Source organism: Thermobia domestica, chromosome 2 (assembly GCF_964235325.1).
Source record: "Thermobia domestica chromosome 2, izTheDome1.hap1.1, whole genome shotgun sequence".
In the NCBI taxonomy this organism is placed as follows: Eukaryota; Metazoa; Arthropoda; class Insecta; order Zygentoma; family Lepismatidae; genus Thermobia; species Thermobia domestica.
Window position 1 is genome coordinate 283,132,406 of NC_137455.1, and position 144,179 is coordinate 283,276,584.

The window sequence follows — 144,179 nt, forward strand, 5'->3', positions numbered from 1 at the left end:
TAAATTACTCCTGACAAATTGAGGAAGCCTATCGTTTCCAATAGTGAAATGATGAATGTTGTCAAATTCAATATGATTCCATTTCACTTTTCTACGCCTTTAAATGTCAATAAATAGGTCAAATTGAGGGGATGAGCGCAACAGTGGTCTAACACACATTTTTAAAAATGGAGAAAAATAAAGTTAAACATAAACACATGTGGTTTTCTGTATAATGTATATATGTACAATGTATGACACATTCAGCCACTTGTTCTTTCTTTTGGTATATTGTACAGAAAACCACATGAGTTTAAGTTTAATTTGATTTTTCTCCATTTCTAAAAATGTGGTTTAGACCACTGTTGCGCTCACTCCCTCAATTGTGATATTTATTTGCATTTTTTGATGTTCAATAAGACTATAGATGTATTTTCAAGTTATCAAATACCTAGACGTATAGAATTTGTTACACAAATATCAAAATTGTGTTTCCAGTGTAGATTGAAATTTTACTGTAGATTAATTTCAAACCAAACGTCGAAACAATTTTATATTAGGCAATAATTTGTTCGGTTTGGCACGACTTCAAAAAAAATATAGATAATAGTGAAAATTATTTTCTGCTTTCAAGCGCTTTATTATTATTATTATTATTATTATTATTATTATTATTATTATTATTATTATTATTATTATTATTATTATTATTATTATTATTGCTTTTTAGCACTTTTAATACTTTTTACTTTAGTGCCTTTTTTAATTCGACTCATATATATTTTTTAAATTTTTTATTTTATTTGACTTTTATGTTTTATCGCTCTGCAGACCGTGGTAAGTTTTAAGCAAGAGACGAATTGTGACAGGTTTCTATCTTTCTTACTTTTATAAAAGTGAATATAGGCGATGTGACTTTGTGGAGTTCCCATTGACCTCCGTATCTTCCTACGACTGGAACATTATCATTTGAAAATGTTTTCCATAAGATGCTTTTGGATCCTGGCACAGGGATACAAGGACAATATGTTCCATCACACTGTATACTAGAGACAATGTGGAATGATTTAAAATTTTGTAATAAATGTGAATTTGAGAAGAGTCGAGTTATAATATCAGAATATTTGGAATATGTATGATGTTGATATTGATGATAAAATTTTCTTCCATCTACGTATAAGAAGAAAAACTGGTTTAAACATTCGTGGACGTAAGTTTCCGATGGATCCACTTTCCACCAATGCAATGCTTGAATTTTTTCCGATTTCTTCATACCGAAGTTGCATGGAAACTTTATTTCGAAGACTTTAAGGATTTCCACGATTGGAAGAAGATTTTTGATCCTTTTCAATGTTAGAAGAAAATAGAAGTTTTCGGTTTCCGAAGAAAGAATAAAGAAAGTATGCATAAAGAAGAAAACATTATATTTTTTAGAGAAACAGATTATATGTGGTGAATAATTCTATCATGTCAATTCAAAACGTTCTGACTGAAGTGCCAATATATGGGGTAATTACTATATTATTTAAGGATTTTTTTAATTCGTCGGACATTTTGAGCTTAAATATCTCAAAGTTCCTTTCTTCAGACTAAACCAGTATCCTTTTTTATTTTTGTCAAGAACTCTTCTATCTTTGGGTAATTAGAAAGAATCAATTTTCTTTCGTATATTCTGTAGTTAAGCATTTGATAAGTCATTATCATTATTCTTTCTTTAGAGAATATTTTATTTCAATTTAACCTGCTTACTCAATTTTAGTATTGTATATAGCTACATTATTTCGTTTCTTTTTATTTCATTTTATTTAAATTTAACATTTAATTATTTGTGTTTCACATTATTCATTGTATATTAGGTTTACTAATTGTTTATTCTTAATTTCTTTTATTCCTTCATACATTTGAAATAACTTTACTCAATAATTTATCATATTACTTACATTTTTCAACTGATATTTAAATTGTTATTTTTAAAAACAAGTAAGAAAACAACAAATATTATATACTTCTATTTCATTCATCATTTGGATTATACTTCCTTTCCTTCCCTTTTCTCCCCATTCCTTGAGCACAACATCTTTCTTCACATCATCTATTACATATCCTAACGCATTTCTTTTCGTTTTCGTCGCACAGAAGCAGCTTTTGTACGAAAAGCATTTCAATGAAGTCGACTCATCATTCTTCAATATACTAGAACTTGTTACCAGCTGACTTAAACATAACAACGTAATTCAACCTTCCACTGCTTACTTCATAAATAAACATTTACTATTATACATTTTCTCCCTCAATTTCAGAAATACTTCTGCGAGATAATTCACGTTTTATTTTATTTTATTTTATTTTATTATTTGAAATTGGACTTTTTCTATTACTAGTACAAACTATGGCAGATAAATTATGATAGATCATTTTAACTAAATCCACCTTCTTAAATTCAAAAATGCCATAAAAATGTTCCCAACACCTAACGTTTTGAGTAACAAGCGAGTTGGATTCTGACGAAAGCTAAAATTAATTAATTTTGTTCCTAAACAATTTTAATTAGCGATTGCTAAACATTTTTTTTTTAAGTTTTACGACCCAACTTTTGCCTGTAAGCTAAAGGAGACGGTGATGATGAGAGTCAATGATATGGTGGAATGAAGAAAGTGGGAGGAAATAGGGCAACACAGACTAAATCCACAACATGGTGTTTGTCCACCGCCAGGCCCACTTGGTACAAGAAATTTTAATTAGCCACTAATATGCTTATTTAACTATGAAATCTGGCTAAATAATACATTCGTTTATCAGATAACACAGATTATAATAAACTAATGTCGTTTTTACAAAATTACTCTGACTCTAATTCGACTCAAGAAATCCTCCTATTTTTTGGTTACTAAAACTTCCTTTAATAATCAAAAAATTGAAACATTTTAAATTGCAATTCTTTTAATCGATATTTCAATTTTTATTTAGTATTTTAAGCCAATTTTTTTAAAAATTGTATTTTTATGATTATGAAAAATCTCGGCCTATGAAAAAAAAAGAGTATAAAAGAAATGTATTGTGTGTACATTTCATACAGACTGGCAGTACAAAACATACTTACTATACGTACATTCGAACAGACAGGCAGTATAAAATATACGTACTGTACGTACGTTTGATACGGACTGGCAGTATAAAACAAAGGTATAGTACGTACATTTCATACAGACTGGCAATGCAAAACATACGTGGCCAGAAGGTAAAGAACATACGTACATACTATTACAAACGATTGACAAATAATCTCATTTCTTTTATACGTACAGTACGTCTATTTCCCACTACTGTGGCTTGTAAGTACGCAGCAGTACGAAGTTTACGGACAGGGCCCAAGTCAATCAGTAGAAGGAAAAACTAACGCCAAAACGTTTAGGCAATATATTGTACTGCCATTTTTCTCAGTGTGGAATTAGTAGCAGTACTAAACCATGCTAATATACAAATTATGATAAACAGCACAAGCATTTGTAATCTTATAGTTCCTTCTTTCTATTGTAATCCATATAACTTTAACTAAAACCAAGAAGTAGTGAGAATTTCATTATGTGAGAATTTCACCTACATTGATACCTGTAAAGTCTGTAAAGTTGTTCTATTTACTGAATACAATGATAGAATTTTTCTTTTCGCTCATCATTCACAGGTACTAATTCTCGTGGAAAATTCTAGATAAGAATAAACGAAGAGAAGATTCAGCCGAGCTGTCTATGGCTCTGACGAAATTTTTCGTTAGGTCTAATTTTATATAGAGAGGAAGTAGCAACCAGTACTTTATGTGTGTTTGCTAAAGTAATATACTTAAACATTGTAATGTCCTGGTATATACGCTTTTCTCAGTGACCAGTATTTCACAGTGTTGTGTGACTCCATTGCAATACTGTTCCAAACGCAAAGCAAACAACACTATTTTCTAAATTATCCCTATAATTCTGACCATCAAATCTCCACGAATTTGTCCGCAGTACTTTTAAACATCTTTCATATCTGAAAGCAGATATATACTATCTTATATTTCTTTCATATGTACACAATATCCCACTGGTGTTGTTGGTTTAGTGTATGTTCAGATCTATGTTGGAAGCCTAATGTCTAGATGAAACTCTAAACAGGTACAGAAGAATATTTTTATTACTTAATAACCCGAATATCTTTAATGTATGTTCTTAACAAAATAAAATTCCAGTGTTAGAATTCCGTAATTCTACTCCAATAGTCTATTCGCAAGCACCTTAGTTTGATTCTTAGTAATATTAAGATTTCTTATAAAGTTGTTCAGTCTACAAATATCAAACTAGAAAAATTAATTCTTTTAACATTCTGGGCTATAGTTTGACAAAAAGGATGTGAATAACTTATTCTGAGTAGTTTATTTACTATTCTGGTGGAGAGAATTCTTCTAGCTGTGATAGGGGACTTAGGACTGATGTTTAGTCTATTAGCTGTGTACTTCATAGCGGACGAAACATTACCGTATTCAATATTAGATTTTCTTCAATTCGAATTTCCTCCAATTTCTGTTAGACAGAAATAGCAGTCTTCTTTAGGGTCGAAACAATAAAATGATAATTTTCTATTATAGCTTACTCCTTCTTGTGTTTCATGTACTTTGAATAACTATGTATCGGCTGATTACAATCACACGTCATAAGGTAGAGAAGAAAAGTAAATTGCTATACAGTATTGTTTTCGTCTCGAAATAGCTTCTTGAGGTAGATGTTGATTGATGCGTTTGCTAACACCATGTAAATATTAAAATATAAGCAAAAGAAGCGGGAAACAAATACATTCGATAAGTTTGTCTACTACGTTTCCATTTGGGATATAATGCAAGCTCGAAATTCAAAAAAGAATGCTCTTTTTCTCAATACTGAACGATTCATTCAACGTTAAAGAAACTTTCCAGATTTGTTGGTGATAGAATACTTTTAGAAATCAATCTAAAATTCGTGATTTGTAGCAAGCGTGATTCATTCTCTTTTTTTTTTAGACCAAGAAAATAAAAGAAACAACATTTCTGTTGATGAGACCTTCTCAATTGAAACTAAACTACCCGTATTATTTGGAAGTTAGCTGACAGCATTATATAGGAAATTAAAACCAATAAAACAAAGCAAATTACATTAACGCAAAGACGAACAATCTTATGAAAATCCTTACATTTTATTTTAAAACATCTTATTACAAAGTGAATTTTACTAATTTACTATAAAATGATGAGTGGCGAAACATTTTCACGTTTACATTCGTCAATAACACATAAAATTGACATACTTCCAGCTATTTTGAGTTATGTGGCAAAAAACTAGTTGCATAGTGTTTTTAGATCATGATCTTTCTCTTCATCGTTACCATAAGCACTTTTATATTTATTTATTTATTAACAAAGTTGCAGATACTAATAAAGCCATTTTACACTAGAAATATTATTAACCAGCAGAATACCCGTTCTTTGCACCCCTTCTTTTGGGACATGAAGGGGTGAATTTGGATTTAAACGACATCGGAAGTGTTACTATTCATCTAAGACTCCGAAAATTATGTATTCGACCTAATATCGGTCATTTTCGATCGTTTTTAAATATCTCCCCCTCTCCCCTAAGTTACACCGTTAAAGTGATATGATAAAACCATCCCAGGTTTGAACCTCATCTATGTTGAAAATTTGATCGAGATCGCTTGGGTGGTTCAAGAGATATGAAGTCACAAACATAATCACTTTCATTTTTATATTTATAGATAGATAGAGACTGGAAATTAATTTGCAAGGAAGTTGCTTACATGTTTTACCCATAGTGATCACAATAATACTGAACTGAAGAAAAAGTCTAAGCAATTTACCATTCCGTTAACCCAATTATTTCGAACTGAATGTTCGGTGACGTCTCCCTTTAATGCTCAGTTTTTCACCAAACCCCTCACATTGAAGAAGAAGCCAACATTCATAGAAGACAGTGGTGGGGTGCAATCAAGGCATTTTTGCAGATACGCTACACGTAATTCATGACTGTGAACCCTGTCTTCTTCCATTTCATCTACTTCTTCTTCTCCCCTTTTTGCTCAATCTGTTTTCTTTCTCCTGCCTCAGATCGTAAAAGCCAGCTCCTACGAAGCACATTCGAAAGTTGAAAATTACTGGTTTAAGTTATCAAAATGCATCAATCTGGAAACCGACAGGAGAATATGGCCCTTTACTACTAAAGTATTAGTCTGGGAGTTTTGCCATTACTCATTTCTTTGGACAACCAACAACACTGAACTAAATTAAGAGGGTGTTCTATTATTAGTAATAATATACTTTTGTTTACTTCAAAGGAACATTTTTCAATTAAATGTTTATCCATTATTTGTAGATATGAAATTACTCTGCGTCATAATTGGAGTGAAACCTTTCTACTGGTATGAAGACTGGAGGTATGCATATGATAACCATCAGAAATTCTAGCGTTGGCAAATGATGAGTTACTTTTGCAATTATATATATAATTAGCTCTGTCAATTCAGCATTTGTTTATTTTATCGAGTTGTCTAATCGTAAATGGTGGGAGAAATGTTTCATGACATATTCTTTTGTTTATGTGAGACGTTCTATTTGAGCTATCTTTACAGCTTATCTTCTTAATAAAGTTACAAGGTAATGTATGAGAATTTCCCTTAATTGATACCATTGTACTCAAAAGAAATTGTGATGTTTATGGCCGATTAATTAAGTAAATGACCTATCTTATAGACTGCTAAATGTGTTGTTAGTAGTATAAATAGTTATTAGTCGCTCTGAAGCAATTTTGATTTTGATGTTGACTTCATGTCTACTGCTCCAAAAACAAATTCCTAAAGAACGACACTGCATTAGTTCAATAAACATTCAATTCCGGCGCACGGGGCCAAGAGTTCGATCCCAGATCGTGTTAGTGCTGTTATGGCGGACCAATACCATCTGTGTGAGTGTTCCAGGATACATAGTTTGCCAGTCTTCGTTGTTTGATTGTAAGTGAAATGCAACTTTCATCATTCTCGATTCGAATAATAATCAAGAAAAGCTATTACTATGTTCATTAATTTTAATATAAAACTATTTAATAAATTAACCAGAAGTAATTGTGTATTAGTTGCTGCGTTCATGTAAACAAAAATCATACTGAAATAAATTTGCAGCTTCGGTAATAATTTGAACTCACTTGCCTTTGTTTATTTGCTTAGAATATTTCACAACTTTGCGAAAATTATCCTCTAATTATCCTCTAAAATGAAATATAATAGCGGTCTTTTAAAGTTTAGTTCTATTATGTGCAAGAATATTGTATAAAGCATGATTCCAGTTATTGGTTTGATTATAGTAGCAACTTCGTAAACGACAACCGATGAAAAGAAATTGATTATAACAGAGGGGTAGATTTACAGTATAACGGTCAGGCCATGCTCCTTCAATTTTTCCCTTCCTATAATATTAACTTTGTTCCAGACGCGCACTCAATTTTTTCCTGGGGGGTAAAATTGTAAGTAGACTCTTCTCCAACACCTCTATGATGAGTATAAATCTAATTATTTATAACTTTATGTTGCTTGCGTGAAACAAAGGAGACGAATGGAAGCGAATGATAATGAAATTAAATTTTTATACTTTCCCGCTGGAAATCGAACCCAGGACCACATGTGTCAAAGGCACGCGCTCTACCCGTTAGACAAGCAGGAAGAGCTATTGAATGTCAAGATACAGTAAAAAGTGATACTATATTTTTTACATTGCATTTATATATATGGTTTACTGAACATGAGGTGGTCATCCAACTTCTCCCTGGCCTGCACCATCGCCTGATTTCAACGTTATTGAGAAAATTTGGTACATCTTGGAACGGATCGTGAAGGGGTGACATCAACATTCTCCACGTTGGGCGCTTTGTGGGACCAGTTGCTCAAGGAATTGGGCTTGAACGTCATCCTGTTTCACATTGACAGCATGTCACAGAAAATCAACGCTGTAATCCGCGCCCGGGTAAAGTAATGGCATATTTATATATAATTCTTTTATATATATAATTCTTTTGACTATGATTAAAAACGAAATGAAAGGAAAATACAACAAATGGTGATCATAAGATTACTACGACGGTCTTGTTTGTTATTAAGGAATTATGTTCTACGTACGAAATACTTGGTTGTTTATACATTTTGCAATATATTATATACGAGCGGATGAGTAGAGAGAAGAGAACATGGGTATTATTGAACCTAGAATGTTTAGTATTTAGTATATGAGTTCCAATATGTGTTGATGAGTTTTACATTCTGATTTCGCATGTTTCTAGCATATGTTTGTTAACCATTTCACATTACATTATACAGTATTATAATAAATCGATGTTTTCCAGTAATGTTCTGTCAAGATTATTTTAGTAAACACCCCCGGACAAAAAAATATGAAGTGCGTACTTTACTGCTCAATAAGCCATTACTTTACCAGGGCGCGGATTACAACGTTGATTATCTGTGACCTGCTGTCAATGTGTAACAGGATGATGTTCAAGCCCAATTTGTCTCGTACCTTGAACAACTAGTCCCACAAAGCAACCAACGTGGAGAATGTTGATGTCTCCTCTTCACGGTCCGTTCCAAGGTGTACAAAATTTTCTCAATAATGTTGAGATCAGGCGATGGTGCAAGCCAGGGAGATGTTGGATGACCACCTAGTGTTCAGTAAACCATTCTCATACAATCCTGGCTCGTCGAACGATTAAGTTGTAGTCTTGATACTGGGACTCTGAGATATGACTGTCTCGTAAAAACTGAACAAATAGCAACACCTCATTATCCAGAATGGACAGGTAGTCCAAATCCTTCATGCTGTTGGGTACCTCTGTCAAAGGACGCACACCAGCATTCGAAATCCACCCCCACATAACACTACCATCCGCTTCTGTAAAGTTGTTCGCACACACTCAGCTTTGTAGCTTTCTGCGGCCCACTTCCTCTACCTGAAGCGGCCATAATTGGAACAGAGACAGAACCAGGATTCGTCTGACCAGAGGATGCGTCGCCATTGGTCCCTAGTCCAGTGGTGGTAATCCCTCGCCCACGACAGGCGATTTTCTTTCTGTGTGGCATTCAGCCTGGAGCGTACCCTGGGGCGCGACTGAATATGACTATACTATGCAATTCTCGTCACAGGATTAGCTCAGAGCCATTATACTTGTGCATCAGTTTCTGTCGCGCAGAGTTCGCCAATCTCCCCAGACATCTACGGTCGCGTTCGGATATGATGGGTTTCCTGCTACTGTTGCTCCACTTTGCGCAAAGTATGCCCAATTCATACCCGAAGATAATGGTTCCCTTTTACTACTTGGTCACATCCCTTCTTCATCCCATGATTCAACCTGTAATGAAATGATACCGAATCAACATGCAGGCCTTCCCAACCGCATACTGTCACAAATAACATATTCTCACATTCGCTGTATCTACAAGCATATTGCTATGCCAAGCCACTTTCTACAAAGCTCCTAAAATGGCCACACTTCGTAATATTTTGTCAGGGGTGCTTATATTGTAATACACCTTGTTCAATGCGAATCCTATCATATCACAAAGAATATGTTCTCCTAATATATATTATCTTGGTGGGACCACACCCACATGTATGGCTTTCAACGTGTAAGTTCGCGGTCATGGTTAGGTGATTTCACATATTTCAGTGTACTTATTTATTTATCTAGTTCTAGTTCAATGGAATGACTATCGCCTGTTTAATCCTAGAATGACATAATTCAAAAATAGACCTTATTGACTTATGGGCAGAGAATGTAAGCTAATCTTGATGTCTATCTCAGGTATTTAATAAAAATTTCACAGATGTGCTTCGAAAACTGGGAGCTAGAAAGCACTTTGTGTCGTCCTTGCGTCCATTTGTTTTCTTTGCGTCTTGAAACTTTAAACGCTTCTTTTGAAAAGTCAGGAATTGTGTATCATGTCGTTCTGGAAATAAACAGGCGACATAATTTAATTTGATACTGATAGGTTACTTTGAGTCTAACGACCCATTTCTGCAATTGAGGCATGTGAGAAGAGGACGGTTGCTCAAACTGTGATCCAAACTACATGAGTATGTGTTGGAGGCAAATGTTCCACACTAGGAATGGAACCCAGACTATATGCATAGAAAGTACATACCTTAACTACTTAGGCATGAAGTGACACAATATGGCTGCCAGATCCTAATTCTGTCCGTAACTTTTATTAGTTTCTGGTACATTTTACTTTATTCGTTTTTATTTTCCCGCAAAATGGTTTCTTCTGGTTTTCTTTAAGCATATAAAAGAAATGATACGGCCGGACATTCTAAAATGTTACTGCATATGTTTAATTATAGGAATTGCTTTCTCACACACTGTTAGTGACACAACCCGTCAATGTAACTTAGTATTGAAAGAGAAAATGCAACAGGTTGCATTTTTATCTAGTATCTAACCTATCTAATTTTATGTGAGCACCTTAGCCATCATCTGTCAACACCATCTCAATCATATCACAATTTCGATCGCATTTGGTATACTTATGTCAACAACAGAAGCTACTGGGAACTCCAAGAGATTTTTCATTTTGATATGCCCTGCAAGGATTTTTAACGTATAAAAAAGGAATGTGGATTTCTTAAGAGATGCAAAGTCTTGATTAAAATGCAACTAAATGAGATCAAAGATTTGCGTACTGTACTTCGTTGGTTAAATTTGAGTTTAGAGCTCCTTTCAACAACGAGAGTATATAAAACGAGGATCTACCGCTTAACGTCGAATTCGAACCACATAAGCTGGAAACTGTAATATACTTTTGGTCTTTTGTATGTTGCAATTATTTTTAATGAAGCTACCTCAGTTTCCAAGTAAAATTATTCTACAGTACTACATGAAACTACAGTCGTATGTGTTTGTTACTAAGTTCTGAATATTACATATTTCTTTTTCAACTAAAAGTCGTATCAATCTTTTTCTCTTTGTAAGAAATCTGGCAACGCTAGGGCACACAATTTAATTTGACTTTGCAAGAAGTACCTAGTGATTGTTTCTGTAGGATGAGTAGGATGAACAATAGTTCTGCTATTATAATGTGACTTACCTTAGTTTTAGCAACGACTTGTAGGAACGTAAAATATTTTTAATATATAATCTAGAGTGATAATTACCTAGGTAGATTGAAATAAAATCGAAAATTAGCTCAATTAAGTCATATTTCAACTAAAGCGAGCTTTGTAATAATTACCTAGGTAGATTGAAATAAAATCGAAAATTAGCTCAATTAAGTCATATTTCAACTAAAGCGAAATGAAGAATATTCATTATAGTTTTACTCCTGTTAGTTTTCTTTCATAGAATGATCAATAGAATATTGTGAAGGACCAACTTTAATTGAATCTTATTTTTTATATATATTAATACAAAACTTGGATGTTATTTTGTGACAATACTAACATTGGTTTTAGAAAAAATCAATATCATGCGCCAATCAACGCCCGATAATATAAATAACAATTATCCTGTCATGCTGGTACCAGTAATGACTATGTTTTTCTTTTCCCACGGAATATTTATCTTGAAAAGTAGATAAACACATCAATCTTTAGGAATGTAACATTTTTTCTTTGTGTTCGAACATGAAAAAATATGCACTTAACCCACACGTTTCGTGTTAGTCTGATCCCTAGATATTTCTTTCAGATAAGATGCCACTCCCCTATTATTTTCCATTCCAGCGCAAGGTCGCATCCGTTAAGGCAATAAATAGTTGCTCTGCAAACATCAGCGTGAGTATACTTAACAAGTATTACCTGATTGTAAGTTGTAAACAATCTATCATGCAACACAAGTGTAGGGAACACGTGGGATGAACAAAGATATAAATACTGTACATTAACCCTCTATGGACCCATATAATTTGAAGTAACAGTTACTTTTATTTTATTTTTATGTTCATTTCTTAAGCTGTACTAACTAACCATTTCTATGGCCTGTGCAACCCGGAGGTTCAATGCTGCGTTCACAAAAGCGTTCCACTGACTTCTATCCTTAGCCAACTGGATCCAGTTTCTACTTTGTATTCCTATTTCTGCGTGATGCATCTAAATGTTGTCCTCTCATCTGCGTTTAGGTCTTCCTAATGGTCGTTTTCCAATTTGACTTACAGTTAAAACTTTGAAAGTGTTCATACTTTCTTCCATTCTGACTACATGACTTGCCCACGAGAACCTCCTAGGTTTGATGACCCTAACAATGTTCGGTAAACGGTATAAATTATGTAGTTTCTCGTTATGAAGTTTTCGCCATTCTTCATTCCCATTCCTTTTGAATTGAAATATTCGTCTCAGGGTCTTGTTCTTAAATACTTTCAGTCTACGTTCTTTCCTCAGAGTAAGCGACTATATTTCGCAATCATACAGAACAACAGACATGATTATCATTTTATATATTTTAAGTTTCAACCCGCTGTACAGGGGAGAAATAAAACAGTATCTGGCTTGTAAATGAATCTACTGAGGAACAATAATTGCTGCACTTCATTTTCAGCATCCCCTTCTGTTTAGATGCTTTACTTTTCTCTCCCTTTTCAACACACATTAAATTTGAAAGTTACATATACCAAACAGAGCAAACTACAAGCAAATATAGTCTTACAAACAGAAGGGCCTGCGTGATAAACAAGATCACTGAACTAGATATTAGTTTTATCATTAAATCAGCAGATGTCTATACTGCGCAGGAGAAACAGTATATACTAAGTTAGAAATTGGCCAAAATAAGATAAGTCAAAATTAGAGATCTATGTGTCATGCTTCACCTCCGGTTAACTTGGTATAAGTCAATTCTAAATGTGAGTTGAATAATCTTGATACTATTAGCATCTCTCCCGCGCAGTCTAAATATTAAAACCGATATCTTAACTTATAGATAAACATTTAGTTTTAGATATATTGCAATACTGTTTTTCTAAAGTTAAGATCATCTGCAAACCGGGATAATGTACAATGGGAAATACTGTACATTTGATTGTTAATTGATTCTGAATCTATTCGAAATTGCTGTAGTTTTAGATTCACGACATAATTTATCAGTAATTATTCTCAAGAGCATGCGAACATTAAATATATGACAACAGGTTGAATATAATTGATATTTTCTTCTACATTATCGTCAGTGAAACATGATTTGGTCTGCAGTGGATCGTTGCATATATAATGAAAAAACATAGACTTCCAAACTACGCTATGCATAATTTTTGGATGTCTTATAGAACGACAGTATATCCTCGGTCAGTGTATCCTTTTTTTTACCGAATATGAGTGAAATCCTTTCTTTTCTTGTCTCTAGTTTTTGCTAACTTGTATAACTTCTTAGCTCCACCTGGTGTTTCGGAAGGAAAACAAAAATTAAATGAAATTTATAGTTTAGTGTTTCACTGATATGCCCTTAAGGTTAAGAAGATGGATAATTAATGAGAGTAAATGAAGGTAAAATTAGATTTTTTAAAAAATGAAATGAAATCTTTAAGTTTTACGTCCCACGGTTTTGCCGGTTAGGCTAAAGGAGACGGTGATGATGAGAGCTGAGAGAAATGGTGGAATGAAGAAAGTGGGAGGAAACGGAAGAACCCCGAGAAAACCCACGAGCACGGTGTTTGTCCACCACAAAGTCCACACGGCGCGAGCTGGGATCGAACCAGGGACCCTAAGCACCGGAGGTGAACGCTCTACCACTGAGTCACTACACCCCCCTAGATTTTTAAGCTCTTCCAGCGGAAATTGAACCCGAGACCACGTACACTTATACCCAAATGCACATGCATTGGTCAGTATATTAGTTAGGAGGGCTAACTGATGTTTGTAGTATCACACATTCCATTTCAGGCTTGTGCTTTAGCTCTACCCACTGTCCTCTTTGTTATCTTATGAGCCACTTTTGTTATCTTGTTACCTTATCAGTCATATTTATCCTCTTCTGTCGCCAAATCATCCCACTTTTCTTCACTTCCCTCTTCGCGTTAATTGCTTCTTTCACTTTCTCCTTCCACTACCACGTCCGATTTCCTTCAGCTGGACTCTTTTTTTTAAGTTCTAACCGAAATCTTCTCTGTGGTCATTAGTACGCTCCACCATATCCTCTTTTATGCATATCCTCTTTTTGTAGACTTACTCTTTCCATAACACATTCTTTGAATGAATCTCATAATTTCTCCTCTTTCAATCTCCATATCTAATTTCGACTCTCCATTTCCCGGTCTCCTATTGCATCTACTTGCGAACTCCCAGTCAACAATCACTATTTCATGCCATTCATTACCTTGTAATCCTTAATTTTCTTGAAGTATTGTCTTCGGCAGAAAATGTAATCTATTTGACTTTCTTTTCGCTGCTCTTATGTGTCAAAAATTGCTCCTTCCTCTTCTTGAAATATGTATTGAAATTCGCAAATTGAAAATCTATCATTCTTCCTCCTCCTTCATTTCTTTCTCAGATCGCAACCACCGTGTATTCTCCCAATCCCTTCCTTACTTCTTCAGACATGTCAATTGAAGTTACTGCCCTCAATGACTCTTCCTTCCATCATGTTTCAGCGAAGTCCGTGGTCCAAATACTCTGTATCTTTTCTTCCACGTCCCAGCCTACTTGTGAGCATATGCGCACACTACATTGATCATTTCGTTCATGCATATCTTGATGCTCATTTCTCTGTTGTTCCTTCTATTCACAATTATCATACTATCTTTCAGATCACTAGAAAGAACATCAATTTGCTCCACGATACGGCAGCTAGTAGTCACTTTCCAGCTCTCTTTTCTTATTACCTTAGCATTCTGTTTCTTACAAGCAGAGGATTCCCAACGTTCTTCTTTCCATCAGATCTGCAATATCTCTTTCTCTCCTATTCACCGACATTAGGTGTTCTCACCCTTACCTTCACGTGAATTATCTTCTTTAACCTGGCCCGTCATCAGCTCGGTAGCCTTTGCCCATATCTAAGAAAAGTTGAGCCTAGTCCTATGAAATATATCATAGCATTTTCGGAGGTCTTATTTATAGGATCCATCAGGATAATTTTGGTGTAGCCTTTACGACCTGATGCCTTTCCTGACGTCATCCTTCCTAATTTTTCCGGGCCTGGAACTGGCACCAAGTTGAACTTGATTATTCCTACTCCTGCAGTAGAATTATACTATGTTACGTTATTTTCAATTAAAGATCCATTATATTAACAAAATTGTCATGACCATTATCAAAAATATCATCCAAAAAATCACCCTGAAGAACAAATGTACCCCTTCCTCGTTTTTTCGCTAGAAATTCATAATGCGAAGTTATAGAGTTCTCAATGGATCACTAGGCTCAATTTAAAGAGAATGATACCAAATTAAACATAACTTTATAAAAATATAAAGAGAATGATATTTACAAACGTTACCCCTAATAACTATCTTTATCAAATTGTTATAAACATGAATTGTATCACATTGTGTGATTCTTATTGAAGTACTAATTTATAAATATGTACAAAATCATAAGACTCGTTTCCAAGAAGCTTGTCTGAACAAAAGTCACATTTTTAGTAAAATATGTTCTGAGGGCTTTCTTACAACAATATATTACTCAAGAAAACCAAAATAGTTCTTGCCGAGACGAAATTACGCACATGCCTGCCACACAATCGGGAGTTAGTCCTACCATCTACCTTCACAAATACCAACGCATTGCACACATACATTAGTCATAGTTCGTCATGTCGAAGAGAAATGAAGAAATCGAAGCAGCATATTCGCGAGTGTTTATTATATGTCTTTAAAGTAGCTTGACAGCTGCCTCATCAAGTCATCACATATGCTAGGCATTTGGGATGAACGAACGCACCGCCAGGCATTCGTTCCAGGAATTCCATAAAGGAGATGTGAACTCTTCGGATGAACTTCGCAGTGGACGACCACATGTGTTGGATAACGAGGCTCTGAAAGCAGCCATCGAAAAGGACAGTGATCTAATGCGTAATAAACTTGCAGAAAGGTTCCATGTTTCCCGTGAAACAGACTTCACCTGCGTTGGATAGGGAGTCATACAAGTTAAGCAAGTAGATACCAACAAACACTGTTGGTAGCCAATAAGGAACAACGAGTGACAGCCTGTTTTTCCTTGTTCACTCGGCACCTGTACATACCCATTTTTGACCCTTTGCTCACTGGTGAAGAAAACGTTGTTTGTGTGTGATCACCAACTACTGCCAAATGTGAGTTTGTCCTGTTAATAATAGTATGCCTTATGTTGCTTGTTAAATATTGCACTATCCTAAAGATAAACTGTAACAACTGTCTATAGTTTATATTCTGTGTCCATGTTGCTTAGCTGCTAAGGTAAGTTATATTGTTCTTGACATGAAGTAAGTACGTGCGCATTTTACAAAAGTAATTACAACTTTATTTAGATTTAATACAATCCTTGTTTTAGGCTAATAATAAACAGCAAAGTACATTTGTATTCATCATTGTCATTATCCTTTCTCAAAGGTAGGCAGGGAAGAAGTACATGTAGCGGTGACTGTGAACTATTAGGAATCAACGTTATTCACAAACTGAGGCCTCTCCTTTCCTTAATAAAATTGGCGCTTTATGGGGTTCAAAAATTTACAGTTAATGGTTGATATTTCGTAAACGCTGCTCCACACGACAAACTTCCCTCTACAAGAAGTTTGTTTTCTACACAGTTAATGGTTGATATTCTGTAAATGCTGCTGACGCGACAAACTTTATCCTACAAAAGGTTTGTTTCCCATACAGTTAATGATTGATATTCCGTAAAGTTGCTGCACACGACAAACTTCCCTCTACAAGAAGTTTGTTTTCTATACAGTTAATGGTTGATATTCTGCAAACGCTGCTGCACATGACAAACTTTCCCCTACAAGAAGTTTGTTTCCTATACAGTAAATGGATGATATCCTGTAAACGCTGCTGCACACGAGAAAATTTCCCCACGAGAAATTTCTGTAAATGCTGCTGACGCGACAAACTTTATCCTACAAAAGGTTTGCTTTCCATACAGTTAATGGTTGATATTCCGTAAAGTTGCTGCACACGACAAACTTCCCTCTACAAGAAGTTTGTTTTCTATACAGTTAATGGTTGATATTCTGCAAACGCTGCTGCACACGACAAACTTTCCCCTACAAGAACTTTGTTTCCTATACAGCTAATGGATGATATCCTGTAAACGCTGCTGCACACGAGAAAATTTCCCCTACAAGAAGGTTGTTCTCCATTTAGTTAATGGTTGATATTCAGTAAACGCTGCTGCACACGACAAACTTTTGCGTACAAGAGGTTTGTTTTCCATACAGTTAATGGTTGATATTCTGTAAATGCTGCTGACGCGACAAACTTTATCCTACAAAAGGTTTGTTTTCCATACAGTGAATGGTTGATATTCCGTAAAGTTGCTGCACACGACAAACTTTATCCTACAAAAGGTTTGTTTTCCATACAGTTAATGGTTGATATTCCGTGAATGCTGTTGCACACGAGTTTTCCTTACAAGAGGTTTGTTTTCCATGATCTCTTCAATGATGTACTGATGACATACCTTGCTATTGAGAATTTTGGGGTCGACTACCCTGGATTTCATGATAGGGGACCTGTGGTGCAAGTAGATCCCTCCACTCAATGCGTTCTCTGACATTTTCCTATCTTACTTCTTGTTTCATCATTTTATCTCTTGCCGCTTCTGCTTTACAATGATTAACGTTTTATTTTAGGCACCCGGCTTATATGCTGTTTCTGCTTAGCTTTCCGAACATTCTAAATTCCGATTTTATTTTCGCAAAGTAAAATAAATGTATTTAACGAAAAGAAAGTTTAGGAATTAAGTTGAAATTATTACTATGTTATTAATAATTTAATCAAAAATCAGTTCCTAAAATTATATATCTATATATTTTTAGGTAGATAAGACTATGAATTGTTATCGCTATAAAGCAAGGAAAATTTCTGCTTTGGTGCGTAAATTTAGAGCATCGCAAAAGGCAAAAATAAGAAAAATATACCTAAAAAAGCATGAACACGTCACTTCAAACGGTGAATGGAAATCTTTCTTTAAATCTTTTATGAATAGAGCATCTTTGCATGGATTCGGATACATCATGGATGAAAATATCAACATTTACGAAAGGTAATCAATAATTTTCTTAGTAGTTTATTTGCTTTATTTATAAGTAGTAAGTGCATAAAGGATATATGTCTTATCGTTAGAAAAGGACAAACAATTTATACAATCTGTAAGTTTACAGCGTAATAACCTACATATGCAATACATAAATATCAATTTCCTATAGCAAAATATAAATTGTCTATTATTAAGGCAACGAGTGAATTTTTTGAGTCACAAAAGCTATTTTTATTATGATATTTACTCGAAAAGTACGCATGCCATTCACCACAACCATGTTATTTTGTTCAGATGAATGTGATCCCTCGATTAATATATACCCTGTCTTTGTATCCTCGTCGCCATAAGTGCCTTTACATCGCAGTGACGGGTATGTGACCGCGCAGTACTCCAAGGAAGGGATGGTTGTATAAGAATTTGTGATTAATTTTGAAGAGTTTTTATTTTGACTAGGAAATTAACATAGGTGAAGGGAGTAAAGACACAGATTTAAAGCATCAGTTCACTGTTATTGAAGCATCAGTGCACGAAAAGATTCGTATTCTCAGTTTTTCTATTTATTGTTTTATATGTTAAATTAAACACCACAATATGTATCACTGATATCGCAGATCGTATTATTTTTTAAAATCGTGTTTGTAACCTATTGTCAAAACATTCATCTCCAGACATGATGTAGAGAGAAGAGAAAGAGATACGACATCTGTAATATATGTATATGTGATTCACTAAGTAACTGTAGAAATTAGTTAAAGGACACATAAGAGAGCGAAAAGGAGCTCTAGAAGTCTGAACTTTTTAGAAACGTCCTAGATAGGTGAAAATATAGTTAAAAATTGCAAAAGGTATCATGTAAATTACCTCTCTTTTCTTATATTCTAGTATACTTTTTCTTTCACATCCAAACATCTCTATTCAGAATTACGAGATAAAGGCGAAGAGAGAAACATTTCCATTTCAAGAATTATATCAGGAAAAAAATCTTTTGACTTAGACTAGATTCGAACTCGCAACCCTTGAATCCATGGGTCAGCGCTCTACCGATTGAGCTAACAACTACTGTTAGAAAAGCCAGATTTCTACAACTACCGGTTGCTGAATGGTGTGTATTAACCAAGTTTGCCGAGATAATTGCTTCATATAGCTATAATAATAATAATAATAATAATAATAATAATAATAATAATAATAATAATAATAATAATAATAATAATAATAATAATAATAAAGCAGAAGAAGAACAGAATCTAAAAAGTCACATATGTTAAAAGTTTGACGTGCAGAGTAAGTCCTAATATGAGATTTTATTAATTATATATGATAAATGTAAGCGTGGTTTATTCGTGCGTACTACTCAAACTGCGCAACTCACTACCTAGTCCCATAAGGGTTGTACGCGTATGGTAAAGTAGCCTTGCGTCCTCCAACCGTGAAGAATGTTTCTGTTTGAACCTATGCGTGTCCTAAGAGGAAGGAGGAAATTGAAAGAAAGAAAAGTGGTTTAGAAATTATGCAAACGTAGAATATGTCACGAGGTGAGGTGATATAGAGTTCAGCGTGTCTTTCAGCTACTACTCTATACAAGACGTACATCTACGACTTAACGTGGAACCCGAACCACACGACTCCTGACGGGAATTGAAACCCGTATCACCTCTAGTTCTATCATGGGAGACACAGGAACATGTAAAAATAATCGAAAATGAACGATATTAATGTTAAATCCATAGCTTTTGAGTGCATGAATTATGTATGATACCCTCTATATCGTTCACATCAAATTTTAGCATTATCTGCATGGAGGTTTAATGGGAGGGGTGAAAATTAAAAATTCCTAATTGAAATATATGAGTGTCTATTCAATAGCTTTCGGGGTCGCTGAAATGCATAATTACACTCCCGATACTATTAAAGCCCAAAGCTTTACTCTTTCGTTAGCAGGAAGTTTATTCATTTACTTAACTCAGGACACCTTAAAGTTAAGGATATGAAACTCGATTCATATATTTCTAATTCAAAATTATTAGAAACGTATTGTAGCTTAGACTTCTAAGGAGGGGAAGAGACAATTTACGCAATGATTTCCTTCACATTCGAATAAAATACTGCCCCAATATATTGCAAAAACTCATTTCGAGTGGTGTCACTGCTAATAGTTTTCCGTATTTGTTTATATCCCTACTCATTTATAACAGTATCTCACTTTTCCTGTGACGGGAGCAACACCTAAGCGAGCATTCAGTAAAGTAAATGCCATCAAAATCTATATTCATAGCACAGTGGTGCAAATAAAGTTGAGCTCTTTGGCAATCTTTAGCATGGGAAGCGAATAAAGCCACCATATTGGAAAAGCAGCTAATGAATTCCTCTCCGAAAAAGATCACCCGCACATTTATTTTACAGGTGGTGGTTTATAGCTATACTTAAGTTTGTTGAAATTGCTCCAGTGAGGCGAGACACTGAAGTCGTTCGTAATAAGGGGGAAGGGACATGTAAAAGTAGTCAAATATGAACAATATTAGTATCGAAATCATAGTTTTCGTGGTCGCAGATGAATAGTGACGCTGTCGATGTTGCTTAGGTAGAAGTTAAGCCTTGGTTGGCATGGAGGTCAGAGTGGGAGGGTGACAGGCAAAAAATAAATAAAATAAAATCGAAACATCCTATATTTGTGTCGAATATATATTTTTCGGTATCTCTGACATAAATAGTAATATTCCAGATGTGGTATATGACCAAGGTCGGCCCCATTCGCATGCGGTTTCAGAGGAGAGAATCGGTGAAGATTTCCGAACAGTTCCTTTGACTTAAGTTTCAGTACACTGAGAGGGAAGAGTGGTAACACACAAATACTGGTGTCACATCCGGACCTATCAGAGGTATGATTTCTGGGGAAATGTCGTTGCTCCAGGGAGGCATTACTCCCTGATCAGTCCCTAACATTCTTACTGCTTTACAGGGGCGTAGGCAGGAATTTATTTCAATGATCGAAAGCATTTTAGGGGTAAATTGTGCACCCTCCAGGAGCCCATGTAGCATCGTACGTTCAACAGTACTTTTTCTGAGTCAAAACTTTGTCTCTCTCTCTCTCTCTCTCTCTCCCTCTCTCTCTCTCTCTCTCTCTCTCTCTCTATATATATATATATATATATATATATATATATATATATATATATATATATATAACAGTAACAGGGTCGGTTGTAGACATTTCGTAACTGTAAGCAAATAATATTTAGGCGCCCCGCCTATATGATAATAAAAGAATTGAATGCTGTAATGAACAAAAATTCTTCAGATAATTGTTACAATTACAAATTTCTTCAATATATAATAATTCAGTCTTCCAGTGAGTATTAAAGGAAAATGGCAAAATTAAACCTAATTAACTGTGGATGAATCATGACCAAAGTTCCAGTTTTAATAATTTATATCTTTTTATTATTATTATTATTATTATTAAATAAGCACAGGAAACAACTAAAATGTATATCTAAGATGTATTTTGACAAATACAGTTGAAACATAAAAGTCGAAATAGAATAAAACTCATGAGTTTCAAGTCTAAGATTATCACAAGTTTGATTTTGACAAAGAGATATCCTCTTACACTTCATTAAAAGCATATTTAAATAGTGTTTTCTAGTGATACAAATATGGTAATTAGCTTAATTTCTCGTTTTCTTTGTTACTGTAAAGTTCATGTTATAAATACACTTTTCTGGCTTTCAATTTGGCAAAATCTCTTATTATTGCATCCATATCAATTTCATTCAGAATGTCATCTTCAATGGCCGCCAAAGCTAGTCCATTTAATCGTTCTTGAGATATACTTGATTTCAAATAATTCTTTATTAATTTTAGTTAAACTAGTTCAATACACAACAAATGACAAAAGTGTGTCTTAATTTATATGTAATTTGTCCCCGATCAGTGGCAGAACTTTAAAATCAGGTTTCCTCGCAAAAATTCTTTTCAGGGCCCCTTATACCTATAGAACAATTCAATTCTTTCATGTTTCTTTCCAACATAGACGTTCGAAATCAGGCAGTAACACAATGTAAACACAAGTAATGATGCACCCATTGAGGTCCGAAGATTTTTTCGGAATAGCCTACAAAATGCAAATAATTTTGTGTATTTGCCCCCTGAAATTATGCTAACTGGGGGAACCAGACTCTCAGATTGCCTGTTCAGTGTTTCGTCCACACATATTTTAGGGGGCCACTCCCCCCGGGAGGAGATCAAAATAATACGTCTATAATATAATAATAAATAAAAGAGTACCAGCATTGGCCCTACTAAGTGTGCCCCCCGGAAGATGTTTTCTGAATAGAAAACTGCACCTATTAGGGATGCGCACGATACAAGATTTGTGGCTGTCTCGTCTCGAAAATGTGCTGTAAAAGTGATGGCTCGACTCGAAAAATGTATATTTCTCTATTGGAAGAGCCGTGTCTCGACTCGAATTTTGTCTGGAAAATTCTGTCTCGACCTGGCCCCTTGCGCATCCGTAGCACCTATGTCGGTACATCCCTGAACACAAGTAACTAATAATCAAAACTCTACTTTGCATTAGAATTATTACTAATTTAAAATATCGCTCCATCTAAATTTATTAGCAGAGAATGGATTAATAATTATTGTTATCTGTCATAATAAAACGAGCATCTGTATACGCTGCTGTGATTGAAAGTGAGAGTACTGAAAAAAATACTTGTCATCCAAATGACCTTTTGTCGCTTTCGATTATATCCTTTCAAGTTCTATACTTATATGCCACGTGAAAACTAATTGTATTCAAACAAATTTTTAAATAGATGAAATTTAATTCAGACCCGTAACCGAAATGACCGTATCGTTCCATTTTAATTCAACAATTAAATTACTGCAATCAGGTTAAAATAAATTTGTCAGCTTCAAAAGAATGTCGACCTGCAAATGCTTCGTTAACAGTGACTGATATTGACAACTCCCCACCTCAATATTTGTCTAATTTTTTCCAGCACTCGAAAGAAACTTTTTTAGAGCCTTCGGTTGCCTCTTATCTTCTTTCACGTTTTGTAGCTTTCTTTTCCGATAAAATGCTCACTTGGTTTTATAACGTTGGTCATTATTATTACATGAAAAACAAAGTACTATTAAAAAGTGAAAGCACACATCATTATAAATTAAAAATATAAACAAAAACGAAATGACTTAGGATAGAAATGAAAATGTTGACGAATGACAAATGACTAATAGATATTAACAAAGTGAGCATTAAGCACTGGACAGCAATTGTGAATCATTAGGAACTTAAGTTAAAATTTCCCTCAGAAATGATTTTTAAAGAACCCATTTGTAGGCTACCGCCCGTCTTTTCTTAGTATTCGCTCCACTCCCTGGACGAATGGACAAGAAAGCCTACTTGCTTGCATGGGGGCCCGAAGAATGTTTTTAGGGTGGTCATCTCCCTCGTTACTATATTACGTTTGGTATTTTTATTTGTATTAAGAAAATCTTAAGAAATTATACATATACATTATACTTGTCGTAAGCCAGGTGGGGCCTGACCCTTTCGTCCCCTTTTGGGTGCCCATGCTTGCTTCAATTTGATAGTGTGCATTTCATTTACGGTGATCTTTCTCAACCCTTAACTGTTGAGAAAGGAATGAAGAGTCTGTTATATTTGTATTTTGTGCATATGGTGGGATTGTGGAAAGAATACCAGTCTTTAGCTCTACGGTCATAGTGCTTAATACAACATCTATTGCAAAGCTAAATTTACATTGATTTTATCTCATATTCGTAAAATATCCCTTTTCCCTCTTTAAAAGATCTATCCTGTGCCATGGAAATTTTCCTCAAACTAGCATCTCTTGTGAGTGTGGCATTGGCATCAATTTCTAGAGGATATCAGGCTTAGCACCTATTTTGAATTCTCCCTGTATGTTGAGCTCCCTCGTGGCTAAGCGTACGCGCCTTTGGCGTGGGAGACCCGGGTTCGATTCCCGGCGGGAGCTCATGTGGTTCGGATTCCACGTTAATCAGTAGGTCCACGTCTCATATAGCCTCGCTGCTGAAAAGGGACGCTAAACTAAAATCACCTCACCTCACCTTTCCCTGTATGTTGTTATTGTTCTTCAAACAAGAAATTGTAATTATTAAATAATAAAGAAGAGGCTTCCCTATGTTGTCACCTTATCCCAATACAAATTCATGCTTACCATTCTCTTCCTAGTTTTCGTAACTTCATCAAAACAAGCTCAGCCACGCCGTTTCAGCAATTAACAAACTTCCCTATTGACCAAGATAATTGTGATGAGCTAGTCATCCACGTGCGGCGCACCAGGAAGAAGCAAAAGCAAAGAAGTAGAACAAAACCAGGGGACACAGGACCCTCGAGGTGAGAAGTGTGACAGAAGCCGCCAGAAACACACTTTGGACCCCTATTCAGAAGAGTCGTCGTAGCAGCAATTGAAAGACGGTCGGCACGCCTGGGCCCTCACCAACCATTGCATGACAGAGGTGTCATTCTGAAGAGGCCAGGACATCTGGGAGCTGTTGCCCTGAGGTCGAGAGGTTCTTCACTCTCGAACGTGAGGTCCGGGATCGATACCAGACGGAAACACTCAACAAATTGGAGGATAAGGCTTCACCCGATATTTGAAGAGGCTCATCATATCGAAATGGCTGAGGTACAGTAAAACCCTTTCCTTTCCTAACCTTTGTGTCTCTGTGATTTCTTCTATTAGAAAACATGCATTTCATTTCATTCATCCCCAGTTAATTACTTCAGCGCTGTACTGCTCAGATCCCCACGTACTTTCTCTCTTGCCATGCGAAGTGCTATCCCCACATTCTTTCAGTAAAGAACTGATAATTGAGCAAATAACTGTGGTTGTAACTCCACAGTACAGTACAGCAAGAAATTGATGTGCGAGTCAATTTCATTTGTAAAGGGGTGTTTTACAGCCAACCAAGCGAAGATTCGACTTTATTGTCCTTTTGATGTATTTTATCTGTATCTCAGTCTGTACAATATTTATTCGAAGCTATATGAGGAAAATTTTTCATCATAACATTTTTAAAATGAATATTTACATTTAAAACAAAATTCATTTTTCTAATTTGGCGCCCTGTTCACCTGGCGCCTCCTGCGAACGCGTAGTTCGCAGGATTCAAGATCCGGCCCTGCAGTAACAATGGAATTCTGTATTACCGCCCGACCATCGTTGTTGTGAAAACATTCATCATAATATGACGTAGGAAAATGAGTTACATTAAGGTCTAAGATCTAATATCAAAGTTGAAACATCGCAAGTAAAACAAAAACATATAATAGCAAAAAGTTTTGAAAATAATTTCAGTTTAAACTAGCTGCGATATACATTTAATTCAAAATTGAACTTCTGGAGCGCAACATATGAGCGTAACTAAAAGAAAAAATCAATAAGAACAGTCGGGATTTGAACCTAAAGAAAACAAGTAGGAGTCCCTTATACTAACCATTCATCTACTATATTTTGTTTACTAAAAATATTTTCCATGCAGCAAAATGCCATTTCACACTGAAACATTAACAACACAAGAACAAAGTTTTCAAGAAAATTTGCCAAAGCTTATGTATTAAAAGTATCCCGGTATTCGCCCAGTGATACTGCAAAATCACTAGTCAGGATGCCTCGTATCGAAATTTGAACCTGGAGACTCCCAATTACAAAGGTCAACGCTAACCAGTAACCAGTAGCGTAGCGTTTATTTTTGCAACGGGTAGACAGCACAGGCACACCCATGGAGGAAGGGGGGAGTCAACCAGGTTCCGACATCCCCAAAACTTCTGGACTCAATATACTTTTATTCACTTTCTTAATAAAACTATACTTGTTTAGTAGAGAAATGATTGATGTAACATGAAAATTTGATCTTAGTCTACATATCATCTGTACTATTTCTCTTATAAAAACAATGTAGTTCCATATTTTTTTTCTGAAAATATAGATGAAAGTACTTTACAATTACTTGTCTTGTCGAGTGCAGAATAGTATCCTTTCAATACTACATAAACGTAGTGGCTTGGATTCCCCGAAACCCTGGACCTCTCCAGTTAGGAATTGTCTGCTGGGGCAGACCTTTTGGTCAGTCTCGAAACTGTAGAACACTTTCTTGACAAATGTGGAGTTAGGCTATGGATGGCATTTTATTTTTTTGAAAAAAAAAAAAAAGTTGAAGTTGAAGTTGAAGCAATGGCCCCATGCTCCCATAGCTCCGCCCATGCTCTCCGCCTTCCCAACAAAAAAATTGGGTGCGTGCCTGGTAGATATTATTATTTCTTCTTGAGTTCGGAACCAACATTAAGTTGTAAGGCCATGTCTCATACAACTTCGGTATTGAAAAAGAATATAATACTCCTGACCAAATTTTGCTACTAACTGATTTTTGCGAGGTTGCACTACTGTATATAACATATAGAGACTTAATTTTCATCAACAAAACCCTTAACGATTAAATCAAACAAGGTGCAATAAATCTATATCTAATCATTTAGTTTGCACATAATACATAATTAACACACATATCCCAATTCACATAAAGTTAGCTAACGATTTTAAAAGTAACAACAGAACAGCAGATTATAAAATATCTTGCGCTCGCTTTTGCCTTTCGCAGTGTTGACACACTCTGATATTGCGATTAAACAGAAGCCGAAGCTAGATCATGGAAGATTTATATGAATTACAGATATTCTTAAAACTTTCAGCAATTGTTCTGGTAGTTATTGATTTAGTTTTTTCTCTTCTATTTCTTGAAATTTTCTTTGAAATATGATTGAATATCTAAAAAGAAGAGGAAAACGTTTGTTGGATTTACAATAGTACAATGGCGCTGAGTGTGGTATCACTGCAGCTGAAACATGTCTCATTGCCAGGTTCTTTCAGCGAGCGAGAACCCCACACAGCCACATGCGCGCGCCACTTTCAAGTAGGAGCTCCACTGATTTGTTCAGCCGCGTTGAGACAGATTTCTTGATGTCTCTCTGTGGCCTGTTTGACGGAGACAGAACTTTAATTCCCCAATTTTGAAAAATACAATTATTAACAAATTAGGTTCTACCACTATTGCTATTAACCAAGCTATCACAGACCATATTATTTCTATATTTTTCTACAACATGAAATGTATATTAATCTTATAATTAAGAAATTCTAAAACTATGTTCTTTTAATTTGAATGGGTAGACAGTGTCTCAGTGTCTCATAGCACTCTACGCCACTGCCAGTAATCTACGTTCGCTCAGTAAATGTCATGAAATTACTTTTCTGTAATTATTTTTGGAAAATGTTTATTATTTTCATGAAGCAAAGAGTGCATCTTCTACTTGGGTTGAGAACTATATACTATACTCCTAAGAGTCAACTAATAGTTGATGTTTATTATTTCCGTCGATTTTCTACGTCTGCTAAGTTATTTCAATTTTTTTGAAAGTTTTCCCTTCCGGTTATGACAATGATTAGAAATGAAGAGTCCTCTTCTTATACAATTCTTGATCATTGTAACATTTTTTAGTCTAAATTCTGAATTATTGAAAATATTTAAATTAGTTAGAATGAAGAGGATAATACTAAGAAACATGATTAGAAAAAAAAAAGAAACATTGTTGTTTAACGAATTGATAGAATCAAGCTTTCTCAAAACATAAAAAATACTGTATGGTATGGGATGATCATGGAAAAAGTAAAAATAGCCATCGAGGACACACTAACCAACCACTGTACGCAGGTAAGTCAAGGTTCGTTAACTTGAAAATGAAATGAAATGAAATCTTTGAGTTTTACGTCCCGCGGTTATGCCGGTTAGGCTAAAGGAGACGGTGATGATGAATAATGAATGAAATGGTGGAATGAAGAAAGTGAGAGGAAACGGGAGAACTCCGAGAAAACCCATGCACACGGTGTTTATCCACCACAAAGTTCACTTGGCTGGGACTGGGATCGAACCCGTGACCCCAAGCACCAGAGGTGAACGTTCTATCACTGATTTGTTAACTTGGTAGACGTATATGAAGAAATCACTAAAAGAAAATAGCTGATAGCTTTACGCCTAACCATCTCAGCGACCTCGAAACTATGAACTCTACATGAACATCGGTTGTCGTTTTCGATCATTTTATATGTTACTCCATTCCAAGGTCGCAAAGTGTCTTGCCCCTTATCCCAATGCAGCCTTTCGCCAGCCAGGAGCAGGGAAGGAAGAACGCACACAACTCGCTGTATAGCTTTAGGGCAAATACCTAAAGGCACAAGCAATAAATCACTTGACCAAGATCAATGTTGCCAAACATAAGACAGGATAAGCCCACGCTCAGCCTGTTCGACACAAAATCACTGACCCTTCGAACAAGATAACATTATTGCGCTCTCAGAGTCAGGTTTTAATTGCATTTGTGTTGAAGTACGTTTTCTTTGATTTTTAAACATTTGATGAATTTCTTACACACTGTTGTGTATGATATTTTCTATGTGGAATATTATTGAATATTTTCTACTGTACACATTGTGTAAATAGAACTCATCTGTATTTCTTACATTGACTTTGAAAACTTTAGCAATGCCCTCATGCGCTGTGTACGGCTTTAAAATGAACACACGAAATAGAAAAGTTGGTGAAGCGAATGTCAAGTTCCGTTCATTTCCAAAGCAGGGAGATATACAGCAATTGTAAAGCAATAGGGGTGTAATTTTGTCATCTGTGGTTGGACCCAAAAAGCCGTAGGTCCACGCTGCTTATGCCCTTAGCAGAGCTGAGCTGATTTTGAGTTTAACATCCCGTTCAGCAGCGAGGCTATATGATATGTAGACCTACTGGTTAACGTGGAATCCGAATCACATGAGCTCCCACCGGGAATCGAACCTGGGTCTTCCACGCCAAACGCGCGTACGCTAAGCTTGTGTCCTTAGTTTTATGAATTTTACCAAATGAATGAATATCTACATATTTTAACCCAGTATATGAGTTCTTTGCTATATTGCTTTTGTAGTAATATTTTTGTCATTAATTTGCTTATTATGTATCTTTCTATATAAAATAACAAGTTCTGGCTGGCTGATTGATCAACGCTAGGCCAAACCGCTTAAGCTAGAAACTTGAAGTTTAGAAAGGGCATATGATTTGTAATGTAAGGTCCCACTGAAAGAAGAATATTTGGAAATTTGAAGGGAAAAGGGAGAAAGAGGAGTGGCAATTATCTTAAAATGCCCATACCTTGGAATCTTTGAGTGTTAACGACATGAAATTTGGTATATGGACTTCTCATTTAAAATAATTAGATATGTATGTAAGCGTGTTTATGATATTTGCCCTAGAAAGGAAGAAAATAGGGTAAAGTTACAATTGTTATAATTGGATGGTCATAACTCGAAAATCGTTAAGGTTATTGACATGAAAATTGATTGAGTTGATTTTGAGTTTAACGTCCCATTCAGTAGCGAAGCTATATGAAACGTTAACCTACTGATTAACGTGGAATTCCAAATACATGAGCTCCCGCCGGGAATGAAAATTGGTGTTTAGGTTTTGCAAGTAAAACAATTAAAGACATGTTTCTGCGTTTTTTCATTTTTCCTTAGAAAAAAAAAGGTTTAAATTGTAATTGGTAAAATAGAATGGCCATATTCCAAAATCCCTTAAGAGTAGAAACATCTTGATTAAAGATGTATTTCAGCGTTTATATATATATATATATATATATATATATATATATATATATATATATATATATATATATATATATATATATATATATTACGGTTAGAAGAAAAACAGCAGGAAGACAAAGTTGGGAGTTGAAATTGTTACAATAAGATAGCCATATCTCGAAACCACTTAAGATCAGAGGTCTTAGGGATATGAGAAGTGAGAGGTCGGAGAAAGAGCAAAATCAAGCGTCTGGGGGCGGACTCCCCGCCTAGCCGAAAGCAAGTTATGCAATAAAAAAATTTGCATCGGTTAGACTTTACACGGCGGTTTCTGGGTGTTGGTTTTTGAAGCTCCAAGTTAATCACATAACTTCAATTTACATGTCTATTTTCTAAAATTCAGCAGTTGTTTATAAGTGGGTATTTTGGACTCAAATTTTACATTTAAATTCATATGTTTTTTCGTTATTTATATCTGATATCAACTTTGTTTTCTTTATCAGAAAGATAGAAGAAATTTTCGATTATTTTTACATGTACCTGTGTCTCCCATGATAGAACCAGAGGTGATACGGGTTTCGATTCCCGTCAGGAGTCGTGTGGTTCGGGTTTCACGTTAAGTCGTAGATGCACGTCTTGTATAGAGTAGTAGCTGAAAGACACGCTGAATTCTATATCACCTCACCGACATATTCTACGTTTGCATAATTTCTAAACCACTTTTCTTTCTTTCAATTTCCTCCTTCCTCTTAGGACACGCATAGGTTCAAACAGAAACATTCTTCACGGTTGGAGGACGCCAGGCTACTTTACCATACGCGTACAACCCTTATGGGACTAGGTAGTGAGTTGCGCAGTTTGAGTAGTACGCACGAATAAACCACGCTTACATTTATTATATATAATTAATAAAATCTCATATTAGGACTTACTCTGCACGTCAAACTTTTAACATATGTGACTTTTTAGATTCTGTTCTTCTTCTGCTTTATTATTATTATTATTATTATTATTATTATTATAGCTATATGAGGCAATTATCTCGGCAAACTTGGTTAATACACACCATTCAGCAACCGGTAGTTGTAGAAATCTGGCTTTTCTAACAGTAGTTGTTAGCTCAATCGGTAGAGCGCTGACCCATGGATTCAAGGGTTGCGAGTTCGAATCTAGTCTAAGTCAAAAGATTTTTTTCCTGATATAATTCTTGAAATGGAAATGTTTCTCTCTTCGCCTTTATCTCGTAATTCTGAATAGAGATGTTTGGATGTGAAAGAAAAAGTATACTAGAATATAAGAAAAGAGAGGTAATTTACATGATACCTTTTGCAATTTTTAACTATATTTTCACCTATCTAGGACGTTTCTAAAAAGTTCAGACTTCTAGAGCTCCTTTTCGCTCTCTTATGTGTCCTTTAACTAATTTCTACAGTTACTTAGTGAATCACATATACATATATTACAGATGTCGTATCTCTTTCTCTTCTCTCTACATCATGTCTGGAGATGAATGTTTTGACAATAGGTTACAAACACGATTTTAAAAAATAATACGATCTGCGATATCAGTGATACATATTGTGGTGTTTAACTTAACACATAAAACAATAAATAGAAAAACTGAGAATACGAATCTTTTCGTGCACTGATGCTTCAATAACAGTGAACTGATGCTTCAAATCTGTGCCTTTACTCCCTTCACCAATGTTAATTCCCTAGTCAAAATAAAAACTCTTCAAAATTAATCACAAATTCTTATACAACCATCCCTTCCTTGGAGTACTGCGCGGTCACATACCCGTCACTGCGATGTAAAGGCACTTATGGCGACGAGGATACAATATTTTAGTTAAACAGAAACTAAAATTTAAAAGTTAATGATAATTTTAGGCTATATCTCATTAACCATGGCCGTTGCTATGACACTGCTGACGGTCAGGTAAAGTCCTACTAAATCCCACGTGTGATCGATGTAGCTTAGGTACGGAGGCGTTAGAAGGGCAGGTTAGAAGACGTATACTCAAATAGAGCATGCTATAAACACGTGCGTTATTCTTCTGGAAGTTGGAACCTGTAAGGTGTCCAGAAAAACAAGGAGAAACAGGACTGTGGACGTCACGAATATACGAGAGATTACTTATCTTATCAAAAAGGCCAGAGGCGAGTGGGATAGACATTTCATTTGCCCCAATAGTAGAATGCCAGAAGTAGTTCTGTATGGCTTGTGCGGACATATGCGGAGTTTTCGCTCACCGGCACGTTTACAAACAAGAGTATGGTCGTCATTGCGTCAGAAATAGAAAACAAATCTAATCGCTTAATGAAACTGCTTTATATTTTCTATCAAGGCCAGTAAGAGGCTTACATGAGCGCCATGACTCTGATTGAATAGTCGTCAGCAATCTTTCAGTTAGTTGATTCAGAACACTCATATTCAGGCCCTTTCCGTTGCTAGAGGGATCACATCTGTTTCTCGCCTTGTATGCCAACTATACGTATATGGCATATCACAACCCATGCGAGTAGCAATTATTCGGAACAAGCACTCAACCTATTGCAGCCCACTTTTCAGTCCCTGCTCCCTTAATTGTACTGATGTTTAATGTACCATCTCACTATTGCAGATTCACACTGTGATCTACATAAAATACTCTTATGTTGTCCGACAAGCTCCTACGTACTAGCAGTATGTTTCGTAAAAATATTACGAATATACTGTCCTTTAGAATGGTTGATGTGCTGAAACCTTCTGAGATCAGTATGCTCTCTACAGTCACACAACAGTTGAATTTCGTTCATTCGGGACGGTGTGTGCGTGGTGTTCTTATTACGAAACTATTAGTTTATAATTTCAAAGTATGTAGATAATTTTATCTATTGTCTAAAAGACAGAATATTAAATTTGCGACATGGAAACTTTTAGTTTCAAAATGTTCCTTTTTAGATTAGATGATTAGTTAACAGCAGTCATACATATCTAAAAAATAAAGTAACATTACTTCTGTAATATAGTGCCGATCAAAATTTTATAACTAATCAAGGTCTTAAAAATACTACAAATAATATGTCTAATTATAATTCTCAAAATGGTAACCACAACAATAAAATTTGCCATAAGTATAGTTTAGTATAAACTAAAGTGTGGAAGATAAGGCAACATATTAGATTTGGTTGAAATATATAGATATAGGTGGTCATTTCATTTCATTTTGAGAGAAAAAATGTTTTACATGTTCTGTAGTTCTTGTATCTTGTTGATTACATTAAGGGTTAAAAAACCAACACCAAATATGGGAAGTGCTTGGTTTCGTATTCCCATAGTATGGTTTCGTATTCCCAACTGTTGCTTATTGGAACTGCAACGACGAGCAACAGACATATGCTCGCATTTGAGCACAAAAGGCTGTATGGCTGTAAAGGTAACGGTACAAATGTGGTAAACCCTCTTCAACAAGTAGTTAAAACATTAACATATAAACACTCGTCTTTCACATTTGTACATGTTGCAAATTGTGTTTTTTATGTTCATTTTAAGAATTACAATTAGACATATCATCTGTAGTATCTTTATAATCTTGATTAGTCGTAATATTCTATGGTTTAGACTGAAGTTTCTCTGGCATATGGCGACAAACTTCCCATGTCAAAATAATAGGTCCACTGGAGATGCTCACTCACAAGTAAACCTTAAATTTGGGTGAATCGAGTTGCTGATAGAGACACATATGAGAAAGTAGTACTAAATGTGGTCAGTATTTCAGTGAAGTTGTAGGGACGAAGCTCCAGGGATTTAGGAGATACAGCTACCAGAACATCACATGGAAGTACAGAATAGTCTTCATAAAATTGGAGGTAAAAGCTCAGTAAGACCTCTAGTAACGACAAAAGGTGAATAACAAATATATGGGTACATATTAGGACTAGGGGGAAGTCATATAGTAAGGGTATACCTGACGGCGGCCATCTTGAAACCCGCCATTTTGAATTAAGGTTAAGTTTTTAAGATAGGAATAGGGTCATGCGATACATGATTTAAGGCGCAAATGTAACCAGAAGAACAATGGTGACGTTAATTTTGATTTACGCGCAATTGGTAAAAAGTTACAGGGAAATTAAATATTGTTGCAGCATATGTATTAGTGCTTTACCCCACCTTGTAAATTTTGTGTTAATGATAATAATTAAATAAAAAGCAGGTGGATAAATATTAGGTCTATGGTAAGAGTTGCCTTGATGGCTGCCATGTTCAAATCCGCCATTTTGAATCAGACAAAAGTTTTAAAGAAAACTCATAACATTGACACCTTATTAATAGCAAATTTTACCACAAATCCAACGGTATAACCATTTTTGCTTTATCAGTAACCAGCATTTGTTATCGCATAAACAAGTTGCTAATTTAAGGAAAAATGACCTAAGTGGAATTGAGTCATAATTGAACTTGGGTCTTTCTTCCAGAAAAGTCCTCAATTAGTACAATCAATATGTAGTTCAGAAAAGAGTGCATGACTTGCACAAATGCTCTGCTCACAGCGAGCACACCTGAAAAAGGCAATCGAGTTACACTTGATATATTTGTCGTTAACAATTCCGTCAAAGCAGTAGTCGTAAGGAGCGATCCATTTAATTTTGTGCTGGTTAATGATAAAGCAAAAATGGTTATACCGTTGGAGTTATGGTAAAATTTGCTATTAATAAGGTGTCAATGTTATGCGTTTTCTTTAAAACTTTTGTCTGATTCAAAATGGAGGCTTTGAACATGGCCGCCATCAAGGCAACTCTTACCATAGACCTAATATTTATCCACCTGCTTTTTATTTAATTATTATCATTAACACAAAATTTACAAGGTGGGGTAAAGGACTAATACATATGCTGCAACAATATTTAATTTCCATGTAACTTTTTACCAATTGCGCGTAAAGCAAAATTAACGTCACCATTGTTCTTCTGATTACATTTGCGTTTTAAATCATGTATCGCATGACCCTATTCCTATCTTAAAAACTTAACCTTAATTCAAAATGGCGGATTTCAAGATGGTCGCCGTCAGGTATACCCTTACTATATGACTTCCCCCTAGTCCTAATATGTACCCATATATTTGTTATCCACCTTTTGTCGTTACTAGAGGTCTTACTGAGCTTTTACTTCCAATTGTATTGTGAAGATATGTGTATTTGGACATATGGAAAAGTTTCTTATTTTGAACAATGGGACATTTTATTTTAAAAGAACATTTCAGTCAAAAGCATCATCATTCGTTTCAAGTTAAATCACCTTTCGATTTTTTTTTCTAAGTTCATTTGCCTTTGCTGTCTGTCATTTACTTCTTACGTTTGTAATTTCTTAATTAATAAAATAACAGATTGCTTACCCGTCTGTATTCCTATCATCACCTTACCTTGGTTAATCTACAAGCATGCACTTTCTTCATCGAGACGCAAATCAGAGTGAATAACCCAGGACATGAACCCGGAAAGAAGGCCAGACAAAATCGATGGAAAGACTATTGGAAGGGACAGTCGACATGGAGCGAGAGACGAGTTAGAATGTAGACCGCTAGCTTCATTTGAAATTGACGATTAATAGCCTTGCTCTGTCTTAGAGAGCACCTTTGATTCAACGACGATGTATTGCTTTTTAAGAAGAAGTTTCAAGTTTGTCTAAAGTTGCGGACTTCGTGAAGTTGGTTACTCAGTTCGGGTTTCGCCAACTCTTAACCTTGGTTACTGGAACGACCAGCCAGCCAAACAGAGGGATGGACGTACGTCGGCCCGTTGGAGGAATTGTGGAGAGGACAACGATCAGACCTGCAAGTAAGTGCGAGTAGATTAACCTATCCCGAAAATTACTCCCTTCTTGCCCCTTTTCACCCCCTTTAACATCACAATCTGTTTCTTTTGTACGTGTTGGATTTCATTTAAATGCAACCCAGGTTAGATCCCGTACCTCGTGTTTTATTAAGTTCTATATTTACGAAATCCTGGGCGCAACTTGTCGGTTCTGGCATCCCCAATTACGTTGTTTATGAGTACATTATCTGAGCTTTCAGACCGACAAGGGGCGACTGCACATGGCGGAGATGTGGTTTTAACTTGTGTGAATGCACACATGTCTGCGACCCTCGATTCACTTTGCATTAATTTGTTTGCCGCCCACCGTTAGAATTTGATGAAAGTCTATTTGGTTTACCACCCTCCCTCCACCCTCTCAATTTGTTGTGTTATTTTGTTTTATGGGCTTTTTAGTTACATTATTTAGATATATTTAGAGAAAATGGTGAATACTAGCATTATGGCACAAGCTCGTCTTACGTCTCTAGATTCTATTGTGCGCCCCACATTTTTTCACGGCAAGTATGGGGAAGACGTTATTCGTTTTTTTGAGTATTTCGAATCTTACTGCGTCATTTATGAGTTCAATGCAGTAAAGAAGCGTCATTTGCTTCCATATCTGTTAAGGGACGGAGCCTTAGCGTGGTTTCTAGCTTTAACTAGGACAGACGAATTTGTGAACTTGTCGTATGTAGACATAAAGAGACGAATGATCACATTATTTGGTGGTTTTGTGGTTAAGCAGGTGACGGAAAACACTATTCGTTCTAGAGATCAAAAAGAAGGGGAACCTATTATGACATATATTTATGAGAAGTTAGATCTCATACTTAGTTTTGATAAAGCCATGCCTATTCAACAACAAATTAATTTCCTTATTGAAGGGTTATTGCCTCAGTATTTTAAGCTTACATGCAACAAATCGTTTCCATCTGTTGATGCGTTATGTGAGTTTTTATTACAAGAACAGTCAGCTGAGCTAATAGTAAATTACAAGACGCTCATTAAAGCTAATTCGAAAGAACAAGTCTTGCAGTTTAGTACACCGGAATTTATCGCTAAGATAGCTGATGTTTCATTGCGCGATAATTCTCATGTTTCATTTCCTCTCGAAGAACAACGGGAAAAAAAAGAAATGCTTGCACGTTTGCATTATCATATCTCATCCGCTGAGAAAGAATGCGGTGATCAACAGTCAGTAGATTCTATTCCGTCTCATCAACAGAAATGTAACTCTTTTTCTTCTTTTTGTTCCTCTGAATGTAAGAGTGCCAAGAATAATAATAATATGCATGATAGAATGGGCTCTGCGACGAATACCTCTGTTATGGTTAAGAACGAACAGAACAAGCGCAAACAGAATCATAGTACGTTTCACGTGAATAATAAAATACACTGTCCGTCCAAAGCATTAGTGTGCAACATGGCACAATTCAAGGGAAGTAATAATGGTAATGTTTTCCATAGCGGAAATAGTTCAGGGAATAGTGAGAGACCTGCTTTTAAGACTCACACGATAACTACGCCTATTGTTAGGGATAGGATTCTGCCTTGTATCAAAATTAGTATTGGCAACAAAGAGTATAAAGCATTGTTGGACTCTGGGAGTCAAATTTCAATTTGCACTAGAGAGCTCCTTCCTCCGAACACTAGACTTGTTAAAAGACGTACTATTATCCGTGGCATCTCGGGTAAAGGACTTGAAACTAACACGTTAGCTGTACTGAAGTTCAAAATTGACGGCTATTCATTTACGCATACTTTTAGAGTTGTTGACAAATTTGCATCTTCTGTTTTGTTGGGAAATGATTGGTTACTCCCTCAACATGTCACTATTAACCAGGATATTCACGTAGTTCACATAGTTAGGTTTGGGAAGCCTACTGATCACGCTTTACCTGAAAGTCATGCGATAGGCACAGTTTCCGAACAAACAGCGAACCTTATGCAAGCGTATTTCATAACGGCGAAATCTGTTACTTTACCACCAAATTCCAGTGTTTCAGTACCTGTTCGTAAAATTAATGATTTAGTGGGACTTAAAAATGTTTTGCAACCCAATGAGAAAATCTGTTCTAAAGCCGAAATTTTTGTTAATGAGTCTAGAGTGGATCCTGTTAATCCTGTCATTAGAGTAGTCAACCCAACCAACAAAAAGTTGTGTTTAGAGAAAAATCTTCATTTAGGTGAAGCCATTGACATTAGGCCGGGTGCACATGATCCAAATGATACAGATAGTGTTCAAAATCATGGTTTAGCCAGTAAACACGACAACGATAACTTTCCTGCTGGTTTTGATGTCAAGCGTGTGGACATTAACCCTCAACTTTCGGACGATCAGAAGCAAATGTTTTATTCTGTTATAGAGGAGTATAAGGATTGTTTTTCTTGGTCAGAGGATGATTTTGGAGTGGCCAAGGGCTACGTACATGAAATTAAAATGCTAGATAACGTCCCAGTTCACACTAATCAGTTTCCTATCCCCTTCCATTTAAGAGAAGCAGTTAAAAAACAGATTGATACTTTGCTCAAACAAAAGGTTATTAGGAGGTGCATCTCGAGTTATAACTCGCCTATTCTTCTCGTGAAAAAGAAGTCTGGATCTTATAGATTTTGTTTGGATTGTAGAGCGATCAATTTACACATTGCACCAGACAGTTTTCCTGTACCGTCGATAGAAGACATTCTTTCGCGTCTTAGTAAGTGTCGCTACCTGTGCTGCTCGGACTTGCTCAGTGGTTTTTTTCAAGTGAAAATCGCGGAAGAATACCAACACGTCACTGCCTTTTCAATCCCAGGAGCGGGTTCTTTTTGTTTTACAGCAATTCCTCAAGGCCTTATCACTAGTTCCGCTGGTTTAAACAGATTAGTGAAAATGACATTGGAAGAATTAGAATCTGAACAAATTTTCGGGTACCTTGATGATTTTTTTTGGGGTGGGAACACTTTTGAGGATGTTATCAATCTCACCAAGAAGTTATTTCAACGAATTAGAGAACGTGGTCTTAAACTTGCACCAGAAAAAACGAAATTGGCTTATTTTTCATTAACAGTTTTGGGACACGATATTTCGTACGATGGCTTGCGAATTTCCAAGAAAATAACTGACTCCATTAGTAATTATGAACGTCCGAAGACGAAAAAACATGTGAAAAGTTTTCTAGGATTAGCTAGCTTTGTAAGACGATTCTTACCTAATTTTTCTGAAATTGCGGAGCCTTTGAATTCACTTCTCAGAAAGGATGTACCGTTTAAGTGGACACAAAAACAACAAGATGCTTTTGAGAAAATTAAAGATCTTATCATAAAATCGCCATATTTGATGCATTATAATCCGAAACACCCTGTATACTTGTTCTGTGATGCATCAACTCGCGGTCTGGCTGCCGTGCTCAAACAACCTATATCCTCTCCAGATGACCCAGAGTTAGCACCCATTGCTTATTGTAGCCGTAGCTTAAATAAAAGCGAGAAGTCTAGACACCCTTATGAACTTGAACTTTTGAGTATCATATATGCCTTTAGATCCTTTCGTTATTTTTTACTAGGACGTCACTTTTTTTGAAAACCGATTGTAAGAGTCTTTTGTTCTTAAAGCAGACGAAAAATGTAGGCAAATTTGCTAGGTGGCTTAGTTTTATTGAACAGTATAACTTTACTGTGACACACATATCTGGGGTATCTAACATAGAAGCCGATGCACTTTCACGTTTTTCTCGTGCCCCCAGGGACATTTCTGATGAGCAACAAAATGAGGAAGACCCTCGAGTATTTTCTTCCACTGTTACAGAGTGTAACAATATGCTAAGTGACGAGCCTTCTCTCAGAGATGAACAAATGAAGGACCCGTTTTATAAGGATATTTTTGATTGGTTAGAAAACAAGGAAAAGAAAAATCCCAAAATTGAAAGACAGGCATTTTATTTCACGGTTAAGGAAGGAATATTGTATAGAAAACAAAAAACAACTAGTGGTATGAAATTTTTAGTTGCTGTACCTGTTTCATTACGCTATAAAGTTTTTGATGCGGCTCATACTTCTGCCATTGGTTCAAGTCACGGAGGTTTTTCTAAGACATATGATCTTTTAGTGAAATCTGTGTATTTCCCTAATATGAAACAATATATTTATCAGAAATGCAAAGAATGTTTAATTTGCCAGTCCAGCAAAAATAAACCTGGTTCTGCTTATGGTACATTGCAAACGTATCCTCAAGTGCCGCCCTTCTATCGCATTTTCGTAGACATTGGAGGAGTGTACTCCTCGAGTAATATTTTGAGACACAAATATTTGATTGTCGTAGTCGATGCAGCTACTCGGTATAGTATTTGTGGTTCATTAGCAGATATAACAGCGTCTTCTGTAAGTAGTTTTCTTTATGAAAATGTAATTTTGAAATACGGTATTTTCAAAGAATTAGTCACAGACAAAGGTCCATGTTTTACAAGTAACCTATTCAAGGAATTGTGTGCAATGATTGGAGCTAAGATTCGATTTGTAAATGTTCAAGCTCATTACGCTAACGGGACAGCTGAGATAGCTATCCGAAACATTGAACAGAGACTGAAATCTGCGTTGTGTAATAAAGATCAAGGAAAATGGGTCGAACTGCTGCCATCTATTGTGTTAGCCCACAATTTAACTGTTAACTTATCCTCTGGATACAGCCCCTTTGAACTTTTGCATGGATTTAGATGTAGAATGCTACACGAAGCGATTTTGGACACCCCTTGTCAATTTCATTACAATGCTGAACGTTTACAGCAACTTGGAGAAATACGAGACAAAGCCCATGATAAATGGTTCCAGAGACATAAGACGGCAACGAAATTTTATGACAAACGTCATTCGAAACCCAATTTCAAAGTCGGAGACAAGGTATGGATTTTGGACAGCACCATGAAGAAAGGATCCACCAGAGCTTTCAGTGGACGTTATTTTGGTCCAGGAATAATTCAAGATATTGACCACCCAAATTCCTATTTTGTTAAGTTCAAGACTGCGCGAGGAAGATTCAAGGTTGATTCGATTGCAGTACAAAGATTGAAGAAGTACTACGAGAGACAGGAGAAGGAAAACGAGGGAGAGGAAGAAGAAGATAACGTTGATTTGGATATACAAGATGTTGAGGATGCTACTGCGAATGCCTGCTGTGCCGAAGAACAGCAAGAAAAACATGAGAGAGGGAAAGAAAAAGAAGAACACTATGAGATTATTTTTAATCCTGCGGTGAACATGATAGAAAAAGAAGAAGATATTCCATCTGTGAATCTTCGTGAAGTTGTGATTGCCAACCAATTACCCACTTGGGCTAAAATAGGGAAGAATTGTTCTGGTTTGAAACCGAAGTTTGGTGCCAATTCTGCAATCAACAAGAAAATCAGTGTTTTTCGAGGAGATATCGCTATGATTAAAGCTGACGCCGTTGTTAACCCTACGAATGAATTACTTATTCCATTAGGAGGAGCAGATAGAAGTATCCAAGAAGCTGCAGGAGAAGAATTTCGTAAAGATTGCGAGAAAATACGTTCTTTAAAACCAGGACAAGTGAAGATTGCTCCAGGCTATAATCTCCCCGCTGATCATGTATTATTGACGTGTGGTCCCAGAGATGCGAACAAGAAGACTTTGGAGAATTGTTATAACAATTGTTTTGATTTTGTGTTGAAAAATCAGTTTTCAACTGTGGCTTTTCCTTGCATCGCTGCTGGTGCATTTCATTTCCCTAAGGAACCGGCTGCGAGAATTGCATTGTTGAGTACACGAAAATGTTTAGAGGATCATGTGGACAACGTAGACCGTATTGTATTGTGTATTTTCGACAAGGAGAATTGGGATCTCTATCAGCGTCTTTTACCTGTGTATTTTCCCTTGGAAGAAGGAAAAGAAGTGGAAGCCGTTTCTCTGCAATGAAGTTTTTTTTAAAAAAAAAAGGAAAAAAGAAGACGGTTCTCAAAGGAAGATGTGATGGATTAGGAACATCTGTGAAGTTGGTGACGAATTTTGTTTTGACACTGGCCATGTCATTATGGAATTTGTTTTGGTTTGTTTGTATTTCTAAGTCTTGCCGGCAATAACAATTACAACGAAGATAAGGAGAAAAAGGAGTACTCATATAGACATCATTGTTTTTTCAGTTACTTAGAACTGTTGGTTAACTTTGTAGAACACGTTCTTTTTCCTGGTCATCTTATGAACAGCTTATGAACTGAATAAATTAGTATCTAGGCGCCAGATCAACATCTTATTGATACATTATGTTTTGTAGAAGAAAACTAGGGAGATAGACGCAACTATGAATTGATATGTGTTTGCTATCTATGTTATGATAGTGATGAAGAAGGAATTCTTACGTTTTTGGCATTTTTCAAGGTGCATTTTATGATATAAATGTGGATGTAAAGAAGAATGCAGTTTTTCTTTCCCTGGATTTTTGATTTGATCCTACGATTTGTTATTAGTTATTGGGAATATACTCAGACAATGTATTCTTTTCAAAGGAATATACACTGTTATAACCTCTTGTGTGATTTTAGTGATCTTTTGGAATGATCAATTTTTCATCGTCTGCAGTGTATATAGTAAACTTGCGTATTTCATCATGAAAATGACTTGGGATTTATGTATGACGAAGATTTGTACTTATTTGATATATACTTTTGTATATTTGAAGATTTGACTTGATTCCACATTTTCCTGTGGGCATACGTACTTTACTTTTGTATATATATAAAAAGAAGTTTTTTTATTTTTTTCTTTTATCGCATATTTAGTTAGGGATTTAGGAATATGTTTGGTGATAGTCTGTCATGTTGATTTCTTTTGAGGTTTTTAATAGCCAGTGCAGAGGGCTATAACTCTGCCAACACGTCGGTCATTGTGGAACTAAATTCTCCACAATTCGTTTTTCTAAAACCTGAAATCAACATTATTTTGTGTTGTTTTATCTGTTCTCTCTATGGGTAGCTAGATTAATTTTTCTTCTACCGCGTAATGATTATTTTGATTATAGAGTTACAATTTTATTGGAATTGGAGTTTTTATTTACTATATATAGATATATACGTATGAATTATGGTTTAGTTATTAATTTTGCTTTTTTCCCCCTGATTTTTCGTCAATTTTATTCATTCCATTATTTTATCCAATTATTGTCCCTATTCTCATATCTTACGTGTTTTGGGCAGTCATTGACTGTATCCCCTAAATTTTGTGATGTTACTATCATATACCTGTCTACCCTACTCCTATAATCTACTTGTACTGAATGAACTTTCCAGTTATGTGATGTGTAAGGACATTGTACCTGTGATTTCCAGACCTACATTTGTGCTTAGTGATGCTGTGTTTACAACATCGACGTTGCTGTGCTTACGTCATTTGGCATTGACTGTTCTGCTGTCAACTGTGTTAGTGTGTGAACATTTCTGCTGTACTCATCATTTCTTATCATATGATTCTTTCCAGACTATATTTGCTGCTGTGTTTTTATCATGAACATTGAATGAAACTACAAAGATGCTTAACTTTTTTTTAAAACAGAAATTCTAAAAAGTGATTTTTTTTGTTTGTCTCCGAAATGTTTTCATTCGGGAATTTGATTTCAGGGGGGGGGATGTGAAGATATGTGTATTTGGACATATGGAAAAGTTTCTTATTTTGAACAATGGGACATTTTATTTTAAAAGAACATTTCAGTCAAAAGCATCATCATTCGTTTCAAGTTAAATCACCTTTCGATTTTTTTTCTAAGTTCATTTGCCTTTGCTGTCTGTCATTTACTTCTTACGTTTGAAATTTCTTAATTAATAAAATAACAGATTGCTTACCCGTCTGCATTCCTATCATCACCTTACCTTGGTTAATCTACAAGCATGCACTTTCTTCATCGAGACGCAAATCAGAGTGAATAACCCAGGACATGAACCCGGAAAGAAGGCCAGACAAAATCGATGGAAAGACTATTGGAAGGGACAGTCGACATGGAGCGAGAGACGAGTTAGAATGTAGACCGCTAGCTTCATTTGAAATTGACGATTAATAGCCTTGCTCTGTCTTAGAGAGCACCTTTGATTCAACGACGATGTATTGCTTTTTAAGAAGAAGTTTCAAGTTTGTCTAAAGTTGCGGACTTCGTGAAGTTGGTTACTCAGTTCGGGTTTCGCCAACTCTTAACCTTGGTTACTGGAACGACCAGCCAGCCAAACAGAGGGATGGACGTACGTCGGCCCGTTGGAGGAATTGTGGAGAGGACAACGATCAGACCTGCAAGTAAGTGCGAGTAGATTAACCTATCCCGAAAATTACTCCCTTCTTGCCCCTTTTCACCCCCTTTAACATCACAATCTGTTTCTTTTGTACGTGTTGCATTTCATTTAAATGCAACCCAGGTTAGATCCCGTACCTCGTGTTTTGTTAAGTTCTATATTTACGAAATCCTGGGCGCAACTTGTCGGTTCTGGCATCCCCAATTACGTTGTTTATGAGTACATTATCTGAGCTTTCAGACCGACAAGGGGCGACTGCACAGTATGAAGACTTCTGTACTTCCACGTGATGTTCTGGTAGCTGTATCTCCTAAATCCCTGGAGCTTCACACCTACAACTTCACTGAAATACTGACCACATTTAGTACTACTTTGTCATATGTGTCTCAGTCAGCAACTCGATTCACCCAAACGTAAGGTTTACTTGTCACCGAGATGGTCAAAAATTTTTGACCGGTACTTTACCACAGTAGTAACTCTACTTTACGTTATTTTTTAGATATGCACGTGTATAACTATCATTTTCCTCTAATTTCCTATTCTATGTTTTAGTCAGATAAAATTATCAACACATTTCGAAATCATAAATTAATAGTAACCTAATATCAATACCACGCACATATCATCCCTTGTAAACGAAATTTAACCGTAAACTTGATTGTAGAGGGCATATTGACCTCAGTCACAAGTTTCCAGCTCACCAACCATCCTAAAGAAAAGACTAATCGCCGTGTTTTAGGAGTTGCTGCTAATGCGTTGAAGATTGTCGGACAATACGACGAGAGCATTTATGTGAAGACTTAGTAAAATCTACAATGATGGGATGATGCCAGATAATATCTCATGTGCAATTAAGTGAGCAGGAACGTAAAGTGGACTGCAATAAGTTGGGTGCACGTTCCGAAGAATTTACCACTCACGAAGATTGAGTTGTCACTGGCCTATTAATGATATACAAGATGAAAAACACACATGACACCGCCAGCATCGGAAATCGCCTGAACACGAATTTACCGGTTAACTCTTTCCCGAGTCGTGAGATTTATGCCCCCTATCTAATACCTTGTTTTCTAATGTCCTTAGGGAGAGTTCTTACCACCTTAGTGAACATTATAGTATTACCAGAACTTGAAAACTATTGGATTTCTGATCCTTCACTCAGTTGGTCTGTCACAAGTTGACATGTAAACATGTGAAGAAAATAATGGAAACAAATAAAATCAAAGATAATGAGATCAATCCTCTAAGACAGCGTTTCCCAACCTTTTTCAACTTGCGGCACACTACAGGTGTAACTTGAATTCTCGCGGCACACTCATAGATGTATTATTATTAATATTATTATTATTATTTTATTCGTAGTATAAAATACCGTGGTTCTGATCTGATTGCTGATCTTCTAACAGGGAAGAAAGCTCGATCGCTGGATTTGCCCCGTGGTAAATAAATTATGCTTATTTTTCATTGTAATTTAAAAATAGAGAACGATTGCACTGAAATATAGGACTCAGGATTTTAAAAATACACTTTCTTTTTCGAAAACTGTATCCAACCTTTCACTAAGAAGGAAGATCACTAAATACCGAACAGACTAATCTCTTGTACTTTAATAACACAAATGTAGGTAATTTGTATACATGTTTGCTTTACCGAAAGGAATGAATGATATTTTAATATTTCAGGTTACAAAATATTCTGCAAAAATAAAGAAGCAATGATGGTCATAACAATGATAACAAATACTTTTTTCAACGTTAAAAATGTACAGAAAAGTAACACAATATGAAACTTAAAATTTATTAACATCCTTGATCTACGTTACAATTTTTAAATATTTTACGGAGATTAGAATTGTTCAATAATATTAATAATGTAACATTATTTCAATAATATCTATTGAAGGTTGCAATTGTTTAATAATAATATATGAAGGTTACAGTTTTTTAAACATAAGTGAAACAAGTTGGTGCACGAAGTAAAATTAATGTGCCACTTGAGCTTGATGTTCTTTCATAATCTTCTTCAACTGTGGATTGATAGTTGTTAAACACACCCTCATGTCGTGTTCCGGAGTTAACAGTTGTGACCCGTTCTTACACTTGATTGTTTTCATTGCAGAAAATCCTGCTTTACTTAAGTAGGATGAAGAAAAGGGAATATGAACTTTGTAGAAATAGCTGGATATTCTCTCCAGAGAGAAATCCAGAATGATGCCTTGTCTTCTTGTGAGTGCTGGAGCTTCAAACCTTGGTCATTCCTCACATGGACCAATTCATTTTTTCTTGTATATTTAATTCTGCTGACTGTCGGACAGAAGGCGCAAAGTAGTCCCTCACCCAGTTAAATAAATTAAACTGAAGCGTAGGAAAATACTTCTCAACATTGGTACACAACAAAGACAATGTGTCTGAAATTAGTAGAGGTCTGCGAGGATGCTGATACCCGCGGATATCTGCATCAAAACGGGTATCTGCGGACACATATTTCGTTTCTGAGCGGATCGCGGATATGGTTTGCTACTTCCTTTCCTACCTAAAAAATCGCTATGAAGTTTGTGAAGATGGTGAAAAGAGCACTAAGAAACGTTTGTTTTGAATTAGAAGTTTTAAAACCGGGTGAAAAATAACTAAAATCAAAATAAGTGTGTTTGAAGCTTGTGACTCAGTGACAATGAAAGGAGAAGAAATGACACGAGAGAGTTGTTCTTTTATTGCTCTTTTCAATAGCTATTTAAAATGTTTTAAAAAATTTTCAAAATCATGACTATGTATAGAATATGTAAGTTGTATATATTTGCTACCTCATTATCTGCGGATGCGGATAGAAGATTGCGGATGCGGGTGCGGATAAATATGCTGCGGATGCGATATTTTATATCCGCGCAGACCTCTAGAAATGAGTGTTGAGAGGTTTGTGCCAATTTTACAGCACTTTGTAATCTCAAATGTGACATTAGTTTTGTTTTCTAATTCTGACCTCCCAAAATGAGAGTTTCTCTCTAAATGAGCAAATTTTGTTACTTAAGGTTAGGATATTTTCCTTTTTTTTCCTGCATGCATTTGTTCAGCGTGTTCAATGTTTGGAATATGTCGGTAAGAAAAGTAACTTTATTGCACCAAGAATCATCACTAAGGAAATCGACATTTTCACTTTCTTCTGACAGAAAGAATAGAAGAAGTTGTTCTTTAAGTGCATAAAAACTTGACAATACACGACTACGAGACAACCACTTCGATTTCGTCGCGGCACACCAGCGGCTCATTCGCGGCACACCAGTGTGCCGCGGCACACCGGTTGGGAAACGCTGCTCTAAGAGATCACCAAAATGTGTTAAAATTCGTATGTTTAGAACACGTATCACATATCTGAACAGTACACTTGATGAGTCATACAAAGCTTGTGCTTCTTCACTGATTATTGGCAAAAGTATTGTGCCTTTCAAAGGCAGATCATTACTGGAAAATACATGCCCTTGTAATATGGTGTTTCAAGATACAGGCTGTGGTGTCAAGACGATTCTTAAATTGGAAATGTGATTACCCTAGGTCTATCTCTGTCTCAAAGAAGAACAAAGATGAAATAAATTGTCATATAATCTGTCATAATACTATTGCTAAATATAATTAAATTATAAGTACGGATTTCTATCAACTTCGAGAACGTTGTCCGACATTCCCGAAAATGGAAGCATCATACACTGCGCTCCTTACTGATTTAGCAATTGTAATCGTTTTTGTGCTCTGGAAAGTAAGCATAAAAGATCGGCGTTCTGAAGACTAACCCCTAGTTTTTGTCTTCGATTAGCAAGACAGTTGATTGCAGGTTTCTCAGATCGCAAACATAAACGACACTTTATTAGTTTCCTAAACAACAAGAAAATCATTCCAGAGGAAATAAAGTTGAACAAAGTTGCTGATCACATTCCTCCTTTGGACAAAGCTTACAGACGTTGCAAGTGGTTTCCATACAAAGCAAGTGAGAAGAAAATCAGATATAAGTGTGCAAAGCATGCAAGACCCTCTGTACGTTGATTCATACAGTACAGTCTCGGACACTGATCTGACCAGTTTGGCACAAAGAACCCTTAACAATCGCAAATTGTTGAGCTTACACGAGTAATCAGCGTTCGCGCTTTATTTTTTACCTAGACTCTATTAGCGTGAGCCAATACACTGCAGTCAGCAGCCTGTACATGCTCAGTTCATTGACCTTAATACTAAGTTGTATTTGCCGATTAGTTGACGTACATTTTGTTCACTGTTCCTGCGACAATGTTCTGTTTACAGTACAGTACGTATTTTTACTTGTGGGCCACTGAGTATTAAAGTTTCTGATCACGTTTCCTGTTCTGTGGCGCATTGTGGTGGCTTCAAAGAGGAAAGAAGTGTCTGCTTCCATCGAAGAAAAACTAAACGCTTTAAAGAATTTTGATAAAAGTGAAACATTACTAAAAGTGGCACAGGATTATAATGTAGGAAAAATGACCATGGGAGATAGGAAAAAGAACTGAAAGGAGAGAGAAAAGGTGTTCCGAGCGACTAACAGATAACACCATAAAACAAAGGAAAACAATGAAAAAATGTGAGTACGAAAAATTGAGTGAAACTTTGTTTCTTTGGTTTACTAAACACAGAGATAAAGGTATCCCAACATCTAAACAAATTGTACAGGGAGAAGCCTTCAAATTCAGAAAGGAATTCAATGAGAATGACCCTAAATTTACAGCTAGTGTTAGGAGGCTCGATAAATGGAAGAAAAGATCGCATCTTGTAGCTACGTGTATGTAGAGAAAGATTTCCAGTAAATGATGAGTCAGTGGAAATGTTCAGAGATAAGATTCATAAATTGTTAAACAAGAAAAGTTTGACTAGTGACCGATTATTTAATTCCGATTAGCGGGACCAAATTACGAAGTGCTACCTGCTAAAATACTCGCAGCTAAGTTGGAAGCTTCCGAATCTAACTACAAATAAAGTAAACAACGAGTAACGATTATTGCTTGTAGTAATGCCCAGCAAATCTTAAAATGAATCGTATTATGTTAGCAAAATAAAAATCCAAGAGCTCTTAAAGATGTGCCCAAAAGTGCTCTTCCAGCCAAATATATTATAACCAGAAAAATGCTTTGATGAGTTCAGATATTTTTAAAGAATGTTTTTTTAATGATCTTGATCACTTTGTACCATGGACTGACAAGTTTCTGAAAAAATAATTTCCTGTAAAAAACACTATTGCCTTCGGGTAATACTGCTACTCATCCGAATGAGGAAGAACTTTAAGACAGGAAAATAAAGGCTACGTTTTTACTTCCAAATGTCACGGCAATCTGTCACGGCTTATCGATCAAGGGGTTTGGAAGACATGATAAACTTATTATTGCAAAAATATTTTGTCAATGATTGAATGAATGGTTTCCTCAAAATTAGAAATACGAAGTAACAGGCGAAGAAATCGTTACATTGGTCCTAAATGTAAAAGGTTAAGGTGAACATAATGAAAATGAAGTAGTGGTGGGAGAAAGTGAGAACAGAATTTCTCACACCGAAGGACACGAAGACTTAGTGATAACATTGAAATACGTGGAGTAGCAGAAGGAAAATTCATCAATGGAACTTTTACTTCTAGAGAGATTGTGAGATCTATAGTTGGCAGAAAACATCAAATAACTGACAAAGAAAAGCCAATTACTAACTTTTTTCAGTCAGGTTTGGTTATTTTTGTGGTACATACAATATAAGTTTCTAATTTGTTCAAGTTACTTGTATGACATTTTTGAAATATTAATTATTTTGTCAGCTTTAAAAGTCGTATTTGTTATTTTCCGCATCATCGACCTTCCCAATTATTTGACCAGGCTATATCCTGATTAGGTCGCATAATCGTGAACTGTATTTAAAGAAGTTCCATGTGAAATAAATTGTGGTTATTAAATTAAAATTATCTCATTAATGTTACCTATGAATTCCTACTATATAACAAGTTTCTCATCTGTATTTTGTTTGTCTGTCATCTGTAATCTGTAATTTGATCTTTTTAAATTTAAAATTGGTGAATATTTTATAATAACATACTATGGCCAGTGGAAAGTATAATTCCTAGCACAAAAATATTGCTAAAAGTCAAGCATATGTCTCCTAAATAGAGATGCAAAAAAGCCGGCTTTTTTGAATCGATGGTTTTTTGCACATAAAAAGCCGGTTTTTTTGGGGAAAAAACGAGAATTTTGGAAATTTTGGCTTTTTTCATTTTCATGATTTTTCTGTTTAAATAGCTTTCTTATAGTATTCTCTAAAGTTAAATAAGATTCCATGACCTGAATGCCATATTTCGCTCTGGAATTCACCATCATGATGGATGGAGCACATGGTTTATGAATTAAAGTAAACATAAAGTACGTAGTATTTGACGGCAATTTTAGAAGCTATTTAACTTTATTTTAACTTCTTAATTATCAACATTTTTCTTCTCTAGATCATTTCTTTTTAGTCATCCGTGTTTTACTTCTTAGAGCTTAGTACTCTAGCTTCTAGCATATAATTAAACTTATGTTTTTCAATATATCCATCAGGGCGTACGTTTTTCAATATGTCTGTCAGAGCGTACTTCCACATTTCCGTTATACTGTAGCTGTGCAATGATTTAACAATAATCTTCCGGATACAACCTCTAATACCATTTGATAGAAATAATCAGTATCGGATTTAGAAAAATATTTGGGAGGGTTTTTTTTCTGAATAATGTTTGCTTTTTCTAAAAATTCCTAATTTTTATTTAAGAGGAGCTTAAGTTTATGAGTACAAGCATAACAAATATTTCATTTCCTCTGCATATTGAGCTATAATCTTCCAGATACAACCTTAAAGACCATTTTTTAGTGATTATTAGTGGCAGATTTAGAAAAGTATTTTGAGAGGGGATTTTCTTATTAATGCTTAGTTTTTCTAAAAATTCCTATTTTTTTTATTTATTTATTTGAGAACAGCTTGAAGTTTATGAGTAAAGGCAAAACCAATATTTAGTTTGTTTTAGAAATTCCCTAATTTCGAGGTAGAGGCTTCAATCCGAAAGACATCCCCATCCTAACCCTCTTCGCAAACCCATCATTGCTGATAATTAATAATAACAAAGATTTAAAAACGATTAGAAAGTAAGTCGGCCAGGACCTACAGTACACGCACTATCTCTACATTCACAGATGGAATTAAGAAAAACTTTTGCCAAAATGGTCGAATGCGGGGTTGAATCCCGGACTTCACGATAGAAGCGAGAAAGATAACCACTCACTCATGTTTGTTGTGCAGTTGTGCTTAACATAAATGTATTCTCTCTCTCTCTTTCTCTGTGACCACGAAAGCTCTCCATTGACTTCTGTCCTTATCCAATTCAATCCAGTTTCTACTCTGTATTCCTATTTCTGCTAGATCCATCTTAATATTGTCCTTCCATCTGGGCCTAGGTTTTCCTAATGGACGTTTCCCGATTGGATTTCCAGTTAAAACTTTGAAAGCATTTCTACTTTCTTCCATTCTGGCTACATGACCTGCTCACCTGAGCCTCCTAGACATGATGACTCTAACGATGTTTGGTAAACCGTATAAATTATGTAGTTCCTCTTTATGAAGTTTCCGCCATTCCCCATTCCCGTTCCTCTTGGGTCCAAATATTCGTCTCAGAATTTTATTCTCAAATAATTTCAGACTGCGTTCTTTCCTCAGCGTAAGCGACCATGTTTCACAACCATAAAGCATAACAGGCATGATTATCATTTTATATATTTTAAGCTTTAAATTTCTTGACAGAATTCGCAACGACAAAATATTTTGAACTGAATAATAACAAGAATTTCCTGATTTTAGTCGACATTTAATTTCTTTGTGGGTATGATTTTGGTCTGGTAATACTAATCCAAGGTATTTGAAAGCATCCACTGTGTCGAAAGTATTAATTGATATTTTAACGCATTCATTATTTGCCGTAACTTCCTTGTGAACTTCCTTGTATTTAGATTTCTCTGCATTTACTCATGTCTCTGCAAACATTTAATAAGGCCTCTGCATTTCTTTCGATCGTTCTATCAGATTTACATCAGCATCTGATGAATACCATTCAACTCTAGGCTCTGGTTCCTATCTTTCATTTTTCTTATAGCGTACTCCGGAACAAAGCTGAATAATAACGGCGATAACGCATATCCTTGTTTCAGGCCAATCTCGACATGGAAACTCGCATTTTTCTACTCGGACTTTACTCTGGAATTCATTTAAAAACTTAATAAATCTAGCTTTTTCGGTATTCCAAATTCTGTAAGAATGTTGTACAATGTTTCCCTCCTTACCGAGTTGTAAGCCTTTCTAAAACCAATAAACAGTTGATGCACTGGGTAATATATGCCCATTTCTTTTCGAGTATTTGTCGAATGGTAAATATCTGGTCGATTTCGACTAAATTCACACTGATAATCTCCAATAATTTCATCTGAGTATGGGGTCAATCTTATTAATAGAATGTTAAGAGAAATGCCTCGATAATTATTACAATCAAATTTGTCGTCTTTCTTGTGAATTGCAACAGTGATTGATTCTTCCACTCTTTTTAAATGTATTCCATAGTTTTTCTTTTTTATAAAAAAAAGTTTCGTAACTGTATGTTGAATTTTCTTGTTAAAAATTCAGAAACCTTTAGCATAGGGTAAACCGTGATGGTGGTTATATATTCTACAGCCTAGGAAACAATACGCTCAGATGAACCGTCTATTACGTATATGATCCATGAACAGAAAATTCGATATTTTCTCGATTCTGAACAAGCTTAAGGAACAGTCAGTGCATTACAGAATTTGGAGCTTTACCGATTTTGCAGATCCGAAGCACCTGATAGGTAGTAACATATTATTACGTATGTGATCAATGAGTGAAAAATTTGTTCGAAATATTCATACAATGTATATGAAAGTTAAAACTTTACTGAAAAATTTCAAGAATGTACAGAACCACCCGAAACGAAGCTCTTGATGTGAAGTTTTCTCTCATGTTTTTCTTTATTTTGCTTCAAAAAGAGGGTGTGTGATATTTTGAAGTAAAAATACTGCATACAATTTTGCTAGTTATTTGTGTATCATTTTTAAAAGTACTTATTGTATATAAGAGATTAAAATATTATTACATATATTGGTTAATCCTTTGGAATTCATAATATAAATATGTTAAGAATTTTAAAAATGTTTTTGAAATTCATGGTTTATTTTCGAGGTTTCATATTATTATCTGCATCAACCACTATTTAAATGAGTTTCTTTTGTTGTAGAGAAGCGAAACAAAGTCTGCTTTATCAGTTTAAGGCAAAATTTTCAAAAAAACTCAAAATTTCCCAAGCAAAAAAGCGAAGCAGAAAAAACCGAGTTTTTTTTTTCAAAAAAGCCGGTTTTTTTCCGAGCCCTTGCATCTCTACTTCTAAAAGTTCAATGCAATTTTATTCACCCATTCTAATTTAAAATGCACACAAAGAAGGGACATGAACATGTCATCTGGACATCCGAATCAAACCTAGTCCATTCGATAAACATAAGAAAGATATGTTCATGTACAAAAAATGAGGTGCCGTGGACAACGGAGTAAGTCCCTGGGGCCCATTAACCCTGTTAGTATAAAAAAAAATCGTAGACTCGCACTGAAAAAGCTATTGAATCAACACTGTTCATTGAAAGGTCATGGTTTTTAGTTCATTCTCTTCAGCATGAAACAAGCTTTCCGGAGGTGCTATGTGTTGGGGCCCATAACGTACTTAAACAGGGAAAATTGGGAAACTGTCGGGAAAATTCCCTCCAGAGAAATCCCTTCCATCAACTTTGGACCCCCTCTGGAGTGGCCCGCGTAAAAGCACACAATCCAAATGTATCTTCAAAAATATTACAGGGGATAAGAAGTGTGTAAAGTTTTGTATTGATAGATAGAATAGGCATGGGGGGTAAGCGTGTAATGGTATACAAGCTTTTTCCTCATATCTATTCGATCTACCAAAACAAAACTTGGTACAGTCATTTCTTATCCCCAATAGTATGTTTTGAGATACCTCTGGATTGTGTGCTTTTACCCAGGGTCAATCTAGAGGGGTCCAAAGTTGATGGAAGGAATTTCTTTAGGGAATTTTTCTGACATTCTCCCAATTTTCCCTGTTTAAGTACGTTGTAGGCCCCAATACATAGCAGCTCGGGAAAGCTGAAGATAATGAACTATAAACCATGACTTTTCAATGAACAATGTTGATGCAATAACTATTTCAGTGCGAGTCTACGATTTTCTTTATACTAACAGAGTTAATGGGCCCCAGGAACTTACTCCGTTGTCCATGGCACCTAAGTTTTATGTATGAACATGTCTTTGTTATGTTTATCGAATGGACAAGGTTTGATTCGGATGTCCGGATGACAGATTCATGTCCGTTTCTTGTCAGTATTGTACTATTTCTTTAAAAAAAAAAAAAAAGTTTCCGAAAAGAGATAAACTGACAGAATGCCGATTGCCATTGCAATCAGAGTAATTATGGCCCTCAATATGAACGACTTCGTTAGTGTCGGTAGAAAATGCAGAACAGTGGTATTCAGTAATTAGATTCGTTTTGTATTTCGAATATAGTGACCACGATTGTGCGTGTGTTCGTAAACGTTCAAGTGAGTGAAAAATCATTGTGTTTTCAAACACTCCATACAGAGCATTTTTGGCATTCAAATGTTGAGGCAAACAAGGTGCCCGTTCCGTTCGTCTCTGATCTATATTCAGGGAAGTACTAGTGTGTCGTTCATTTGTGACAGTTCTTTCTTCCGACTTTTTCTGCACGCCTTACGTAGCCTCATCTTCTGCATCCTCATACCGCTAGGGAAATCCAGCAGGACAATTTGCTCTACTCGGTATATTCCTTCTATCCTCCCCTTCTATGTCTGTGAATCTGTCTTATCTATCACGTTTGTGATTTGGTGGGACTTCACCTAAGGACAAGCAGAGATATAACAACGCCATCACTCAAATATACTAAGGGCATAGAAAACCTTTCCTAGACATTTTGCTTCCTTATGATCGGCTAGCTACCCGAATAACAATTGTGTGATGTGTGGGCGCTACACATGTTAGTAAGATAAATATGATATGTTTTATAATGCCGAGCATAGCATGTTCGGTTTCAGTATCGCATGGACGCCATACTGAGACTCCTACTTGTTATCATAACTCTGGAATACGGGAAGAGGGCACTAAGTGCTTCAAAATATAAAAAAACAAGCTGTTACGGTAGTTAAGAGATATAGTCTGTGGAAATAGAGTTAGATTATGATGGAAGTTAGAATATAATGGAAATTAGAAAATAATAGGAGTCAGATTATATTGGAAGTCAGATTATATAGGAGTCAGATTATATTGGAGTATATAATATAGATTAATGTGTAATAAGATTAATGTACTTGTGGAGTAGTATGATTGATATAGATAGCTGTGTTAGAGTATGACACAGATTAAGAGTAAAGATACAGAAGAAAAAAATGAAACGAAATCTTTAAGTTAAACGTCCCACGTTTATGCCGGTTAGGCTAAAGGAGACGGTGATAATGAGAAATGATTGAAATGCTGGAATGAAGAAAGTGGGAGGAAACGGAAGAACCCCGAGAAAACCCACGAGCACGGTGTTTGTCCACCACAAAGTCCACACGGCGCGAGCTGGGATCGAACCAAGGACCCCAAGCACCGGAGGTAAACGCTCTACCTCTGAGCCGCCGCGCCCCCGTAGATACAGAAGAATTTAAGGGTGTATCTTTGTAGGTTTTAGTAAACTAACAATAACCTTCATGTGTACCAACTTTGGGTCAGATCCATAAATTCCAACTGAATATTGTTAAATGCATTTCACCAAAGTATACAGTGCACTTGTAGATATTAAAAATGCAACAACAAGAAGTAGAAAAAGTAACTGCCTCAAATATGGCAGACAATTGTGAAATGATTGCACTTACTGCTCTGTGTGATGAGTGACAGCGTTACTAGATCCTAGCATGACACTAGCGTGTAGATTCACCATGAATATCCATAACTGTTGGGATACGATAAGGCTTAAAGACGATGACATTCGTCCGCAATGCGTTTTCATAGCTCACCAACTGACGCTGGAGTAGTGCTCTCAACGGGTCGGGTCGGGTCGGGTTGAAGACCGACCCGACCCGACCCGACTGACCCGAACCGTGATCCGTCCTGATTGACCTGACCCGACAACCCGACCCGAGCTGACCTGGTTGACCCGACCCGACAACCCGACCCGAGCTGACCCGAATGACCCGATCCGACAACCCGACCCGAGTAGCCTAAGCCGACCCGAGCTAACCCGACTGACCCGACCGACAACCCAACCCGACCCGAACTGACCCGATCCGAGTCGGGTCGGGTCAGGTCAACCTGACCCGTTTGAGAGCACTATGGTCACGACACTGGGTGAACGCCAAAATGCACTCACATTGGGAATTAAACCCGGACCACGTGTACCGAAGTCTTACACGTTAACCACACGATCAAGTGGGGGATTTGTATATGCATCTTAATGAATATTTGGCACTTTTGAGGTTTAATTATTTCTTTTTATAACTAATACCAATGTCCGATGTGGGATAATTTTTTTTTCTTGCTTTAGTTCTATGTGACGAAATATGTCTTCAAGGTCAGTGTTCTCACCTGCTCGGACGGCAGAGGATCTTCTCGGAAGGCAGTAGCAAGAGTCTCTTGGCGGAGACAAAAGGAAATCGTTTAACTACAATGATAAGGGTTGAGGAAACGGGAGAACACCTGTGATTTTTTCCAACCCTTCAACTTTCATTCCAAAATAGGTTCCTATGATTCCGGGACCACTACCACTTTGATTTTTCTTTCTCGGTAATTAAAAAATATTTTACAGTATATATAGTTGCACGTAAGAAGATAAATAATATGAATTCTGTAATTTAAAATTTAAAAATACAGTATGATAATTAATTATAAAGTACTAATTTTATTTCTTCACTTTGAGCCCAACAAATGAAATTCAAACAATTCGCACCCTGGGTCTTGGTCATCAATACTGCGTCTTATCCTTTGTCTTGCAGTCAAGTCTTGGTCCTGCATTTCGTAGTCTTGATGGTCTTTCATACTATACAAGACCCAAGAATGCTCGCCTCATCGGTACAAATGAAGACCAAGTGTGATTTTGATTATGGTCTTTCATACTATACGGAAAGCAAGAAAATACGCTCATCGCTACTTGGTGATCACCAAAACAAGGCTAAGAGCAAGATTACTATGCACTTCGTCTTGCATATCCAATCTTTATCTTGTTCTTGTATCGATGTCCTTGGGCTTCGTGAAATAAAATTAAATATTCAGTCGGGTCCCTCGATTCTGCACCGAGGTTAAGGGATATGGTAACCATGAGAAATGAATGAAATGGTGGAATGAAGAAAGTGGGAGGAAACAGGAGAGCCCCGAGAAAACCCACTAGACGGCGCTTTTCCACCACAAAGCTCACTTAGCACAAGCTGGGATCGAACCATGGACACCATGCACCAGAGATGAATCCTCTACCACTGAGCCACCGCGGCCCTGCTTGGGCTTGGTCGTCCATATCCAATCTTTCTTTTGGCCTTGCTTAAACAACTTCTAGTTTTGTTCTAAATCCAGACTCCATATTGGCGTAGATATTAATATTACAGTCGATTGGTAAAATCAATCTTTCACATTTAAAAATTAAAGTACACAGAAGAACAAAAATAAGCATTTACCATAAAAACACTAGCTGCAAGTGTTCAAAATAGATTTATGGCTTCTGTAAAATCAATTGAAAATTGCTATTTTTAATTTGGCAGCTACTGAAAAACAGCAGTTTTCGACTCCAGCCGAGTTTAAGCTCAACCTAAACTCAGTTGACCAAAGTGAACTGACCCGAGTCACCCGACCCGAGCTGACCCGATTGACCCGACCCGACAACCCGACCTGAGCTGACCCGACTGACCCGACCCGACAACCCGATCCGAGTAGCCTGACCAAACAACCCGACCCGAGTTGACCTGAGAGCACTACGCTGGAGGAACCTTCTGGTGTGTATTGGACTAGACATGTTCAATCGGAAAGATATCAGGTGAACTTGACATCCAAATAAGTATAACATCGTGACCACCTTGGAACTGTAGGACTTTACATGCCGTATGGGGTCGACGATATCTTATTGGAAAACGGTTCCACAAATGGCCTGCTGTGAAAGGGAACACAACTGTGAGAAACAACTCATTGATATATCATTAATTGGTCAAAGACAAGTCAATCCATATTGCATAAAGTGGAATAAATGATTCGTTAAAACAAGCAAATGACTATATGATAGCTTTTCGAGAAACTAAATATCTCGTACAGGACAGTGAAAATACTTTAAACCGCCGATTAAATGAGCAAATGGCTTCCTCCTTTATCACGAAAACGCACCGTGCCACACATTGCTTTTGATCCGTGAGTTTTTGGTCGAAAAAATATTCCTGCCAACATCCGCCTTACTGACCAGATTTAGCACCATGTGACTTTGGGTCTTTCCAAAATTTAAAACTATGTTTAAAGGAAAACGTTTGACACCATTCTTAATTGAGAGGGCCACGACAGAGCAGTTGAACGTTCTTCCTGGAGAAGCCTTCCAGAAATGCTTCCAGTCATGGATTCAACGTTGAGAATAAGTGAATTGCTAGCCAAGGACAGTAATTTAAAGAAGATTAAATCAAATTCCATGTAGGCTTATTACTTTGTTTCTAATAAAATTATTCACTGTATTTTTTTGATCAGACCTCGTATTATATGTGTTCTTCCCTTAGCTTGTAGGGATAAAATGGTATTTTTTAACGATGTGATTTCCCTTAAGAGCTAACAATAAATGTGTTTATTTTATTTACTCTTTTATTCAGATTGACATGGGGCTTAGTATGTGGATTTGGTATTATATGTGCATTATTGATGATGTGGTCTGTTCTGAATGACTATTGGGAAAGTCCCATTGTGACGATAGTGGAAGATACAAACTACCCATTGTACAACATTCCTTTTCCAGCAGTTACCATATGTTCACTTAACAAAGTCTACGGTTCGAAAGCTTTTCCTCTTATTAGAGAGTAAGTGTAACTTGTAAACATATATCTGTTATCGCTAGTGAATCTAAGATGATCGAAAGTTAGTAATTAAAAGATCTTTCATTGGTACATTGTCAAAAGTTTCTTTAAACATCTAAGTGGTATTACCTATTTGCCATTATATGCTTCTAAAAATAACAATTTAAAAGTGCATAAAGCAAAGTTACTTATACGTTTACTCCAATCTTCCCTTTGAATCGTTTTAATATTTATTAACTGAAATGCCCTTCTTCGCACAGGGAGAATAAGTTTTTGAAGAATATTTTGAATTCCGTTTCCTCTTAGAACATATTTAACACGTTGACTGTCACATCAAAATCAGGTAAAATGAACCGACGGGTCATTCTTTATTGGAGGAAAATATATATCAAAATGATCAAACATTTGTGGGGTAAAAATTTTCAGAAGTCTGAAACCAAGGATACCGAACATCTTTCTGAGGCAATAAAAATATACTTCATCATTTAAACCTATGTGCTTGTGCATCACCAGTTATTCATACGGCTTCAGACAATACAAAACCTGTGATTCATATGATGCAAATGGCTCCGCGAAGTAAGACCGCTATGAATCATTGGTGATGCACATGGCAGTCAACGTGTTAAATGAAAGTGTAATCATAAAAATGCCGAAGATACTCTACTTTTGCATAAATTTTCAAACACCTTACTTCTCTTCAATACATCTTTTAATCAAATTGTTCTGATTTTAAAACCCAGTTTGGGGTTGATACTAAAAATGTTTCAGAAGTCGTTTTGAATGGGTCAGCCATTTCCCTGACCCAGAAAACTATGAATTCGATACTACTCTCAGTCATTTGTGACATTTTATTTTTCTCTCTTTTTCTCCTCTGGTCATGGGGCTGAACTTTGGCTTAAACGTCATTCAGACCGTCACTATTCACTTCAAAAACCCGACAACTATTTATTCCACTCTAATATCGATCGCTTTGGATTATTTTTACATATCACCTCTCCATACTCTCACTTCTTGGTATGTCTTACTTGCACAGTATTTTTTCCAGATTGTAAGTCATATCTACCAAGCTTAGTTGAATGACTAGGTGTTAAAGGGTTATGCTGGAATAGATATTTATACACATACATTCATACCGGATGTAACTTAATTAATGTAACTAATGTCGGTAGGTGATTACTGACACCAAGATAAGCAAGCAATCCTATGAACATACAGCATATTGGGCATATTGACGGAGTTAGCGAGGGCCAACATTGTGGAAACATATGTTCGAAATGGTAGATATCGAAAACCAATAAGCTTAGAGATATCGGTCTTGAAAGTCTGTATGTAACACTGATGTTCAGCACATAGTTGCTCTCTGCACACATACAGCTTACGCTTGTAAATACAGAAGTACGGTTATTGTGTTAGGAGTGTTGAATAGAACAAGTAGCAGTGGTCGATTAAAACATAGTGCATTATTCAAAACGAGAACGGACTGATATGTTATTAATGTACTGTCGAGAAGTAGCATGACATCATCAGGAGCTTTTCCTAACAGATGGGAACCATTATACAAAATGTTTGCTGCAATGTATCGGCATGTGTGTCAAATAGAAACCGTATTAACTACCCTATGAATGTTGGTCGACTTCGTCGTATAGGATGTGTGCTGTGGACGAAGGTATTTCAGGACCTGTGGACGGAGTCAGATACGAGCATGAGAAAACTTAACTAGAAAATTTATGTTCGCCACATGGATGTGTTGCGTGCGTTACGTGAAAATGCCTTGTGCTCATACAACCTGCAAAGAGTACAAGGACTGAGAGAAGCAGATTTCCAATCACGTGAAGACTTCTTCCGGTGGTTAATTCAACAGACCATTATCATCATGCTGTTCCATGGATCAGTGCTGTTCACTGATTCTTAGAAAGGGCAGTAACGTCAATATGCATTGCACACACACGTGTGCAGATGCACATCCCCATGGTGCAATTGTCACTCATCAGCAGCTCCAATTTAGAATAAATGTATGGTGTGATATTATCCATGATCAACTGATCGACCATATATGCTACCCCGAAAACTAAATGGAGCATTGTCTTTGACCTTCTTATAGGATACACTCCCCGAAGTGCAGGAAAACTCGTAGTGATTTGCCGCAATATGTGGAACATGCATGGTTAGGCTAGCGCGCACATCAGTGTGAATATCTGCTGGTGGTTGAACTGCAACCCAAGACGTTGAGGTCCAGTGTCCAGTGTATTAGGCTCCAGTGTATTAGCCTGCTTGATATCCGGAATTAAATCGATTGGATTCTTATCTGTGAAAGTGTGTTCTATGCTACTCCTGTCAATGATGTCAGGAACAGTGTATTCGTAACGCCTGTGCAACTGTCCTTCATAAGCCAGGTATCTTCGAACGAGTTGGCCAATCCATGATCCGGCGTTGTCATGCATGAATTGCTGTCCATGATGGACACTTTGAACATCTCCTGTAATGTGTCCGACGAACGTACCTTTGTGTCTCTATACAGATATATGAACGAACATAGCTAACTAACTCTATGATCTATGGAACCCGGAGATTCAATGTCGCGTTCACAAAAGCTCTTAATTCATTTCTGTTCTTAGCTAACTGGATCAAGTTTCTACTTTGTCCGTCTATTTCTGCGAAATCCCTCTTAATATTGTCCTCCAACTTTCGCCTAGGTCTTGCTAATGGTCGTTTTCCAATTGCACTTCCAGTTAAAACTTTGAAAGTGTTCCTCCTTTCTTCCATTCTGGCTACCTAGTCTGGTCATTTGAGCCTCCTAGACTTGATTACCTAATCAGTGTTTGGTAAACGATATAAATGATGCGATTTCTCGTTAAGAAGTTTCCACCATTCCCCATTCCCGTTCTTGTTGAGCCCGAATATTCGTCTCAGAATCTTGTTTTCAAGTACTTTCAGTCTACGTTATTCCCTCATAGCAAACGACCATATTTCGCAAACATACAGAACGCCACACATGATTATTGTTTCATATACTTAAGCTTCAAATTCCTAGACGAATTACCTGTTTTCAGTCGACGGTTAATTTCTTCATGAATATGGTTTTAGTCCGTTAATATTGACCCTAGATTTTTGAAAGTATCCACTTTGTCGAAACTATTATTTGATATTTTAACGCGTCCATAACTTGCAGCATTTTGATCTCGAAGAACATCCATGAATTTATTTTTCTCTGCATTTACTTCTAATCCCGTGTCCCTGCAAACGCTTAATAAAACCTCTGCATTTCTTTCTATTGTTCTCCTATCATCCCTTATTATGTTTACATCATCAGCACACTCCATAACCTGATGAATAGCAATCAGCTCTAGGCCATGGTTGCTGTCCTTGATTTTCCTTATAGCGTACTCCAGAACAAAGTTAAATAATAATGGCGACAACGCATCTCTTTGTTTCAGCCCATTCTCAAGGTGAAATATTGTGGAAAAACATTTTCCTACTGCAACTTTACTTTGGGATTCATTTAAACATATCTTAATTAATCTAAATAGCTTTTTCGGTGTTCCCATTTCTTTTCGAGTATTTGTCGAATAGTAAATATCTGGTCGATAGTTCATAGCTGCGTAAAGGGTCAATCTTGTTAATAGAATGTTTGAGAGGATTTTATAGGAAGTTGACAGAAGAAAAATGCCTCGATAATATTACAATAAGTTTTATCGCTTTTCTTGGGAATTGAAACAATGATTGATTCTTTCTACTCTTGTGCAATTCCGCCTTCTTTCAGATAAGGTGAATAAATTTGTGTATTTAGTGTCACACTTTTTCCCGTCCAGCTAGAATTAACTTATCCGGAATTTCGTCTACACCCGGAGATTTGTGTTTCTTTAATTTCTTTATAGCTATTTCTACTTTTGTTCGGTTAGGTTCTGATGTGTGCATTTTACTTTCTCCACGAACATTAGTTTTTGTCTCCGTGTTGAGTAAATCATAGAATATATTCAAGATGCTATCTGTATCAGTGAAAATTGTTACGTCGGCCTTCTTTAATATATAAGCGCGAAGTTGATAGCCTTTCTTAAATTCGTTGGTGCCCTTATATATGTCCCGAATGTTTTTCTTTTTAATATTATCTTCAAGATCATTAATTTTAGCTTTCAAAAAGCACATTTCCTTGTATTAAAGATTCTGGAAGTTTCCCCCTGCTGTCAGCGAAATTTTGTCTAGTTATTTCGTTCGGAGTTTGTAGCCAACGTAACTTTGTCTGTTTTCTCTTCTCTGCTAGTTTAGTGCATTTCTGGTCGAACTATGGTTTGTTCCTACGTATTTCTGTGTGCCTCAATTTTAATTTTCGTGAACTTCAACACAAGTATCCTCAACACTAGAGCATTCCGAACGTTCCAAAACTGAAAATCTATTCGATACGTCAATCTAGTATTCCTCCAACCTTTCTGTTGTTGTGTTACTCCTTATATTAATAGGTTACAGGTTCGGAAACAAGACGGTGTGCCCTCATAAGAATGTGTTCCGATGTATTTTCTTACAACTAATGTTACCTGTAGATTCCGGAGAATATTGATTTACAGATGCATCATTTTTTTTCTTTAAACTTCCTGGCAATAAATCCCTTTCACAAAATATAGAAAGCAGAAGAATAAATAATTGTAGTTTTATATCTTTAGATAATTATTTTGTGATTTAAAATTGCACAAAATTATCTTTTAAAAATTATTTAATAGTCTTGTTTTACGACAATACACTATATATCTTCACTTACTTTCTTCTTCTTTAAACTTAATTACAAAAAATGTTCAAGATTATTTATATCAGAAAAATAAGTTTACAATATGAACATGAGGTATTTAACAAATAGTAAACTTAAACCCAACAGTGCAGATATACATAACGTCGGCATATTGACATTAACATTGAAATAAAATGAACAAAGCAGTAGAAAACCTAAACCCAACAGCGCAGATAGACATAACGTCAGCATATTGAATAAACATAAACCAAGCATTCAACTGTCAACATTGAAAATAAAATGAACAACGCTGAAACGGTCCGTTACAGGTTGCGACGGGCTTCAAAAAAAATTGTAGTGAACAATAAGAAAATACAATTTTTTTACATACACAGATTTATATAATACTGTTCTGGTAGTTCATTTTTACATTCTGGAGGGTAACGGCTCAAAACATCTGCTATGACGTTATCTTTTCCAGCAATGTGTTCGAACACCAAATCGAATCTTTGTAACTTTAAAATCAGTCTGGTAGTCCTAGGTTCTAGGTGCTTCAACGTAAATGCATGGGTTGCCGCAGCGTTATCACAATGGACAATAGTCCTTCGTCCTAAAAGATAACTTTGAAAATGTTCACAAAGATACAGAATAGCTGACAGTTCTAATTGAAACACTGATAATGATAATAAGTGCAATTTTAATCTCCGACTAGCATAGCCGATGATTGTTAATTCATTTGACGGCCCTTTATATTGAGCCAAGTATCCTGCCAAATTTTCAGAACTGGCATCACTAAAAAGATGAAATGGTAAGGAAAAGTCCGGCTGTCCTAACGCTGAAGGTTCACTTGCGAGAACTCGTAGTTTCATAAAAGAATTCATTGCAATTTCGTCCATAACAAAAGGTTTGTTTTTCTTCAATAAATCGAAGAGAGGAGCAGATAACTACGAAAAATCTTTGATATGCTTATGGCGCCAACCTACGAGCCCAAGGAAGGATCTTAAGTGTTTCTTATTCTTAGGAATCGGAAAACATCGAATCGGTTCATTAGATTTAGGGTTAACTTTTATCTCATTCCCATTGACGACATGTCCTAAGAAATTGACCTCTTTCAACAAAAATTTGCACTTTTGATAATTTAATGAAAAATTTGCTTTTTCAAATATATTGAATACTGCCTCTAAATGCATAAAATGTTCCTCCAAAGACGACGAAAAACACAAAACATCATCTAGGTACACAATCACGTAAGATCTTGTTGACATATCGAAGAATCGATTCATTGTTTCCTGAAACACAGCTGGTGCAGGTTTTAAACCCATAGGAAGTGCGAGCATGCAGTATTGTCGTCCTAAATAAACAAAGCTGGTACAAGGACGTGAAGAAGGATGCAATCGAATACCATAGTAGCCAGAGGTACAATCAAACGATGTAAAATAATTTGCTCCGGATAAACGAAATAATAGATCATTAATAGGTTCAACCTGAACCTTCGGAGAAATTACTTTCAAATTTAATCCCCGCAAGTCCAAAACTGGTCGTACTCCTCCATTCGCCTTTCGGACACAATGAATGGGATTTCGATAAGGGGACGATCTTTCCTCCGCTATACCATGTTTCACCCATTTGTTTAATTCTTTCTCGAATTCGGCTCTCATAGCCTGAGGAATGTTATATATTCTTCCTACGACAGGTTCATTGTCGGTTAGTTCAATCTTATATAAATTTGCTTTTATAGGACGTGGGTAATCAGTAAAAAGATGACGATATCTCACAAGTAATGTAAATAATCTCTGTTTAGTTTCCTCATCTATATCAGTTCTGTCATAAATAAAAGTTCGTAATTCATCTTCAGAGATACTAGGTTCTGGTGGAACTTCTTTATCTAAATTGTCAAAGATTTCACTTCTTTCTAACTTATCCATAGTATCAGTGTTAGTTACCACAGAGAGGCAGACACAAGCTGGTTTGTTTAAAGTCAGAATAATCGAATTTCCTTTGCTATCAGTCAGACTTAAATGTTGCTTCTCTATATTTAGCACGGCATGAAATTTCTGTAGAAATGGACTCCCAAATAATAAGTCTGGACACATCGATTTTACTACAAAGACAGGGACTTCAAATAAATGGTTATTAATATTAAAAGTTAATAATTGTCTGCCCTTAACCTGAAAGTTTTCTTTTCCGGCAAATGCTTTCAATGTAATTTGTCCATATGGCTTTAGTTTCGCAGATGGAAATTTTTGTTGAATCTGTTTCCAAATTCGATCACTGATTAAATTTAACTCAGCTCCAGAATCAATAATAGCAGTAAGGTTTAGTGTTCCTAAACTGCAGGAAATAGAAGGGGAAGGATAACAATATTCATCTTTAGTAATAAGAGATTCGTTATCCAACTCGTCTATAACGAAAGAAACTGTATATTTTAAGTTAGTTTCGGTATCGTCCAGCTTATCAGAATTACTATCACAGGATCTCGCAATATCATACTTTTGCATTAATTGTTTCCGTTTCTCATCTGAACAGTGATACAACTTTAAATTCTTAAAATTGTGGGTTCCAAGGTTTTCTCCTGTTAGAGTTCTTAAAACTGCACAATTTTTCAATATCCTGACTATAAGATAAGGTCCAACATATGTATTGGCATATTTATGCGTGCGATGTATATTAGCAACTGATGGAGTATGTGTTTTTATCATCACCAGATCGTTTTCATGTAACTGAGTTTGACGCGGATCCAGGGGTGGATGTTCTTTTCTAGAATTAATCTCAATTAACAACTTTTTATCTTGGGGCTCAATTTTTGATAACTCCTGAGGCCAAGGAAAATTTCTTTTAAAGGAATCGGTTGCCGAATATGAGAGAAATAACTCGGATGGACTCGGATTAATTGCTGAACACAGAGAATTATTCAAAAGATCCTGAACTTCTTTAATTGATTTACTCCACTTAGTGTGATCATTCTCGCATTTCAGGCGTAAAAGACGATTTAATTCACGATGTCTCCGCTCTACTAATCCATTCGCATGTGGAGAATAGGCAGAAGTTGTATGAGGCTGAATATTATGCATTTTGCAGAATTCTCTAAATGTTTTCGAAGTAAATTGACTCCCTTTGTCTGTAATGATATCGCGTGGATACGGAAAATTATGAAAGTAAGCTCTTTCTAATACTTGAATTATTTCTCTAGTATTAGCTTTTCTTAACGGATAGAAACTTATAAATCGAGTATATACGTCAATGATTGAAAGTATATAATAATAACCATAACTACCAGGAAGTTTACCCACTAAATCTATACAAAGTTTTTCATGGGGTTTCTCTGCATCGATATGGTAATTTTCGCTCATTATCTTTCGGTTTCTAAATTTGGTATGAGCACACTTTAAACAGTCATTTATACAAGAGGTAATATCTCTTTTCTGTCCTCGCCAGAAGAAAATTGACCTAGTAAAAGCAAAACATTTTTTTACACCAAAATGACCTCGTTCATGAATTTTAGTTACAACCTCTTTAGCCAAGGATTTCGGTATCACCAATAACCAACGAGACGTTTTGCCGTCTTTTACAAAAACCAAGTTTTCAACTACAGTAATATTGTTAATATTTCGGTTGTTTTCTAGTAAATCAATTAATTTCTTACAATAACTGTCTTGCTTCTGATGTTCAAAAATTTTGTCTACTGAAATAATATCATTTTCTTCCTGGAATACAAAATTTAGTGATTTAGGTTCTGTTTCCAAAGAAGGGCAAAGTCCTGTATCATCGCAACCCTCTCCCCCTTCTAGATTGAGTTGCGAGACTCGTTTCCCATTATAGTTTCATTAGGTGAAACAGCCAAGTTAACTTCTCGAGTAACTACTAAGTTAGCAGTATCTGTTTGTGTCTCAGCAGTTCTTTGGTTTCGTCGATTTCGTATAAAAGGTTTTCTCCTTCCGTACCATATCCCTGATCCACCCGGGACTCTATCATTATTTCTACCATAATACTGAGGATTATTTCGTATATTCCAACTAGAAGTATTAAATGTTTGGACTGCGTTTTCATTTTGGTCGGTCTGCTGATTCACCCGCGCAAGCCGTACGTAAGGTTTCCCGTTATTATTAGATTGGTTTCTAGCAGCATTGTGTTCACCAGAACTAATACTTGCAAGTCTCAATAGTAAATCCTCTACGGAAGTAACTGGAACAACTCTCAGCAAACGGGACTCATCTCGTGGTAGACACGTTAAAAGCAGGTCAACCAGTTCTTTCTCGTTGTATTCTTCTGCCACGCTGTTATATTTCTCTACCAAATGCCACGCAAACTCCATTACTGACGGATACTTTGACCTGTCATACCTGGTGAAAAGCAATTGACGCTTTTGCTCACGCTCCAGCACCGGTGACATGTATTGAGCCTTGAAGTGTTTTACAAAATCCTCATATGTCAAGATGTCTTTGGAGATACTACGAAACCAACCACTAGCGGCGCGCATTAAACACTGAGGTACTAAAACAAGCTTGTCTTCATTGGATAAATTAAAAATTTTAGAATACCTCTCGAACTCATCCAAAAATTTTCTGGCAGTTCCAGGGGTCAATTGACCTCCAAAACGAGGAAAACTCTGTATATCTTTTGGTTTTAATGTGTTCCCTTTAATCTGTTGTTCCTTCGGTAAGACGCTAATTCTGTTTATATTAGGGTTAATATGATCAACGTCACTACTATCGTAATTATTAGCAGGTAATGTCGAAATACAAGGCGATATACTACTAACAGTAGTTACTGCTGAAGTTGTAGTAGTAAAATTTGTAGTCAACGTAGGAACGTGAATTTCGCCTATGTTAAATGGAATTGATCGTATTGTTTCACAACTTCGACCTACAGTTTCCTCACGCAATTTAACCATTTCAATTTTTAATTCGGTATATTTCACATTAAGATCGGCATATTTCTTTTCGCCATCTATCGTGAATTTACGTAAATTATCTTTCGTAATTGTATTTTCATCTTGTAATGCTTGTAAATCTTTCCGTATTTCAGAGTACTGTTTTCTGTCTTCAACAGCATTTTCCTTTAGCTGTATTATTTCTGCTTCTTGCAGTCTCACTACCGAACTGACAGCCTCAATCTTTTCTTCCATTCGAGTAGTTTCCGTTTTTAGATCTTTGTGCCACTCTTCCCGGATTGTTCTAAACTCCTCTTTCATCTCCGATCTAATAGCTGCTTGCTCCTGTTTCATGTCCATAAACATGTTTTCCATTCTACATAATTTCGACAATATTATTTGTAATGTGCTTTCCTGTGTTTGCCCTGATAACGTACTTTCACTATTATTATTGTTTTTCTCGACTACGTCTTCATTAGCATCAATCATGTTTGTTTCTGATCGAGATGTATTGACGTTAATAGGGCTATTCAAATTGCTTGACGCGTTACTCGCAGACAAACGCAGGATGGGCACAGTTTCGGGTGCACTATTTTCATTCTTGCACTGGGGACATAGCCATTCCACTTCACTGTGACTTAAAGCATTAAAGTCTTCGTTAGGTATATTCATGCAGTCGAAGTGGTACCAAGACTCACAACGACTACACATTATAGAATTTACAGTTTCGTCACTTGATGATAAACTAGAACTCGACGCGCAACACGCGTACTCACTATCCTGCCTATTAGCACTAGAAAGTTTATTGCCTCTCAATGCCATTTTTGCTTTCATACAATACCCCGGAATCCTAAGTAAACACTAGTGTAGTATTCAATTAGTTAGAACTTAAACACTTCTTCGACGACAATACAACTCCCGTCTTAGTTTCTTAATCACAAAATTGTTGCCAAACAACCTGAAAAGTCCTGTCACGGTCGCCATTTTGTTGTGTTACTCCTTATATTAATAGGTTACAGGTTCGGAAACAAGACGGTGTGCCCTCATAAGAATGTGTTCCGATGTATTTTCTTACAACTAATGTTACCTGTAGATTCCGGAGAATATTGATTTACAGATGCATCATTTTTTTCTTTAAACTTCCTGGCAATAAATCCCTTTCACAAAATATAGAAAGCAGAAGAATAAATAATTGTAGTTTTATATCTTTAGATAATTATTTTGTGATTTAAAATTGCACAAAATTATCTTTTAAAAATTATTTAATAGTCTTGTTTTACGACAATACACTATATATCTTCACTTACTTTCTTCTTCTTTAAACTTAATTACAAAAAATGTTCAAAGATTATTTATATCAGAAAAATAAGTTTACAATATGAACATGAGGTATTTAACAAATAGTAAACTTAAACCCAACAGTGCAGATATACATAACGTCGGCATATTGACATTAACATTGAAATAAAATGAACAAAGCAGTAGAAAACCTAAACCCAACAGCGCAGATAGACATAACGTCAGCATATTGAATAAACATAAACCAAGCATTCAACTGTCAACATTGAAAATAAAATGAACAACGCTGAAACGGTCCGTTACACTGTGCATAAATTCACTTTTTCTACTTCTTGCTTTTCAATGTTATCAATGATGTCAGGAACAGCTTATCACAATTTACTTCTGCAACTTTTATATCAGACGTAGTCTAAAGTTCGTTTCCCGGTGGAAGAGCATAAAAAAATTAATTTCATAATCATTGACTTCCATTAATTATCTGCCTCCTTTAGCCTAAAAGGCATAACAGTGAGAAATTGAACTAAAAAGAACTTTTATACTCTGAAATTTTCTTTCTTTAACACTTAGTTTGTGTCTACATCTGCATATGGGATCAATCTTGCTAACAGAACATTTGAGAGGATTTTTATAGGATGTTGACAGAAGAGAGCTGCCTCGATGAATATTCAATCAGTTTTGTCGTCTTGCTTGTGAATTGGAACAAGGATTGACTCTTTCCACTCCTGTCTCAATTTCTCCTTTTTCAGATAAGGAAAATAAGTTTGTGTTTCTTGTTTCACAATTTTTTCCGGATTTATCATTTATGGAGATTATTCATGGATGGACACTCATTCGATAGATAGTCCTTAAGCTATAGTTATGTCTTTCATTATAATGCTTATAGGTTAGCACAACACATAATCTTATAGTTTCCATCTGTAGTTCATTTATATAGAACCCGTTGCAAACAGGAGCGTCATTTCAGATTTTGCTTGGGGAGGCAAAACCCCTTGATATAAGTAGAATTTCGCGCTTTCCCTCATTTACTACTATTCTATTGAAAAAATCTATATAAATCTCAAACTCAGGGGGGGAATGCCCCTCCCTGCTCCCCAAATGACGCTCCTGGTTGCAAACTAATGGTGCCAAAATTGCAGGCAGAATTGCATGGTTAGCTGGCCATATCAAGAAACAAAGATATAGAAATATTCTCTAATGCCACGTTTATCCATAAAATTTTATTGCTTTTCTTTCACTGCATAGATCAGGTAGAGAGGGCTTCTATATTTATAAACCCTATAGTTCAGATAAATGAGATGTTACAATATTTTTTTCTTTCTCTACAGGATATTTGCTGGCGAAAACAAATCAGATACATTTTACATACCTATTCTTACTGCATTAGCCTTTGCTCGATTTCCTTACTACTGGCAAGCTTTTGATTATTTGCAACAGAAGATAGATAATTTTCAAGATATTATCATCCCTAACATTACAGATTTTATGCTTCAGGTAAAATAATTTGAATGTTCCAAAGAAGATAATATATATATAGAATGTAAAAGATTAAAGCACTTTTCTTTACAGAATACAATTTTATACAACAGTCGCACTGCAGTTCTGAGAGACAATCAGCTTTGATGTTTGGCAGGACCTGTCACCAACCAATGTTCCTCTTCGTGAATGTGGTTTTACAGTATTAAATAGATCATCACCACCTTAAACAACGTCCTTCATGACACGCCCATCACATATGCCACTTCCATCACCTTCGCCCACATAATCGAGCTCAAACAATTTGTTGTCTTTGGAAATCGGAAACGTCGTCCAGTTATACTATTGCCGTCTGCTCAGTTCACTATACACTGGAATTTTATTGCTCCTCAGTAGTGCGGAGTTTGTCCTAGCATACATCCACCAAGAAGGCGCTGCGAAAGCCACTTGATCCTTGCCAACCCTGACATTTAACGTGTTTCTAATTTCGGTGTTTCTATTATTTCGATAATATCTGTATATCCTCGTCTAAGGTCACCAGTCTGATTGAGTCGCGAAGGCAAACTACACACAACGCAGGATCATTAATCTTTGCAGAAGCACGAGATATAATTGCTCCACATATAGTTGTGTTTATGTAGATATATTCTATAGTTGATTTTCGAATGCATTGTAGTGAACAGAGAAACGAGATATCAAAACTCAAACTCTTGATGAACTTAAAAACAAGATCAGTAAAATCGTATTAGGTATTGCTGATTTCGGAAGAACAATTTATTCATTACCATAAGTTAAAAGTGAAATGAAATCTTCAGTTTCACGTCGGTTATGCCGGTCAGGCTAAAGGAGACGGTGATGATGACAAATCAATGCAATGGTTGAATGAATAAAGTGGGAGGAAGTGAACAATTTAATCATTACCATAAGTTAAAAGTGAAATGAAATCTTCAGTTTCACGTCCCACGTTTATGCCGGTCAGGCTAAAGGAGACGGTGATGATGACAAATCAATGCAATGATTGAATGAATAAAGTGGGAGGAAACTTGAGAACCTCTAGAAAACCCATGAACACAGTGTTTGTCCACCACAAAGCCCACTTGGTGCGAACTGGGATTGAACCAGGGACCCCACGCACCAGAGTTGAGCGCTTTACCACTAAGTCATCGTTCCCCATTTTCAACAGTTTTCTATAGTTTACTTTCACTAATATAATTCCGTAAATGTTTTCATCATTGACTTGCTCGCATCAATCGTGTTTTAGTCTACAAGCTACGAGTAAATACATTAAATGATGATTTTTTGTATTTTCTCATACTTCATGAGTCATCATAAGTTAACTTGAAACTGAAGAATTCTAAATCTAGATTTAATAATGCATAAAGACCTATCCATATATTATAATATAATATGTATGATTTAGTATTCTATCCTTCTCTCTCCTTGCTAGTCTAGTGACTAGAATGCGTGTCTTTGGAGTAGGGTGTCTCGGGGTTGATTTCCGTTTAGAAATCATGGAACGTATTATAGTGGTGCACATCTAACATTAAACTCAACACCTTGTTCTATGTAACCTAGAATGACCATACAGCCTGATTTTAAGATGATAGTAGCTTCTTAACAAAGGTTGTCCGGTGTCCCGGCAAAAATGGAAACGGGATGCAAAAGGACCCCCTATTTTCTGCTCGTAATTGCGTATTACAATTTTTTATGTGTTCTTTACCCCATATTTGAGTCTTTGTACGGAAACAGTTCGAAATTATGTATAACAGTTTCATGCTTTTAGAACAGATAACTGTAATAAACTCCATATTACAGAAAGTTGTTCGCCGACCATTTTCGATTCGGTGCCGCTATCTGGCGTATTATGCTGGAACTACGTGTTTGCTGGCGGGAGCAGTGTTGTGTTCCATCTTGTAGGTGCGTGAATGTTGGTAGTGAGTGTTAACAAATGGCGCCGAAAATCAACCGGTATTGGGAGGGTTATGTAATGACCCTTTTCCATGCTACATTTCCGTACGTACGCATTGTGAAACAGTGTCGGGAGAATGGATGAACACTCGGGTTGACTACTGTGAAAGGTATTGTGGCCCGTTACACACAACGGGCTCCCCTTGCAAAACATGCACCCACAAAAAGCACCAGGAGAAGGGCTGCAAGCAAAGTGACACCCATAGTGCTAAGATAGATTCGTCGATTGATATCCAAAGAAAATCCCCGACTCAGCGTCATATGGGCTACAGATTTCACCTCACACCGTTAACTATGGAAAAAATGAGCCGCATATGAGATTCAGATTGAAGCATGTGCGGAAGGCCCGTGTACACCACCTGCTTCCGCGCCACATTGCCGAACGTAAGACGAACTGCAGGAAACTGTATGAAAAGTACCTAGCAGGTTTGAAATGAAAGAAAGTTGTCACAATTGATGAATTATATCTCCTTATCACTGCTAGTAGTCACATTCAGGTGATCACATACCGTGGCATTGAAAGCAAGAGGCTCAGTAACTTTGTTCGTCACTGCAGCAAAAGTTTCCCAAGTGGCTTTATGGTTGTTACGGGATTGGATATGAGGGTAAATTGATGATACGCAAGGTGGGCAAGAACATGAATATAAATGCAAGATACTTCCAAGATTCCATTCTGACACCTATCTATCGGAGAGACATCCACAATTGTATGGAATGGACTCGAACCAAGTGATGATCCATATGGACAAGACTTCGAGCATACCGCCAGAACATCACGCTTTTATTAGGAAATTGCAGAGGAATTAAGAATTTGTGTCATTCCGTTTGAAGACATTCCTGTGAAAAGCCCAGATGCCAGTTCAATGGATTTTTGCGCATTTGGTCTGTTAAAACGACGTCTTCAAGATTGCCACCCGCTCACCTGGATGGTATATGAAAAGCTTGCAGGGAGGAGTGGGACAGAATTCCCATACCTGTCTTGTGCCGGAACTTGCTGCAATGGAAACTGTAACGCCGTGTCATAGTCTATAATGTTTGGGATCCAATAGAATATGACTGGTGGTGGTGGCGCAGTATCTCTTAATGTGAGTACTCGTCAAAAATGGTCGGATATAAACCTAACAATCTTCTGTAGTTATACTTCTATTAGTAGACAATCGAAATTAACTTCTACCTCACTGGCATAAATAATGATATAACATTGAATATACTTTGGCGTATTGTCAAATTATTCCAGTTTATAGTGTCTCATTTTCCTTATTTTCTAAATCTGGTCACCATAATATAATCTCGCTGCTGACAAAGAACTTAAATACAAATAGATCGATATATCAAAGTATTTGGATTCAAACGACAAGTCGTCATTTATTTAGGAAAAAATCACAAAGGATAATCATTTTTGCAAATTATACCTATGGAATACACAGCAAGGGACTTTTGATTAGGAATTGACTTAAATCCTTAAACAAACCCTGTTGATTAAAAAAAGTAATGTGATGAGTTATTCATTAGTTTGAAATAACATAACTGAAATTTTCTATACAAATCTTAATTTAATCTTAATTTTTGTATGTCTTATTTATTGTTAATAGTAGTATACTTTTCACCTATTTTCACATTTTGTGATCTTATTATATTATTTTGTGATCTAATTTTGTGATCTGTGTGTATATATAATTAATTTAAAATTAATAGGAGTTTATTTTATTTAAAGGTACTACCAAAATGTCACGAGATTTTACACGATTGCTTCTACAAAAGTCTTTCTCTAAACTGTTGTGAGGCATTTAATTTACAACGCACTGAAGAAGGATTTTGTTATTCTTTCAATTCCAGAACTTCAGAAGGTTATAATAGAAGGTAAGAAGTTTTGTCATTTTCACCGAGAAGTATTCACCCATATTGACGATATAAGTCAACTTTCAGTTCACCTTAGAATACAGTAATGCAGTATGATACAAACTTGAATTATTTATGGATTAGTGGCTATTCAATATGATGTGCTATATATATCGAAATTTGAAGCAGCAAACTGAATTTAAATATTTTTCAATTAATTCCACCAGAAACTGGCCAGGAAGGGTCCGAATGGGGCATGTGAGTTGTTGAACGGCATGTATCACATATGAAAGAGGGCATGAAACTATGTACATATGTAAATTTATAGCGGCTGAGGGCAACATGGAAAAGCAGGAGAGCCGGAAGAAATATGGCAGGCCGTAGGGTCCAGCAACACAGAAAGCTAAGGAATCACTACTTCTACGCGTGAATAACCATAGAAATGAAGATCAAATATTTAGTAGTAGATGCATGTTAAGATCTGATATATGTAATGAACATCATGGCCGCCATATTGACTTGCCATATTGAATTCGGATTCACAATGTAGAAGAGAAAGTGGATTATGTAGCATATGAAATAGCATTGAAATTTTACAAGGAATTCATTGGTATTAACCATTCTGTAGCAACTCTATTGTGAATTGAGAAGTAACATGAAAGATAGTCGTGAGGGAATATTTCAACAAACGTCGGAATAACCTGTCGTAATAATGTTGGCACAGGATGCGCATCTAGAAAAAAATTACAAAGAGCATTTGCACAACCAAAGAGCTGATAATATTGCAGTGTTAAAGATGGATAGTTGTCGTCTCGTTAAAACACCCGACACAAAGGACAGCTGGGGATTACAGGTAAAATTACGATGTGGTTCTTCTAAAAGAGAATAACATATATAATCACATAAGCAAGTATACTGATGAAGGTACATACTAATCTATGAAGGACAGTTCATGTGAAGAATATTTATAAGAGTGTGATGAAAACATAAGAGCTGTTCACAGTGTCCACACCTGACGAAACATTGATTATCGCACTGATGCTGCTGACAGTCCGATTGTTTCATGATCAAAACAAAAGGGCATTGGAGTCTCGAATTTTCCCAGGTGATCTTCAAGATAACTAGTCATGTAGAAGGTTTAATGAAATTGGTGAACCAGGGAACACTAAACTGGCAGTGCGTAAAAGCTGGGAAACGGATGAAGTTGTCACGATGAAATACATGAAACCCATCAATATGTAATGGAGCATCCTTAATAAAACTCACGTACTGTTTGTACGTGCAAAAGAATCCAACATCGAGAGGTTGAATATGTCCAGTGCATTTATGAGGTATCAGTTTCTTGTGAAACTCAATAACATCCGGAACAGTGGAATGCATCCGTTTATCATCTTTGTTACAAGACAACGAATCAACCAACGGCAAGATGGGATTATCGTACACATGTGGCTAGAATACTTCCTGAAGAAAAAGCTTCAAATAATCCCTGTACATATTTGCTGATTTTCTAGCAAATACCTTGATATCGAAGGGATGTCAGGCATCTTTGCAGGGAATTTACCTGTAAGTTTAGAGGATATAAGAAATAATGGAGACGGTTTCCCATCCGTTGATATAATGGACATGACCATATACGAGTGCGTAACTGTTGTCGTTCATCCTATGCTACAATCAGTGGCGCATTTAGGATTTTGTTTAGGATTTAGTTGGGCTATCCACAAGAACTTATATTTTCCCTTTTGGGCGCCGACAAATTTTAATAAAGTGCACATAACAAATTTATTTCGGGGGGTGAGCCCGATAGCCACCACTCTAAATACGCCACTGGCTACAATACCCTCGTTTGACACCTTTATTTGCCAGTGTCCTGCCTGAATGCATTTCTTTGTAGAACCTACTTTGGTCTGTTAAAAGCTTGGCTTAAATTGAGGTTTTCTTTTACAATCATACACTCTGTTTCAGCAACAAACTTTCCTTCACTTTGATCGTCTTTGGTTATTTTGGACAAGGAATTAGTAATTTTGCGTGACACAATATTATTGCCCTTTTATTTTTTTAAATCCAAGACCAAGTTGCTTTGAATTGAAGAGTGACCATTGGATCCGTGTCCTTTTTTAAATGCATCGCCCACATTTTAATTATCCGATCATGAACTATTCCATTCATAGTCCGCGTTCTTTACAACGTTGTAATACCTCATTGTTTATTTTTCTCACAGACACTTTGCTTCGGTTTCGTTCAAAGTTGCGATGGAGCAGAAACTTGTAGCGTGAAAACACAGATGACAATTTTATTTTTTACCTGAAGTTTTTCTGTCTCCATCCAGTAATAATACATATTTTTTTAACTGTTGGCTCCGTATATTTTGCAGCCTCCGTATTAGGAGGGAATGGAACGTAGGACGAACTACTACTCTGGTCGGAATTACTGTATCTTTGAGCATGCATTGACGCGTCCGTTACACCAGTTTCTTCCCGGGGTCACTGTCACTACTCTTATCACGGTCACTGTCTCTCTTATCTTCATCTGACACGCTATCATCTATCTCTAACGTTTGATATTCTTCGACTACTGTATAAATATTCACTGATCTTCTGCAAAGGGATTATTGTCGCACGTCCCAAACGCACACACTAATAATGACACAACTACCTGGGGACTCATATTCAGTCTAAATGACAGAATGCAGTGAGGTGAGAAATTATAAGGAAGAAAAAAGACAATGAATCTTTTGCAATGTGAATACTAAGATACGTACTAGATTTGGTCACTTCAAATAGTTACCCTTATCATATTGCAAATCTTGTTTACTGTTATTCGATGTTTTGGTTCTTTTTTTCGTTTCCTCGCTGTCGCTGAAACTTGAAGAGTACCCGGCGCCTCCACCATGTAAAATTCTCTCATTTTATGTAAGGTAGAGCAATTATCGTACACGGGAATTTGGACTTTCCCATCACCTTTTATTATAAAATATTTTGTTAAATACAGAAATGTATTACAATAAGTAGTCCCTCTAATAATTTTAGGTAAGAAAGTGGAAGGAACCCAATCACCAGGCGTCGTAGGGCTTTTATACGTGACGTTACTCTCTTTGAGAGGAGATGAGTTTGTGAGATTAGGTGTCTGTCGGTGACCGGGTGTCGTGAGAGAGAAGGGGAACCCAATAACCGAGCGTCGTAGGGCTTAAGGAAAGGTATCTCTCAATTGACCGAGCGTCGTGAGAGGGTAAGGTGTTCCCAATGGCCAGGCGCCTTAGGGCTTTAGGTGGTTTGATCAATCTCGATAGATTGATGCTTGTTGAGGCATGCTCCTGTCTTTTATCCTAAAGTGTCGGCTATCTTCGGTGATCTCCGTCTTGCCGACTGCTGGCGATTGTGGGCGACTCCTCTTCGGTACTGTCGTCTGCGTTGTATTTGTTTACTGTCAACACGTGTAGTGCACATATGGTTATCGCATGATGTGAAGACATGCGGAACCTTACAATATTCATGCCCACAAGAAGGAATAACTTTTCCAAATGATGAATTAGAAGATATCTTGTCACTTCCTAGCACTTCCTCAACAGTGGCTCACCGATCAAGGGCACATTAACTTTCCTACCAACCACTCTATCTTACTCGACTACTTCACTGATAATGCAGATACTAGCTAATAAGCTTTCTCGCGTATTTTCTGTCTGCAAACAGGACACATAGTAGGTGGCACGAACTCAGCTTTGCTCTCCTCTTTCTCTGTCCTTTATGTCCCTATGACCATCCTTTCTCTGTCCTCTCTGTCCCTATGACCATCTTTCCTTTACTCGCAACTATTATGCATGTAAACACACTTTTCCTTCCGTCTGTATATAAACCAGAGTTCCCCAAGCTCTAGCTTTTGCGTCATACTGATGAGACTTTTACAGAGTTTCTGTGCGTCCTTGTTGCATGTTACTTCTCAGCTCACAATAGTTACTAAAGAATGGTTAATATCAATGTATTCCTGGTAAAATTTCAGTGCTATTTCACATGCCACATGAGTCACTTTCTCTTTAATCCAAATTTAAGATAGCCGCTTTCAATATGGCGGCCATGATGTTCATTGCACATAGCAGATCTTATGCATCCATTACTAAACATTTAGCTTCATTTCTGTGGCCATTCACGCGCGGAACTAGTGATTCCTTAGCTTTCTGTGTTGTTGGTCCCTACTGTCGGCCATATTTCTTCCGGCTCTCATGCTTCTCCGTGTTGCCCTCAGTCGCTATAAATTTGCATATGTACATAATTTTACACCCTCTTTCATATGTGATATATGTCATTTGGCAACTCGCGTGTCTCATTGGGACCCTTTCCTGGTGAGATTAGAAACAGTATACATATTTGATGTTGTTCTCAAAGAGCTAATAAAGGGTGTCCCAAAGATAAATTTTGTAAATTCAGGAGTGAGTTTCCCAAGTATAGACGAATGAAACCTCCATCACAATGTATATCCGAAAATACCTGGTTTACGAGTTACAAAGGGGTGTATAATGACGTAGATTCTCATATGCACCTTGACGAGATATTCGAACTACGAGTATATACCCACAATTTACGTATAGCCTCATACAGATCTCAGAGACAGACACGTAACCGTGTTCTGGTTTACATTAGATGAATGTGGTGCCCAGATTGTAGCTCCTCATGATGAGACCAACTGCTAAATGAAAAGGACTTGAAAGAGCATTCCTAGCTGTTTTCACCATAGATGCGTCTAGTGCTCAGTTCTGGTAAGTAGTATCCCTGGTTCGATCATAGACCCCGCCAAATAGGCTCCTGCGCATGGGTTTTCTTAGGATTCTCCGGTAACTGCGACTCCTTTCATTTCACCATTCCATTCAATATCATCATCACCGTCTCCTTTAGTTTGGAACATAATCGTAAACGTGAGAAAAAGAAAGACGAGTAGTGAACATTATCTGATATTTACGGTTAAAGGCTGTGAAACCTACTGAATTTCATAGAAGGATGTTGATAAAGTACGACGATAGCTGTATTAGCGAGGAAAAATTGTATGAGTAGATAGATATGTTTTAATCCTTTTTTTTTTTTTTTTTTTTTGTCTACTTCGAGAATGGAATCCAAAACCACACATGCAGTATAGGAAGCATATGCATATTATCCACTTTACCACGAGATGTTACTTCGCTCAAATAAAAAAGTAATTTACTACTGATAATATAGAATTACTAGTGAAGTTCAAATTCCTCTAATTTGAACAATTAGGTTCCTTGGAAACTGTTTAGCTTACACGAAAATCCAAGATAGAGAATTTCAGCTTACGTAACAATGTATATGAATAGAGTTTTCTTCAATTCGTGGAAGAATTCAGTTTTAATGTAACGTCCTCTTCTCTACCAAATTTATATGAAATATGTGCTATTATTTAATAGTGATTCGAAACTTAAGAGCTTCCATTGGTAATCAAACCAGGCTTTCATGCACTAAAACTATGCAACTCTTTTTATATTATATATAGTCTGAGGATGAACATTTTTCCTCCGTCTGCAAAGTCGAAAATTATACTCTATATGATGGAATTCGTCCTTTATATAGATATATTTTTAGATATTTTATTGTGTTTAGTCCTTGCAAAATATACTTTTTACTTTATTATAATTCTATATTTAACTAGTGTACTATACCAAGCTAGTTATTTTTTATTAAATATGAGTTAATCTATTTTCCTAATTTATAAAAGGAAACCACAGCGATAGGAAAATTATAGTTGTAATTATTATCACTTTTAATCTAAACAAATTTTAAATACGAGAAATTTAGTTTCTGTCCTATTGAATGCAACCGTTAGTAAGGGATTAAGCATGCTAACTCAATTCCAACGAAAATCTTAGAGTAGTTTATCCTGAGGTTTCGAATAATTAGCTTGTTTTAACAATGAACCCAATAGCTCTACAGCAGATTAGTTCCTAAAACATCAGATAATGTTATAAATTTGTCTTTGTCAGTCTTTGCATACTCATCCGATTCTTATCTTCTAAAGCAAATGAACTTATGGTGCATTAATGACGTGAGGGACAACGCATTATGAATGTATTCACCTTTACAATTTACGAAATGTATAACTTAAGGTCATCAAATATAATATAATGATCTAATAATCCTCAAAATGGAAATATTTGGTTTTCCTCAACCAGTGTGATATTTTCGTTTGTCGAGCTAAGAAGTCTTCAGTGTCATGTTGTTTAAGAAGGGTTAAGAGAACTAAAACAATATTTTAAGAAACCCTCTAAACTAAATCTCCAACTGAAAGGCAGGATTATTGTTTCTGCTGAATTCATCTTAGAAAGTGACAGGCAGGTATAACAAACACTTCATAAGATTACCAAAATCAAAATTACATAAGAATTTATCTAGTTTGAATATGAATCGGCACCGTGTTTCAAAAAAGACTTTACAACTTTGAAAACTCATATTTATTTATTCATTTATCTTACAGATGTGGTTTTGGCGTCATTTTGTAGCAAAATACATCAAATTTTGACTCACGTTGTACACTAGTTTAGAAACAAGCCACCGCAAACGCTAGCGGCGTTGTAGCAAAGATGGCAGCCTTTACTGGTGCAAAGCGGGCTCGCTGTACGTTTTGGTTTGAAGAATCAAGTCTGCGACAACTGTGCAACGTAATTTTCGTGCAAAGTATGGTAAAATCCTCCCAGTAGGCCTACTATTTATCAGTGGCATAAGTGGTTTATTGAAACTGGATGTTCGATAAGACACAACAAATCTTCAGGTCGTCCCGTTGTAGAGCAAGTGAGACTTCAGCTAGTATGTTCACCTCATCACCAATGGAAGCCACATTGATCCTCTTTAAGTATAAGGTAAAAACCTTGATGTATTTTGCTACAAAATGACACCAAAATCATGCCTATAAGCTATAATAAATAAATCAATCAATATAAATTTTCAATGTTGTAAAGTCCTTTTTAATACATTCTGTACTTTGTTGTAGACAAACACCGCATGGGTGGATTTCTTCGGAGTTATTTTATTTCCTCTCACTTCCTTCATTATACACCATTTTGTTCAATTATCATCGTCACCGTCTCCCTTAACCTCGGAGAAAAATGGTGTGACGTAAAACAAAATAAAAGAAAATAGTATGTAGAGGCGCAAATAGATATAGAAGGAAAATTTTGCGTACAAATAATTCAAACTTTCAAAAGAATTATTCTTAATAGCACGAGGAAAAGTGTTTTTTAAATAATAAATTCAAAATGTAATAATATTACTAAGTTTCCCTGTAGCTGTAAAAATCGTTGTTCAGTGATTTTTAACAAATCTTGATTATAAACACACAATATTTATTTCCTGTAACAAAATTGTTAAATCCAAGCCCGAAATTTGGTAGCCAATAACTCGGGAACTAAAGGTCTTCACTTGATCAAATTTAAAATATTGGTAGATATTAACAATCTTAATATGCGTGTGAAATACTTTGGTATGCAGGCATTCGGTTCTTGAGTTATTGACTCTCAAACTTGGAGTTTGGACTCAAGGAAGTATTTTATATTGTTCAGCTCAATGTGGTCTAGTTAGTTAATTACATAATGACTAAAATATTTAAGAATAATTATTATATTTAAGAATAATTATTTCTTCATTACTCTTTTGTTTTCAGCGAACCCTTACAACAAATAAATGCTGCAGGTCCAATGACAGGATTAGAAGTGTTCCTGAAAATTCCTCACTGGGAAGTCATACCTGATGATAAACGTCAACAAGGTGTAAATGTAACTGTCGGAACTTAATTTGTTCACTAAAAATAGATATTGTGCAATTATGTTCAACAGTTTATTATTATTATTATATTATTATTATTATTATTATTATTATTATTATTATTATTATTATTATTATTATTATTATTATTATTATTATTATTATTATTATATTTTTATTCATTTCTTTAAACTTTTAGATGGATGAACCTTATTCAGATCACATATCGAGGAGAAAATATTGAGTCGATGCATAAGTTCGTGCGGTTCTCATATATATTTTATATTTTATTTTTATTCTGCCGTTTACAACATAGACATAATATTAATATATTCTTCGAGTATAACAATACATTGCATACATTTTACTGTCACTCACGTTAACTCAGAATCACTCAGTGATGTATTCATCTCCACTATCTATGACCTGCGTCTGCCAACGTTCAGGTAGCAGTTCAATGCCTCGCCTGTTTTGGTTTTGACTGGAAGAAATCTGTTAGCCATTGGTCAAGAGAAGTTTTTCTGTGCTGTTCTTTCAGTAATTGCTTCATTACCGTACTGCACAACTTGTTCTCGCAACTTCTGGTGCACTGGATTCTCAGTTAAACTCGAAGAGTAAAATGTGACGGAAATGATCACTTTTCTCAACTTGACATTCCATATTAGTTTGTCTAAAATATATTCAATAATACATTCACAATCAAGAAAACCTGTGTTTCACAACACATCATCTCAAACCTACGATAAAACAACGGAATAACGATAAACAATCGCTCCACCCGCATTGTTGCCAACAAAAAGGGAAACCGCACGAACTTATGCCTCGACCCAATACTTATATTTCAGACATTGAAGAGTAAGAATGATCATTATTTAGTTTATTTTATCAAAGCTTATTGACAAAACTAATTTTATCACAAATGTTTTCTTTATTTTATTTATTTATCTATTTTTAATGTATCTATTTAATTCCTAATTTTGTTAAACAATATCCTTGTCAGTTATCTAACTTTTCATATATACATATATATTACATTTCGTTTCATTTATTTGTCGGTTTCAATAGCTTAAAAAACAAGAGAACTTCTCAGGTAAACACTACAGTTGTCAATGAAATACATTGAAAATATTATCAGGTAGCAGAAGGTATGCATAATATTACATTTATGCATCTTTCTAAAATATATAACCATAAAATAGAAGATATATTGAGTATATAAACATGACCATTTACATGTTAAGAAACCATTTATACCACACCTGGCATGTTCTGAGGAAAAGTTTCTGTTGGCAATTCTTTATTTAATGAATCATTTAAACATTCCTCAATAGTATATTAGCACTTTAGAGTAAGTACTGTAGGTTAAATAGCTTCTTACGAAAAGCTGCAACATTAGTCATATTCTTTAAATACATAGGAAGTTTATTATACAACCTAACACAATACACAGTATTGCTTATATTAGCACATTTTTGATGCATCACAAATATGTCAGAATCTTCTCTTGTATTATAGCTATGAACATCTTTGTTAAAGGCAAAAAGATGTCTTTTTTTCTCAATAAGAAGAATAGATTTATAAATATATAAGCTGGAAAGTGTTAAAATATTTGCTTCTATGAAAATCTTTTTATATGACGATTTTGTGGGTAATCCGAAAATTATTCTAATCGCTTTCTTTTGCAATCAGAAAATGCTTAAACTATTTTCATCAATTCCCCAATGTATTATTCCGAAGCTAATTAGTGAATTCAACTTGGCGTAGTAAAATCTAGGAAATGCTTCTCTCGACACCGTACCTTGAAGTTTATATAAGGTAAAACACACGCTACTTAGCTTCTTGTTTAAGGTGGAGATATGAGCAAACCATGAGAGATCATTACTTATGATTACACCTAAAAGCTTTGACCTGCAAGAATATTCGAGGGAAGGAGAACATAATGTTATTCTCATAGAAAGTATTCAATATTTTTATTCTTATATTCATCTATATCATAGAAAGTATTCAATAAATTTCACTCGAGTTTACACTCAGCAAAACATGCGGTGTTAAAACAAGTCCCTGAGCTTATCATTTGACTGTGCTTGTTTCATCATTTCGTTTAAAGGATTTTGCTCTTTCTTCGGGAAACTGCTGTAGTATTGAACGATGGGGTTGATGGAAACATAAATGGTCGAAGACGTTTTCATATTTATTATTTTCTGTAATCCTTCACGAAAATAGTATTATGAAGGTATGAATTTTCTGATAATATTTACATGAATTGAAGCGCTACCATCTCTTGTCCTTTTAATTGGACGAGGAATATGTTGCACATAAGTGGGTAGCTCTGCTACTCACATAAATGTTTGAAAATTCATACACTCACAATAATATTTTCGTGAAGGGTTACAGGACATAATAATCCATTATACGTTACTTGGTCTAAATGTGAAATATACCACGTAAAGGTTTACTCGTAGCAAAAAGTAAAAACTAATACAAATCCTCACTGCCAGGTATTAAATCTTTTTGACATGCGTACAAGAGCATTAACATAACACATGATCTTTCGGATCCCGAAATTTTTGCTGTTTGTCGACCACAATAACTTTCATCACATATCTTCCATCATATGTACTGTAAATATCTAGTCACAGTGCTACTCCTGTCTACGTCAATTCCTGAATCGCTCCAGGAACAACATAAGATAACTTCATCTGTCGCAACTAATAGACCCCAGTGATGTGACCTCCGGTGTACTGTATTTCATATGTAATTCATTTCATTTCCACAAATATCCTCTCCTCAGCAAGCCACTACATTCACTACCTTGTACTTTTGATTTTGTTCTGCCCATTTCTATCACATATTACCAGCATATTTATATAGGTTCTTTGAACTATATGTCTGTGTTACCTCGTACACTCTTATTACTTATATTTCTTAGCTATTATCTGTAGTCATAATTCTGCCTCCACTTGTGGTTATGATTATGGATGATGAATCTATTGTTAATATAAGAAAATAAACGAATAAATAAATATAACATTTCTTAAACCATATACAATTTTGTATGCCCCTTCTTAATGACTTATGTATCACTTACCTTAAGAAAGGTTAAAACCCTTTAAGTGGGAGGACAGCAAAAAATTAATAATAACATAGTCAAGTAGTAACTCCAGGAATTGTTTTAACACCACTATTTTCTAATTTTTTACTGTGCATATTGATGAAGAAATGTACACGTAAAATAGGTTTAGGATTCAAATATCGACTGTTGAATTCACATTTATTTCTTGAGTGGATGAATGTGTAAACCTATGGAGGAGACTATATCTGTGATCTTTTAAAAAATACATTATCATCATCACCATCTCCTTAGCCTCGGTGCATAATCGCGTAACATTAATCTAGAAATTTAATTCCTTTCATCTGTTGTTTGCAATATATATATGAGTTGTTAACACCCAGGATGTCTGTGTAGCATCTGCCCGTTATTAGTGGTTTGTTATGTGATCGTCTATAGTACGTCAGGTGAAATTGGACGAAGTGTATGTTCAAGCCGGAGACGATGATGATACGAAATGGGAGACCTGTTTGAGTTTCAAAGAGGCCATATTGTTAGTATACAATTAATTGGCCTTCGCTACATTATGGTGGCCAATGCATTAGGTGTGTTAAGAAAAACAGTGTCCAAAATGATGACGACGTACAGAACTCAGAAAAACAAACGTAGGCAAAAAATAATAATGAACGGAAGAATCCACAGTGATAGAAATCGACGACCATCAAAGAGGACTGTTACCCACTACCGTAGAGCTAATGCTACTAAAATAACTGGAGAACTCAATCAGCACCTGAAAGAGCTTGCGACAATAACAGTCAGACGCTAGTTGCCATCGAGTTACTTGGACGTACGCCATCGAGTTACAATTTCCAAATCGCTGATCACCACGAACAATACTTTAAAGTTATAAAAATGATGCTGAGAACATGCAAAGTGGACCACCCTGATTGGAAACGCGTAATATAGTTTGTTAAGCCTCTTACCTTATTTTTAACAACAGGATATATTTGTTTATGGCCGACGCCCACAACCCTAGACCTCAATATTTCTAACAACTTGTGGTCAGTTCTGAAAATCAGAATCCAGACCAAATATTCTCTTCCATTCTCTATCATAGAACTGAATCCTACAATGCATCAGAAATTGTATAATATTTCTCTAAAAAACCATTCATGACTTATTTACCTCCGTTCTACGACGAATTATAGCTGTTCTGCAGGCTAAAATGTAATATGGGTATGTTTCATTTCCTCCATGTCCTTTCATTATTCTGATAATCATCTGTATATAATATACTGTACATTCGATATCAGCTTAACCTTGCGTATTGCAACCCTGTGCGCAATCCACATAAGTTTTAATAAGTATTTGTTCTTACAAAATTCCATGATAGTAAAGTTATTTTTCCATTCTAAAATTGTTTGAAATAAAACTTATATGCAACACTATATTATAAATGAGCTTCTAATTTTTCTCAAGGGGATAGTTTTTGAAGGGATTAATTCCGTTGGACCATTTCTGAGTATAATATTCCAGATCTCCCTCTCTCACACAGATTGCTAGTCTGAAACATGATATAAGATGAAATAGCTAAGTTCAATGAAATAGGGTGTGGTGTAATTCCACTAGGAACGCAACGTTCCTTGATATGATTTAGTAATATCGTATACTAAATAACGTCAAATCAAGATAATGTATTAATAACGACCGATTTATGTAGTAGTAGCTATTGCAATTAATAAGTAAATTTAGACCAGCATGCATGTAGATTTCCTACTTCTAATATTTACTTCATTTCTGTCACTATTACCATAACAGAGCGACAGCAAGATTCCAAAAATGTTAAATTATCTGTAGTTATGCTCACAACGTTTTATACACTATATAACTAAAAGAAGACCATATTTGGATCAAATCACAAAGTCAATAATTTAACTAGCAACCAGTCCTCTCTATTTTTTAAATAACAAAACATCCCAATATTGCTGTGAAGTAATTGCCTTAATATAATTTGTAATTCCTATTTATTTTCATATCTATTCCTACAACTTTAATTACCAACATTAAACTCAGGATTCAATCAACGATCTCTACTGCTGAACTATGTATTTGCTGTACAAAACTACAAAAATAATATTATGTACTAAGGGATCCAGGTCTAATCATCGGTAAAAGCACGTATGCTTTTGATTTCATGTTACACTTTAGGTCTAAACCGGGAACGTTAAATTACAAATAAATGAAAAGGAAAAAATGAAATAAAGAATATATATTTTACTGCATAATACACAATAATTTTACAGAAAGGGCCTTTCCATTACGAACAATATTTAAGTTTTATTAACGGAAACAAATTTATATCTTTCTTATGCCTTGTCATCGCTGTGCACATTTACAGTTAACTATGTAATCTGAGATACCAATCCAGACATTTTTAATTATCAAACAAAAGTATACAATATGTGAAGAGGTTCTGATATTAATATATACACGAATTAGCTTTACACAAACACACACACAAAGTACCTCTCGACACTAAAGAAGGTAAACAATAAGGATTTTCGCTACATAATCTATCAGATAGGAGCATAGCAGGATGAATAGAAAAATTAAAGAGTAGGAAATTAACTGCAAAATACCAAGTTAGATTCCATCTGATACGGCACAGAGAGATCACATTTATGTTCTACCTTATCAAAACCTATACTTCGAATAATTCTAACGGTGTACTCCACTACCTTCAACTTTTCAGGTGTCAGTATTAGTTCTGAAACTATATCGTCAAACCTTAAACTTAACCTGGAAATAGAAAAATTGGTGATTATGTTTGTATCTTTAGAGATTTAAAGGAATTTTTAGGAGTGCTGATAATGGGTTCAAAACCTTCTCGGGAATATGCATGACTAATATAAACCTCTACCAAGTTCGATTATGAGAGAGATTCCTTAAAAATTATTAGTATTATTATTATGAGTTTAACTCTTTTTTAATCCCCTTGAGGGTAGAAGTGTTCAAAATCTATCCTTAGCTAGTACTTAGAAGTTGGAAATAGAAACTGTACCAAATTTTATTTCACTTTTCCAACTGTTTTGAAGTTATTATGTTCAGTCAGTACCATATTACATTTATATTACGTTACTTATATGATATTATATAACTTGTAAGAACAATAGTGGTATACAAATAAATGCGAAACAACTTTATCGTTGCTTTATGTATACTGTATTTTTTTGAGACTAAGAAATATAAATAAATTGTTATCCACAAATGTACAAATAATCAAAATTGGTCATTTGCGGCTATGATGATTTTTATTGTAAAATGTCATTAAAACAGTTTTCTTCTTTTTTTCTTATGCAACGATTTAAGTGATAAATTGACATTACAGGTCCATATTCATCATCCTGATGAATACCCTGATGTAGTAAGAGGCTTGTTTGTACAACCAAAGAGAGGATATGATACACAAATAGCTGTATCACCAAAGATTACTGTGGCAACAAGCAGCGTCAGAAGCATCGATAAAAAGAGAAGAGGCTGTATTTTTTCTGGAGAGGTGTTTTCGAAAACAGAGGAAGTATACAGCCAAGATACATGTCTAGTTAAATGTCGACTGAAGCATATTAAATATGTGTGTAAATGTATTCCGTACATATTTAGTAATGAATCTGACGGTAAGCTCATTAGTCTAATGAATCAGAGGGAAACAATTACAGTAGTTCTATCTATATATTAGTATATTTCTTGACTTGCAGGCATTTTGCTATTTTGTAGTTATTTAAAATGGATTTATTAAAAAAAACTGAGTCAATACGTATACATTTTCCATTATCATGGTTGCTAATTTTGAATCTATCGAAGGTTTAATATATTTTTTTCTATAATTCTCTTTCTTTTTCTTCTACATATAAATAATAATAATAATAATAATAATAATAATACGTTCTTTTCAAATGCCCTTCAGACTTACTTGGTCTCTGGTTTGATATCAGGTCATATGAGTTTGTTATTCGTTGCTTGAAGCTTTCACGATGAGCATTTGTCTCTAAAATTTCCAACTAAGCACAGCTAATCAGCGAGAAGCCAATAGTTGCGACCATATATAAATACATATACCTAATTTGCAACTTCCATATTGATTCTGAGAAGGCTAGCAATAAGATAAGCGAAACGATTGTCTGTTGAGACTTAAAACCGCACGACACGTATAACCTGAAAACTTTAAAGAAAGAAAGATATGAGTTTGTGATGGACGGCATTGTGTCCGAGGGTCTTTTAGTGGTTCCCCTGTTTTCTCCCACATTCTTATTCCGCATGTGATTTCAGAATCTTTCACTTTCATGGATCATCTTTGTCTTTTAGTGCAAGGGCATAGACGTGGGAGTTAAATTAAGGATTTAGTTTTCATTTTATTCAGTCTTAATTGTAATTTTAGGTTGGATATTCAGTTGTTGTTTGTCAAAGTTTAGCGTCCCTTTTCAACACCGAGGCTAATATAAGACAGAGATAAAGAGTTTAAAGATGGAATCTGACCCACGTATGCTTTCAAAGTTCAAGGCTCTCCCATGAAGAATCGAACTCAGGACCCCGTGCAGGCACAATGTTCTCATGCATAAGCTTGCAAGATACATTTCAAAGTGACTTTGGACTGATTATATTAACAAAAGAGACACTGACCAAAGCTTAAAACCCACTTTATTTTAAATTATAATTTGTAACTGTTTCGGATGTCTAGCATATCCTTCTTCAGACACTATCGAAAATAAATGAAAATACAGACATATATATATAAATATTGTTCTAACATATATATAAAAAAGATAACAATATTTATATATATGTCTGTATTTTCATTTATTTTCGATAGTGTCTGAAGAAGGATATGCTAGACATCCGAAACAGTTACAAATTATAATTTAAAATAAAGTGAGTTTTAAGCTTTGGTCAGTGTCTCTTTTGTTAATATAATTTCAAAGTGATTGAAGAATACACACACATGCTGATTGGTTAACGTTTTACTCGTGGATAAAGGAAATACAGCTTCCGATATATTACAAATATTTTATAAGTACTTGAGATATAGTGTCATTTGAAAAAAAATCTCAACTTTATGTCTGGTCGGAAACACTGTTGATTTGGTTGGATTTCAGAGAATGTGAGGCAGTGTTTCCCCTACGATATTTATATCGTATAAAATTTCATATCTATATCTGTCTTGGTTTCTACGGTATCACATGTGTAACATTTTTCGTGGAACGCTCTGTATACACTTTCTATATAAAATATGCTATTTTCTGCTCTGTATGACTGTGCTTCTTCTTTTCATAACTCTTCATTATACTACACGAAATGCTGATGGTTAGTTAGTTAAAAAAATAAGATCTCGTACAAATTTGTTGAAAACATTTTAGAATTATGTTATCGTTGACAAAATACATACGAAAATGTACTACGTACAATTTCTCCAGAAACATGTAATTTTTCCAATGACTATAGTATTCTATTGCATTGAGACTTTCAGTTTTGAAAATAACAAAACAAGGAAAAACAGAAAGACATAAAGATTATACCAGATTACTACTTTCGCAGAGTATTATTGTCATATATAAAGGAAACCAAGAAAGTTGTGTCGCTTTTTCACTCACCACCTTCGAAAATCAATATGTCACCTAAGATGTACATGGAAGATCAAAAATAGTCCCAATCAGCATCGACGACCATCTGCCAACGTTCTGGAAGGCCATGGATTCAATCGCGATAGAACTTGGTGGGCTAAGCGAAGAAGGTTTTAAGTGCATTTTGCACCTCTACTATAGAGTTGAACTGGCGTCCTCTAAGGTAATTGTCCAAGGAATGGAACAGGTGATAATCGGACGGTGCAATGTCCGGGGAGTATGGCGGATGCAATAGTGTTTCCCATCCAAGGCGTAGAATGGTGTCCCGGGTCATCATAGCCACGTGGGGCTTAGCATTGTCCTGCAACAGGAGGACCCCTTTGTGATTTAAAAGTGCTGGCTCCAGAGTTTTGAGTTTTTCTTGAACGCGGCTCAACTACTAACAATACATAGTTGTATTGATGCTCCGACCAGCTAGTAGCTGTTCCCAATGCACGATGTCGCGAGCAGTCCACCAAACACACAGGACTGGTTCTGGTACAGTGCGGTTTAGGCTGTTTTGGAACTGGTTCATGGGGTGCTAACTAATGACGGCGCCGTGGAGCTTTGTAGGGAATCTACTTCTCATCACATGTCAACACTCTGTCCAGAAATAGCTCCTTCCTCAGACGAGACAGCAAAGAAACACAAGTGTCTGCTCGCGTTGCCTTCTGGTCCGGAGTCAAATCATGTGGGATTCTTGAACTCCCACCTTGTAGTACTTCCCAAGTTGATGGAGGTACTACCGAATGGTTTCTCCACTCACATTGAATGTTATCCCCAATTCTTCACATGTCTGGCCACAGTTTGTCTCAATTGCTGCCTGAAGATCTTCATTTTCTACATATGTTGGTCTTCCGACACGTGGTGCGTCTTCGAGTGTTTCGCTACCGTCCTTAGACTTGTAAACCACCGCTGCACTGTCTGTGTAGTTACGACACTCTGACCAAAGGCCTGACGTATCTTCCGCCCCGCTAAAGCGGCGTTTGACCCCAGTTTGAACTCGCATAGCATACATGCTCTGTGGAGGTCCCATGTTCACTCTGTCCTTACGCAAATTCACGGTGTAACTGAATTACCACAACCAGTTAGCATGTTGGATATACCCACACCTCAACTGGCCATTGCCTTTTCTCCATTCGCATTCAACAAACGGTGTGAGGGCCAATTGAACACAGACCTCCAAGAAAAGCGATAGAACTTCCTTGGTTACCTTTATAAAATGACAAGTCAATGTGCTGAGATATTTTCATCATCTCATAACTTGATAGACCTGATTCTTATCACATAAAGGAGCTTAGGGTAGATTTTACAGAATATATTCATCTGAATTCATAAAATGTTATCTTCAAAATATCTTTTCTTTGCAAAATGACTTGGTTCTTTGTAAATAGTACATTGTGCTATTAGTTTGTAACTCGTGAAATGTAGATTTAATGTGATCATATTTTTTGTAGATCAAGTTTTTCAAATATGATGTGTTTACTACGTGTGATATAATTATGTATGACGTATAACAAGTTTCAAAAATACACCACAATCAACTTGCATTATTCACTATTGATAATTATGTTATTACAGACGTACCTACCTGCAACATCAAGAACTTAGCTTGTCTTGGAGGATTTAACGGTAAGAAAAAATATCACTTTTGGAAATCTAACTCTAAGAAAATTTTAGTTGTAGTTTTGTCAGGGGCGGCCCTCCAAAAGAGGAAACTTTTTTTATTTTATATATGGGCCGATATTAGATTAGGGGAAAAAATGACATGTCATGTTTTCAAAAAAAAAAAAAAAAAATATTTCTGCAAGCAAAGATACATCAGATAATAGTACATAGTTTTACGATACCTGTCAGTATAGGACAGCGCTGGAACACGACATATTTCAGAGAAATTATTCATTTTTCAGAAGTACTTGCAAATTTTTGTCATTACCGTCACACTTACATTTTTCTTCCCCATAATTGATGTATTGCAATTTTCTTTTATTTTTCATACTTGCTAGATCTATTGTAATATATTGAATAGTAATATAAACAATTTTAGTGAAATACAAACTAAAAATACTAATTTAATACTGATAACTGTGCACGTACGGTAATCGAACACAAAAGTAACAGCAAAATATCTATATATCATACAATTAAGTAACAATTTAGTATAATTATTTCGTAATACCAAAAATATGCGTTAGTTGTGAACATTTAGAACCTTGCTCTAGCTGATACCTGTTTACTTTACATATTATCAACAAATTATTGGTCCGTTGTGGGAATGACATCAGTGTTATGGTAATGGCACAATGTTGTGGTAATGACATAATGCTATGTTGTGATGATAAACATAAATAAACAACAATCCAACAGTTGATGTACACTACAAATTGAAATACTCACAAAAGTCTTTCCACAGAATTGGATCAATTTGAACATGTCCTCTTATCCTGCTTACATGCTGAGGTTCAGATATGTTCAAACCTATAATACCATCTCTTTCATACCACAAAATATCAGACTTTGGAGGTCAAAAGAATCTATTTTTGCCAATAGACTTCATGCACTTAACGTCGTTATTATATTCTCTATCATTTTTTACTTACTTAAGTATGATTTGTCCATGTACACTCATGTCCCAAATGATTGTCGTATATTTATAGCTGTCTTCTTGTAATAAATAAACCTAATTTGATAATGATTTTGCAGAATACTTTTAATACTGATACTATGTGTGTAATCGGGAAATGTATACTTGTGGTAAATTCCATAAGAAAAGAATTATAAGTACGAAAATTAGAATGAGTAAAACAAAAGGTTGGTAAATGGACAAGAAAGTTTTATTTTCATTTTATTGTTGGTATTTACTGCTCTTTTGACATGAAATTTGCCACATACCGGTACATGTTTTCGCCAATTATACACATACTAACATTGTAAGAAATACTGGGCGGAATTCGTTATTAAATTATATTCCTACAACAGCGGATTTATAGACATGCGACAATAATTTTGGACATGAGTGTACATGACTATGCACAAAGAGCCATTAAGTGTTGAGTTTCAATTGTTCTCAAGGATGTCGTCTCTTTCATTATCGGTGTTAGTTCCCTCTCACGGTGACCTGAAGACATGATGTTCTAGTTTCTTTCCGAGGTCTAAGCTCTGATAAGTTTTCACTTTTTTTCATTATTGTTCGTTCATATCGTTCTTGAACCTTCCAGCTTTTCTCTTCTGTGCCTTCTATTTTTCTCCAATTTTTAATTCTTTTATATGCAGTGGATCTTTCTCTCCTCACATGTCTTCCGCGTGTTCCCTGAGAACACTCGACCCTAGAAAAAAGGAACGAAATTGCAGTTATAATCTAAATAATGCACATAGAACAAATTCAATTTCTGACTTCTTTTATCTCAAAATATATTTTCCTGTCATCAGTTTTTCTTTTTCAACAATGAGAATTTGTGAACTATAAGAATATTGCATGTCTTCCTGTGGCTATTACATAATTGAAGACTCGCTGTAGATAAAAACGTAAGTGCCAAAAACAATATTTGTTGTAGCAGTGGAGACAAAACTTAGTAAATTATGCCCAAGCGTCACAAAATAGAAAATACTATTTCTTAGAAATACAACCTAGCATATAAGAAAGTGAAGCTGTATTAAAAAATAAGCGTTTCTATTTTCTACAGCGAGTCTTCAATTATTGTAAATTCTGAGTTATCCTGTTTAATTGGTCTATGAATATATTGAACAACTCAAATATAATATTTTTTAATGGTCAATATCTTATCAGGCGTATTCTAAACATCTTTATTTGCGTGATGGGTAGCGGTGAAGTCATAATTGTTCGGGTACTCACCACCCTGGAACTTGTTCTTAAGAGAAGGTTAATGGTTTTCCATCCCTTGACGCCAGATAGAATGACATTTCCATTCATTACCTTACCTAAAGGCGCATATAAACTTGGTGTTGTCCATGTCTTGTTCTTTCTGCCCTTCCAAAAGAAAACGACCAAAATCACTAAACGACAACGGAACAAGGAAAGCTAAACGACATTAGGCATATGCTAAGTTATTACCTATATTTTTTCTATCATATGCTATATAACTTACGTTCATTCTGATGACGGAGGAGATGCTGGTGGAGTTTCTCTGACAATATTTGATAAACATTTGTCTTTGCTTCTTTTCCTGCTTTGTTTCTCTCTCTACTGTTTTCGTTGTCTTTTTTTCTCTCTTGGGCTTCTCTCATTTACAGGTTTCAGCTTCTTCTTACTGATCCTTTCTCTGTATCTTTTTCTTTCCATCTTCAAGTACTTTTGTCATTTTATTGAATCTTCCTTTAATTTTGATCTATAACGAGCAGCTCGCCTTTTAACAACCAATGCTTGACGTGGCATAGTACAGCAAGTCTGTGAGACACCATTAATACACTTTAAGAAATTATTACGAAATTAGTGAATAACCTTACATAAGAATATTAATTAAAACTAAACAGCAAAATTCTAATTAAAAAAAAACTTATTTAATCTACCACCTAATATGAATGCAACGTTTCAAATGTAACATTACACTGTGATAGCACAAGATGGAGCTAGGTGGGGCTTAAGCCCCTAAGAAGGTGTTAAGACACAAGTTGCCCTGCAGATAAAATAAGACAATATTTTTAATGTTTTGTGGTTGATATTTTACAGATGTTAGGCTCCCTATTTCGAAAGAAATTTCTGTAGCTTCCCCATCGCCTATTTCATTTTGGTACCATCAATGAATGTAGGACTTGTAAAATTCCTAGTTAATTCATAAACGCCGTAATTGGCAGTTTAAATAGCATAAATCGTAGTAGTATGCTTCCCTCTAGTATAAAGATGTGATCTGCATAGTTTGTATATTTTATTAAGAAAAAAGCATACCATAAATAATTATGGTATACAGTAGAAACACGTTTATGTACTTCAATAGCCAGTATCACACTTCTATGTCATTACGGCAACAGAAATGTATGTTGCGGTAATGACAGTAACGGTGATGACAAAACCACAATAAATCGCTATTGTCATTGTTCATTGTTAAATGACGGCCGTGAGGTAAGTTGGCCAATATAATGCATTACAGCATAATGTAACTTCGCAAAAAGGTTTATGATTATAAAAATCCCTAAAACAAAACACACGTTGTGGTAATGACGTTGAATAAAAATACTCACCCAAACATAGAAGTTTGAAGCACAATAAATCTTCAGTAATATACATTACACATAAGATGTGGCGTACATCACACAGAACTAGGATGTCAGATCGTTCTTCAATTGTTACTTCTTCCATGTTGCCAGTTCCAAGTTGCTAAATGATTCAATTATCAACTTTCTGAGGTAATGACATACTAAGCTGGAGACTGAAATTTTACAAACAATAAAATAAATGGAATTAAAGGTGGAATATTTTATTCGTCGGAGTAATGAGGAGCAATGTATATTCTCTTGAATGTGTCGATTATTAAAAAAAAAAAAAAAAAAAAAAATTGGAAAATGACACAAACAGTTATGTATTTTGACTTGTTAGTGAGGACATGTTGCGGTAACGACATTTAAGTAAAAACTTAATTTTTAAAAAATACAAAGAATAGATCCTAATGCAAAAATCATATTGTAACGATCGTATAAGTTCATGAGGTATTCAGGAAGAGAAATATAACATGTATTTGTTCAAAATACAATGAAAGCTTAATGTGACACGATTTTACCCCTAATCAAATATTCACCAATATATATATATATATATATATATATATATATATATATATATATATATATATATATATATATATATATATATATATATATAAAGCCCATCCAAGAGTTCGGAGCTCCTAAAAGTAGCTGCAAGTAGCAGTATTACAACCCACTGCCCCCCCACCCAGAAATCCGTCCTTTATCCGCCCCCTGAGTTTTGTTATAACTACAGAGTCTAATACTTCAACATGGAAATAGCTTAAGAGATGGGTACGACTATAGTACACTGAGGAAAAAATTGTGGGTGGCGTACTTAAAAAGATAGGTTACATGCGTAATTCCTGTAGTTTTTGGACTTAATGTACAGCAGACGTATAACTGAAAACGCATGTTTTATAATACTTTCTGTATAAGTGTTCCATCTATACCTACTTTCCGTATGAAACAATGTCGGCGGTCAGGATCTCACATACAAATGGACGTATATAACATATAGTTGACGATGATAACATAAGTATATATATGTGATATACGGAAAACTGTTAGATGTCAGACATTCTGCAACGGCATGATGTAACATCTAATGGCAGTACCTGTGTAGCATATGGATAACGTATGCTCCGTATTGATTTCTATAGTAAGCAAGAGTAATTCTATAATATAGTAAGTAAGAGGATACCGTATATTTGTACAATATACCGCTGTCCGGAGAACGGATTTTTCTCTGTGTAGTTCCATGAAAATGACAACTTCTAGTTTAAAAAATTCGAAACATTGAATAAGAATGAAAGCGTTAAGTTGATCATGTGATCTTTATTATCATTATCCTAGAACTAAAGATGCTATTCAATTGCACTAAATGGGCCGCTAAATACCGGCTTGCGCCAAGTGAGCTGTGGTTTATGAACACTGTGACACCCGTGTGCGTGGGTTTTCTGGGAGTTCTCCCCTTTTCTCACACTTTCTTCATTCCACCATTTCATTCATTTCTCACCATCACCGTCTCCTTTAGCCTAGCCGGCATATAGTGGGACATAAAACTGAAAGATTTCATTTTATTTGAATTGCAATAAATTTCTCAAAAGCAATAGATTACTATAAGGCTAAGGTTCACTCGTCCCTGACTGGTTTATTTATCGTCCCTGATGTTTTCTTATTGAGGAATTGGGGTTACATGACTTAAAGGCGGAAATTCAAATTTTGGTCATTCCCTGTGTCACATGACCTTAAGAAGAAAAATTCACTTTGGCCCTGCCTCTCTGATGTTATTGAGGCAGAATTTTTAAATCCGAAAGCACGATCCTTCAGCTTTTGAATCATGGTCCTTGCCGTTGACCTCCATACCCTGGGTACAGAGGCGGCGTTAGGTGCGAACGGGGTCTAGTGCCAATAATGACCCCACGGAGCCTGATTACTGGTAAAATTCGCGATGTGCTTTTGTATCTAGTACTTGGACAGACCATACTCAGAACGCGGGGTCTGGGGCAGATGCCCCATTTGCCCCCTTCCCCCGAAACTCCGCTTCAACCTGGGTAAAAGAGGTCATGATTGTATGTTCTACCCTTGAATGATATGTATAAGATCATCATTCTCTTGGGTGGTGTTTATCATATGTATTAGGCCCTGTGTACCTACAATAGTATGTACCATTGAAAGCTTGGACGATTTATTATGTTCCCTAAAAATTGCCAAAGAATTCATATGTAAAGGATTTTTAACCTACGTTGAGGTTTTATTATACAATAAGGTTCTATGGAAAGGTACAAGAGTCCATTCTATTTCATAGAACAATGCATACCAAGGTGTAACACTTCTTAAATTTTTGGAATAATTTTGGATATAAAACTTTCACCTTTGACATGGAAGGTCAGGGTTTGAATCCTTGTGAAAGCTCTTTAGTTCGATCCTTGATTAAGTTTTAGGTTTACCCAGGCGTTAACAGGAACATAAAAATGCAAATTATCGAATTAAAAATATATGGTGCGAAAAAAATCATTAAGTTTTGGACGGGATTAATTTTCGATCCTTCATGATGTCTTGCATGTTTACAATTTATGCTCCTCACATGTATTCCGTGAAATAACATTTAATATTTACTTAACAAAGTTTTCTTCTAGTTAAATACATCAGCTCATTCATTGAAACAAAAGCTTACTAATTGAGCATATTTTTTCTCGTAGCTGATGCTTGATTTAGTTAAAGTACCCTTGAACATATATATTTAAAAACACAGCTTGACTGAAATAAATTTATATCATCCTTAAGAAATGTAACGAGAAAAGATTTTCCAGATCTTATATACATGTAAATGAGTTTTACATTTCTAATGATATGATTACGACATTGTTGCAGTACAGTTTTTCTACATGTTTGAAACATTTTACATCGTCCCATTGTGAATTACTTTAATATCTTGATTATTGAATGTCGCAATAAATCAATTACGTAAGATTTTTTCAAAAAAAAAAATATATCGAGTCATCTCTATAATTTGGGGTTATAAAATTGATATCTATGAAATGGTAGGAATGTCATAATAATTTAGCATATTTTTTGTAAAAAAAAATCGAGTCTATGAAATATTATCATGTCAAAAATATTGAGATCTATTAAGGAAATAGATGATGTATCAGTAATTTTTGAAAAATGTATTTTCCTCCGGGACGAAATCAGATCGCGAACCTGTGTTTTAATATTGTGTAATATTGCTGGATAACGCCATGACAGCTATTAATTAATCACAAACTTCGATATATACCGTTTAAAGTCGTGATCGATTAGGAAATTGATGTCATTATGTTTTTCACACTGAATATTTTTTAATATTGTGCAACAATTGTAAGCTTTGTTCTCATTGGTGACATCATTCGGCAATTTATTCGATTTCTGATTAGTTGATGGCTAATGCTATAATAAAAACATCATTGTAGAATATAAATTAAATCAAGCAAACGCTAAATATAATTTTTAGAGAACGTAATAGACCACTCAAACTTTCAGTGGTGCATACTGCAGGGCCTAAGAATATCATAAACCAACAGAACGATGATCTCATAACACATCATCCAAGTGTACAACACATAATCATAACCCATTTGATCCAGGGAATGGAGAACAACACCAATAACCATGGGTCCTAAATTAGGGGGTCATGGCCCCTTATTTAAAAGTCCCACGTCAATAATGATACAGAGACTGGACTAAAATTTAAATTTCCGCTTTCAGCTTATGTGACCCCGATCCACCAATGGGAAAATGTCGTGTGATTCGAAAAGAACCAATCACCTGCAAGGAGGAAGACCAACATAGGCCCATACTAGTAGTACTACAAATAAACAATATGACTTGTATGAACAAGTAATAAGTCCATTACAGCAACAATATTAAGTATGTTTTTTAAAAAAATAGTATCATAAAGAAATCCAATTATTGTAATCCATCAAACCGGGTTTCTTTTGAACTTTGACTGGATGTTAACGATATGTTACTTACATTTTTTTCCTTTGCACGATTTTGTTTACAGCAAAATAGCTGAAACTAGTTTTGGACAAATCATCATAGATAATCTACTATTTTTTTGTTTTACCCTACTAATTATCTTAGTTAATAAGCTTGTACCTCACTATTTGATTCATAAAGGATTCAGTGTTAAACAGTGGCTAAATTGTTAAATGGAGTGGTGGTAACAATTCTTTGTTGACTAATAATATTATTAACTAATAATATTACTCCAGAGCAGTGTATTTTAAATATTATTATTATTATTATTATTATTATTATTATTATTATTATTATTATTATTATTATTATTATTATTATTATTATTATGTGAAAATTAACGTTTCTTTTTATTTGCATACTCCATTTAGAAATTGTGATCAACAATGATTCTAACTACTATAAGTTGTCACTGCTTAGAAGTATATAATTAATCTATTGTAATAAAATCACAAACTATGAATGAAACAATTATCATTAATTTTATTCATGAAAAACATAATATTAATTCTGTGGGTGAAACTGAACGAAGATTTTTGTAATATCTTAGATTTTGTATACGCGCATAACATTATTTTTAAAATCACAAAGACAGGATTTGTAATCGTTCTTAAATCGTTATAAGCAGAAGCATGGTGCTCGCAAATAGTCAAAAAGCACCTGTGGTAATATAACATAGTGTTTGTCAATAGATAAAATAATTTAACATTTCGGATAAAATCATGAAGAATTGAATGCTTAGCTTAGGATAAATTAGACTTCAAAACACTTATTTTTCCATCATTAGATAATAACAATATTTTATCATTATGACTTTCCTAAGATTTTGTAAACTTTAAAATACAATATAGTCGCCTTTGCAAATTCGAAAGGAAAAATAGTTGAAGCAAACAAGGAAAATAATTCATATAAAATGACCAGGTTTTCAATCAAAAAAATCATAGTGCACCAAATCTTCTAGACGCAATGGAGGAGTCTCCAAGAAGTTTTCACGAACGCAATAATTTCAAATACAGAAAGAAAGACCACTAATTAGTCAAAGCTAACTTCATCTGCAATAGGTAAAGTAGGAGAATAGAAACTATCTATTTGCATGTAACATGATTTTGGAAGGTCCCTAAAGTGACAGGTGGATTGGAAAACTTGAATATTCAGTATTGATTAAGTTTATGAATTATCTGTTTGATAATTAAGTTTACATAATGTGTCAAATATCGAACTCAATACTATTAAATGTTTTCAGTTAAATGATTATATTGTTACAAAAGATAGGCATTATACTACTGTACTTACTCTCCACTGTACAAGTTCCTCTGTAAATCACTTGGTTCATCAATAAAATATTGTCATTCATGACAATATGATATTGTAACAACCGCTCGTTTAAATTTGACTCTTTATTTTGATTCACGAATTTCTGTTCCTTGTTAGTTATTAATTTAATTTTATCATTATATCGATAATATTTTATTCCTTTTTGTCTTTATGCTAGACTATTAATTTTACACAGATTAAAATAAGAGAGCGAAAAAGTGAAACCTGGACTAGATCATTTTAAAATTAAATCGTATTTTGTAAATTTGGTTATACTTCTTTCAGCCTATCTTCGCAACAGTTTACTTCCAAGTCAATTTACCGATTTGGATGAAGTGCTCATGAAAGATAAGAGAGCTATTCCATGCGATTGCCCTCCTGCATGCAACGAAGTCAAATATAGTTTTGAAAGTACACAAACGTCTTCGTAAGTAACCAGATATTTTAATGTATTTGTGTTGTAAATTAAAGAAACATGATAGGTAATTAAGTAAATAAAACTTTTGGAATTTTATGCGTATTGTATTTTGTTTGAACTGTTGTTCCAAAATTATCGGAATTGTATTATTACTTAGCAATTTAATACAAAATGTGAGGAACATACAAGATATGTATATGATTAAATCAGTAAAAAGTCAGTATTAGCACAACGCGCCCTGGAAGAGACAAACATTTTGTTTGAAAATACGTCAGTTATCAAAGGAACCACTAATGGATACAAAAGTTTAATACCGGTAATTGTAATAAAATCAAGTGATAGCATTTTAAATACACACAGAGCCTGAAACGACTCAAAACGATACAAAAATACATATCTTCAAATTTGGACATACTTTAATGTGTACAAATGAATTGCCTGTCAAAATGATCTACTACCTTGTTTTCATTAGTTTTGACAGATTAGTATGTTATGTTTTGATCATTGGGGCAATTATATCATTGTTTCAGATGATATAATTATGTCAAAAATTTATACACATGCGCGAATGCGTGAGGCGGTTGTCGTTTGTCTCTTGTTATCAGTGTTACCAATGTAGCACTTTGTCGCTTGATCTAGAAATTTTTAAGGATATTTTTATCAAAAACAATTGGTTCATTTATCGTTGTTAGAATAGAAATTTAGCACCTTTTAAATGTTGTCTAGTGACTAAACTAGCATTATTTCCACTAAAATTAATATTTCTAGCGTCTTCTTGCAGTGTGTTTAGTGACAATATTATTCACATTGTTGCCAGTGTCTTTAGTATCATTACGACATGAGTGTGTGCCCCATTACGGACAGGTTTGACATATATTTTTATGCAATATCAATGTCTTCGGGCTCTGTGTGTATAAAGGAAGGTTTAAGATTAGGTAAAATTTGTAACACACTATGTATTATTACAATAAGAAAAAGTGGGGAAAAAAGAAATTAAAATAATTACAATCAAGAAAACGGTAAATATTATAAATTTGAATTAAAGTGAAAATTGTAACAATATTTGTTTTCTACGCATTGAAAAGTTATAACAATGTACCAATTAAAATTACTAGTTGTTTAGCCTTCGGCTCGCGGCATCATCAAAGAGTGACACATCAAAATAGGTGAAGCCGAAGATACATTAAAAAATAATTTTTGTTCTGTATCCATAAACAAAATGAGACTGATTGTATAGGGTGTCCCATTTAAAACGCAAGTTGAAATCAGATATAGGATAACTTTTGAACGGAATGAGATACACATATAAATGATACACCAATTTTTAGCTTGATCCATGTGAATATTTTTAAGCATAAAAGCAGCTAATAAAGTCCACGTGTGTACATGCAGTGTTGCCAAATGTAAGTGAAAGTGCAAAACATATTTACAAAACATGGTAAATCGTATGTCACACATGTGCATGGACATGCAGCCCACAAATTTCAGCGCAGATTTGTGGATTGCATCAGAAGTTATCATAGTCGAAGAAGAACGGTTCATTTTCACAATCAGCTTGTCCAGAATTCTGCCATTAATGGCGTACCCACGAAAACGTGGTTTTTGAAGTTTTACGCTACGCACTGGCAACACTCACTTCGAAGGATCAATTCCTTTCATGTCATCATCATCAGCATCATCATCGAGGATCTCAGACGATTCTTCTTCAGAGGAGTCTTCAACCAAATAAATAATCAACGGCTCAACATCTTGCAGCCCATCTGCTTTCCACATGTCACTTTCGATGTTTGTCACATACCTCACTTAGTTTTGCCAATTTTCTGTTGTTACACGCTCAAACGTTTCATGAATTAAATTTTCTACGTCTTTAACTTTGAATGTTTTATTATTTGTCCAAACGTAGTGTTTTACTTGAGACCACACAATAGGGTTGAGCTCACAGTGATAAGAGGGTAATCGGAGAACAGTGTATCCTATTTCTTTAGCCCATTCGTCAGTCTTATATTTTTCATATTTAGGAGGATGATGAAGATCCATCAAATCTTTCTTTAACATATCCTCATCATACTCAATCTTATGCAAGGTTAACCACTGCCGTATGTCGTCTGTCTTCCAAGATTTGATTGACAGTGGCTCCTTGGGGCGACTATGATATGATGCATTATCCATTACGATAACTGACCCTGGAGGAAGATTTGTGAGTAACTGATTCCGGAAGTATTCCTCAAACAAAACTCCATCCATTTCCTCATGAGCGTCAGCCGTATTTTTCTTACACAAGAAAAAATCTTGCCCCAGTTATGAAACCCTGTTCGTTCCCAGCATGAACCAAAGCATGTCGCGGTCCACGCACTGTTGGATGTTTAAGTCCGCAAGAAAGTCCATACAGAAAAGCTTATCTGCTTTAATTGTTTTGTCTGTCCACTCCTTATCCGCGGCTATCCCAATATTTACCCACGATTCGTCCATGTATACTATGTTTCTATTTTGGTTTCGAAATTTTTCTATTTGCCATATATATGTGTGGTGCAACGACACAATATTCTCTCTCTATATAAGCATGGCCTTACTTTGTCTTTTCTCATAGGCAAAATCAAGCTCTTTTAGAAGTACATGGAACGTGGATCTTTTAAAGTTCTGCAAATCAGGATCTGAATTTACCTGTTTGAAAACGGAATTGAGTGTTGGTTGCAAATTTCTAAAGAATTCATAAACCTTTTGCCTGATCGTACCCCTAACAAACTCACTATATTTTACAAATTGACTGTTCTTTGCGATTTTCTTCCTTAATCGCTTCTTGTTCGATGTTACTAAAGGTCCACTTGATAACTCGCTTCGAATTTTGAAAACAGTTGTCCTGGAAGTTTTCGTGGCTTCAGCTGTTTCACTCGTGACCCAACTTATACTTTTACCCGGGTTTTTCTGCTTTAAATAATTAATCACGTTCATGACAATAACACTTCCTTTGTCCTTCAACACTTGACCATTCTTACGCTTAAAAAGGTACTGGCTGTAACTTCTTCCATTTTAATATATTAACGCACACACAGAGAGAGATATATACGCGATTTTGTTCGCAGAACAGCACAGTACGTAAATGAACACAATCAACAAAATTCCGAATGCTCAGAGACCACACTCCGCCACACTCTGCACAATAGCGAAGACACAACAGAAAATAATTTTGACTGGAGTCTGACATGAGTTATCTAGCGCAGGGCCGTCGCGTGGGCGGGGCGACCGGGGTGATCTCCCCCAGAGGGCGCCAGGACGACAAATCAACAAAATTCAAGGAATTCACATTATGTTGGTAAATGATTTTTTTAAAATTGATGTTAACTCAGATATTTTAATAACGATCAGGCCATGGTTAAGTAAAACAACCGGTAATGTAAAACATCGTCTAGGATTGTTCAACTGGAATTCCCTCCAGCGCTCCGTGAGAAGAATTTTATCTTGTAAAACTGACGAGATCTGCTTCTACTTACTTCTTAGCCGTATGATAGTTTGGTACACTCCGCATCAAAAAAATTGCGACAGCTAACGCCGTGCAGTTAGGCCACCCAATATACACCTTATTATCCCATAATCGTGTCAGCTAAACAGAGCCCATCTCTCTCCTCCTGTCTTCTCTCCCATACTAAAATTACCTAACAACATGAGCGCAATTCTCATTTCAAACTATACATGTGTTAGCTTAGATAAAATGAAATAACAAAACTCAGACGAAACAAGATTCATAAGTTAACGTAGGGAAAAACTGAATCACACAGAATGAAAAGTTTAAACCAATGGATGTGTATTACACATAGATTCAAAAATGAAGCAGAGAGAAAGAGAAAAAGAAGAAGAAAAAACAAAACGAGAACAGATAAAAATGGAAATCAAACGTAGTAAGAAAAGAACCTAACATTATAAACTTCCGTTTCCAGAAATCCAACAGTAAATAGAAATAACGTTTGTTTTCACATATTTCTTCAGAACTATTCGAATATATAGAGGATGATTCAAACATTCATTATGTCACTTTCATAATGGATAGCATACTCAATTTCCAGCAGAACTGTATAACTCCGAGACACATCTAGGACAATGTCAAAAGTTTAACATACATGCTTTGTTTCCGCGTGGTTCGATTGCAAATTCGCTAGTGTTCATTGGACGTACTGATCCAAAAACACATACTAATATACTCAGGAGATAGCCTTGGTCATATCTTCCATTTCACACTACTAATACAAATGGAACAAAAAAAAACCAAAAAGAAAAGAAAAAGAAAGAAAGAAGGGGAAACTTGAAGAATGCTATTTTACTTCTAAATTTCTATCAGAAATACCCCATATTAAAAGTAGAAAATGTATCGTAATGAAAAGTTACAAGTGTTTGAAAACAAAAGTTTATGTTCCGCTTAGATGTAGCATGTTTCAAATTCAACGTGAATGAAACACATTGAATTATAGAATGGGAATACATTTAACCAAAGAGGTTACCATTTTCTAATCTTTCCTGAAGATTTATCTCTTCCCAACATCCAGCATTTATTTCATCTCTTCCGGATATAACGTAATTTGCACAGATAAAATGAACGCGTAGAGCTCAAACGTATCATCGTGTCAGTCGGATGATGTAGACCACCACTGGAGACTCGGTAACCCAGAGGATAAAAAAGAGACTTTACTTATTTCCGTGCTTTTAAACAGTATTTCTGTCAGAGATGACCAGGACTGGAGATGTTATCCCCAGATCACGAAAAACACGAAGTTCCGAAGTTCCCTGTTAATTAGATTCTCCAGACCAGGTATATCGAGCTCTTACTCCGTTTTAACTTTGGAACATGAAGTGCGTATGTGCTTGAGAGAGAGCGGGGGGAGAAATGAAAGATGCAAAGACAAGATAGGGAAACGTCAAGAAAGAGAGAGAGGGAGGGGGAAGAATATAAATATGAACATGCTTATCATTGCAGTGTATGATGTAGAACGCACACATTGTTTACTCAAGTTATCGCCAGTGATGCTTTGTAATTTCTCCATCAGAAGATAAATCTCTGTTTGCAGCCATTATTTTATGCGAAAAAATCATTCTACCTGACGGGAAATCGAATCAAGGTTTCCCAGTTGGAAGTCTAGCACACTACCACTACACCACCGATTGCTTTAGCCAAACTTTTTTTAGCAAATGATGTAGTGTTTCTTTCTGAGAACGATAACATGAAAAGTATATACTGCAGATCAATGATGTCTTTGAAATGTCCTGGTAATTCCCTTGCCCTTTCCCAACCAACATTCGTAAATCGTCTCTATACGGGTGTTTCCGTCCACATTCTTACGTATTACTTGTCCAGTATGATAAGTCGATTCTTCACAATCACTTTGTAAAAAGTTGACTTTTCGTGAACAGGATTTGAACCTATGTTAGATAGATGTATTATTAATAAGGCCATTACGTTACCCCTACACTATCGGGCTATCTCATATTCCAAGCCAAATATTACTTAGTTTACCCCTGATCTTTCGAACCAACCAAGTGCACAACGAAATCCATTTATTCGACGGCCTAGAGAGAAATAATTGCCCACTAATAAAGGAAAAACATACAATCTACGAAAAATAGAGAAATAAAACATATTTTGCAGTAATTTCGCCGTGGAACTTCAAAAGTATGTGAATAATAATAATAATAATAATAATAATAATAATAATAATAATAATAATAATAATAATAATAATAATAATAAATGTTCATATTCACAGTAGTTGTCTATTATTATTATTATTATTAATTACCCGCTTCGTTGGGTTAAATTGAGAGAAAATAATAATATCTTCCGTTACTCAGTCACTGTTTAGTATTACTAAAGCGCTCTTCGGTATCGGTCATTTTCGATAATTTTATATATCCCCTCCCCACCCTATGTTGTGGGGCACGGCGTCTGCAGTCATTGTTCACCTCAGCGAAATCGAAAGCTATGAATTCGACACTGATATTGGTTATTTCGATCATTTTTATATGTCTCCCCCTCCTCGAAGTTGCTTGGCTGTATTTGGATTTAAACAGCATCAGATGTGTCAATCTCAGCGACTCCAAAAATTATAGATTTGCCACTCATACCTGTAATCTTTCGTTCTTTTTTAAATGCCGCTTTCCCTCCCCATCTCTTAAGTTACACCGTCAAACTGATATGACAGAAACCACCTCAGGTCCGAACTTCACCTACGTTTTATTCATTTTTATATATCAACCCTCCTCTCCTCCTCCTACGTTCTATCGTTAAAATGAAACGGTAAAAAAGCTTCCCAGGCCCTAATCTTATCAATGTTGAAAATTTGATCGAGATCTGTTGGGTGGTTCAAGAGATTAGGAAACACAAATATAGTTACTTTCAATTTTATAATATAGGTTATTATTATTATTATTATTATTATTATTATTATTATTATTATTATTATTATTATTATTATTATTATTATTATTATTATTATTATTATTAGCATACTATTGAACTTCCACGGCGAATTTACTGCAAAATGTTTTATTTCTCTATTTGTTCCTGGATTGTACGTTTTTCCTTTATTAGTGGGCATTAATTCCTCTCTAGGCCGTCAAACAAATGAATTACGTTGTGCACTTTGGTGCAAATAACGTTACAGGAGGAATCCGTTTCGTTCCAAAGATCAGGGCTGAATTAAGTAATATTTGACTTGTAATTTGAGGCGGCTCGATAATGTAGGGGTAACGTAATGGCCTTATGAATAATACATCTATCAAACATAGGTTCAAATCCTGTTCACGCCAAAGTCAACTTTTTGCAAAGTGATTGTAAAGAACCGACTTATCATACTGGACAAGTAATACGTAAGAATGTGGAAGGAAACACCCGTATAGAGACGATTTACGAAAGTTGGTTGGGAAAGGGCAAAGAAATTACCAGGACATTCCAAAGACATCATTGATCTGCAGTATATACTTTTCGTGTTATCGTTCTCAGAAAGAAACACTACACCATTTGTTAAACAAAGTTTGGCTAAAGCAATCGGTGGTGTAGTGTTAGCGTGCTAGACTTCCAACTGGGAAACCTTGATTCGATTCCCCGTCAGGTAGAATGATTTTTTCGCATAAAATAATGGCTGCAAACAGAGATTTATCTTCTGATGGAGAAATTACAAAGCATCACTGGCGATAACTTGAGTAAACAACGTGTGCATTCTACAACATACACTGAAATAAGTATGTTTCATATTTATATTCGTTCCCCTCCCTCTCTCTCTTTCTTGACGTTTCCCTATCTTGTCTTTGCATCTTTCATTTCTCCCCCCGCTTTCTCTCACGCACATACACACTTCATGTTCCAAAGTTAAAACGGAGTAAGAGCTCGATATACCTGGTCTGGAGAATCTAATTAACAGGGAACTTCGGCGTCGTGTTTTTCGTGATCTGGGGATAACATCTCCAGTCCTGGTCATCTCTGACAGAAATACTGTTTAAAAGCACGGAAATAAGTAAAATCTCTTTTTTTCCTCTGGGTTACCGAGTCTCACTACGGATTTGAATCCTCGACCCAGTAGTGGTCAACATCATCCTACTGACACGATGATACGTTTGAGCTCTTAACGTGTTCATTTCACCTGTGCAAATTACGTTATATCCGGAAGAGATGAAATCAATGCTGGATGTTGGGAACAGATAAATCTTCAGAAAAGATTAGAAAATGGTAACCTCATTGAAAACAGAATTTTGTTTATACTAGTCCGACACAAAATTTATTTCCATCCTATAATTCAATGAGTTTTATTCACGTTGAAATTTGAAACATGCTACATCTAAGCGGAACATAAACTTTTGCTTTCGAACATTTGTAACTTTTCATTACAATACATTTTCTACTTTTATTACGGGGTATTTCTGATAGAAATTTAGAAGTAAAATAACATTCTTCAAGTTTCCCCTTCTTTCTTTCTTTTTCTTTTCTTTTTTTCTTTTTTTTCTTTTTTTTGTTCCATTTGTATTAGTAGTGTGAAATGGAAGATATGACCAAGGCTATCTCCTGGGTATATAAGAATGTATTTTTGGATCAGTACGTCCAATGAACACTACCGAATTTGCAATCGAACCACGCGGAAACAAAGCATGTATGTTAAACTTTAGACATTATCCTAAATGTGTCTCGGAGATATAGAGTTCAACTAGAAATTGAGTGTGCTATTCATTATGAAAGTGACATAACGAATGTTTAAAAGATGCTTTATATATTCGAATAGTTCTGAAAAATTATGTGAAAACAAACGTTACTTCTACGTTACTGTTTTGGGCCGCATTGGCTCAGTGGTAGAGCGTTCACCTCTGGTGTTTGGGGTCTCGGGTTCAAACCCTGCTCCCGCCAAATGAACTTTGTGGTGGACAAACACCGTGTGCGTGGGTTTTCTCGGGGTTCTCCCGTTTCCTCCCACTTTCTTCATTCCACCATTTCATTCATCTCTCAATATCACCGTCTCCTTTAGCCTCACCGGCATAACCGTGGAACGTAAAAATCAAAAATTTCATTTTATTTTTCTACATTATTGTTGGATTTCTAAAACGGAAGTTTATAATTTTAGGTTCTTTTCTTACTATGTTTGAATTGCACAGTTTTATCTGTTCTCGTTTTGTTTTTTCTTCTTCTTTTTTCTCTTTCTCTCTGCTTCATTTTTGAGTCTATGTGTAATAGACATCCATTGCGTTAAGCTTTTCATTGTGTGTGTTTCAGTTTCTCCCTACGTCAACTTATGAATCTTGTTTCGTCTCGCTTTTGTTATTTCATTTTACCGAAACTAATACATGTGTAGTTTGAAATGAGAATTGCGCTCATGTTGTTAGGTAATTTTAGTATGGGAGAGAAGAAAGAAGGAGAGAGAGGGGGTCTGTTTAGCTGACACGATTATGGGATAATAAGGTGTATATTGGGTGGACTAACTGCACGGCGTAATTTGTCGCAATTTTTTTGATGCGAACTGTACAAACTGAAGAAACTTCAGTGAAATTCAATAACATTTCTTTATTCCTATTTCGTCCAAGAAATGCTCAAGCAATACCACAATAACTGCAATACTACAATTATCTGCTTATTTTGACACCTTCTTAACAATAACCAGTTAGCTTCACAAATACAACTTCGTACGTACTTTCCAATCAATAAAAGAACAAATATCTTTTTAGTCCTTCAATTCTGTACTATGCTTTTACAACAACTATGTTTATTAACTATCAGGGAAGTAGCCCTTGAAGGAACTCAAGGGTGTCTCCCCACTAAGATGGAAAAATAAATCTTAATAAAATTCAAATTTAGGCTATCCTATACTGATTTAAACTGAAAACATTTTATTAAAAGGCTCTACAATGCCATTTTTAAAGCTTAAGTTTTAAAAAAAATAGTTTCGAGGGTCATTGCCTAACCTCGTGTACTCAGGAGGGAGTCTTTAATATTTTTATTTTCTATCTATTATTATGTTGATATGTATCAAGTTCAAAATAAACAAGAATAGCACTCTATTTCAGTAATTCAAAACCGTGTTTTCATTAACTTTTATATTTTAACTACAAAAGCCATTCACTTTAAACAATTGGCATAATACCAAGTTCTTTTATCTTACATTATGATCTTACGTTTCATAATTAACTCTAGAAGTACAGAATAAACTCTGGTTGTTTTTCATAACACACTGGAGGGGGAGGGCCCCCAGGAATTCTCTCCCCGAGCGTTTACAACCCACGCGATGGCCCTGATCTAACGCAACAATAGATGATACAGTAGGTAGGCTATTGGCCCCACCCACCGCACCAAACTGTCTCCCTATTTCCTGGGGTAGTTTCTGAAACCAATGCTATTATGAAACCCAACAGAAATCACAGTCAGTTATGAACTCCCAAATAATTTTCAGTGCACAAAAGATAAAAGAAATATGAAAGTTTCCTGCAGCAATTCTCGCTGAATTGCCCTTCCCGACGAGGAATATATCTAATTAATAACCGAAACCAGATGTACCGAAAAAAATTTTTATGAATCAGTGTTTGGCCTAAGAAGTTTTACACTTAGCGTTTATTTTTAATACAAATAAGGTTATACTTTTGGCAAGATATGGATTATGGTTGTAGCTTAGTTAAATAATAATAATAATAATAATAATAATAATAATAATAATAATAATAATAATAATAATAATAATAATAATAATAATAATAATAATAGACCTAATAAAACTGAACTACTTGAGATGGTAATTTCGTACTTGAAAAATCATCCCGCAGACCATCCCCTGAAATTATTACTGCCTTTTTATTCACAGTGCCCCTTGTGGATATGTGGTTACGCTCGTCGCCTTGTACACAAAGGGTCCTTGGTTAGATTCCCGGTGGGGACACAAATTGTTCGAATCTCACATTAAGCTGCAAGCACTTTTTTGCTCTCTTTCCTTTTTTGATTAAAATATTTTTCTTTGGTTGAGATAGAAAAAAGAAAGAAAAGGAGATGGAAAGAAGTTTTACTTTTTCTAAAAATCAGAAAGATTTCATTCAATTCTTTTTGGCCGTACTTTTATTAATTTTTAGCTATCTTTTTTCGTGTTTGAAATCAGTGGAAGTGACAATACTAATGAGCGCACGAATGTAGATTGACACTACGGCGAAATGTCTCGGCAGTTGACAACGCAATCTTTGAGCAGACAGTTTTAGCCACTTGCAAATGCAGCGGCAACGTTCTAGCAGCCGTTACGCTTATCATGTCTTCCCCCTTCGAGTTTAAAAAACAAAAACCAACCATTCAAAGCAGCTAATTAAATACTTTATAATTAAAAGAGAAGTTATGTAAATTATTTTTGTATCGTCGGTAAATATTTAACATTTTTAAAGATAAACTACAGTACTGAAATCTGTTCTGTTTAAGAGGGTAGGTACACAGAAGTAATAGCCCATAAGCAGCAACAGTTCAGACCAAACTTTGGACGAGTTGCAAAAGTGGCTGTATCTCCAAAGACCTTTGAGCTTTGCACCTAAAACTTTCTTGACGTATTGAACACACTTCCTACTACATTATCACATGTGTCTCGGGCAACAACTCGATTCACCCAAACGTAACCTTTGCTTGTGAGACCAGTAAGAAAATAAATATCTCACATTTAAGTGAGTGCTACTACAAAGGAATTTATAATTAATTATAAATACTTTCATTAACGTGTTTGTTGTATATTACTGTTACTTGTATCTTATTGTTTCTTCCCTCTAGTAAATACTTATTAATATGTAAGATAATTTTAGATTTAACATTTCGTTTTTAAATTTTTCCATATTAGTTGTTCCACTTGAACTCTCTACCCACTGCATACTATAGCTTAATTCGTGCTTAACAAAGATATCTAATTGTTTACAGTTTACAACTTTCACCGCTATCTATTTTCAAATAATTAAATTCAAACAATACAATTAAATCGTCATGTTATGTCAGTGTAGAAATAAACAAATATTAATGCTAAAATCTAAATATGATTACGGCTATTGTCCTATTTTGAAATAATAAAATTGAGATACTCAGATTTGAAATAACAATTAAATCGTCACAAATAATTTAAAGTCGGCAAATTCCCTACATGTTAGTTATATCTATTAGCATCAGGTAGGCAAGCAATAGCGGGTAGTGGCAATGTACTTTATTATTAAAAATTAGCATGACTTACAGACAGAGATGTTTCCCACTTATTATTAGGATTTGCATACTTCTATTTATTTTTCTTTCTTCACATTAATATGAGCTTTTTTTTTCCTGAAGTTTCTTGTTCAAGTAATGAGATGGATCAATTTCGTTGTTCAATCATGGCTATTCTTAAAATCAAATACGTTAAATTTATTGATATAAATTTATCACATATTACTTTACCAAACTTTGAACACTTCATTGCTATACAAAATAGTATCAGTTACAAACTGGAGAAAGATAAAATTATTTTATTGAAGTAAAAATAGTGAAAATTTACTCTACGGAGTTTCTGTTACCTTTCAGTTGTCTAATAAATGCATTTAATTTTCTGAAATAAGTATAATAATTTCAGAGAAATAGTAGAAGCGCAATATCTAGACATCTACATACAAGTATTCTTCAAAGAACTTGCTGCTGTAAAATACAGAACTGACGTAATGTTTGGATGGCAAGATCTACTAGGTAGGTTATACTTTTATTTAATGAAGCAAAAATTCGCATTGAATGTGTGTGTGTAATTCTTGTCATATTAGAAATATTGCATGTTTGCTACAAAAATATTATCAAATACCTGAAATTAAAAACAAATACAGTTTGTTTGGTTTACTATAAATGAAATAAAGGTAAAATGAAATTTTTCAGTTTTACGTTATCCCACGATTATGCCATGAGAATGTAGGAGGAAAGGAGGAACACCGAAATAAACACATAGACGATGTTATCGCCACAAACTCACATGGTTTGGGATCGAACCAGAGATCCTCCGCACCAGACGTGAGAGTTTTACCAATGAGCTACTTCTTAACAGAATGTATATAGATTTACGGCAGTATGTATGCCGTAATAAACTAGTAACACCTGAAATTATTTAATTGTCCGATGCAAATGAGTAATTTATATTAAAGTCAAGTCATAACTTAAACACAAACAAGGGATTGAAAGAGAGTAGATGTATTGATTGGTTGAAAAACAAAATCCTAAATATGCAGCAACCTTTAAAGAATATGAGGAAATTGTTCGATAGAGAGTATCTTCAAAATATACCCAAAGAAGAAACAAGTTGAATTAGCGTGTAATTCCATGTAATTTTGGTTTCATGTTTTCCTCACCTGAGTTAGAGATTCCACCATGATGAGTTGTTGGATCTACATAAAGTATGGAAGTTTATGATTTGTAAGTTGGTTTGTGCCTTTAATAGTAGTTAGGTAGTAATTTACCAGAGGTAAATTAACGTCATCAATATGCTCTAACAGAACAGGTTGTTACAATACTACATTTGATTCGTTTAGCTAGCTTAGCTATTTGTGGAATAGAGAATTTACTATTTTATTTATATAACTAATACGAATCAAATCATGAAATAAATAAATTATATTTAAGGAAGATAAAACGAAAAAGAAAACAATGTCATAAACTCCTATATAATTACTTTCATAGTATGAAGTATAGTATAATATAATAGTAAGGGTCTACAAATAGTTTTTAATTTCGAGTAAAGAAATACAGAATATTAAATAAAATACATGTAGAATTTACAATACTACAAAAATAAATTCCAGTGAAAATGAAAGGTAATGGAACAAAAATGGTAATATAAAATTTAACTAATTGCATAATCCTTCTTACGGAAGTAAAAGCTAGAAATAGAACAAACGGAATATTATTTTATGAATATATAAAACAAACAAGATGCAAATCACAATTACCTAAAATGTAAATATTTGCTACATATGATAATAGAGTCGATTATTATGCTAAGTATCCTACCTACAGATAAAGGTTGGTCAGAGTAATTTGTATTTTTAAATAGCTACCTCCAATAGCATCTACTTATTTATTTATTTATTTCAGAAAACAACAGGCGGATGCGTAATTACAGTTTTCCATCATGATAATATAATTTAAAATACACATATGATAACAAAATAATACGATTGCAAAATACTTTAAAATACATATAACATGATCTACATCTTATTTATTTAGAGTAAAATTCTGTCTATAGCTAAAAATGTCTATCTCTGGGTGCTTTTCTGACACCTTATTATACAATAAACACATTTTTCTGACAGGCGATACATCCAATGCATTAGTCCTTTGCGCTGAGAGATGGAATATGCTATTATGGGGTCTGGTTGCTCTATGTGGGACGTGAAGTTTGATTTCTGATAGTAAATATTCTGAATCTACTGTACTATGTATTATTTTATGTAAGAAAGATAAAATGAAGTGAGTCCTCCTGCTTTTAAGTGATTGTAATGAATATTTGCTTCGAAGATCTTCATACTTCTCAAATTTCGGATATATCCCTGTTTCTTTATATGTTAAAAAGCGCACAAATTTATTTTGAATGTTTTCGATTTTACTTGTATATTTCTTACTATCAGAACCCCATATTATCGCTGCATATTTCACCTTAGACCTTACATAGGCAATGTATAATGTTTTGAGGACATCGGTGTTAGAAAAATCACTTCCTAATCTCATCACAAAGCCAAGGTTCCTAAAGGCCTCACCAACTACTCTGTTGACATGAATATCAAATGATAGGTTTGACTGCAGAGTGACTCCAAGATCAGTTATATAATCCACTCTTTCAATTGGTGTTTGATTAATAGTATACACATTGCGGACATAGTTCATTTTCCTGGTGTATGATACTACTTTACATTTTTTAATATTTAACAGCAATTTGTTTGATTCACACCATTGGAAAATAGAATTTATATCGCTTTGCAAAGAAATAGCGTCTAACTCCGTGGAGATACTACGATAGATTTTTAAATCGTCAGCAAACAATAGTTTGTGGGAGGATGTTATTACAGGTGGTAAATCATTAACAAATAATATAAATAATAGAGGTCCTAAGTTCGATCCCTGAGGCACACCAGAGTCTACGACATATTCCTCAGTTAGAATATTTTTGTATCGAACGCGATGTTTGCGTTGGCAAAGATAGGACGCTATAAGTTGTTGAAGGTTTCGTGAAAAATTGAATGTCACAAGTTTGCTTAGAAGTATATCGTGATTAATTACGTCGAACGCCTTGGAGAAATCTGTATAAATTACGTCTACTTGTTCCTTTTTATCAACTTGATTAGCTATAAAATGTGTAAGTTCTGAGAGATTAGTTACAGTTGACCTCTTTGGCATGAAACCATGTTGAAAGGGAGATATTACTGACCGTACATGTGAGTAAATTTTTTCATATATAATAATTTCAAATACCTTAGATGGGGCAGATAGCAGTGTTACCGGTCGATAATTTTTTATTTGGTCAGTAGGACAACCTGTCTTGGGAATGGGACAGACGTCACCAATCTTCCATTTCATAGGAAACGTAGAAGAAGCTATTGACTTGTTAAAAATAGCCTGTAGGGGATGTTTAAGTATTTCTGAGCAGCCTTTAATGATGTACGGTGGTATTTTATCCGGCCCACAAGATGACCGTGGCTTAAGTTTTTTAATAGCATTCTCAACATCTTCGATGTCTATAAAGTTAATATTTAATTTGTCCAGAATTTCCGAATTATTGTATTGCTCCATAGGAATATGATTATAACTTGATTTATTGTGTGTTACTTGAAAATTTGCCATAAATGCATTTGCAATAGCAGCATCGTCACTCAAAGTTTGATCGTTATGATGAAACAAATTACTTCCCGAATTACTCTTTTTATTCTTAACATACGTCCAGAAAGTCTTAGGGTTGCTTATAATATTGGCCTCATAGTTGTTTAAGTATGCATTGTATGCCTTGGAAATTTCTTTTTTCGAAAGAGCTCTCAATTCTTTAAATTTGTTGTAGTGATACAGTGCGTCCCAAGAACCCTGCTTCCATTTCTTATGGTGATATGATTTGCTCTTAATTAATCTAATTATGTCACTTGAAAACCAAATAGGATAATTGAATTTAGCTCTTTTTTTCGGAATGCACCGGTCAAAAATAGAATAGAGTATATTATAGAAACAATCCACAGAGCCGTCCACAGTCAAACTACCTGTGATAGGTTCCCAATTTGTTTGTGATATTTCGCGGTACAGTTTATCAAAGTCAGCTTTAAAAAAATTATAATCTCTTACTTCGCTTTTCGTTGTACATTTAGCATTTCTAAAATTAATATATTTATATTCGATTAGTAGGGCTGGATGGTAGGCATCCTCGGATACAAGGGGAGGGTGTTCGTGTGTGACCTCTACGCTAGTAAGGTTTGAGAGTATTAAGTCAAGTGTTTTGCCGTATGAGTTTTTAATATTATTGAGAGTTCGTAAATTATAAAAATTCATTAAATGAAATAATTCTTGACAGGTTCCAGTAGATGCTAAGAAATGAAAATCAGTTCCCGTGACCTGTGAGAGATTATAATCGCCTGTCAGAAGAATGTTACTCCCTGGTTGTAGTACGCTAAATATGTATTCAAAATATTCTCTATATGTTGATTGATTTGACCCAGGTGCAATATACACAAGACATATATATATATATACAAGTAACCGTATCTACAAAAACTTTTACTGTAATACAGTCCACACTAGGAATGCTTGGGGGAGGAATTTTCTGTACTCGATATTTTTTATTTACTGCTAATACAACACCACCACCCAATTTTTTACGAGAAGTAATACTATTTCTGTCAGCTCTTAACACGACATACCGCGAATCAAATAGTTCAGAGTCATTGTGACTGTCAGTAAGCCAAGATTCAATTAATGCAATTGCCTGATAGTTGTTACTTAATACATTTTCAGTCAGTACTTTTAGCTTGGTACGAATTCCTCTTACATTTTGAACATATATATTAAAATTATCACCTTTTCCCCTAACTATGTTGTCACTTTCACCTCTAACTTCGAATGTTTTTGTACTTACGGAAGTGTCCTTGGTGCACCCCCCTCACGCTGATATATTTCTTCTTACCTTGGAATGTCCAGATGGAGGGTTGGGGGAGGGAGCGGATGCTTCGTTTCCTTGTCGCAAGTTCTATCCAGATTTTCCTTGTTCTTTATTGACAGGTGCCTTAGGCGGTTCAGGTGTCTGATTGTAAACTCCCTCGGCCTGGTCAGTTTCTTGGAAATACCTCCCTTCATTGTTCTGGAGTTCAGTAAGCGTGAATCTTTTCCCTTCAATATACAAATACCGGAAATTGATATTTGCATATTTCCCTTCTTTGCGTGCTTTCATTAAATAGTACTGTAGTTGTTTACGCTCTTGTCTTACTGAACCAGAGTAATCCTGATCCACGTAAATGTTTGTTCCACGAAGTTTATTTCTATTTCTTAAGACGTATTCCTTTTTCTTGTCACTCAAAAACTTACACACTATGGGTCTTGTTCTGCCCTGACACTTTCTTCCAACGCGGTGAGCCCTCTGTATAAGTTCGTCATCAGTTCTTAATTGCAGTCTATCACTTAACAAATCACACACTTTTTTCTCTGTAGTCGCCCAGTCTTCATTTTCTTCTTCCTTCACCCCGTAAAACACTAAATTTTGTCTTCGTGATCTGTTCTCGAGGTCATCAATTTTTTGTTCTAACAATGCATTGTATCGATGTAGTTCACTTAATTCACTCGACGCTTCCAATAATTTCGTCTCGATGGTATCTACCCTATCAACCAATTTCGTTACAGTTTCCCTCAATGTCTTGATTTCCGTTGTTAAGCGTTCATTAGCACCACAAAGAGATGCAACTTCGGCCACTACTTTTTCATTGGACGCGCGAAGAGATGATACCATGTCTTTGATTTCTGCAATATCATTACGTTGAGTGCTTGGAGGACCAGGATGCTGTTCTACACCACCGATGATTAATAAAGTAAATATTATTAATCCGTAGGCAAAAAATACCTTCGTATAGCCTGATGTATTCACTAACACAGAACATGATGACTCTTTCAAAGAAATTCTAAATAAGCCTATTCTGGCTCTGTAAATTCCAAGCTCAACACCCATCACGGTTCACTACACTCAGGAGCGAGAGAAAACACGTCCACACACTACGGCGACACACACACACTACTTATTCTATACTTCATAGTTACTATAGCATAGAGACAAATATATTTATTCGGTATGCAACCACTTGCTTGAATTATGCGTCATTTCATTGTCACCCTTAAATCTTCTGGTCAGACATACGTTTAAATGAAAAAGAAAATTGGTGAAAAGATTCAGCATCAAATTGAGTGACTCAGTGATTGCCCTGAATAACTGCAACTCAAAGCTAAGGTGAAAATGTGGCCATTAAACCTACAAATTTGGTGTCTTTCTTGCAAGTTTGAACCTCGTGGGGAAAAATTTGACTGATAGTTCGATTTACTATTTGCTGTGGAATGCCTTCTGTGATTCCCTCAAGATAAACGAAAAATGAAATGAAATGAAATCTTTGAGTTTTACGTCCCACGGTTATGCCGGTTAGGCTAAAGGAGACGGTGAGAGATGAGTGAAATGATGAAAGTGGGAGGAAACGGGAGAACCCCGAGAAAACCCACGAGCACGGTGTTTGTCCACCACAAAATTCACTTGGCGGGGCTGGGATCGAACCCGGGACCCCAAGCACCAGAGGTGAACGCTCTACCACTTTTTTTTTTTTTTTTTTTTAACATTGGGTGTTTGTCTTGTGTTGCTTGTGTCGTGGCTGCCGTGCTGGTACTGCCCACTGAGCCACCGCGCCCCCCTCAAGATAAACGAATTTGATCTGAACTTCGCCTTTTTCTGTTTCTTCTGTTTCAGTTTCGTTCTCTTCATTTTAAGCTGCATTTTCTTCTTTGTCGGTCTCACTTCTTGTTTTGTAATTGCCTTCTTGTTCTATGTGACACCGGACTGCTGGTTTCAGCAGTATCAACATTCTCTTCTACTTCTATTTTGTCGACTTGTGGTCCATGAAGGCCTAGATTGATCTCACAGAAAGCTACAGTAGAGGTCTTCTTTGTGTGTAACAATGGAAAATGTACTCTTACTTCCTAAATGGTCCTTATGGGTACTATTGGCACCAGTACGATGACTAATCTCTTGGTAGGTGGCACAAAAGTCACGGTATTGGAGTTGATTACAATTTCCTGTATGTATATTACCACACCGATAGAATACACTGAAGTCCCAACAAGCATATATTGGGCAGATGTACATGCAGCAGCTCCAACAGAGTACAAGTATTAGACTGTTTCTGGAAGCTTGAACTTCGTAATTCTCGTTGAAAATATATACTCTTGGAGATATGATATTATTTATTTGAATCCGTAGAGAACATTAAGAATCCGTAGAGAGCTTGATATCTCCTTTGTTTTATTTTATCCTGGAACCTCCCGAGAAGTAGAGCTTGTGTAGGTATAATGGTGTTCTATCCTAAACGCTTCTATGTTGGTGGAAACACTTGTGATCACATATATAAAGAGTTTACTTCTGAGGTGTGGTAGCAATTGGTTTGTGTCGTTGAGAGAGTTAATTGGCTGAAACATCCGCAGGATTAGATGTTTGTTACGAGTGTCTCTGCTTTCAAAGATAATGTGAATGAAAGTGTTGGTGACTATTTGCATTTTCCAAGGTATTTCTGGAATATATGCTGGATATAGAGTAGCGGCAACATTTCTCCCCTTCATATGGTTGTGTCTCAGCACTACAAGTGTTCCGTACTTCATATGGGAACGTGAGGCAATTAAGTGTGTGGCGAGTGATAACGACTGTCTTATTCAGTCAAAAGAAGCAGTGCCGCAAAGTAGAGAAGGGAGGTGGAAGCGCAATAACTATATTTCGGAAAGGTGAGCAATGTCTGTGGACCAAGATTGAAGTAGTATGTAGATGCAGTGCACAACAACGTTCTCAGGGACTTTGTAACGATCTTTTCGCAAAAAAATAAAGGAATCACTTCGTGGGAAGCACTATGACACAACCTTCACCCGTACAATATAGCTATTGTTGCAGGACACTGACAAAGATGGACGCGCTGACGATGTACAACGCATCCATAAGTGTGTCAGAAAACAATAGAGGTAGAAGTCAATTGCATTGAAGGAATGTGACTGATATTCTGTGCAGAAATCCAAATACGAATTATAACAATATTGCCGTTACTTTCTATTCAGCTCTTGTAGATCACTTGAGAATCTTTTTTGATTTGTGGTCTGCTTCTTGCTATCAGTTGTTGAACTATTTTTATGATTAATCGTGAGTAGTTATTCATTGTTTTTAGCTTCTGGCCTGATATATCTTCTTTCTTGTCCTTCGTCACTTTGTAATAGCTGTGCAAGTTGGAAACCTCTATTAATGGTATCCTTCAACCTAGGAAAGGGTATCTAATTTGAATTACTTTTCTATCTACCTGTTTTAATTGAGAACATGATAATTACGTCTGTCTGCCATGGATCTCTCTCTCTGTGTGAATGAACTAGAAGTAGTTAATATTTCTTCCGATATTTCTTTCTTCAGTTTAGGTTAGTATTAAAATCAAACAGACAGAAATAAAATGTATAAATATTTATACGAACATTTGCCGTGAGTACACATTTCTTACATATAATAATTATGGGTGTTTGCAAGTAGATTTGCTATAAGAGGACTTTCCTCACATGGCTTTGTTTCGTTCATGCATCTAACCTGGTCAAAAAGTATTACTTTCTCGGTTTTAGAAAACTAAGTATACATGGACCTTGTCTTCAAATTTTGTATAGAGGTGACGGCTCACGGCACCGTTGTTGTCTGCGGAAATACAGTACATGAAGCTATACTGCCTCGTTGGTGTGCTTTTGTCACAATTTAATCGGCATCCAACTGCTAATAAAGTTCAGTGACTGTATTCAGCGAGCTCGAGTCCGTTATCTTATTAACTTTTCGAAGTTTCAAAATTGGAAATATTATGTATCGTCTCTCGGTAGCTGCTCTTTCATGATCATTGTTTCGTGTAGGGTTAGCTCAGTAAATGGTCACTGTTCGACTACTGGTGTGTCTATTCTGTCAGTAAATGAGGTCCGCAAGACCGTCCGGGCAGTGGTCTTTCATGACAGGGACAAGGAGCCTCGGCGCTGACGTTCGTATTTAAAACGTTCAGTCTAAAAATCGAAATTACCCAGGTAGATGTATCATGTCCTTTCGAATGTTGAATTCGCTTTTAAATTTATGAAAATAGATTTCAATTATTTTTTATTATTTATTTATTTATTTAATTTGAAATCACTCAAAGAAGTGTGTTGCTCATTTACTGAATAAATTTTATCGTAGTATCTCTCGCAAATATTCTCGGACTAATATATTTCTGTAAGAAAATTAAGTGAAACATGTTATTTATTTTGTGTGCTCAACATACAGTCGGTAGACGATCGTCATTTACACGACCAGCATAGAATCAGCAGATTATCGTGATCATGTTTCACTAAGGTGTTTTCCTCGTTATTATTTTCACAATATTGAAGACAGTAAGTAAGCAAATACAACACAAGGTTACATAGCCTTGTTGGGATTCTTTGTACACGTACGTAGTCTCTCTGACCACTGTATCTTCTTCTTGTACCTCTGAGATTTTAAAATACCACATCGTATAAGTTAGGAAGTTAACATTACTTTCTCATTTTCTAGTATCTGTTGGAGGAATTGCCAGCCTTTTCTTGGGAATTAGTCTAATCAGTGTGATTGAGATCGTTTACTGGATCATCTTTAAAGCTGGAAAGAAGTTAATTTTCAATCCCACGTCAAAACTCAAGAGCGACTTGCACCAGGAAAAAAATTTTCTATTCCAGAAATCAACTGGTTCCATGAGTTTTTTGCCTCTTCTCTCGTTAAGAAAGTAATACACTATTTTAAAAAATGGAGTATGGATTTGAGGACTACAATCATTCTGTTTACTTGGTGAAAGACATTCATTAACTTATGAAAGACATTTATGAGCCTATGCACCACCTATAAAGGACGATTGCGATAAGAGTATAACAGAAATTGGCAAGTTTTGTTGTTGAAGGAACTAAGCCATAGCTTGTAATTTGGAAGTAAGCAATATAACTCCATTTAATGTTTTAAATATTGTAACATCTTAGCGCACATTGATACAATCTGAATAGCCAGCATGTCAATCTGGGGTCACTGAAATTATAATACTGTATTTAATTCTAATTATTGGTATGTTATATAAATATTGATATAAGGAAAAAAGAATTGAAAATATGACAGAAAAGTACATATGACGTATATTAATAACCGTCCAGTTTAAAACACAGCAATATAATTCTTCTTCTGCAGATTTTTTTTTTATTTAGTTCGTGTAATTTTATTCAAACTGTGCGAAGAGAGGCCTTGGTAGTTCTACATTAAAATAGACTTACAACTCATTAAGACTATTTCTTTCAATAACACATATGTATAATATTTACAGTGTATCATTTATTGTTCCATTTACCCTGATTGTGACTATACCCGGCTTTTTAGGCTTTAGAACGTATCGTGTTACAGGTAACTAAAATAAATATAATTATATACAAAATAGTTTGTTCTGTGTAAATGTACACATGTAGAAAAAAGCAACATGTATATGAATTGAATTTGAATAAAGTATGTTACAATTTAACAAAAACATATTTCCGTATTGATTGCAATAATATCGTTACTGTACTTAGTGAATGGGCAGCTTAATTTTATTCTATACATGCGATATACTAATATATGTGGTGCTTGTATACACTGGTTGAAAATGAAAACTGAGCATCCGGAAGGAAATGACGTAGAGACATTATGTTTACACGAGTTATTCATAGAAGGCTGTACATGCAGGGATCAACAGCGGTACACCGTGTATCCAATGGAGAGCAAATACACTAGCCGTGGAAACTTTAAGCTCGTAGCAGCAGTTTGTGACGTTCCAAAGGAGTAATAGAGTGTTTCCTGCATCTTACAGGGTGTCAAAATGGCTTGGAATATTGAACACATACTAGGACGGCAGAAAATGGAGTTTGAACAAAGATGTATTGTGGTTCTGTTGGAGACCTGATTGTCGTCCCTCAGAATCGAATCCCACAACAGTACCCGCTGTGCATCAATTGGCACCGTTGATCCAAAGAAGGTACACACGCACTTTAGCCCGGTTTCTTATCCTGGTAACATATGGATACACCCTTAGAAAGCCGCATCAAGACGAGTTGCCATAAACGTATTACATAGCGACTATACTACAAAGTAAGACCAATGTCGCATACGGAGTATCACGTGGGAGCATCTACAACCGATTGCTGGATGAATTATTACGTTCACATGTTCCAACCGCAGACTTATATGTAGACCTCGCTGCTGTAAAACCCAACTCCAAAACATGTATGTCGTGAAATATGCAATTTGAGGGGGTAAATGGAGTATCAAATTCCGCGAAAAGAGTCGGTTCTACTCCGAGTTAGTGAACGTCATTTTCGGCTGAGTAACACTCTCTACAGTGTATACAACGTCACCAAACAGGATCAACGTCAAATATCATGATATGGATAGCGACATCCTAAATGCCTCTGATGTTCATACAGGTAATATTGACTACTGCAGTGTGGGTCTATAGCACCCTAACTCTCTATTTTCCTGTTCTAGCACAGTTAGGGAGATGATTTGACAATGTCTGTCCACATGCCACTAGTGTTTTCTCCAAGACATACGTCAACCACCTGGCCTATACGAATACTAGACCTATATATCCCATCCAGTATGTGTGAGACTCGATTGGGCAGCTTTAAGTAAGGTTTACAACTTGGAAGTAAAATCTTCTCCAACTGAACGGATAGGTAAAAGAAACGTAAAACTCATTAACCAGAATGACTTATGGCAGTTCTATGTTCATCTCCTGTGAGAATGTAGACTTACGTTGCAACTGGAGGAGGATACAGAACGTATTGACATCGTTTCTTAATCCGTTCTTTGCATATGTATAGAATCCTGTATTTATGATCATGTACACTGTCTATACAGCGTCTGTATGAACTTTCATTGAAGTCGAAACCCATTTTGTTGTCATTTTTCATTTTCTATCAATGTATATAGTCTTTAAAGTTAATATGATCTTTTCAAAGCTTTCATCCTTGTGAAATTATAATAAATACTTAATGTCTGACTACTGTTACTTTAAAAAGTATCTACTTGCTTAAATTTATTTGATATGGATGAGTTAGAATTCATTAAATAACTAAATCTTCTTAATTCATTTATTGGCTTAAAAACAATATGTATATCTTATGCTCTTGTTATCAGAAATAACATAGGAGAAGAATCATTCTTGTACAATTAACATTAAATCGAATTTTAATTACGAATTCATTATGTTGATCAATTGCATGATCTACCTAGGTAGCTTGCTAATAAGACAACATTCTGGATGTTATTTTTATTATTGGGCCCACGCGTTCTGAATATCTGAATAATTGTTGTATCAGTTCATTTTGAAAATATAAATTTTCCAGTTACAAATTCACAAACAATTATTATTGTTGTGTAAGGTGCATTATACATATTTAAATTACTTAAGATTCTGTATACCAATAGTTGAACAATCGTTCAATATCAGTTAGAATAAATGTGTATTTGCAAAACTTCGCTATAGTGTTTCCAGTACCAATATTGAGAGAAGATAGAATTGAATGTTTAAAAAATGTATTGATTTATTACTGTATAAAAAATATTTTCATGCAAGGAATAATATTATTTTTGCAATTTCATAAAGTCATTTAAACAGTAGCGTTATGACACTGCAGAGAAATATATGAGAAGCAGTGTAATGATATCACACATTCATGTAATAGCCTAGCATTCATATTCACTCTATTCAATTCCTCTAAAGATGAAACTTGTGCCTATGAGTAAGACAAATTGTGTTTCATGCTAAACTTTGGATTTCAGTAAAGTATGAAGAAATAGCATGAAGTGTGGTTCTTTTAATTTTCTAAGAATTTGGAACCCTAAATTAAGTTTGTTTTTGATATAAGAAAATAAGGTCTAATGGTATGCTCTGCCTTTGCTTTGTATCAAACTCAGCCTTGATATTGGTGCCGAATGGTGTCTCCAAAGTTAATTATCTTTTGTCTCTTGTAGTGCACACCACAACCAACATTAATTTTAAATAAGTGCCCTCGGTAACGTTTTTAAAAACCCGCCCATAATAAACATGAGGCCTGTGTTTAAAGAGTGAGTCTAGGGCGCCTGTTCTAGACTCATTCAGTAAATCACTATAAATAATAAAAAAAATTTATATTAGAACTTCAATTTTGTTAATTATTCTTCTACTTTTTCGATCTCTATATTTAGAACATATGGCGTCTCCAAATTGGAATTAGAGAACAGATCTACAATAAGAACCTATAATAACTTCTAAATCGAATTATTGAGTTTTAAACAATAAGCAAACATAGGTAAATAGTTGAAACACTTGTTTCATAATAAGGATCTACTTGATAAATAAGAATTTGAAAGTGCCAACATAGAAAGTTGAAAATTAATGTATACAATGTTGAAATGTTGAATGTTAAATGTATGAATATTGAATTAATCAAAGTATACAATGATGAAAGCTAAATCTTTCTCAAACACTTACACTGATATTGCACTTCGAATCAAATAGTCTCCGTTTGCATAATATTTTTCAAACATGTAGAACTTCTCATCCATTTGTCTTCTAGACGCACGATTAAAGAAAATCAATCTAGCGTCACAAATAAGGAACATGTGAAGCAAAAATTTAGATTTCTTGCAATTCATACTGGACATATTTTTAAAAATATGTAATATATCAGAATTACAAAGTTAACCAAATACATAACTAAGCATCAAAAATATTACAAAGGAAATATACATTTAAACATTATTTCACATTTACAATAGATTAATCATAAATTTAGTTGGTAACGCAATGTATTGTGTGTTGCAGTTATTATAATATTAGATATATTGAGAAGAAAATACATTACATGATCAAAATCCATGGTAAAAGTAACTATTTTACTTACGGTTTAAAAGCTTATTTATTTAGATACTCTTTCGTTGAATAAAAAGTATTTTGCCAAATATTGTTTCAAGTTCTTTCAGAAGAAACTCAATTGTGTTAATCTATTTATTTAAGAGACACATTATTACACTGTGGTATTTCAGTATACATATTTTGGTTCATTTTTCATGTTTGTTCTATGCAGCGTTAATATTGTGGAGTCAATCCATTCTAAGTGATCAAGCATGTGCCACTCGACCATCTTCAAAAAATCTATTTTTTTCATGAATGTTTATTCTATGTCGGAGTACTTCAAAACCACAATTAATTATTTTTTAGAACATCCCATGTCAACATAGAGGCTGGCGCCATTTTGCGTTTTTTTTTTCGATTTTAGGCGTTTACGTTGTTTTGAATATTTCAGCGTGTCTTTGTCTTACCAAATTGAATGTTCCTGGACGTCTCCAACTCGTGCAGAGCTAAAACTTTGATCTCTTAACATTTTTGCTTAAAACCACTTGAAGGGGTGAAATCAGTAGCAACATGTTTGGACATTGAAGACATATTTGGGAAGAGGAAACAACTGACATAGAGGTCTGAATTTGCTTATTGTTTACGAAAAAATCGTAAAGTTGGGGAATTATGCCAATTTGGCATGTTTCACTGCTCTATATCTCTAATGGGCCTGGGTAAAAAAATCTGAAATTTTGGGAATAGTTAGTCCTTTAGTGTACCATAACACATAACAAAGCGCTTTTTGTGTTTCTGAGCAGTCAAAGTATTAAGTAATGACGTCATACTCTAGGAGGTGTTTTGTTCACAAATTCAACTGGAAATTCGTTGTTGTGAAGTAAAATAAACTAGGATGAATGGATAGTCCAGTCAAGGCTCTCAACCTCGTTTCTTCCCTCTAGTTGTAACACTGTCGTATCACACCCACGGCAGCACTGGTGAAAAATGCTGCTATCAGCAGAAGGCAAGGAAAATCAAAATGAACTCTCGATAAAAAAAAAATCCGTAAGTACCCTTTGCTCTTGCTGCTTGCTATATCAATGATACTCAATCATGTTTATTCTTGTTTTAACTGTCAAATCATGCAAGAGACTGTTGTCCTTTCGTTTGATCTACTTTCCCCAGTCAGCATTTACAGCGAGTAAGTGCCTCCTTTCGCACTTTGCAGTTGATTTGGTTTGTTTGAGCTTAATTTCCCACGATTATGTCTGGGCAGCTAAGGGAGACATGGACCTACTGATTATAGTAGAATCAGAACCACTTTTTTCGTTCAAGTTCACCCCCACCAGGTGCAACCACGCACACCAAAGGCAAGCGTGCTAGCCACTAGGCCAAGAGAGGGTCCCACTTTGCACTTGCATTCGTTCTGTATGTAGGATTCCATGGATCTGAATATGAAGTTATGATACTCATTCTTCCTTCGCTATACCACAAGGTAGATCGTTTTCTACTTATTTATTTATTTATTTATTATCTTCAACAGAGAATATAAGGGACCATCTATTCTGTATGGAAAGAGGATTAGATTAACTTAGTTTTGGTTTGAAAGATGTGGCTTTTAAGGATGATTTATTGAAGGTTAAAGCTCAAGGTCTGGTAATTAAAGTGTGGTCCTATATTTACTAGTTTCGCTTCTATTGCTCACGAACAAAATTTAGATGGTAGAATAACAATATGTGTCGCCTATTTACGTGTTTTAAGCCATTGGTTCTCAACAGGTGTTAACTCTCCCAAGACCGAGATCTTGTGACACTGAGACAAAAAGGAGCGATTAGGGTCGTAGACTATTTAGGGGTCGTTTTAGATTTCATGATCTGTTAGAATTTTTCTTACTTTTGATGGAAAGAAATTACGCATTTTATAAGTGATCAAAAGTTTAGATATTATTATACAAATAATAATAATAATAATAATTATATATATATATATATATATATATATATATATATATATATATATATATATATATATATATATATATATATATATATATATATATATATATATATATATATAACTGCTCGCCATTAAAATTGCAACTCCCAGAAGGAGTTATCAGAAGAGGATGAAATTTACACACTATGTAAGAGATGATTGTAGAAGGAAATGATTAGGTGTCCAAGGCCGTGGTGCGTCACGTACGCCTGCTACGCCATCTGGAAATAGATACCTCGAGCAGGCCAGAGACGCGCAGAAGTGCTGTGAATGTGCGTGGTCGTGAGTGTAGTGAGTCAAAAGCGGTCAGCAATGTCTCTTCGTTGAATATGGCAGCGCTTCTAGCAGGTTTCGCAGTTCGATCGGGGACGAATTAATGCATATCGTAATTGTGCTTTATCGTACCGAGAGATCGGTGCCAGAGTAGGACGGAATGCATCTATCGTGGTACGCATGTGGAACCAGTGGGTACAGGAAGACACAGTAAAACGAAATAGATGTTCCCGGCGTCCGCTTGAGACGACGGGCGCGACAAGAGACGCTTAGTAAACATGACCCTAACAGACCGTACGGCCACATCAAGACAGCTGGTGCAGAAACTAGGGGCGATTTTTCGATGTCTAGTGTCCCCACGAACCGTGCCGCGTCGTTTGGCGGAGCGGGAAATTTTTCTTACCGCCCACTGCTGCGGATTCCTCTGCGACTACAACCTAGATGTATGCGCCAGACAAGGTGAGAACACCATAGTGCATGGTGTAAGGAATGGAATACCGTACTCTTCTCCGATGAATCCCTTTTCCCTCTACAGCATCATGATGGACGTATACGTGTCTGGCGGCACCGTAGCACTAGGCTTCAGGACACCTCATCATGCATCGTCAAACAGGCCTTTCACTGGATATCATGGTATGGGGGTGCCATCGCCTTAGGTGTTCGCGTCTCGTACGCCTTCCAGGAACATTGAACAGCTAACGGAACATCACAGAGGTGCTCATCCCTGTTGCTGTCCCATTAATCCATGGTCTGCATAACGTCACTTTCCAACAGGATAACGCTCAACCCTATATTGGAAGGAATGTCCTCGCATTCCTGGAAGATAACCACGTAACCCTGCGTTGGTAGCAGACACGTTCGCCAAATCTCCCGCCGACTGAGCATGTCTGGCCCATGGTGGGTCACCGGCTGGGCTCAACATAGGTTTGCTCCACCTAATGTTGAGGAGCTTAGGAGCTGAGTGGAAGCCTCTTGGCACGACGTACTTTAAGTAGACATCGATAGGCTCATTCTCTCCTCCCTCAACGTGTTGCACCAGTACTGGCCGTCTTTGAATGCTCTACAGGCTACTAGCTCCAGAAGGTTTTGCAACCCTGCCACATATGTCAAATGTCACAGCACTGGCCTGTAAGTGTAATTATTTTCTTCTCTTATTAGTACCTTTCTATTTGCGAAGTTTCGAATTTCTACCTCATTTCCTTCTGAGTGTAAACTTTAAATGGTAGAAGCATCTCAAGCAGAAAGCTTATGTTACGAAACCAGCAGTTATACATAAAATATCTATTTTTTATTTAATCTTATAACCATCTCAAAAATTACTTCCGTTTTGTGTAAGAGAAAGAAATTAAATGTTTTCCAGTATATTTATCTCTAATTATTCTAATTTCTGAGTTATAGGCTAGTGTAGAAATAGCATTTTGCTTTTAGATTCTGAATCATGAGATAATATTAATGAGGAAGTGAGCTCCTACGAAGTAAGTGTATTTTCTGGAAAAAAAATTACAAAATGGAGATTTTAAGACTTATGACTATTTAGTACGTTTAAAAATAAAGGAACATCCTGCACAAGGAGACGCCACTGGGTTTGGGAAACCAATTAGATGTGGCTTTTCGTCTTCAGTTTTTTCTTCTATTATTATTATCATTATCATTGTTATCTCAGTATCTTCGACGAAAAAAAAGGAAGTTAGTACAAATTTCTTCTGGTGATTTGAAGACGTGTGTCGTATAGTTGAAATGCCAGAATTTCCTTGTGGATGAGTGAACAAGACTAGACAAGGTCTTTGCAAAAGCACGTGAAATAGACTTAATTTTCATTCAAACACACAAGAAAACAGAGAACGTGTGTAATGGAAGATGTAGATAATTTCTCCAAACAACATAGCCTATTCCTGAAATTACTTACTTCTGATTTGTGTCGATGTTATTTTAGATAAACTCTATAAGAAAAAAGTACGAAACTAGAAGTCGTAGTTCAAATTGTAGTCGTCAAATATGAACAGTGCACAAGTGAATATAACTTAATATTGAGATGGCGTGTGGTCTCCTTGCTGTTCCAGGTCCTTTGGTGCACCTGATCTCGGGTTTAATTCCAGGCGGAAGAGCACAAAAAATTATTTCACAAACATTCATTTTCGTTAACCACCTATATTGCCATTTTGGCATCCATCTAGCGTTGTGAGGACAGTTCCGGAGCTATTTGAGAAAAAGGAAGTAGCGAACTCCAATCTAGAAAACCAGTATTAATTATAAGGAGAGCCACTATGTTGAACATAACTCGCCAAAGACATGAGTGTGACAGTTAATGATGGTTTCAGAAGATTTTTCCAGCCGGACTTTGAATAAACTGAGGGAGGGGGGAGCGACTTTATGGTGGCTCTCCATCTGAAATCATAATTTCATTGCCCAAAATCTGGTTATTTGGTCTTGGTCTTCTACGGGCTTCCAAACATATGTATGACCAATTACACAGATGAATTTCGAGGAACAGCATATACGAGGTTTGATGAATAAGTATTGAATTGTATAAAACATATTCATTATATTATAAAATCTTTCCCTCCTGTGGAGTGTCATAAGTATTCGCTTCTATACTTGTTTGTGTATGCGGAGTACAAATTGATACGTTATAGTGTTTTGAAATTAAAACGAAATCTTTCAGTTTAACGTCCAACGATTATGTTCGTCAGGCTAAGGGAGACGGATGATTAAGGCAAGTGAATGATAATGGAACAATTGATGGAATGGGAATGTAGGAGAAAACAGGAGTACCCTGAGAAAACTCACGAACACGATGTTGTCCACCACGAACTTATCTAGCTGGAGATCGAACAAAAAGAAAACAATCACCAGAGATAAACGCTCTAACACTGAGCCACCATGTCCAGCTTTTGAAACTTAGAGTATATTTAATGAAATGTTTATTGTAAAGAGAATGAGATGTTTTGTGATTTGGAGTGCATTTGTTTATATAACCAAAAAATGTCGCAGAACAAACTTAACACAAGCGATATGGGATCTCGGGATATAACGAGACAAAGCCAGGAAATTGTATTCCAAGTATACGCTTTTTTTTTTTATGTGTGGGCCTCGGTTGAAAATCAACAAAATATCGATTTTCCAAATGCCAAGAACAAACACCTCAAGCCTTTGGAATTAGCACGTAAACTGTATCAAAAATTTCCAATAAAGCCAAGAAGTCACTGGAGAAGGTTCATTATTTGAGTCGCCAAGAAAGCACATTAAAAGAATAAACATTCGGGAATCATAATAATTTTCAGAAAGACATTATTCGTAGAAATTTGCTTCAGTTTTGTAACAACGACGACGTTCTCTCTGCAAAGAAAATAACGCTTGTTTTGAGGAATAAAATACTTTATAAAGAGTCTGTAACATCTATGCTGAGGATTCTTACTCAAAGAGAAACCAAACATCTTTGTTCTCTGTACCATCAGACTAAGGATGGTTGGAGGTTCTTCATCAAGCGTGGGCATATAGTGTCACCGAGAAATACATGAAATCAGGGCATCATTGGTGACATTTTTATTTCGGGTAACTGTGGCTCAGTGGTAGAGCGCCGACCTCGGATTTAGGGCCCTGGTTCGATTCTAGCTCTGTAAGTGGGTTTCGTGGTGGACAAACATGTGGGTATGCGTAGTATTTCCCGGTTTCCCCCCACTTTCTTAATTCCACGATCTTTCATTGCATCATCGTCTTCTTTAGTCTCGGTGCATACCGTGGGACGTTAAACTAAAAGGTAAATTTTGAATTCAACGTACCACGGTTACGCTCTGTCGGTTAAAGCAGAGAAATAACAAAAATTAATGATAACGGAAGAATTAATGCAATTAAGATAATGGGAGGAAATGGAAATATCCTTACGAACATGTTTCCACCACAAACTTGTAAGACTTTTAACAGAGTCAAAAGGGCTTATCAGAGGTATGTACCTCATCATTGGGCCACCGTGCATTCCGTATGTATTTTCACCAATTTGTGTGTAACACTAATTGTTTTCTTGTTGCAAGACTTCCTTCGTCTGAGAATTTAGATAAATCAAAGTGGTAGAGCAAGGGCATTGTCCTTCAGTTTGACCTGAGATGTAAGTGAATGGGGTTATAAACGACTATTTAGTCAAGTAATATCGAGTGTATATTTTTTTACATTCATTTGTTTTATCATGTGAACACTCGAACAAAAGGAAATTTAGTATTCATACCACATTTGTAACAGAAAATAGTTTACAAGTTTCGTACATTTATTTTCCTATTTGTGTCAAAGTTTCGTATTGTTATGACACACTGGATGTTGATAGTAGATTTGATACATTCAATATACACCCGCTGGAAGCTGGGTTTCTGACCGGAGATTTGGCAACATCGCGCTGCGTACTCATTTGTTGACGCCAACCGCCATTTCGCCTGACGCGGACTATAGTAGAGGTCAATAAATAGCAACCACTATAGAGTTGTTTACTATAGATTGAAAAAAGATAAATGTACAAAATTTAGATTTTGGGCTAACAAAGCGATTTTCAAAAAGTCACGATTTCATGCTGTGAAAATATGGTACCTTTAACCTGGATTTCCAAATACGACTTATACATACTAAAACTATGTTGTATATAAACAATCAAAATTTATTAAAATTGGAAATTACATACATTAAAATGATTTTTTTTATTATTTAAACATTTCTTTACTCTTTAAGATCATTATTACTTCATAGTTAACCTTAAACAATCAACAAGCCAATGGTTGCTAAGAATTAGTTTATCATATTCGTGTGGTTAAACGTAGTGTACTTGTCAGGTAAGTCTTATCCCCAATTTTTTTTTCTAGTGACGTTGAGGCTAAAAACGTTACTAGCAATGAATACTCTGAACAGTACATGAGGACTAGCATGAATTTCTTGTAAATATGCTAGTTTATAACTTGGCTGTTAAGATTACTTAGGGGCAACGGAGGGAAGGGGAACAGCGCCCCGGAACAAGACCCTCTATGAAAAGGAAGCTTCGATGGTTGTTTACCTTAATGGTATCTTCCTCAGGTTCCTTTCCCCTTTGTAATTTGCAGGCCATGGGCGCTGAGGGCCTTTATATACAATCAATTGGCATCTTCTCAGGCCCGGCAAATTCCCGAAAGATGCCTGGATAGTTAATAAAAGTACGAAGTTTAAATATGAACCCAGTTTCTTAAACTAGGTACCTAAATATTTTAAAATACTAATACTTACATAATGTGGTTGCACAAAATGCTTAATAGTTATTATTATTATTATTATTATTATTATTATTATTATTATTATTATTATTATTATTATTATTATTATTATTATTATTATTATTATTATTATTAACGTTTGCTGTTATTATTATTACTATCAGTGGCGTATTTACGGGGCCTATTTCGGCTCAAGCCCCTCTTCCCGAAATAAATTTGTTAGTTTTTGGCATTCCATGTACAACAATAATCTTTCATTTCTATCATTTCAAGGAATTTCATTGACTTTCCATTTTTTATGCTCTTTGTTCAGAAATAGTACTGTAGTTGTCAAATTTCATTCCATGTAAGAACTGCGTTCCTTTTTCTTTCTTTTGTTCCTACTACTCTTCTGTTTCTTTTTCTTAGTTGTTACTTTCTTTCGTTTCTCCTATAATAATTTCGACTGTTGTTCGTTGTGATTCAAGTCGGCTGTCGTCAGTAACAGCAAAATTAGGAGGAACTGATAAGTGAAACTGGTGTTCCACACCAACGTGCACGGATATCAACATAACGGGACTTTGGTTATTACAGCAAAGGAATATTTACTCGCTTAGTTATAAAGAAAGGTAAATATTTGAATTAAAGAAAATCAAGAGGAGGGAAGAAGTAGCCCGGGAAATTAGGTAGGCCAATAAATGCTTCCTTTTTCTTCTATGAATAGAATAAAAGGCTAGATTCACTGCTAAATTTTTGTGTCATATCACATAAAATTCACCAGTCTGTAATTCTTGCCATTAAAACTTCAATGTATGCATAAATTAAAACGTATTTAATTCTCAGGTAGATAATTACCCTCCTGCTTCTCCGTGTTGTGTATAGTCCCCCTGAAACAAAATTCTAAATACGCCACTGATTACTAGTAATATTGTGCATTGTAGAAGCGAACAGCAACCCTCTCACTTCCCTCTTACTAATTTGAACCCCAAACTATTACAAGATAGTATCTATTACAAGAAATTATTTAATAGGGTGGAGCGTTTTGCAATTTTGTTGGAAATTCGATGACGGCTAGTGCGGAAAAGGTGCCATTAGTGGCACCGACCATACAGACTTTTTAATTATTTATTTATTTATTTATTTTATTTATTTTTTTTTTGACAATCCCTTACTCTGCCCCAACGGACTTAAAGTTTTTTAAGTGTTTGGTTCGGCAACACGCACAACACCAATGACAGAAAACCTACTTGTGGTCTTTTTTAGAGTTACCTGATGGCTATAATACAATTATTTTATTAAAAGAAACTTGTAGCAATACCAGTAAACAAATTTAAAATGTTTATGAGTCAAAGTATAGCCATATTAACTCAGTTGTTGGAATTAATGTCCAGATTTTCTTTGGAATGCCACGTTAACGATGATTATAGGCATAGCCCTTGATATAACACGATTTTCTTTGTGCAACTCTTCGCTTATTTTGCTCTGGACGCAAAATAACCCAGAATTCATCACGGCGAGGTGGTTGCACATCGAGTTCCGCCCAGCCACCCACCCAGTAGGCATACGTTGACATTTGACCTTAGGTCACATAGTTCTTCTTGGTCTCGAAGCGGGGCATTCTAGTTCTAGACTTCAGTTTGACTCTAACCTTGATATCTCTTGCGTTCTGGTCGCACTTTTTCGACACTGCCTCGGACACCAGCTTTACTGTGCGTTCCACAGCTTGACTATGGCAAAGGAATGTTGTTAGAGTAGCTGAAGTTCGGATGTTTACTTCAAGCTACTAATCCGTTATGTGATTGGCGGCTCTGTTAGACATTTAGGCCAATTAATCATGTCGTAGTAATTTTCAGCTGTAAAGTTTAATTTCGGAATAGTGAAGTCACGTGGGCGGCTTGATGTCGGAGTCTTCTGGCTACGGCACTTTTTTATCTTTCTCCAGCCTAACGTTCGAAATGCGGATTTTCATCTGCTGTCATTGCTATCAGCAGGTTTTCATGATGAGCGTAGTACCCGTTTGTTTGTAGAACAGAATGAGATGTGTGTTGTATATTTTCTTACAGAAAACGTGATAGCTTAACTATAATACGCCGATGCATGGCGCCTATTTCGCCGTATTGAAAGCCATACGGGAGCGTATATTTAACAATGTACTGGCAAAGTAGACACAAACTTGAACTAGGTTTATCAGTACTGATGTAGTGGTGAACCATCCTACAGGCCAATGTAAGCCATCGTGAATATGATAATGGTCCTGGTTTTCTGTTTGCTTGATCGGTAGTACACATTCCTGTAGCAACAGTCTTACAAATTTCAAAGAGATAATTCTGGTCGCTGCTTAAACCATCTGGTTTTCCCATTTCAGACATCCATTCAACGAAAATGGGTGTAAAGGAGACAATCGGTGAACGTTCACAATCCTTTTAATTTCTTTCCGACGGAGCTGGAAAAAGTGTTGGGTCCGGTCGTCCCACCATCCAATTCGGTAACCTGGTGTCGAAATGGCAACTCGTTGGTATGAAGAAGGCAAATGAGATGCTGCAGTTCCTTTCCTAGGGATCTTTTGTATCTGACTTATCACGCCGTTATCCCATCCTTTGTTCGTGGCTTCACTAATGCTGCCGACTGCCTCAAGACTTGACACGTCGTACTGGTTTTCCTCTAAAAGCTCCAATATAGAGTCGGCAATATCCTTGCAAGTGCCTGACTTGCACTATACTTGCAGTATTCTGAACCGGGCTCCGGTAGAACTGTGATATGCTTTTCTGTAACCTTTCGTCTTCGTAGTTTGCCATTAATTTTTTCTTGCACAAGAGTTGCATCATTTTTTTCCGTTGAAGTAGATACTTGTAATCACCCGGCCTAGGTGAACCTTTTCTTTCTGGATCTTCTCACCCAGTTTATCTTTTTCTCTTCGTATCTTAGATCTGTCAACAACAAGATTTTTGTTCTGTGCCGTTATGAATCTCGCGTCCTGAAGTACGGCAAAAACAATCAAAGCAATCTGTCTGTCTGAAGCTCCAGTTCTAAACACTGCCTCCGCTGTATTTTGAAGACAGATGCGCTTTAGGCTAAGTTTCCTTCTTGGTCGTGCCTCGAAGTCAGATCCCGACGTGCTTCCCGATTCAACAGCTTCGCTGGATTCCCCTAACGACGCCAGTATCTTTGACCTGTGCCTATGCCTAATCCCACTAGTTGACGGACTTGCTTCAACACTTCCAAGGTCTTTCTTGGTTGTCTGCCCCTTAAATCTGCTCACTTTACGGGAAAACATCTTTGACAGAGATTTGCTTGTTCGAACGTCAATGTTACCAATGCTCATTTTCCGTGATGTTCTCTGGTCCAAAAGAAACTTGAATTCTCGTTTTGGAATCTTGCGTGTCCTACCACAGTTGCAATCTTCGGCGGTTTTACATTTGCAAGACGCAATATCAAAAAGAGACTTTTCCGCGTGTGCAACAAAACCTGCACGAAGTGTTGCTTCTTGTCGTTTTCGACTGAAATGGTTTTCCTTCGTGCGACACTTATTACAAAATGTTTTCAGCATGTCAAAAACTCTCTTTTCTGAAACCACAGGAATGCTTGCTTTAAGCCAAATATGTAAAACTCTTTGTCCAACTAGTTTACAAATATCAGTCACTGGTAATTTAGTTACACTTTCGTCACCACTTAAACCACTTCGAAACCAATGATAATGTCGCATAACATCAGCGTACGTGGGTAACTGCACTTCACTTATTTCACTTGTAGTGCCAAATATGCCTCGTTTCACACTTTCCCGCGTTGGTCTGCTATGAGGCTTTTTCTTCATCTTGCTTTCGGTTGCTTCCGAACTTGGAAACCAAAGTATACAAAGTGACTCTGAATCGTATCGCACTAAGAAGACTGTAACTTTAGGTACAATGCAGAAACTCACTGTCTTAACAGAAACAGTAGCAAACTAAAACCGTTAAAGCTTAAGCTGCAATAAACTGGCCTGTTGGATTAGTTGGCCGAAGTACGCAATATTTATACCACCGCCGAACTTCGAGCGAGAATATTCTAGAAACGCCGGTGTAGGTTCTGGAGCTAACAAGGCGGGGGGGAGGTGCGAGAATTTTCTGGACGGAGCCGGACATTACGACGACGCTCGGAGAGCGTGGCCAAAGTAAGCAACCACGAAGTTGTGTAGTCTGCCGCTAGATGGCATTTGCTGTCGGTATACATAACAAGCGAAGAGTTGCCAAAAACAAATCGTGTTATATCAAGAGCTATGCCTATAATCATGGTTAACGTGGCATTCCAAACAAACTCTGGACATTAATTGCAACAACTGAGCTAATATATATCTGTACTTTGACTCATAAACATTTTAAAATTATTTACTGGTATTGCTACAAGTTTCTTTTAATAAAATAATTGTGTTATAGCCATTAGGTAACTTTAAAAACGACCACAAGTAGCTTTTCTGTCATTGGTGTTGTGCGTGTTGCCTAACCAAACAATTAAAAAAAACTTTAAGTTCGTTGGGGCAGGATAAGGGGTTGTCCAAAAAATCAAAAAAATCAGTAAGGTCGGTGCCACTAATGGCACCTTTTCCGCATTAGCCGTCATCGAATTTCCAACAAAAGTGCAAAACGCTCCACCCTAGTATCTAATCTCGAACAAAATAAACATTATGTTTTGTAAAATTCAGAGTATATACTTTATTTTAAGAAAATACTATGGAATGTTTTATTTACAATTGAAAAACAGGAATTTCATTCTTTTTACTCTTTTCAATACCAAGCAAGAGAAACGACTGTGAATGCTCATAAACTCTTACGTCATATTGCACCACAATCGAATGATGTTTGTTCACAAATACGACTACCAGACGTCCTCTTTTTTGAGCCTCAAAATTGGTTTATGTGAGTATTTACAATACCACGTGCTTTTAAGAATACGCATAATTGCTTCAACTTATAGATTTGTAATTGATATTGTAAATGTTTAGTTCCACAAATAATTTGAAATGACGATATTGTTTCTCCCTATGTTATTAACAGACTTGTGACGTAGTATAAAATAAATATTACAGTGAAATTTAAATCTCTCCACTTCTTAACATAAGAACTACTAGAATGTTCATTTTGAAACATCAGCAACATTGAGCATTCTTTCATTTCAGCTTAAATTCTAATACACTCAGCAAGTGACACTATTTTTTTAGCTTTCTAATCATAATGTTTATACCATAAATATTAGTTTTCAGACTTCGTTTGGTTTCTTTAAAAAATATATATTTACCCAGAACTACCAGTCGGGTCATTTTGACTCCTCCAAAAATTTTTATTTATTTGTTTATTTATTTATTTATTCAGTTCGTGAGTAGTAACGAGGGCAAATGTGCTATTAAGTCTTGGATGGTTGTTGAAGAGAAGAATAAACATACTTCTAATAGTCTTCCATATGTAATGAACAAATATCTTCTGTTGCTGAACACTTAGACTAATTCTATTACTTGTGAAACCTTTCTTACACTCCGAACTAATGTAATACGTGGCATCTTCCTACAGAACTACAAAATAACCAAATATGTATGTTTTGTAATGTCCGAAGCAACAGAAGGAACGTTCGAACTTAAATATACTCCCATAATAAAGGTTTGTGAACGACAAGTGTGCTCAAAACCGTGGGCGAGATCACACTTACAGCATTCCATCGCGGAAAGAATGTACTGATGCTTAGCCTCCTTCATACTGACACAGAGTATGGATGACAACCAATAGGAGAAATCGATAAAAATTTCGTTTATCAATAAACAGAGAGTTGGAATAGACATCGTATATCACATGGTACAGCCACCAGCAAAAGTATCTCCCCCCTTAAGTGCTCTAATTCCATTACTTGGGGTCCAGGTTATTTGCAGTTGTGAGAAGGCCTGTGCTGATGCAACCCAACCTACACGAAACTTTTCTCGGCACCGAGAGCAGTTGGTAGCACAGTGTCAGGTCTTTATGCAGCTAAAATTGTGAAGTAGGTGACTAACTAAACAGTTCTCCAAACCGAGATGAATATCTACGGTTCGGATCGAGTTGTCCAATAAACATATATTATTCTTAATATTGCTGTGCACTTACATGTAATGTATAAATTTCGTTACATATTGTGTGTTCAGAGAAATAAAAACACTAAGCACACATGAACAAGAAAATGTTTAAAAGTAGATGAAAATATCAAATCTCGAACAACTGCTAGAAGTAAGTTTGCCTCCATTGACAGTCGTTTTCCACTTCTCCTCATTCCATTGCATTGCATTCCATTGCATTGTATGCATTGAAATTGATATTGAAATATTTGAAAAAGTTTCAACTTGGCCGAGATTTGAACTCGGGTCCGCCGAATAGACGTTCAATACGATAACCACTTAACTATCGCGTCACTTGAAATTCTACCCAAATTATTAGCTACTTAAAATCGTTGCTTGCAACACTATACACAAGATAGTAATGTATAAGAAGACGTTGTTTATGAGAGTGTCACAATGACTTACTCGAGACTTCCTTCATTAACTAACAAACAATTTATATAGACCTTCGTCAACGAGAAAAATATCACAAAACGTTCTTCAAGTTGAGGCTACGTCATCGTTTTAAAGATGGTCCCGATTTACATTATTATTCTTACTCACCTTAACTCGTAATTTCCAAAGAAGAAAATACGGCAGACATTATTTTCTCATTCTTTGAATTTTATCAACACGTAGAAATAGGAAGTTCTGTTTTTATCTTTCCAAACTACTAGTTTATTTTCTTATCTTTGTACGAGAAATTTGTACTAGAGTGGTAAAGGATGGAACTCATATAGCAGAGATACGGATTCGAATCCCGTCGTAGCAACTATTCTTTTCTTTCTTGGAAAGTATTATTTAGGTAATTGGTATTGTAATTCTGTTTTATTATTATTATTATTATTATTATTATTATTATTATTATTATTATTATTATTATTATTATTGGAAAGTTGAGACTTAGCTACACATTTTATACTTTATGAAGTTTTTTTATTGAATTTCAATAGTATTTGTTGATATGGAACGTATATGGAACGTATCTGAAATGGTGAATTGCTTAAAACATTAATTGTTTTGGCACTAGTAGAAGAAGTAGTAGAAACTTATAGCAACTGCTGGGAAACAATAACGTTAATGTTTTATCAGTCGTATTTTTGACCCATACTAACGATATGACTTAGGTATTCATGAATTTTTCGCTAAACACGTTATGTTCCCAGACAGTACGAATGAAAGTTGATAGGGTGACGTGATCTTGTAGTTGTGTTTCGCAGTTCACTTTTCTCTTGCGAGTGCACTGACAAAAGTAATCTCAACACTACAACCGTGAGAAACTCAATATTTACCTTATATCTCATCTTATATTGGAACAGGGATGCAGAATTCAGAGCAGAAATTGTGTACTAAAACCAATATTTTCTTTTACAAAATAGTTATTTCTTAAGGTAGATTGAGGACAAATTGACAATACAGAACCAAAGAATGGAAGTATTATAGAAATTGCTTGTTACCGGTTTTACTTTCTACAATTAGCTTTCAAATCAGCAGCACATTACGTAGGTTAAAAGTGTGAGTGTTTATATATCCATTTGGAATGATGGCATTTTTGAAAAATAATTTTGTATTGGTTTTTCCATGCAACCAACTCGACTACAAATGTATATTACTTTTTCGGTTTTACAATGCTAGACATATAGTCAAAATCCTCAAGATAGACATCTACCTAGGTAAAACGAAACTTACATTTCAGCTATCATATTTTCTGGTATCATAACAGGAAAACAAGTAGATTCTAGCCTGGTGGCTATCTTTGGTTTTCAGGAAAATGTGACCAACTTTGTAATGCCTCGCGTTCCGCGATGCCATATAACCATAAAACTAGTATATCTTTTAGCATTTCTTTACATATGGTGATATTTGAGTGATATGTATGTAATAATATATTGTAATCTTTTAAGCGTAAACTTAACAAATACTACAAAGTGACATTATTAGTATTATGGATACGATTTACTATGATATGATTTACAATATCGTCGCCACCATAATACAAAATGAATATGCAGAATATTTAGCAATGCAGTTGACTTGGTCTTTCGGACTTAGTCTGCAACTGTAATATTATATCTTGCAAAAGGTTAATATAATACAAAATAGTAAGTATTGAAGCAAAATACTAAGAAAATAATTCAAAATAATTAAGTTTAAAGTAAAACGTAGAAACGTGACTTTTTATATCTTAAGATTGTTTATATTACATTTCACGTAAAGTAATATTTGAAAGTATGAAGCACTAATAAGTGAACAATGGTCCGATGCTTATTTACGTGTATTAATTTTAAGGAAATTTCGTTAATTGAATACCAAGCTT

At 35.5% G+C, this 144,179-nt stretch overlaps 2 protein-coding genes across 2 annotated transcripts; one reads left to right on the forward strand and one right to left on the reverse strand.

Annotated features, from left to right (window-relative positions):
* Positions 1–15,884: 15,884 nt before the first annotated feature.
* Positions 15,885–102,719, forward strand: LOC145679445 (pickpocket protein 19-like). Its single transcript, XM_081750026.1, has 8 exons — positions 15,885–16,048; positions 58,929–59,132; positions 71,341–71,506; positions 75,171–75,316; positions 82,952–83,063; positions 89,490–89,775; positions 93,337–93,387; positions 102,574–102,719. Exons 1-8 carry the CDS (start codon positions 15,885–15,887, stop codon positions 102,717–102,719), a joined length of 1,275 nt encoding a protein of 424 aa, XP_081606152.1.
* Positions 102,720–104,509: 1,790 nt separating this feature from the next.
* Positions 104,510–104,950, reverse strand: LOC145679446 (uncharacterized). Its single transcript, XM_081750027.1, has one exon. It carries the CDS (start codon positions 104,948–104,950, stop codon positions 104,510–104,512), a length of 441 nt encoding a protein of 146 aa, XP_081606153.1.
* Between the last annotated feature and the right edge of the window lie 39,229 nt (positions 104,951–144,179).

Coding starts and splice junctions, on each gene's coding strand:
- LOC145679445 (XM_081750026.1), top strand. CDS start 15,885: ATGAACGAACGCACCGCCAGGCATTCGTTCCAGGAATTCCATAAAGGA. Junction 71,507..75,170: donor TTACAGATTTTATGCTTCAG/GTAAAATAATTT, acceptor TTTTATTTAAAG/GTACTACCAAAATGTCACGA. Junction 93,388..102,573: donor TTGTCTTGGAGGATTTAACG/GTAAGAAAAAAT, acceptor TACTTCTTTCAG/CCTATCTTCGCAACAGTTTA.
- LOC145679446 (XM_081750027.1), bottom strand. CDS start 104,950: ATGGATGGAGTTTTGTTTGAGGAATACTTCCGGAATCAGTTACTCACA.